The sequence below is a fragment of the Salarias fasciatus genome, chromosome 16 (genome assembly GCF_902148845.1).
Source record: "Salarias fasciatus chromosome 16, fSalaFa1.1, whole genome shotgun sequence".
Taxonomy (NCBI): Eukaryota; Metazoa; Chordata; class Actinopteri; order Blenniiformes; family Blenniidae; genus Salarias; species Salarias fasciatus.
The window spans coordinates 15,394,079-15,537,539 of NC_043760.1; the positions used below are offsets into that span (position 1 = coordinate 15,394,079).

Sequence of the window (143,461 nt, forward strand, 5' to 3'; positions counted from 1 at the left end):
TAATAACAGATTAATCTTATTTTGTTATTTAAAAAAGGAAAAAAAAAACAGGATGACATTCATTGAGAAGGTCACAACTTCTTGAATTCAGTTTCTTGATAAACACTGTTAACTTTCATGAAATAAAGGTGGAAAATACATTTGAATTTGTGGTTGTAATTTTTTTTTAGTTTGTATTTATTCTGGGGTGGTCCTCTATATTGCTCTGAAAAAAATCAAGAGATGGATGTGTTTAATCTATAACACTTAACTGAAGTTCGGTCAATTTAATTAGCTTTGATTTGATTTGACTCCATGAGTGGAAAGCAATAATACACACATGACTCAGAAAATATAAGTTTGCATAAAGAACCACATATATGATCACTGATGTTGAGTTCAGGACAAGACTCTTTTTCTCTGTCATGAATTCATCACTTTATTCTGAAAAGGTTAAGTATTTGTTGACATTTTCAATGAAAATTGTGGTTTTGGTCTTTTTTCTCCTTGCATGTCTCTTTAGTCAGATAAATCTGTGCAATCGTGAAAAAAATGTGAGCACAAGGCTGGCCAGGAGAACCTCATTAAGGGCTTGTTTTATGTCATGGTGAAATCTGTGTATCATGCAGGTGAATTCAGTATTTACTACTGTAACAATACATAACAGTGGGACTGCAACTGAAAATACCTGAAAATGCAGAATCTACTTATTTACTGAATAAGAAATAACAAAATAAGGTCATCGAGTCATCTGAAGGTTTTTCACCTCTCCTATAAAATTATTGGAAGGAAACAACTAGCAGAATAAACAATGAAAGCTTATAAATCCCTTGCTTTGTAAATATATTTTTATCAAGGAAGAGATCCAGATGTTGCACTCTTGTCTCACAGTGATAGAAGTCTGGTTTTATTCTGGGCAGTTTTCATCTTCTCTCTTGGCCTGTATGTGTTTTTTGTTAATGTTTTCATCACAATCATCTGGGATGTGAAACATATTTCAGTATTTTTGGAAATTAGATATTTTTCTAAAATGTTTAAATTTGATTGACTTGCATCTTCTTGAGGTCGAAATACGTGAAAAATCAAAAATGTGTCACTTCTTTCAGAAGCGACTGCAAAGTGCAGGAATGTGTCTTGAGGCCACCTGGGTGCGCTCAATAACAAACAGCGCGCCTCCCGGTGGGAAGCCCCGCCCCCCCACCCCGTGCGTCCGCTTTGCGCCATTACGTCGGTGCACCGCGCTGCTGTGCTGCCAGCAGACAGGCAGGAGGGCAGATAGAGCAGCTGCAGAGGCAGAGACAGCCAGATCCGCGGACGGGCTCCTGGTGGGAAAGTCACCAACGCAGCGTTTGAATTGTGATCTGACGGCCACTCTTCCCCACGTCTCACTCTTTGTGCTGATTGTAATTTTTTTTTTTAATTTTCACGCATGCGTGGGATTGTATTTCTCAAATCTCCCGAACTGAAATGACTGCTGCCCTCCGCGTCTAGCCGATGCTTCCCGCGGGGGCTCCTGTCCTGTGGATTATCCGTCGTCGCCGAGCCAATCGCAGGGTCGAGCCCGGTGGAGGCCCCGCTCCGCCGGGTGGATGTGTGTGAGGCAGCGCCGGACTCCCAGTACTGATGAAGACGCTGATAGTGATGATGCTCGGGTTTCATCGGCAGCGGGCGAACTGATCTTGGATGTTTGGGCTATTTAGCCCCGCACACAAACCATTTCCTCACACGGCAAAAGATTCTTATTCTTAAAAACTGGACCCCCCTGGAGCGGTATATGACGGTAAGAAAGACACTCGCTCACAGGCCACCAGCTGACGTTAGCTAGCTAGCTTAGCGCTGTCACTTTTATCCAAGTTGCTCCCAGCGCAGCTAAAACAGCTAATACTGCCATATACCACACATCTAACACCTCCAGTTCTTCCTTTATTGTGCCTCAGTGAACACTGCTCTGCTGAAAGTAGTATAGAAAAAGCATTTTGTCCCTCTTGTGTAGCCTGCTCGTTAGCTAGCTGCTTCTTAGCCCATTCAATATCTCGGAGCTTTACTTCAATGCAGCTGCGAAACAGGAGACAATCCAATTATTATGCATCTGACGGTTTATTACACCAATAAAACTTCACTCCGTGGACTCGACTGGTGCAGATATGCAGCTAAGTGGGTCGTTAGCGGCTCATTCATTTGACAGTATACAATGAGCCCTTTAATGACGGAGTTTGGTGCAAGCGGTGCAGCGTCGGTTTTAACATCGGATATATTGATGTACATCTTTAATTTTATAGCAGTTAATGACTGTTTATTATGTAGCTCGTGTTGGGATCCGTGATATTGTTGTTAATTCCAGCCTGCACAGAGCTGCATGTGGGATTTGCTCATTCATTGCTCAGCTGTGGAGATGTCACAGAGGAAGAAGCTGCGTGGATGAGCTTGTCATTGCGATCCTGCATTGCTTTTTAATTTTTTTTTTTAATTTTCTTGGTTTAATGATGGCTTTTGAGTGTGATAGAAGCAGTATGCATGCGGAGAAAGCTGATAATTATGCGGTGTTAAGTGATGGACGAGAGCTGTGATGAGGCGTCCTCCTTTTTTCGATGACGTAATCCTCCACCGTCCGTGCCACATCTTTTGGGTCGCAGTCGGTTCCTCCGCCGCCTGCTGCTCGTCAGTCTGCTGCCTGCAGCTCCCATCATATGCATCCTGCTCCGTCCTCTTCATCTCGCCTCTTGTCTCCTTCGTCCCCACCCCCACCACCTTGTCCTCCTCCTCCTCCTCCTCTTTGCTTTATCTCAACTGCAAAATGACATTAGAGCCATGACACACATTGCCTCCTGAATGGGATCTCAGCTCAAGAGCAGCATTACACCGAAGGACTTCTGAATGAAATGTTGGAGCTGGGTCCTTTGTTCACCAAAACAAAATAATCCCTCCATGAAATGAGTGGTTCTGGATCTCCAATATTGGTTGCCCACCACACCTCCCCCGATGACATGACGATCCTCATCCCAACCTTTCTGCAACCCCCCCCCCCCCCCCCCCCAAAAAAAAAAAAAAAAAAAAGCTCTCAACAGATCTGGACTAATGTTTGCATTTGATTTTGTCCTGGATATGCGTGGGAATCCCTGTCTGACGCTGATGATGCTGGAGCTAAACTGCCTGTCTTGGGAATTAGACCTGTCATACAGCATGTTTTAATTTGGGACACCATCACAGATTGCTGTTATGACATGCCCATTAGTTATAGTCAGGATTATTTTGTTATAGTACTGTCAGAGAAGTATTTTGAGACATTGGGGTTATGGTAAATATACAGTCTTAACGTTGATGTAAGTCATGTGGAAAGAGTATAGATGAGATCCCGTGGTCCTTACTTGGATGAAATGAGTACAGTTGAGTTGTCATTTAAACATTAGGTACTTCTTAATGATAGCTTGTTAAAGTATGCAAATCAACCTGTTAGTATCCTGATTACTGAACACTGGTAGCTTTTTGCCACTGGTTAAGACAGTTACCCACAGCAGAACTAAACTACCTTCAGGTTTTTGAGAAATTTTCCTGTCTAACCAATCTTTCTGGGCTGTATGATGTTTTGCACAATATGTAACTGAGATGTATAAGCACCACAGGTATAGAAGAAGTGTCTTTTTTCACTTCTAGAGGGATGTGTCTTTAACTCGGTGTCCTTACCAAATGAAGCTTGCAAGATGTCATAATTGGTTCATTGTGAATGGCAAATTATGTTATTTGACCATAATTTTCCATTGAAACCATCAAGACTGTAACAGAATCTGTGGGACGATGTGGGAATGCCATATGAAAGACAGCGCAGACCAGTATTGAGGTTTCTTCTTTCTTTCTTTTTTTCAAACACCAGCCTTCGTCATACACGCAAACTCCTTTTCTTTGGTGCATGAAACATACAGTGAGAGCAGAGACCAAATGGCTAAATGAGACAGAGCAAACTTTGTTGTCATGAAATAAAAATGTCCTCTTGCCGTCTTTATTTTTATGCACATGATATATTCATAAATGGTGTGCTGAGGAGGAATCCTAGGTTGAACTTGGAAATATGTTCCCTATGCTGTGAGCAGATCTGAAGAAGTCCCGACTTTTAAGGGTGTACGGACTCAGCTGGGGAAGATTAAATCGCCCGTGGCAGCAGGCCACGCTTTACTTGGCCCGGCACACCTGGATGTGCCATCTATGTGCTGTACGACATGCGTGTTGGAGGGAAGAGGTGAGGAATGGATGTGGACAGGGTTGGCGCAGGTGTGCCGGGGGTAATTGGGAGAAATGGCACTTACTAGCAGAGGGCGAAAGGGGGACTCCCCGAGGAGCCCGTTCACAGACCGGGAGTCTCACCGCATCCCAAGACAACTGGCTTAGATTTAACCGTGGAAATGATCCAGAGGCAAATTGTGATTTAATCCTCGCCTGTGTGTCTGAACATAGTGAGTCAAACTCGGAATCTCATTGTGTGGTGTGTACTACCAGAGCAGCTGTGGCTCAGTTTCTTGAGGTGGTGAGTTTGATTCCCCCATTTATGATTATTTTTACATTTTATCCAATCATTTGTGTTCCCAAAATGTCTTTTTATCCAGCTTCAATTCATATAATTTTAAGAATTGTTCTTAGTATAGCTTTTTGTTGCTCTTTGTATTTTATTCCTTCCTCAAATCTTTTTTTTTTTTTTTGGTCCTCCTTTACTTTGTCCGTCGTCAAGCACTTTAAATAGTTGGAAATTGCGTGAAAGCTGCCTCACAGAAGAAGCTTGATGGGTAAAATCATTCTGTTTGTCTCCGGTATGTCCTGCAGTTATGTAAAGTGACAAGGGCACCAAACAATTTACCTGCAGGAAGAAGAAGCGTACTCTGTCTCCAGAGCACATCATGTTGTGTTATTTTACCTTAAAGAATGAAAACAGTCGATTAATACAGTTTTACACCTGGTACTGCACACACCGTGCTTTAGATGACGAGTACAAGTGTAAAAACTGATAGAAAAGATGCTGCTGCTCGTCGTCTTCGGCATCCGAAGCCTCATCGTGGCGCAGGTCTGACTGTTACTTGTAAAGAGCATACGTCAGAATGACAACCTCCTGGTTCAACATCATAAACCGGCCCCACATAGCAGAGTGGTCAAAGGTCAGCCATTGTTAGTGCCTCTTTGAAAAGCTGAGGTGTGTATACATTGCGGGATGGGCCGAGAGCGCGCAGCACGCTGAACGTTGTGTGCTTGAGAATAGTTTTATATCCAAGAAGTCAACCTTCAAGTTTTGACCCTCTGCCCCTCTGACTTCTCTCGTTTGTTTTACTCAGTTTTCTTCTCTCACGCCTTCCTCCCCCTATCTCTGTCTGGCACCTTATGTGTTAGTGTTGGCGCTGGGGAGGACACGCCCGCCCTCTCAGCATGGTGCCCAGTAGTGCTGACAGCTTAGTATTGGCGTTAACTAGCAGTGTTGGTGAGCAGAGTGCATGCTGGGTGCTGCGGGCCAGATACATTATCAGGCTTTAACGATGCTGGCTTTGCATATCTTACATTAGAAGGGCTTGGAGTCGTTGCCAGAAATACCATGAATAAAGCCCACAAGCAAGCTTTCACCACTATTTTGCATAACTCTGTAACCACCAGCTTGCTTACTTACTGTCAATCTAGCGCTACTTAGTCGCCCGCTTCTGAAGCCATGCCCAAATTAGTGACTCAGTTAAGGATTTGCTGTGTGTTCAATGTAAACTGTGTCAACGTGCCTCAGTGCTCGAGTGCAAAATCCTAAGCCTGTGTCTTTAGTTTTAGAGACACGGTGGCTTTAAAAAGGGGTCATATTCTCCAAAGAATGCGTGTTGCCAAAAAAAGTTCCCCCAGTCGTCACTTAAACTTGCTCGATGCTCAAGATTTTTATGGATTGTTCTACACTGTGGGATGTATTTAAATTTTAAAACATTTGGCTCTGGGCTGCATATTTTCCAAGTTATGGCTTGCCGAAAATGGAACTGGAAACGTAATTCATTCGGTTACCACATTATAGTAGACTATGGGTAATTAGGTGCATGTTTTAAATCTATTATCATGTTTTCATTTAAGTGCAGGATAACTGAGGCTACCAAAGCATATACAAAATACAACTAGAGTTCATATTATAGTGATAAAGCAACCTGAAGGAGGTTGGCACGATGGTCTAATTGGATTTAGAAAGTGAATGATGCTTATGACGAGGTTCTTCGTCTGTGATTGAGACGGCCTCCTGTGACCTCCGCTGACAGGCCCGTCAAAGAACAGCCTGTTCATGTTTAACTAACAGATCCAGCTGCCTGTTCCCTTCTGACCCTTTAGAAAGCTCACAGTCCTGTTTGCAGTTGGGAAACATGGGAAGCTTAGCCAATGCTGGGTAGAGTTTAACCCCTCCAGGTTGCAGTAGCTGCACTTATGCAAGTTTAAGCCCAACATGTTGCGCTTCATTAAGCCTGTACCCTCAAGACACAAGCAACAAAATGATTACGATACTGTTCGACCGTCATAGCTATCATTGTCCTGAGCTGCAGTCTTGACTGGCAGATCTTATCCACCCCAGCCGAACATCCATTCACACAGACATCAAGCCAGATCACGCTCAGAAACATGGCGAGTTAGTGGCCTGTTGCCGGGGCGGATATGGCACAACTTTTGAGCGAGAACCGTCTCCCGAGCTCCAAACACAGCTGTGTTTATTTGACGCAAGATACCACGGTTCCAGGATGCCAAGAGGAAGGTGCACTGACGGAGCTCGACTTCCAAAATGGAAATCGGTGCGGTGCCATATTGGCAGTGACACATTTTGGTCTTGATTCACTGCAAAGAAGACTGTCAAATGTAGGACATGTCTGACAGGCTTTTAGCATCTTTTCACAATATTCAGCGGTACAGGAGAAGATTCCTGTGATTTTTGTGGCTTTAAAATTTTAAATCTTCAAGTAAAAATTGTTTTTTTGTCTGTAAACAGCTGAACCAAAAATATGAGTGAGGTTGTGCGCTTGGTGTTGATCGAGCTGGGCGATAAGTTGATAAAGATAAATATCACGGAATACCTTCTCACGTCTCACGTCTCAAGTTTGGACAGACAGACAATCATAGCAACCGACAAAAATGATGAAGAAGTTGAAGAGGAGGTGTCCGGCGCTTTGGGGAGATGAACTGGTGATATCACCCGTCCGACGCTGAGCAGCAAAACGCAGCCTGCAGAGAAAAGCAAAAATGATGTTTCGACCATAAGTTCCACCTCCTCCAGAGCTGTGCACCTCTGGCGGGACTCAGCCTTTCCTTAATGTTTTCGGTCACTGTGGCCACCTCTGTCAAACATATGGTCCATGGGCCAAACTCGGGATGCCAGAGGGAGCAGTCCGGCCAGTGCATATAGCTGAGTCACTGTTGCATTTTTAGTTGCAGCAGGATCGAAAGAATCAACCCCTACAGTCATTTCTCCTCGTCTTGTTCGTCTCTACTGTTGGTGGAATTGGATTGTGCATAACTAATCAGACGAAACAGAATATCACAGTAACGTATGTCTCAGCTATAGTGGGTTGTCGTAATGGTTGGATTAACTGAGCTGACATGCTGTAAAGCCACAGGAGAGCAAGATACTGACTCTTCTGCTTCTTCCTCAGACGCAACTGGTATTGCTGCATTGATGATTCAATTGTTGGCTTGAAATGAAATGAATTCTGCTTTTTTTTGTGTACCGAGTTTTCCTATTTTACCACATTTTGCATTCTTTTGATTTTTCACAATTTAAAATGTGGAAAAAGTCCCTTCAATGTTTCCATTTTTGACCATTTTAAGTTTGAGCTACCTAATCTCAATCCCCATTATGATAAATGCATTTGGGTCCATAGGCAATAACAACAGAAAATTCTTTGTGACAATTAGGGGGCCTACGAACAAGCTCCGTCCGGACCGAGAGGACACTCCTGTCGGTGCTGTGCCCATGGACTGGCTTCGGTTCTACTTCTGGGATCCGTGGTTCTTGTGCTGGACCGTCCAACGGACTGTACTCAACATTGTCCTAGGCTTTACTTCTTATTGTCTCATGCTAGCTGTTGCCAAAGCTGTCCGTCCCTGGGAGTGGGATCCCTCCATACTGTGGTTCTCCCCAAGATTTCCTCTTTTCCCACTGGGTTTTTGGAGTTTTTTCTTGCCGGATGTGAGGGTCTAAGGCGGTGGTTGCTTCGTTTTGTCTCGTTACTGTGAATTTGACATATTAACATTATGCTTATTCCCTGTTTTTATTTTTACCAACCAATGTAACATCTTGAAGCCCTCTGAGGCAACTGTTGTTGTGATACTGGGCTATACAAAAATGAATTGATTGAATTAGACTTATCTGGAAAAAAAAATATAGCCTTCAATTGTTCCATATGTGATTTTTTTAGTGAAACTGACTCTGTGATATTGAAAACAAATTCAGTTCTGAAAGTGTTATTTTTAACCCTCTGCTTACTTGTGTTTATTATGTCTTGTCAGTAATTATAAGGAAAAGAAAGTCATAACAATAAACATCTTCCTGACCCTCAATGTTTCCATACCACCCCTAAAGCTCGCCAAAGTCCCTCAGGAGATTCCCACGCCACACTTTGAAAACCACTCTTATGAACCGAGCAATAAATGATTAATAAGGACAAAAATCCTTGGATTCATTAATAATGAAAACGATCATTAGTTGCGGTTTTGGTGCTTTGAACGCACCGTGTGAAGTCTTATGAACAAATGCCAAACTCTTTATTTGTTCTGTCACTCCGCATTCTGACTTCATAATATAACGGAAACAGTCATTTTCTCACTTGAAATTCACGTCAAAGTCCAAGAAAAATGCTATTTTTATCTTAAATTCAGCAGCTACAGCAAACCGAATGAGTTTTTTTTCTCAGATTCTTACTTCTGTTTTATAAAGAAAAAGTTTTAGGATTTAGACCTACTTCGTCAGCAGAAAGACTGACTCATCATGTATTGGATGAAAATAGTGGTTCCCCTGACTCATGGTAGTCACTGTATTCTAAATTTAGCTCTCATGCTGGATTTCTTTCTTTCTTTTTTTTCTTTCTTTTTTTAGGTAACTTAAACCACAAAAATTCTGGGCATCCAGTGTTTGTTTCCCAGTTGTACACACAATTATGTATATGCCAAATGTACTGGTGACTGCCAGCCAACCCTCTACCGGCACACCTCTGGCCTTCACTCTTGGTTAATTCCATGTGATTTATATCCAGCTTTTCTGTTTAGCCTGTGATTACCTCGTAGCAGATTGAGACCAGTCAGCTGGATGTGGTTTTGATTTGTAGAACAGTTATTGGACCGCTTCAGGTTTAAACTTGTTTCGGGAGTAACAACAACACCTGGCACGAAAACGGACATTTACCATTGACAGGGTTGCTGTAATCATTAGAAATAGCTTCTGAGTAAATGTCCACTCTTGCCTGATTTGTTGCGTACACCAGCCTCAAAGTCCAGTGCAGTGATGAGGGTGGAGGAAAGAGTATCACTGTTGACTCCACCAACACTTTTCCACCATCTGTGTAATTCCTGAAACAAAAGCTGTATTTGTAAGTCTGTCTTCACAACCATGCTCAAGAAAACGGCCCCAAAAAAAAAAAAAAAAAAAAAAAAATCCAACAGATCAGAGTTTAGTCTGACTCACTTTGTGTCCACGCTGGATTTGAAACATTTGACCAAGCATGTAAACAGGCAGGAAATTGGATGCTTGATCGCAGTGGCGTAGAAGAGAAAACATTTCTTGTCTTGGCAGTTATGATGGTGCTGTTATCGTCTGAGAGCTCACTTCATGCTCGGGTTGGACCGCAGCTAAAGCTGAACTAAAGCACTCTGGAGTGCCCGCTCTCTCGCAATCACACGATAATCACTGGTGATCAAATCAAACCTTCTAGGTATGAACACATCGCGAACCAGTTCCTTACATCTGAGGACCTGATCTCTGATGCTCCTGTTCAACGTGGACTGACGTCATGGTCACTGGAGTCCAATTTCAGTTTGATTTTTCAGCCGACTTCATTCTGTGCCGAGCGGCAGACGGATCTGAATTCAGATAAGGTTTCACTATCCGTTTGATCCAGAAGCCAAAGTCAGAGTGTGTCTTTGTGCAGCCCGCCCGGGGTTCTCTGTGGCTATCACACTGTATCATCACATCAGACCAGTCAGGACTATGAAAGGACAGCTCTTTTTGTTTCCCTCCGGGAGCAGGAAGATAAGCGTGGCTCATCAGAAGTCTCTCTCACAGGAGCCTACAATAAAGAAAAAAAAAAAAAAAGGTCATTTGAGGATTTGGACGTGGGACAGAGCTGGCATGCACATCTAAAGAAAAAGTTCTGAAAACCTGCTTCTTTTTCGGTTTGGAACATTTTGTATCTAATTCTCTCCTGACTTGTAATGTGTGGGAATCAGATGTCAGAATATTGCGTTTTCAGTGGACCAACTGCAGAATGACTCAAAGCCTTTTCATTCATCAAGGGGACTTTTTCGCGTGCAGCACTGTAGGCCTTGGCAACATAAAGAGTGGCTCGAGGTATCTGTTGTAATTCATCATCCTTTATCGGCCCCGTTGTGAGTCACTTGTGTGTTCTAACCTAGATTCTGCAAGAACGCACGCCTGGATTATGCCAACGGAGCTCACAGATAAAGTGTTGTGGCTGTACGATATTGAGCGGAGGTCAGATTAAGAGCGGATGTAAAGACATCAAGGGATTAACACATTTATGATCGCTGGTTTGAGGGGGAATAGAAAGCGACAAATGGGACGAGTCACCCGACTAACGTAAAATCTGAAGCGCTGCTCGGTGGTGGGTTGCAGTCACAGAAATAGAAGATTCCTCTGCAGCCCCTCCCCCACCTTTGCGCTTCTCAGGTATGCGAGTACAGCTGGCATCTTCCGCTGTGCTCCACGGTGCGTGTTTCGGCTTGTCCTCAACTGCGCTGCCATCCCTCCCATTCTGCACCGAAATGACACAAAGTGTCGACACGTACACACACACTCTGTTTAGTAAAGGTGTGCCCTCGATCTGCTCAGCGAAAAGTTGTCAACCCATTTGCCACGTGTTCTTTTTCAGCCGAAGCTTGTGCAACCTGAGCTTAATGTGTGTGTCTGTGTGTGTGTGTGTGTGTGTGTGTTGACTTCAGATCTTCAGATTTGCTTTTGAAACAGCTGCCCTGAAAACTCCAGGAGGTCAGAGGACACAGTTGCTTAAGAACAGTGGTCAGGTTAGGAAATGGAGGGCACAGATCTGTTTGATTGTGCCATAAGAAAGTGACTGAAGATGTTTTATTTTCTCTGCAAAGTTTTGTATCTGTCCCATCACGTTAAATAGAAAAATGCCGAGCTGGTTGTCTTGACACGGGTTAAATAGTCTGTCTTTTTCCAGACATGCCCCGTGTGTTTTTCTTTTTGTGTGCCACTTGACGGGGTTATTTCTAGAACATCCACCGTTTACATGGTTGAACCCAGTTTTATCCGCTGCTTGTTTTTCTTGGAGATTTGCGGAGGGGAAGTGCAAAGCGATTTCCCATCCAACTCAAACAGGGACGCCGAGCGCAGCCTGAAAACGCAGGACATCACCTCTGCTGGTTTTATTGCATGCCGTTTCCGATTCCTTCACCCCCACCTCCCCCTCCTCCTCCCAACCTCTCTTTTTATTCAGATTTTTACTCGCATATTTCCTCATTTCAACCATCAGACGTGAAAAGGGTTGTCGCTGTGCGTGCCGGGAGGTGGAGCGGCGAGCGGGAGGGAGAGGGCAGACAGCACGCATACGCAGCGTCGCGCTGTCTCGCTGACATCTGGGCCCGCCCCAACCTCACTCAGCTCGAAGTCGCAGCCCGAGGATAGGAATAGTGCTCTCCTCCAAGACAGGTTTTTCAGCGTGCATGAAAGCGCCAAACAGAGGCGGAGCAACCCAAACGTGTTTACTTTCTTTATTTTTCCCTTGTGTATGTGTGGGCCGTCGGTGAAATCGGTACATCCAGGAGGCTCCGTATTTGGACATTAGGATCCTTTTAACTGTCGTCTTATTTTCCCCTGTATTTTTTTTAATGAAGTCAAACAAATTTAATGGCCTATTTTATGTTTCCAAGCTCTTGTAAAGTACTTTGAATTACTTCTGTGAATGGTGCTCTTTAAAAGCTGATTTCTTTTAGAATTTTGGCTAGTTGAACCTTGATCGTATGTTTCATTTTATTTATTTATTTATTAGAATGAACTGAAACTGTAATAGAAAGGTTGTGGTATATAGTCTTTACCTCAGATAAAATTTGAGATAGTTTTATGTAGCTCATGCGAGTAATTGTCATATCCACATACCTTCTAAACTTACTGTAGCATTAGCTTGCAGCTTTTAGTTGGAGAAGCTTTGAATCATTTCAAATTATTCATCAGAAAAATCTTCCAAATTTAACACATGTTCTTCCTCCTCTGAATTAAGGTGGGTTATTCAGATGTTTCCTGTTGAAAGATTAGCCGTTGGTGTGAAATTCCTATTTTCTGGCGAGTTAGACCACAATTGGAGCTGTGTGTTTTGGTTCCAAGTGTATTTTTATCCACTAAATAACTGCATTTGATTGAGTGCTGAGCCATAGGCTCCACTGAACTCCCGTACTTCTACCGTTGAGCTGGATTCTCATGCATTGCCAAGTGACACTGATGGGACTCACACTAAAGTGTGCTTTTCATTACAGACAGCCCCGACACATTGGAAAGCCTTTTCAAATTTGTTTTTGCGGATATTGCGATAGTTTGGGGCTCCAGCTGGCTGTTTGTGCTCTTCTTGTTACAGCTCTGTTTTCGTCAGTGGCTGCTCAACAAGGCCGCGGGGCAGTTATCACCGAAAGTTTTCTGAGGAGCTGCTGAGTCAGCCCTCCGTGAAACATAAAGGTCGTACGTGTAACGACAGGGAACGTTCCACATGCAACTCTCCGCAGCTCCATTTCAACCAAAGAAGCTCTTGTTGCTGGAGAGATTGAATGGGTGTATTGTGAGCCCCAAGTGCTCCGTCAGTGTAATGTATAGACTGTACTGTGCAGCTTTTTACAGTAAATTCAATACAAAAACAATGTCGTTAGTCATTGTTACTGCTCTGAAGCACACTTTGGTGTTATTTATATTCTGTCAGTTTGTCTCTTTTTCAATCACTCTTTTCTCCATTTGCTCATCATGGACTGTGTTTCCACTTCAGCATTTTTCTACATTTGTCTGTTATTTGCAGCAATTCTCAGGAGGAAGAAACAAATTGCACGATGTGATTTTGCACTGTCAGGTCTTGTGTGTGCGTGTGTATGTGTGCATGCTTATATACAGTAACTGCGTGTGTGTGTGTGTGTGTGTGTAGATTGAAAGTAAACAAAACGGACAGCCATACCCCGAGAGGAATCGGTGTGTGTGTGTGTGTGTGTTTGTGTCAGAGATGAGAGCAGGCGGACAGGGACAACATGAGTGTGTGTGTGTGTGTGTGTGTGTGTGTGTGTGTGTGTGTGTGTGTGTGTGTGAGAAACAGGCAGGCTCGCTGCTATTTTCTGGGGCAGGCTGCGAGGCAGCAGGGAGGGATAATAACAGAAGCTGTTACATTCTTGTGGTTTCTCTGATTTCAGCATGAGGCAGGGGGCCGGCTCTGGCTGACTCATGGCCTGCTTTCTCCCTCCATCAGCCTCCGCTCCGGTACGGACGCCGCTCCAAGGGGACAATACGCGACATTTCTCGGAAGCTTTAATCTAAGAGACATTAATTACGAGAGTGTAAATCTGCATGTGTGTTTCGCCACGTCTTGCTCAAGCAGAACCCGAACAACTGATTAACGCTGGCTAAGCTTTCACTGTGAGCAGTGGGTGTAATTTCACTTTTACAGTCTGTTAGCTCAGGTTTTTCTCCTCGGAACAAGACGTGTTTTAGCTGCTGAAGTCATGGATAGACTAGAGAATTACAGCTCATGTCTCCGCTGCATTCGGGCACATTGATTTGTAAAGGAGCTGTATAATTGTTATGCATGCCCTTCATCGATCAACAACAACAATCCAGACAAAGCGAGCCATGTACGCTGCGCCCGTTGGAAGTGGATTGGATGTCGCTGAGTTGATGTTTCATAGGAGCAAAGTGATGAAACCAACATTTGTGTTTCAAAGAGAACCAATATGTCGAGATTAGTTGTTTCCAAGCTTAGGGCAAGGACAAGGACAGGGGAGAGGGTGGTTGAAGATTGGCCTGCTATTAGGTTGTCAATAATTATGTGCACTTGCCAATCAGAACCAGACATGGAAAATTGCTTATTGCTTTCACCTTGACAGTTCCTGCCTTTGCGCTTTTGGAGTGGTTGTATCCAGCTTTTGGCTTCACTATGATGTTTTTAGCAAATAAGAGATCAGAAAAGAGATTCACACGCCTCATCGGAAGAGGTCTGTGGCCGTAAACGGCAAACATCAAAGGCCATAAGTATCAAAATGAGGGAAATGTGTTCAGGAAACAGTTTAAAAAAATACAGTGAGTCATGAAAAAGAAAAATCTTTCAGGAGTATTTTGCAGAAGATAGACCAAGCCAATCAGAATTTGTCGCCAAGGGTCTGGAGCTGGGTATTGGAACAGTTTGCTGCCTCTGGTCACTGTTTTTCCCAATGTTGACTGTGGCATGAGGTGCAGCTGATTTGCAGGAAATGGGGTTCGCAATTGTGAAAAGCAAACAAGAAAGGATGTATGTGATGCTTTTTGAAACAAATTGCATGCATCTATCAATTAAAGTTTTGCAAACTTTAAGGAAAGAGTTCAATTCATAGCATTACTTTTTTTGGTGGGTCAGCATTTTCTGGGAAAGATCTTCTGGGCTGCACGGAAAACGGACAGAGGCTACATTTGACCCTTTGGCTTCTGGTTTCCAAAGTCTGATTTAAGGGTTGAAACATCTGTAATGTACTGAAATAGAGTTCCAACTAAGTATTGATCACAGTAAAACATTCAACTACTTGATATTACGAGTTAACGTTGCATGTTTAATTACTTGTTAAAAATGTGAAGGGTAATTCTTGCTTTCTAAGAAAGAATGGGAGGCATTAACTTCATTGAAGTTTGATATTTTTCATGTCTTTCATTATGCTGTACCAAATATACTTATTAGTGTTTCAACAGAATTGTAGAAGAAGTTTGTGTTTTCATAAAACGTTAACACAAGCTGGACAGCTTGATTAGTAGCGACCGGTGTGGAGTGAGGCATGGACATAGTCCAGTTCTTTTGCCATTTCTCTTCAGTCTTTGAAGCAAAGTGTGTTTCATGGGTTCATTTAAGCCCTGACTGAGCTCAGAGATTGCCCTAATCTTCTTTTGTAAAATCAGATTATTGTAGAACTGGTTGAAACAAGGTGTGTTTAGATCCGGCCGGAGCTGCAGGTGAAATGATGCTCACGGTTCCAACAGTTGTGGTTTTGTGTGCTGCTTCATTTTCAGTTCAGATCCATACTTTTCTGATTGGATCTGAAGCCCCTCCCTGACTCTGACGGGACATCGACAGTACATCAGGGTGAGAGACGCTAGAAATACAACTTGACTGAAAACAGAGAGCAGCTTGCTGCTTGCAGATTAGTATCATCTGTTTGAATTTAGCCGTTTGTTTTACACAAGCATGCGCTGCAGTTTTGTTTTTTTTTTTCATGAAACAAACTGTGGCTCAAACAGAGATTAATCCAAACCCAAATTTCTCCCTCAATACTTCAACGCATGCAAAGAAAGGTTTGGGGGTGGGGGGCGGGCATTGAATTGCTGGCTCAGTATTTTTCATCAGCAGCTAACTTTATTTTCTACAGCGTGGCAAGATCGCACAGGCTCTGAGGTGACTGTCAGGTGGGCCCACGCTTTCCTGTTTTGGCCCTGTTTACCGACCACAATGTGTTCCACCCACCTCCATCTCTTCATCTTCACCTTTTCATGCGAGCAGCGGTGGAGAGACATCCCCTCACACCTCTCCTACACACATGCCTCGACTTACATGAGCCGTGTCTCACATTCAAGCAAGCTTTCTAATCATCAGCTCTTTGGCTTGCCGCTGTGCAGTTTGGACATATGACATTGGTTATAACTTATAATCAACCATATGGACTGTATCTAAGTTCATCAGTTTTGTTGTTAATCATCTGGAGGTCTTGCGCTCTGGTTGCTTACCATGTTGGTAACCACATCCTCTGCCTGTTGTTGAACACAAGAAATTATACTCATTTACTTTTGCATAGATTCATCCGTGGAGTTTGAAATTGCAGCTTCAGAAGGTCAAACTCATATCAAGTAAACGTGACATAAAAACCAACACGGTCCACCACAAACTCGTGGGATTGGTTTGTCTGAGAAGGGATGGACGGCAACAGTGAATGTACAGGAAACCCAAGCCTAATTCTTTTAATTCGGAATTCCGAGTTTTTACTGTTACGGTTATTATTACACTGGAATGTACTATAATTTCAAACACATTGTAAAGCGAATGTTGTAGCCAAAGGAGTCTTGAGTCTTAAGTTTACTGTTTGTTTCCTGGAGGTTACTGTTAAAGTAACAATGACCACAAAGACATTTAAAGTTGAGCTGAAGCAAAGAGTGGAAATTATGAGGAGCTTGAAGTTTCCTAAACATGCACTGAGCAGAATGGCGTTCATCAGCATTTTCTTTTTTTTTTTTTTTTTTGTTGTTTTTTTGTTTTTTTTTTAAAAATCATTTGGCCCATATGCTGCTCACACCAAGTCTTTTCCTCCTGGCACTTTCCCATCAGGGGTTTCCATGTTGGATCATCTTCTACCGATAATCTGCTGACTTTAAGCAATTCTTTTAGATATCCCTGACAAGAAAGTCTGAGAAGTGGCAGCTTCTAAATAATACAATGTTATTGCATGCGGCTATTTAACTGTGTGCTGTAAAAGTGAATGCAACAGTGCATGTGTGAGATTTCTGGACAGTGATGTATCATTAAAAAAAAAAGGTGGAGATAACATCTCTTATCTCCAACAAGCTTGGTTTCACAGCAATATTTTGGCAAATCACAGATCCTTTAAAGGGTCTGCAGCCTTTCTGAGAGAAAGGTTGCCAAAATTTGACTTGAAATAAATGTTGAAGGAACAGGCGTTACTCTCACATTGTACACCTGAAGCTTTGTGTGGTCGATTGATTCCAAATATCAATATGCTATTAAATACAGTATATGCAAAACATCTACAAGATCTGTTGAAGAGAATCTGCTGAATGCTACCTTCTGAGGCCACGATGTGTTTTATTCTCCCACAGAATTTATCAGTTGATTTTGTTGGTATTTGTTCTTATGTTCAAGCATGTAATTGGTCTCCATCAGCGCCGTTTGAAGGGGATCCTTTCCTGCTCCAAATCTGTCAGGAAAGATCAATTTTTCATTTGCATCTTTGGTCACACGGTACCGGAGGCGAGAGAATCTTCCCCTTCCTCCTTTGCTCCTTTGATGTTGTTCGTTTACATTCGGCTTTCAATTTATATCTCTGTCTGGCAGTTGTGTAATAATGCAAATGTGTTTGCTCGTGTTGAATTCTCATAACCTGCCGCGCTTCAGTAGTCAGAGGGAGGGTTCGCAACTTCGCATGCAGGCTGAGAGCTAAATGACCCTCGCTCTGTGTCCTGTGCTGCCGATTGTGGCATTTACCTGTTGCTGCTTCCTTTTGTGCATCACTTTGTGTAATTTCGCCCCTTTCAATGGGACCTTGAAAACCCATTGTTGAAACTAATCAGGCAAATCCGTGACTGTCTTTGCCGTGCCCGACCTTTCGGAGATGGCGCGTTGTGGATAATTTAGTCACATTTCAGTCCAACTTTAATCAACTGCATGAAGTGTAGAGTTTTCCAGGAAAGTGACTGCTGCATTGTCTCTGAATGAGCAGTCATAAAAGGCCTTTTCCTAGTATTCTCTCATCAACTACCTACTGCCTTTCTCTCATTTTAAATGCCAACTCTAGTCTAATTCTGTTTCTCAGGATTGAGCAAGACTGGAATATCCGAGGCTTCTTAGAAACCAGGCTTGATTTGTGTGTGCGTGTGTGTGTGAAGGCAGACCGGTAATGAAGAGATGGTTTGAAATGTGATGAGATGAGTTCTGATTGGTTGAGTGTTTGAGTATCACGACCTCAACAGCTTCAGCTGCTAAGAATAGGAACGCAGGGTCACGGTGAGTGTGCAGGAGATTAAGTGAATCATGTAGTCGCCGTTACTTTGTCACATGCTCCCCTCCATCGTTTTTTTTGAAGAGACGGAGCTTTTCAGTTCCGTATTGTGAATCAATCATGATTCATGTTATCCATTTTAAGCTAGTTCTGGTCTGAGTTGGCACACGCGGCGCTAGTTGCTGAAGTGTTCACATGCAGAAACCAACAAAAGGTTATCCTCGTAACAGTTCTCTTATCTTGATGTGTGGATGAGATTTCTTTGTTTTCTTTGAGAATCACACTTAAGTACTAAATTTGGATGAGTCAGAATTCTGCTAATAGATAGTATTACTTGTATTTGATGCAGTAAGTTTACAGTGACTACACTGCGAGTTTATCAACACACTTAGCTGACAGAGAAATTCAAGTCTACATACTAAGCCTATGGGTATGGATTAGTGATTAAAAAAATTAAAAGATATAATCTTGTAATAATTGTAAGCTTACACCACTTTGAAACTGGGACCCAAAATTCGAGTTAATAGGTAAACATAGAAACAGGCTTATAGTGGTGATTATGTGGATTTCAATTTTATTTTCACACTGAAAATCAAGTAAATCTATGCAGTCAATATGGACTGCACAGTGTTTTGATTTGGCAGAAAAGAAAAACGTACAATACTTTGAGATTCAACAATTTCCTCGTTGCTCTGCAGAGAAAGTGTGAGTACACTGGTGCATTCATGAGTTTAAGCTGCTTTCACCTGATCTAAGTGAGCACAAGACCAGAGTGATTAATTTGCTGTAATTCCACTGATATTTTTTCCAGTTTCCAGTCGTCACTCACAGCTCGTCATGGGTTCAAGAAGGATCAGCTGCCTGGACTTCAAAATGCTTCACTAGTGACTCTGTCGTGTGTTTGTGTGTGTGTGTGTGTTTTTTTTTTTTTTTTTAAAGCATTGTAGACGTACACAAGCTGCTTAGGGTTGGTTACACAACAAAGTTTCAGAAAAGTTTTACATTTAGACAACAAGGTTTTAAAAACAATGTGGGTTCTGTTTGTTTTGGTCATGAAACCACACATACACAGAGAATAATACGCTGTAAACATTAACAATGATGAATACACGGATATTCGTATGGACAGATGATGAAGTTGGATTACTCTTGCATGCAACTCAATTATAAAACTACTTCCAGGAGAATGTTGACTGGGAGCCATGATACTCTGGAGACTGCCATTGTTGTTACTGTCCATCTTCTTGCGTGTGCGTAGAAGAGCAGTTTACCATGACTGTGGTGCACAGGCAGTGCTTCAGGAAAGTTGAGTTTTACAAATAATGTCATCCCGATACCCACCGCCTTTAAACCCCTTCGTGTCATGAAACCCCAATAAATATATCCAGCCTGTAGGTGAGAGAGAGAGAGACTTAGAGGATTTTACAACCTAATGAGGAGAGGCAGATTAAGTGACTCTTTATTGATTCCACTCACCGTTAAGCACACTGTTGTTTAAAGCGGTGCTTAAAGAGTGAGAATGACTGATTCTTTTTGTAAACATTGGAGTAACATCATATGCTTTGTAAAAAGAGAAGGAGATATATCTGCGTTCAGGTGCCTGCAAAACCACATCTGCACTTTTCACTGGCAAGGTTCAAACAAACTGCTGAACACTGATTTAGTTTTGTTTCACTTTTTAATAGTTTGTTTTAGTTTCAATCCATTGAAAGTGTTGCTCCTCATGTTTTAAAGTTGTAGTTGTCACTATGATGGATTTGTGTAATATAAATATAATTTCTTCACTGACCTTTGCACTTCTATCATCATTTTTAGAGTGGAGGTGACAATAGTAAACCTATTACAGCATTGAATTAATCAATCGCATAAAAGTAAACCTACTTAAGGTTATTCTGAGAATCTCACTGTATTTAAATGCATTTTGTACGTAATTTACTTCCCTGAAAATGTTTCACAAACTGTAGAGTATAAAATAACACAATTTTAAACAAATCTACATATGAAAGCAACCATTTTCAATGTTAAAAGAATAAAGTTTCTGTCAAAAAAGTTATTTAAATGATTTAAATAATGGGAGTACTTGGTGACAAAAGATAGCATTTGGTAAATTGTACAAAGATTATCTGAAAAGTGTAATTATCTCAAAATACTACTTAAATACAGGACAAATCGGTCACAGTGAGTCAGTTCATTTAGTTTGTTCTTCTGATAACCGAGGCAAGTGGCTCCGTATTTCAATGTGAAAAGACCTTTTTTGTAAGCACTGTCAAAATATCCATATTTCCTTTTTTGTTCATTTCTAATTATGTAACTGTTACATTAGTGTGAGATCATTAGCTCTTGTATTATAATAGCCCATCGACAAGGAAACCAGGCACACTGATAAATAGGAAAAACACAGGTAATACAATCGCTGCATAATTAGATTCCCGGGGAAGAAGAAAAAGGGAGGGGTCCGGGCTCGGACAGTGGCTGGGATTTCACTTCATCCTCTCCGATCTCAGTGGGTGAACCGCCACCGGTACGCCCTCTCTCCTCTCAGCAGGAGGCCGCGCGCTCGCTGCCGAACACCTGGCCTCCCTGCTGGCGGGGCAGGAATGTGCAGGGCTGGGGTGGATGCGGGTGGAAATCTGCAGCGTGTTCAGAACACGACCCCTGGTAGCATTTAAAGGTGCCAGCGTCAGCAAGAAAGGGGAAAAAAAAAAAAAAAAAAAATCAGGGGAATGTGCTGCTTTAATCAGACCTGCATCTCTGTTTCTCTGCTTTCTGTTTTCTCTGCGAGTGCGAGGTGGGGATGTGCCTCACCGTACAGAGGAGGGCTTCTTGTCGGATTAATGAGGGAACGTCGTTCCCACCACTCTCTTCTTTCTAATGTCAGTGTTCAATTTAGATTTTCTCCTCTAAGTGGTACGTTCAGAGCTTTGGTGACAGCCTCAAATGGCTTGAGAAATCAAAGAAACGCCCCTCGGTCTCGAAGAGAATCGGCAATATTATCAGAGCTGTCTCCTGTGAAAAGCAATGCATGTGATGGATTAGCGTGCAAAAGCGATTGCAGGTTTTCCACCAGTTTGACACAAAATGTGGTTATTTATTGACCCAGCCTTGTGGTTATTTTCTGTTTATTTTCCTTGGAATGATTTGTAGAATAACTTTGTCTGTTTAATGCGATAGTCATGGATTCACCAAGGACTTTCACCCCGGATGGCGGAAAGACCGTCAACACAGTAGCCTTTGTGTGTGAATATGAAACATCAAGTCGAAGTTTGTGTCTGTGGAGAAACAGAGGTGTGTATGCTTTAGTTTCAGTACTGTAGCTGTAAGATGTTCGCTGGATTTCAAGTAGATGTTTTTGGCTGAAATGAGCAACCAGAGTGGAAATCAATCCCGAGGGAAACTTGAAATTAAGGAAAAAAAAAAAAAAGTGTTCTCATGTTTGTGTGTTTGGCATGTAAACAGCCGGAAATGGACTCGTAAACCCAACATGTTTGTGGAAGGGGAGGAACAACAATGTGCTTCAGGGGTTTCAACTGAAGGAATGGTCACTTTGTAACTTAAAGGTTGGACATAATGAACCCATCACCCTGGTTGTGGAGCCCTCCTTTTCTTTATTCTTGTGGCCGGTTACCCTTCGTTCATTGAGAAATCCCACACATTCAAATAAAGAACATGGAAAAATAAAATTTCCCAAAATCTAAAATCAAACTGGGAGAATTATCAGATATTATCACCTCCAGTACAACATTGTCTCATTGACTTCAGTCAGTGTGCATCCCTGCTGCTGACACATTGGTTTTGATTTTCCTTCCTACATTGGCTTGCTGGAAATCACCTTTACCCACTTTCATTATGGTTTTTAACCTATTAACCTTTTAATGAAAAACATGTTGCTCTCGCATTTTTTCTGAAAAGTTCTCATTTTGGAAATGAGATCAGTTTATACGGAAACAGCAGAGATGCTGAGGACCATGTAGTTTTCATGTCGTGCCACTGCTGGCTGTTTTAGTAGTAAAACAGACACTGGAAATATCACAAATTTTTTTTTTTTTCAGTTTTCTCTTGAAAACATCTTGTAAACTGGACATCAGACTTCACACTTTGGCATGTGCAGTAGTTTCATTCTGTCTCTGGTTCAAGGAACACGATTTCTCACTACTTCTCCTGCTCTTTTAGTCATGCGTCCAGTTACCTATGCTAATGCTAATCAGCTGCATGCTCTCACCGTCACGAGGGATTCATCATTTAGCCAGCAGGGCTCCAGCAGATTCTGATAGATAAAATGTTAAATGTATTTTGAGTTAATTTCGTTTATGAAGAGAAAGTTGAGAGTATTGCAACATCAGGGCAAATGGGTTAAATCCTTAGCTGAGAATGTTGTACTTTCAAATGACGCCATGAGAGAATGTCATTCATTGCATCGCTCTGCTTTTAAAGGAAAACGCATGTTAAGATAATCAAGAAGGAAGGAGATACTAGAGGAGGAAATTCAAAGGAGAAAAGTAGACCGACAACAGATGGGGTCTCATATTGAGGCATGTGGAAAATCGAATAATACAGAAGCAAATGAGAGGTTGAAAGAAGGGAAATAGGGGGATGTGTTATTAAAAGAAACTGTGATCATCAGACGACAGGACTAAAGATGGAGTGCTTGTGTAGTCTAGGAAGATGGAAAGAAGCCCCCCTGTGAGTCTCCATTATCTGTACGTTTGATTCAGCAGGATTCTCTGTGACAGGTGTTGGCTTTTATGAATGGCTCTGTGTGTGTTTGTGTGCATAAGTAAATGGCTGCTCCTTGGCACTGATGACTGTAATTTGCATAATGGACTCACGGGCCATACAGGCAGTTTAAAGCAAGCGGAGAGACGGAGAAAAAAAAATCAAGGACGAAGAAGAAGAAAAAAATTGGTTTCGAGAAGCGGTGAAGTCCAGGAAGCTTGAATGGTATTTCTCTTTTGTTGTTAAAAGACTATAAAACTCCTGCATGGTGAACTGTCACTCACTTTTTACACTTGTCCTTGTGCACCGTTTTTGTGAGAAGCATTTTTATCTTTTCCTGAACTCCTGATCGATTGATGAACTGCTCACCAACACTTTCAGCAATAGATCTTCTACTATTTTCTGCCGACATGATTTTTAAGAAATAAAGTCAGAAGCTAATATTCAGTAAAACATGGCATGAATTCCAGCAGGAGTGTGAGGCCCTGTTTACATGACGGTGTTTCAGTCTTTTATGGAACGAAAACACAAAAATGATGCATTTTTACTTGAAACTTCACGTAAAGGGCTTCATTCTCTTGCATTCTTGCATCTCTGGCTTCCTCTCACAGTATTTATACATGCCTTCTATGTTAGTTTGTGAATTTAAGTTGATAGTAAATGTGAATATGTGTGTGTAAGATTTTATGTCTCCGAACTCTCAAGAGTCTTTTGGAATCGAGGATGGATGGGTGGATGGTTTAAAGATAATTTTAGGTTATGTTGGGATTTGGCGGCTGCTCGGTGGAGTAGTGGTTTATACTCAGTCCTCAAGCTAGAAAGTCTCTGATTGGATTGGCGATTGCCTGATCTCCCGGTTTGTGTGTAGGTTTCCATCTGATGGTCTCTTCTGCAGTTCCAGCAGAACTAACGCAAAACACAACCAGCGTTTGCTCGGTGAACGGGGCCTGAGTTAGATCAAGCAGTGAAAAGGAAGGATGGATGGATGAGATTTGGTCATTATTTCAAAGCAAATGTTACTCAGAGTAACATTCAGCTCAATTGATTTGTGATCGTGCTTCAGACTAATGTCTCCTATAAGAGTATCGAATTAAGATAAACATTCCAAAATTTGTCCCTATCAAGATTTTGTGGCATCAACCCATATGCCACCTTCCTTCCACTCTTGAAAGTAGACTCACTGTGGCCATGAAACTCGCAGAAAACTGCCAAGAAGCCCCCCTCCTGCTGTTTGTCCTTTATAAAGGGCTCATTCTGAAGTAATTACTACAGATTAAATTCTTATGACAACAAATGAATGCTGTATTTTAGTTTTTTAGTGTGTTATTCTGAATTCAGTCATATTGTTTTTGCTTGTTTTCTTTTGCTTTTGCTTGTACCTTTTCTTCATCATCACCTGTGTTAAACTAACAACAGTAGCACACAGTAGGTAACCCAGAACTGATTGTGTAGTGTGAATGTGTGTGTGTGTGTGTGTGTATGTGTGTGTGTTTTTTTTTTTTTTTTTTTAATCAATGCAGTCGGGGCCGGCTGAGTCAGGCCTTTCATTCATGCGCATGGGGAGGCTTATTCCATAAGGGTTCAGTAAAGTTCACACAGAGGTTTGCAGACGTTTGCAAGTCTGCGCAGCTGAATTCTGATGAATCTGAAACCACAGCAGGGAGAAACCGGACTGGACAGTTGCCTCTGATGATAATAAATTACAATTAGCGCCGTTGACTTGTTTCTCCAAAGCTGCGGACTGACAGCGTGATTTATAATCGTCCTTTATAGCGCACAACTGCACGTGCACAACAGCGCGCCCGGCCACTGTACCGTTCACACCGCAGCTGTTGTGACCATTTGTTTGTTGGTGATGGAGTTCGACTGCGAAAATGTTGATTTGCATGTAAGACTGCAGGAAATGCCAGCCAGGTCAGACTGTAAAGATGTTTAGCTGGAATCAATGTTTCTTTTCTGCTCATTATTAATGTTTGAGAGTTAACGTCGCTGCAGACCCTGCGAATTTAGTCGTGTCCTTTCGTTTGTCCCCAAAGCAGCAGCTTTTCTGAAAAGCAAAGTCCTCCCTCTATGAACTTTACCGTCGGTCCTCGCCACATATGGCCAACCCCTAAACGAGGTCAGAGGTCATTCCCTGCCCGCATTCCTCCGGCTGCTGCTCCGGCCTCCCCGCTCCCCCCCCCCCCACCCACCCACGGGCACATCTTGAATGTTTTGTTTGAATCCGTCAGCCTGACGCGCACACAAAGGAGGATGCGCTCATGCAGCCGCACTCGGCTGCCTCACATACAATCCAAATCATCGGGGTGAAGGTCTGATGAGGGGTGAAGGAGTGAAGCAGCGCGCTAGAACAAAGATGAAGTGACTGTGTGGCGAGCTACAAGCGAGAGAAAAACCCCATTTTTAACTAAATGGCTTAATTAGGAGCATCCGGCGAGGTCACACGTGCAGACCGCCGCTCTGTGCATCATGCATGTTCCATTTCTGCGTGCATGCTAATTTCTGTTTGTGTATGGCCTAGTTTACGCACTATCAAACACCGAGGCGGTTATGTATGCTCCCTGTGGGATTCCTCACTGATAGCCTTTTATTCCAATTGTTCACAGCGGCAGAAAGCAACAGATAAACCCATACATATCACGACTTTGAGCTTCTTTGAAGAATTTGGGGGTATAAATAGGAATGTATGGGGCAAATAAAGTTCAACCCACATTCCAACCGGGAAGGATGTGCAACTTTCGCTTTGAAGACTTTCAGTTTTCTGATAATAAATAAGAACTGCGAGGGGAATCGGAGTTTAGAAGGCGGTTCGTCTTGGGTTCATTGTGCGATCTGTGTGATTGGGTAACGTCTTCGCCTGGTAATGTGTCAAAGTAGGTGTGGCCGAACGAAAAGCGTGCGCTCCTGTGTGTACAGACAGGAAGGCTGCAGGCCCGTCTGTGTTTGCAATAAGCTGCGAGGAGCCAGAAGAGCCCACCAGTGAGGGAAGCTGGAGGGTCAAGGGCCCTCTATAAACACACACATACACGCACAAATGCAGCCCTGCCTGTTTGTAAGCTCTGCTGACTGCAGGAAGCAATAATGGTAGCGTGCTTCCGGAGTTCCGGAGGCTTCTCTCGGGGGAGCGTGGCTGTCCTGTCCAGCTCAGCAGAGCAAAACTGAAAAGAGCACAGCCGAGCAGAAAATTGTAGAACATTGAGGGCAGAATAGAGAAGAATAGGAAATGAAACAACACAACGGGGCAGTGAGGACTTTACTAGAAAAAGACAAAATGACACAGATCCCAACAATAAGTGTATGGGGACAATAAACTGGAAGACGTATAGATGAGAAAAACAGAACACACAGTGATCCACTGACATGCTGTCGTTTAAGTAGAATGGATCATTAAGTTGTCACATAATTAAGGAATATCACACTTAGGATTGTGCCATTGTATTAAATATCAATACTGCTCTGATTAGATGTTCCCATGCCAGAGATGAATACATTGTTTTTATCGCTCTTCCACAAATGTGGTTGAAATCAATGATTTTTCTAGTTATTTGTTTTGTTTCCACTCATGAGTAGTAAATGGGCAAACATCTACTCCTTTACTAGTACTCACAAGAAGTATTAGTGGATTAGAGTTTATTCGAGTACATGCTAACTGTCATGCACCCACCCGCCACTAGATAGTGCTTTACTTCCCCACCACAGTGCAAACCCCTGTAAATCTCAGTGTTCAAACAGCACTTGTGGAGTTGTATGATTTGTGTATCGACATGCACCCAATGCTTTCTTCTGCTGCTGCTGGCTGCTAGCACAGTGCGAGTGCAAGAAACGATCACCTGCAGAACACTTTAGTTGAATATTAGTTAGGATATAGTTTTTAAAGTCGTGCAATTGAGGCATGGAAACTGGTTTGCATTTGGATCATATTGTGAAACTGTTAAAAGAATGTAAATTATCGTTGCACCAGGCATGAGTAAACAGACTCTGCGATAGGAAGGTCTTCCAGATAAGTGCATGCACACGGCCAAGTGTCTCGTGGCTCACTTTGTCTTGTCTTAAGGTAGTAAGTTAAGTAATCCACTGCTGTATGTGTAAGTGCTTTAAGTTAAAAACCTAACTGACATGTTTGAATTGATTGTGTCTTTAGTTGACTCTTAAACATTGAAAAAGATCAAATTCAAAGATGAATAAATAAAACTGAGCTTGCCTAATGATGCCATTCATCCCCATCATTCAGTGTTTTTCTGTTGAGCCTGCACGTAAATTTAAGCGAGGTGTGCCAACACTCACTGCACAGTTCGGTTCAACCTCCTTTCTATGAATTTCTCCCTTGAAAAAACGTCTCACAATAAATGACAGCACTGCCACCGAGTTCTTTTTTCTCTTATCCAGACAGCTTGTTTTCTCTGTTAAGGTCATTTAAAAGATGTTACTTCTGAAAGTCTGTTGATTTATATTTGTAGACAGATGTATGTATCAGAAGCAGATCTTCAGATTTCACAAGCATGCATAAATGTTAGTCATTTTCCTCTTTGCATTTTCTACGTTGAGATAAAAATAAGCTGCGTTGCAGCATCTTGTGTATCGTGGGCTTCCTTTTGTCCTGGTCGATCCAGCGGTGAGCTCTGTGGTCTTCTAATAATCTTCAGCTGGATGGCAGATAAAATGTTAGGACAGGAGAAGAGCAGGGAAGCAGTGCAGCCTGTGGAGAGGAGTCTGTGTGTCAGAGCTCATCATCAACGTATTCCTCTCCTCCTCCTCCTCCTCCTCCTCCTCCTCCTCCTCCTCAGTGCGGGCCATTCACAGTAGCTCGCCGCTCCGTCCATCCTTCCTTTGTTTCTGCTTGGTTTCATCTCTGCATCCGTTCCTGCTCATCTCCCTGCTCCGTTCGCTCCGTTACCCGAGCTGACAGTGCTGCGACGGGCATCGGCTCGCACGCCCGCCTGCACTTCCCCGTGCATGTGCGCCCGGTCGTGTCGGCTGCATGTTGGCAGTCCAAATGTATCGATCACACCAGGGACTCCTACTGGACCAGCAGCTCAGTATCTCACATGGTACAGGCTCAGGATAGCCTGTAGATGACAAGATACCCGTCAAAGTAATGGGACTCATCATGTAATCAATTCTAGAAAGCACTTAAAATCATCACTAAACTCTGTTTATCACACTTTTGTTATGATATTACTTATACAGTGCATTGAGTAATGTCCCAGAGGTTCAGAAAGACAGAATTCTTCTAAATTACCAAAATCCTCCATTTCAGTTTGATTTAAAATGATCATTTTGTAAGTTTTCTGCAGAACAAACAAGAAGAAGAATGGCTTACTACTGCCTGGGAAGTGTTCACACAGCAGAGTACAAGGGGCGTCCACAACTATTCAGCTTCTGAGACACATTGAAAATGACCATTATGAAAATGAATGAATGTCTCAGTCAGCTATCAAGCTTCAAATAAGTCTGGACGTTTTAAACAGGCATGACTGTTGATAACACAAGTACAGATATGAGAGGATTAAAAATGATACAGAAACAACTGGATTTATGGCATATTTATTGATTTGTTTGCTTCTTTTGTTCAGTTTACTGTGCAACAATCTTCTTTTTGTAGACATGATCATGTATTCACTGCAGGGACCATCTGCCAGGACCCTTATGCATTTTTCATCTTTAACATTGGTTGTGTGACAGGTTGCCACCACTGACACCGTCTGAAACTAGTCAGCTGTTACCATGGAAACGGTAGATTAGAAGTAGATTAGAAACACTTCAGCTAATTATTTCACAATTCATTGACATAACAATTGGCTTAGGATAGTGTTCTCAGTAACGTTTTTAATGATTTTGAACATGAGTCTGCTAGAGGAGGACAGACCAATCACATCATCCTGCGTTACCTTTACAATCTACCAGCCAATCATGAGCAGTGTGTTGGGCTGAGATGTTGTAGTCGTATCATCTGATTGGGCAAATGGTGTTTTCAGGCTGGAAGCCCATAGATCAAACATTTCCAGCTCTCTAGTTGTGTTCATACTATAAAGATCAGTCACCTATTTTAAATAAGTGACGTCTGGAGGTGAGAGGTTGGCTGTGTTTCTGGTTCTCGTGGCCTCGGCCACAGGTTTGCGTGCACGCCATCTGCCCGCGCTCACGCAGGTCGGTGCTGATGTGCAGTGACAGGCAGCTCAGACGCACAAAGAGGCCTTCCCCATATACGATACACAAACACAAATGCGCTCACACGGAGCCATCGGTACGATTATGTCCTCTCTGGGCGACGGGGACCGCGACCCTTGTGAGGTTATTATGTCTCCTGTCACGGCGAATCACCTAGGAGTTAAAGAGCAGGGCGAGTGGACAGGAGGAGCGGAGAACCCAGTGTGATGGCATATGATGTCCGGCAAAACACGACAATGAGAAGTCTGCCGCGGCTGAAAGAGCCGAGCTGCGAGTGGAGAGAGGAGAAAAGCAGCGAGCTGTGCTCTCAGTAATGAGCGGCTCTGATAGGCTCCTAATGGAGACCTTTTGATTGAGTTATTGTTATTTATTCTCACTGATGAGCACGCGGGGCATCCTCAGCCACCATTTACCAACCAATCAGCTGATTATTTCCTAAGTGGACGTCAGGTCGCCATGTGTCGGGTTGTTAGTAAAATTCTTTATAGGATACAAAGAACACTGCTTTGTTTCAGAGCAGGCAGCTGAGAGGGCTTTTTCACCTCTCGGTTAATCAGATATGTCGGCCGCCACGCAGTCATGTAATGGTGAGCAATCTGGCATTAAGAAGACACTGGTTCAGTCCATTTTGTGTGAAGTTTGCATGTTCTGCCACTGCATGAGTGGCTTATCAGTCGTCTTTGTTTACGACAGCAATCAACAAACGTGCCCACTCAGTGAGATGAAGCCTGTTGTGCTAGCCAGAGAAAACACTGGATGTAGCATTCATTTCGCTCAGTAGATTGGGAATGTATCATCATTGTGATAAAACCGTTTTCCAATCACTTTGTGCTCATTCTTTGCATGTCAAAATTTGACCAATCAGAGGGAGGCCTACTGCCCTAGTTTTAGTTGTCAACAGATCATATTTTACTTCATTATTTCAAGATTCATCATACCTGGTGGCAACAAGCCAGAAGTTGAGAAATCAAGGGAAAAAAAAAAAAACCTCCAATAAAATGCTCCCTTGCTTGTGAAATGCTGCTTGTGGGAACTATGGACTTGTAGGTGATCAAAAAAAGAAAAGCAAACGCCTCATAGTTGTGTTTGGTTACAACTGGATCTAAGAAGAGAAATAGCACTAATACTTGGAAGTTCTAATTACAAAGGACAGATTCTGAGGTGTGTATCAACAAGTCATGTCACAAGCGCAATACTCTACATGCTTTTCTGATATTGTGCAGCCCTACTTGTAGTTAAAAAAAAAAAAAAAGTTTTTTTTTGTATTTAATTTAATCTTTTCAACACTTCTGCTTGTTTTCATGTGTATCTGCTTTGAGATCCTGGAGGGAAATGTGCTTCCTGCCTTCTCATTGACATTCTTTTCTCATGAAGCATCTCCTCACCGCTGCTTCACCATGCCTGTATAGACTTGCACTGCTGTGTGTCTGCCTCCGCTGAGGCATTTTACAGAAGATGCTGTATTTTGGCCTATATCTCTGTTTATAGACATGCTCAACCTTGTACAAGTATTTTATTTTATTTTATTTTATTTTATTTTTTCAATTTTCTTGTTATCTAGATGACAGTAATTGCGACACTTTCTCCCGACGGTGTGAGTGACGATCGTCTATTCTGTGCTTGCAGACCCTGGTAGGAGCGTGATGAGCGCGCGCTTCCGCTTGCCTGCTGGCAGATCCTACAATGTCCGGGCGACGGAGCTGGAGCGAGACAGGCAGCACACACAGGTTGTGTGCAACGTACTGCTGCTGGACAACACGGTCCAGGCATTCAAAGTCAGCGTAAGTACCAACACTGTCAGAATTCTGACGACCACCACCTCATTATTATGCCTTTTTTCTTTTTTGCTCTACCTCCGTGTTGCGACGAGACCCAGAGACATAAAAAAGACCAATATTGCACCCTCGCTTACTCTTCTGCTCCTCCTTTTACAGCTTCCATTACTGTAAACATCCCCTGGAGCCCACCTAAGATCAAGTCGCTAGTTGGCGAGGGGAAAAAGAAAGCCTCTCTGTTGGCAGACATTTGAAAGCGCTACCCACATTTTTTCGTACGGTTACATCCTGATAGCACCTAAAGGTTAACAGCTTTCTTTTCCTCGCGTCGATTTCAGTTCGCCGCCTCGAGCTCTAATTTCTTTTCTTTTGCACTTGATCAGTCAGCCTCTGCGAGCGCTCATCAAACCAGGTGACGACTCGATGTGTGACTGACGCTCCCGTCGCCTGTCACATGTCTGCTCGTCTCTCTTTCTCTTCCACTCCGCACTTCATCACAGCCGTGGCAGCGTGAGCAGGGAAATTCCCTCTGAGTCACAAAATACAATTCCTCTAATAACATCTTTTTTCAGATAGATCACATCCTGTTACTGCTGCATTGTGTGTATGTGCGTGTCTGTGTGTGGGTACATTATGACTGAGCCTTTCAGCATTTTCAGATTTTTTTTACTAAAGGAGACAGGTCAGTGATGATACACAGAAATCAGAGTGGGGTTTTTTTTCCACTTCCTACTATTTTTTACTTTTCTCGTCATCCCATGGCTTCTACCTAAAAAACTGAAATGTGATTTTGTTTCCTGCTAAAATGAGTCAGATCGCTTTTAAAAAAAACAAACAAACACGATAATAAAAACGAAGACAGTCTCTTAAAAAAAATAATTTCATCTCTATGTATAAATCAAACAGATCCTCAGACTTCCCATTCATTGTGAAAACTGGAATATTGTTGCAACAAAAATTCACAGTTTGGTTCAAATCCCTTGTCTGTGAGCACTCCTTTATATTTTTTAGTTTCTGCACTTGAATTGCTTTGACTTCTCATGGAGGGACTGAGGTTGAACGGAAACGGCACATTTTCGTTAGCGTTGCTATGGTAACATAGAACCCAGAACTGAACATCAGGTATCAATAATGTCTATAATAATGCAGCATTTAAAGCTAGCTAGCAAAAAATTTAACATGAACCCATTTATTGAGGAGGAACTTGTGAAAATATGCATGATGAGATACTTTTATAAAGCTTGGACTGATTAGAAACACTGCTGCAGATCAGGTCTTTTCAGAGTTATTGATTTTGCTTCTACTTGTCTGTACTTTTAGTTTAGTTTGAAAATCCTGGTCTAGATATCGAAATAGGTGCTTTGCTTCCGTCTCACACAGCCTCTTCTATACATGCTTCTCCCTGCATGTCATTCTCTGGGCTCAAACCCGGCTCCCCTCTCCTTGCTTCCAGCTGAATGAATGACTGGGTGTCTGACAGTCTCTCTGTCAGTGTCATTGATCAGACCCCTGCAGCAGCAGTAACTTCCTGGAAAGACAGAGCAACAATACGCCTATTGATCCTCTCTCTGGCCGACTGGCCACGCTTCTACTGGAGAGTCGAAATCCAGAAGCAGCCACTTATTGTCATGGGAACTAGCAGGGCTTCTGGTGTGTGTGTGTGTGTTCCTGTGTGTGAGGGCTTGTCTCCATGATCTTACAGATGGGAAGTAGCCGTCTGAAATGATACGCTATGAAGCAGAATCGGTTGCAGCTTGAAAGAATGATGGATGAGCAGAAATTAAACAAGCCTGCTCACTGCTCAACCCTTTGCTCCTCCTACAATACAAAAGGCAAGGTCACACCAACTATATATTCCTTGACAAATACAAGAGTAACTATAGTAACCGGCACACTACACATAAACCTTCAGCTGTGTGTGTGTGTGTGTGTGTGTGTGTGTGTGTGTGTGTGTGTGTGTGTGTGTGTGTGTGTGTGTGTGTGTGTGTGTGTGTGTGTGTGTGTGTGTGTGTGTGTGTGTGTGTGTGTGTGTGTGTGTGTGTGTGTGTGTGTGTGTGTGTGTGTGTGTGTGTGTGTGTGTGTGTGTGTGTGTGTGTGTGTGTGTAGAAGGGACTACTAGGTAATCACGCAGTTTTTAAGAACGACGAGCAAAAGGAGAAAGGAACCAGCCAACAGCATAATGAATAAATATTGCTCATGTTTTATTTCAAAAACTTTTATTCATTTCATTTACGAGAGTCATATCACATGCAAACCGTCTTAGGACCTTTGAGTGGAAACACATCCTCGTACACTTTAAAAACGAGCGGCAACAGTACAGAGCAGATGCACAGAGCAGTACATGTGTAACCTTCATCATAAAATGTCAAGTTCAGCTGCTATAAAAGGCAAATAACTACAAGTTTTTGAGTGTGTGAAAGTTTAAATAAAAGAGAAAAGTCAGTTATAACTTCACAGCTGGCATTAAAAATGTGTTTTGAATTGACCATATTGGAGATTGTCACATGAATTCATCACAGTTACGAGTAGTTTGATGTCCATGTCCCAAGATCAGCAAGCGTGTGTTGTAAATGTAATTAATGCTCGTGTAAGTGCTATTGTGTTAATAACTACTGGTTATCACAGCGCTGTTTCTCATGCTGTGGGGTGGAAGTAATAAAAATACCCCATCTGTATCCCTAAGAGAACTTTGTGCCACTTCGAAAAACCATGTTTTTAGTTCAGAATATACACGATGCTGGGAGAGATGATGGTTTCACCATTGACAGTTAAACAAGTTCGTGTTCAGATTTTATTTGGATTAAAATAGAGCAGGCATGAGAACCTATACCAGACATGTCGTAAGTTCTTTTTTTTTTTCTTTTATTCCGACTCCCAATATTAGGCAGCATCACGGTGGCTGCCTCCGCGGTCCTGCGTGCATTACTGCATTCACTACTGTCGGGTGGCTCAGACCACAGATTAACTTAAAAAGGCTGAATGAGTCAGTATTTTCCATTAAATCTGTACTTCTAGTTGTCAGAGATGGCAAAGTTGTGTTTCTGTTTTTTTTCTTCATATATTTTCTTGCATTTGGCTTGATGATGTGGTTGAATTGATCCCGCATTCATGTCTCATTGTGAACACTGGAAGCATAGACTAACCCCTGATATTATTTGTTTAAATTCAAAATCTAAAATTCAACATCTCTGCTTAGGTTATTTAAATGAGTTAGGATGATGTTTCATACAATGTCTAAATATCTCACACTGTAAAAATTCAGTCTCACCAGGCTGTTAATCTAATGCCATCGGTGCTCTCAATTCAATAGCTTAACTTGCAAAAATGATATAAAACGGCCAAAAAAATTGCAGCTTTGCTTTTTGAGTTTGAATGAAGGACAATCTGAACAACTTCATTCTTGCGCTTCAGCGGGAAGGCTGTTGGGCAGAGAGCAGCACTTTTTACGTTTCCATCAAAGCAGATGACATGAACTGGGCGTTCACTCCTCCTGCCGATGCAAGCGTCGGATCCTGCAGCCAACAATGGAGCTTTGTTGTTCCTTTGACATTTTGTGATCAGAGTCGTCTATATTTGATAGCAGGCAGCGGAGAAGACTTTGTGGTTCTAAGAGCTCATGTGCCATCTGTGACTGAAGCACCCGAAATATAGACTACAGCTGCTCTATCTGTGCAGGAGCGAGGGAGGTGTGAGGTGCCGCACAGTGTGTGTAGGTGGAATATACTATAAGGCCTCTGTGTGTGTCTGTTCCAGTCAACATTAGAGGCTGTTCTTCATCCACCAAGTCCTAACATAGGATAGAAATTTGAAATGTCTTTTATTTGTCCTGTGATGCGGACTCAGGAGGTCAGTCCTGACAGCCTGGAGGAAGTGTTCACACGCAGGATGTGCCTGGTGCTCCTGGACTGCTCCAAAGGATTTCAGGTGATGGTTAGGTATTGCCATTCGATTTTATGCTTTGAAAATATACTCGAGAATATGTGTGTTGCTCCCTCAGGTCGATTGTGAAAACAAATGAAGTCACTGGTGGCTACTGCGACACCTGGAACTCCATTGGATGTGCATTTGTCCCTTGATCCGCCTTGTTGTTTATCAATACAGTCATTTACTAAAACCAGATTATAGCGATCTGTTTTTAAAGAGGTCATCACAACACCTCCTGGAGTTCACAATTTGACTTCAGCTATTTAACAGAAACTACTGATCAAAGCACATTAAACACACTCTGTACTGACTTCTGCAAGGACCCCACAACCAGGAAACCACTAAGTGATATTGGAGCTCTCTACATATCAGCAATGCATGTGTTAAAGTCTAAAGCCACACTGGCCTTGTTTTTCTTTTTTCTGCTCAGCGCCTAACTAGGAAGCTTCATGAGCATGTTATCCAACAGCATTAGTTTGGAGACGAGCCCAGATTTGGCTTTGTGCTTGTTCTTAACTGACAGATGTACATGTGCCAAATCAACCAGTGAGTCCTCATACTGAAGATGTTTTTGCACAAATGAGAAGCACAGCACTGAGTGTGTGTGTGTGTGTGTGTGTGTGTGTGTGTGTGTGTGTGTGTGTGTGTGTGTGTGTGTGTGTGTGTGTGTGTGTGTGTGTGTGTGTGTGTGTGTGTGTGTGTGTGTGTGTGTGTGTGTGTGTGTGTGTGTGTGTGTGTGTGTGTGTGTGTGTGTGTGTGTGTGTGTGTGTGTGTGTGTGATACGCACAGAGAGATAGAGACAGATGTATTTGTCAGTGGCTCCTCCTATATGTAGTTCCTTTCCTGTCCGGACAAGCTGCCTCACACATTCCTGAATATCTCTTTCTCTCTCTCTCACACACACACATGCATTGCTGTGTTTCCTGTGTGGAAGTAGCTGTATAGAGATGTCACGTTTTTTTGTGTTGAGCTGCCATAATGGCCATTGGGAACTCCTCCCAGAGCGGTGCTTCAAGTTTGAGCTCCATCCAGTGTTGTCGATGTTATAGGGGTCTCGTTGCAGAAGATAAGCCCTCCGGGTGAAGAACTTATCACAGCATCTCTCTTCCTTTTCTCTCTCAGACGATCTCCTTTGCTCTCTGTCACCATGTCTCCTTCCTCTCTCTCACGCACACAGACGCTGTTTCAGCGCAGGGTGCGAGCGGCCTGCACAAAGAGCATTTGTCTGGCTCAGTCGCATCGTCAATCACTCCTTTTCTCTTCTTCTGTGCTCGCTCCCTTTTTCCTTCAATGCGTCTCTATGACTCCCTGTCTTCTGTTTCTGTGTTTGCTTTCCATTTTTTTCTTCTTTATGAGCAAATTTCCCACTCCGTCTGAGTCGTTTCCCTCTCTGCTCGTTGTCGCTCCTTCCCTCACGATCTCTCCAGCTATCCGCAATATGAAGTTGTTACTGCCGGAGTGTGTTACGTAAAAGTACAGAGGAAAGTTGTGTGAATGTGTGTTTGTGTTGGTGGCTCGGTTTTAACAATGTATGTCTGTTTGCTCTCGCAGAGGCACAATTGCACATTTGGCTCGCAGACTTTTAGAATACCAGAAGAGGCTAGCTCGCACACACACACAAAACAGACACACGCACACTCAGACTGGCTGCGGGTTTCCCGGGAGCAGAGTGTGAAAGTGCACAGAGGGCTCCTACATCCATCTGAAAGGCTGCTCCATACAAAAGAGCAGCAGTGGACACAGAAACCGGTGTCGTGCACTCGGGGAAACATCACATTAGAGGCTTGAATGTTTTGTTTTCTTCCCACTTCCTCAATTTTTTTTTTTTTTTCCCTTGCCACCGCAGTCAGTCAGTTGACATCATCAGACATTGCAGATAATTTGGCAAACCACCTGCACGTAAACACAGCAGCCACCGTGAATCATTCTCTAACTGGCGGTTCCGCAGTGTTTTTTTTTTTGGAGGTTAGGAGTCCCAGACGGATCGTGTTGTAATGAAAAGGTCAGCTTTTATTTTTCTGCGATGCAGCACATCGCGATGCCATTCATGGGATTTTCACTAACATGCCTGCAGACATTACATTGACTCATATTTGTTCTCCTTCCCCGAGACTCAAAAAAATACGTCCTCAACGAGACTGTACGTTCCCTCCATTGGGACCCTCAGTTTTGATAAAGTTTTGATAAACCTGTTGGTTTACCAATACCAACTGGGAAAGGGCTTATTCGAAGTAAAATTTCATGTAATTTATACAAAGCTGCCATTTATCTGTTTGTCTTGGCTGCATCTCTCGGCTCCTCCGTCTTGGTTTACTTGTTAATGCTTTTAAACCTCCACGAAAAGACTGGTGTTGTAAGGAAGTGAGGCAGCGGGGACAGAAGCAGCGCAGAGGTCACATCACAGTCGGCTCACAATTAACCAGGCTCGGACAGCATTAGCACACACACACTCACACACACATCCGCACACACCGCCGGTTATCCTGGAGGGCCGCTGTGTCAACACATCAACTGTCAACTATAGTTCCATTGGTTTCCCCTCACGGGCTAAAACTGTGTCACCAGGGCAAAGGCGAGAGGTGAGCAGCAAGGTGTGTGCGTGTGTGTGTGTGTGTGTGTGTGCGTTCGTCAGCCTCCTCTCCCCTGGGAGCACTGATGGAGACACACACTCTCACTCTGCCTCTCTCACTCAAAGTTGTGGCAGAATCAGGTGTGAATTTCTGCTCCACTTGTGGTCCCACAGTTTATCGTCTCTCCCTTCCTACTCTCAGGAAGCCATGCAATATGAATGATGCATTTAAATAAGTCATTGCTCACTTTTTAAAGCCTTTTATTCTACTTTATGTGGCACTCTGTTGGCTCTATCGTAGAGAAAAAGGCCTCTTTTCTCTACATTACATAACTTTTTTGTGCCAATGTTATTAACTATTAAGTACCGAATCAAACAAAGCAACCTGTTTTTTAACCTAAATTCTCTGTCATCGGTTTCATTTCTGAGGATTATCAGTTTTGATTTTGTCTTTCTTTCATAAACAGGACTCAGATCACATTCAATTCAACTTATATTGTTTGTTGTTTAACCCTCAGTTTGCAGCATTACCTCTTGTGCGTTCTGTAATTTTTTCCAATTAAAAGTTGTAGGTCCATCTTTTGTTCTCTATAAATGTCGGTTTGTGGCCAGATTTCTCAAAAATTATATAATTTCAGCTTTTATGCAACACTGTGCTTCTAGAAATTCTCATGAAATGAGAAACATTCGCAGTCATTAGAAAAAGACTACTTCGGCTTCTCAGCTGCTTCCTCAAAATGTCTATCTGGTCATTACTGTATATATTTGGTTTCACGTGCACCGTTTCACAGTTTTTATGTCAGTAGATTAGATCTTTTTTCCCCCTATCTGGTGCAATTTGATGACGTCTCAGCTTATATTTAATAGAGATATTGTTCATTGTGCACTATTTGCTGGTATTTTCATATATTTTCATGCATTTCCTGAACCCGAATATCCTTTAAATTTCTGTATCCCTTAAATCATGCAAAACATTAAATAGTTGAATATACTTAATGATACAGGAGTGAATAGAACTCTGGTGTGTTTGTCCTTGTAAAACCAAATTTAACATGTGCTTCTTTGCAAATGGTCTTACTGTTGGTGTGTGTGTGTCCCAGTTTAACGTTGGTGTGTATGTCTCTTTAAAAGTTGGTTTGGATGCTGTAGTATCTGTCCCTTTAAGACTGTACTTGGCATCACAGTGTGTCATCTTGAAAGTAGAGGTAGAGTTTGTGTGCTGTGTCCTTTTAAGAATTAATGCAACATTGATGTGAAACCAGATTCACCGCTGTGCACGTCTCTGTCAGACTAACATTTGTGAGTTCTTCCGTATGTGTCCCTTTAAGAAGATGCTATTCACTAAACTGTTTTTGTGTTCCATTAACAGCAGATATCCTCAAGTTTACTTGCTGAAAATAGTAAAAGAAAAATGAACGCTGTTAAATAACAAACCCTGAAAAGCATAAGTGAAAAGATGATTTAATATCCAGCATAGAAAGGAGTAGCTCCATTTATTGTTTGTATTCCTCATTGAATTCTCCTCAATGTGCTGATGAAGAGGTCACTACAAGCCTGATGAGTTAAAAATGATTCCTTTTATTAACATGTTATCTATGGAATCATCCAAGCTAATGAACTAGCTAAACATCCAAATGCTTTCTTCCCAGAAAAGTGCTGAAAACTACGCTTGATTGACCTGAATTGACTTGTTTTCTCAAACTTTTAGTGCTTTCCTCTTTAAATATCTGTCTTTCCATTCCTCAGACTGCAGACAGGACAAGAATTTGTCACTTCCCTTTCTTCCTTTTACCACAGTGCTTTGGTTTCTTTGTTTGTCTTTTTTGAAAAGCCTTCCTCCTCTGTAGCAAACTTCTCTTTTCATCAAACATTTGATGAAACACCTGTCTCCAGTTTTCTGCTCAGAAAATTATACTTGTCATTGCTCAGCTGCAGTTTTTCATTCAGGGTTTTTACTTTCTGTCATTGGTTACATATAACAGAAGCTAGAATTACATCTTAATGTAATTTTTTGTGAATAAAATATACTTAATGAAGTAACTCTGAATCTTTCGGGGTATATAAACCTGGGAATGTGCCATTCACAGATAAACGCCTGACCTTGTGTGCACCATACCAGCATTTTCCAACGCTGAAATGTTCGTGTAGCAGTGCGGGTGTGTTAAATAATTGAGATGTCTGTGGTGGACAGCGGGGATTTGTGTGCACCGTTTTTTAAATCATCTCTTCCCCTTCGCGCTGCTCTCTCCGTGACCTTTAACTGAGGAGTTTTGGAGGAGCAGCAGTGCGATGGGCAGACCCACCCCTGCAAACCAAACCGCTGTGCTCAGACTTTCAGTTCACACCGTGGTTTTTTTTTCTTTCTTTCTTTTTCTCTCCTTTGCAGAAGTCGGATCATGGCCAGGTGCTGCTGGACGCCGTCTTTAAGCACCTGGAGTTGACCGAGAGAGACTACTTTGGCCTGCACTTGGCTGACGACTCCTCAGACGCACCAGTTAGTATGCTCTTTCCGTTCTGCCGCATCGTGTACGAGTGAGTGGATGAAGGAGCCGTCAGGTTAGGCAGCAATAAACACAAACCAGAAAGTAGTTTTCCCGTCCATCGTGTGGATGTCTTGACTTTGTGAGTATATAAGTGAGCTAAATAAGTAGCCCTGAATTCAAAGCAGCATCCGTTAAGGTAAACTTTCACCTTTTCAGCTCATTTTCACTCCTTCAGCAGTCACTGTCACATGCTCGACCTCCACTTCCGAGGTTAAGTGTAACGCTCAATGACACTTCAGCAGGGTCAAACCTCCAAGCTTGAGATTGGACAACGAGCCACTCTACCAGCTGAGTTCCTACTTTATCAGTTTTATACTACATTTTATATACACACTCAGATTCTCCACAACCTGCTGTGTTGTATGTAGATCTCGTGACTTTATCTTGAGAAATGAAAAGAGGTAAGATTTTGACCTTGTATTTCAATGTAGGTATGAATGAAACCTCAAATTAAAAAAAAAAAAGAAGATAGCATTTCTCTATTTTCCTTTTCTGTTACTCATATTCAGTCGATGGAAGTTCTGTTGCCAGAAATAACTGTACGGCCCAGAGAGGGACAGCTGAGAGGAACGCTGGTGTTCCACTTATTCCTTCTCCTGTTGGTCTTGTCTCAGGACCTATTTATATAGATTTTTCAGTTTGGGGGGGATCTGGGTTCAAATTGCGGTTGAGGCAGGAAGGGCATCCGGGGTAAAAACTGTCCAAGTTACAGTGACTTATGACTGTCTGTGTCTGTTTAAGAAGAAACAAAAAAAAAAAACCCTAAAAGCTGCATCGCCGTATCTGCTTCTTTTTAAATAAGTGGTTTACCTTTGCTCTAGTCATGCAATCTCATTTTCTTTCTTTTCCAAAGCACTTTTCATTCAATTTGATCACACTTTTTTTAAAAAAAATAATTCAGTGTGTTTTTTTTAAGCTTGTTTTTCTTTCTTAAACTTGTTTTTTTATTATCAGTGTGTCAATCATCTGTGAAGCCTTTCTTGCACTTACACTGCATAAGTAGTGCTAAACAAATACTTTTTGATTGATTCATGTGTTTATTGTTAGAGGATGTTTGAGATTCTTTTTATTTGTGCCATATAAGTGAAGAGATCGCTCCTTTCTCTAGTGAGGGATCTAGTGCCTTTATTCTGCCATTGTGCGTGTGTGTTTGTGTCTGTGGGCACAGTGTTTGAGTGTTTCTGACAAGTGTGTGTGTGTGTGTGTGTGGCCATGATTGAATAATTTAGTTCCTGTAGTCATGCTTTATGGTGTCTCTAAGTGTCTCTCAATCAATATTTTACAGCGCTGGCTGGATCCCAATAAGCCCATCAGGAAACAGTTAAAAAGTAGGTGAAATCCACAACACAGCACCTTAACTCACCCGCCGCGTTCCGGGCAGACATCAGACGAGCCGAGCGCGCTCTCTCAGATCTTAAACACCGCCGCCGCCCGCTCTGGAAAACTTTCCCCGTCGGCGGAGGCTTTGGACCGGCGCGGGTTTGAAGTCTCCTCCCCACCTCAAGCAGAAGTCCACACAGTGTCATTTAAAATTCTCAACGCGCCTTCAGCGATGGTTAAACTTCATTTCAACTCCGCTCTTGTTTTTGATAATGAGTGATAGAAAGTGTGGCATCTTGTACAACAATTAAGGAGGCGCTGGACTGAGATGTGCGGTCCTCCTGCAGCCATGATTGAACTGCACTTCAACTCTGCTTTTATGAGGACCGACTGCCTCATTGAGTAAAAATCACTACGGGAGATGTTTTTCTTCACTGTTCTGCACAATGCAGGGACTGAGGCTGATGTGTAGCTTTGTTTTTTGTTCTTTGTTCTTTTTTTATACAGTTAATGGCCATTTTCCAACCTATTTATATGCTATTTACAATACACGAAACATAAATTTCACTCCTGAAATTCCTCCATATTGATTTGTTGTGTTTAGTTTTCGTGTCACTTTGTGAATCTATTGTTTAAAAAGTGAAATAAATCATATTAATCGGCATAAATGCATGAAGACAATGAAGTATTGGGGAGTATTGGTGTTATTTCATCCGTCCGTCTTCTGTAACCGCTTCATTCAAGTCATGGTCATGCGACACTGCAGCTAATATTCTCATAATCCAATAACCGCTAATATCTGATAAAGCAGATTAGGTTTTGCTGTTTACGTCATCGCTGTAATATTTTAATAACTCTGATCGATCCAAGTCAGACAATGATTGGATTTACAGTGTGCGTGTAAATAGGTTCGTTGAGGTATCTGTTTTTAGATTGAGGCCCTGTGTCTATTATCATACATACTTGGATAACTGCTGTTTTTAAAATAGAGCAACTGCATGCTTCGTGCTGTACCATGGTTCACAGACCTGCCATGCTGTGTTTCCTCCCTCTAACCTTTATTCTCCTCCTCAGGAGGGTCTCCCCACAATTTGAGCTTCAGAGTGAAATTCTTTGTGACGGACCCGAGTAAACTTCAGGAAGAATACACACGGTAAGAGCTGCCGCAGGATGTTGAAAAAGCATCAGGATCACGTGCGATCGAGGCTTTAACGGCGCTTCATCGGTTCGTGTTCGGATGCTGAGCTGCATTCAGATATTTTTGAGCTGCTTCGTATTTCTTTAAGAAACAAAGAGCGATCAGAACTTTTTCCTTGAGAAAAAAGTCAGATACAATACAAGTACACACACATCCTGAGACCTCCGGTTTTAAATTTAACTGTGAATAAATGGTGATCGTTTTGCGGTTTGAAGTGAGAAATGTGACACAAGCTTTTCAACGAGATGTGTCACCTTCAACTTCCTCGCTTGCCGTTGACTCCGGGTGAGAACTGTTGGCTTTGACAACTCGAATAAAGATGCACCCCTTTGCTTTGCCTTTGATTCTGTTACCTCTGTGTTTGATAAGTGGAGAGAATTAATCTGCATTTGGTAAAACAGCTAAAAATGTAAGTGTTTCTTGACTGTATTCCTTAAATTTCAAGGAAACATCAGTCTCACTTTGACGTGTTTCTATTAGCTAATATAAGTTCAACTTTGAGAGAAGCAACTTGCATTTGACTGCTGTTTTGGATCGTTCAAATCCGACAGATGGGTCAATATTTACACCCCCGTCGTCAATAAAGTTCACCGTGTGACTCGGCTGAAATACAAGATGAGGCAAACATCGGCTCTGGTGTCGTAATATTAGTCTAAACTCCAGGTAGTTTAGATTGAGCAACTTTTCTCTTTGATTTGTGGGATCAAAACAAATTCCACCAGTAGGAGAGAAAGGTTGACGAGTGAGGTGAACTTTACAAGAGGGAGTTAGCAGGTTGATTTGTGTGCCTTGAAGCAAGCTTGTGTAGCTTCTTGTCTTAACTATGACCACCAGGGACTCTCGGTTAAATAAAGACAAGACGCTGCAGCATCGCCTTACACTTTCCACCGGATGTTTACACTGGGCTCCCAGCCGCGTCCTCGCTCCGTCAGCCTTATCAGAGCTTTGTGTTGGAGAGTCTCGGCTTTGACATGCTAGGCTGAACGTATAAGACACAACCAAAACACAGGTCGGAAAGCTTTGTGCCAGCCTGTCCCTGACGTCGGGAGTGTAGTACGCTGCAGCGTTACACAATGAAGCACGGCTTTCATTTCAGGTCCAGAAAAACTAATCTGTGTATCTGGTAGCCAACAAAAAAAAACAAAAAAAAACAACAATCTGCATGCTATGAGAAATAAGCTTAACGTTCTCCTTTTAAACCAAGACAGCTTTTTACATAACAGCCGAACATCAGTAGTTCTGTCGTTATATTTGTCTCTGAGATGATTGTTTTTTCTTTGAATTTAAACAGGATGATTTTTATGCCTGATGCAGCGTTTTCTCTCCTCAGGTACCAATATTTTCTTCAGATCAAACAGGACATACTAACTGGAAGGTGAGAATACCCTCCCATTGGTTGATAGACATATTATACAGTTCTAATAGTTGCCTCGGCATTGGTTTTTGTATTCAGAGGAATTGAAAATGTTTTTCGCTCATTTCTTCTATTACCATTATTGGAAAGAAAAAAAACCAAGCCATTTTTTTTTTTTTTTTGTAACATAAACGATTCAGGGATGAATCATTTGTGCATGTTTATTTATTTGTGCGTGCTTTCCTCCCATGTCTTCCAGATTGCCCTGTCCTCATAACACAGCAGCACTGCTGGCATCCTATGCTGTACAATGTAAGTACCGCTCCCTGGGCACAGCCATTCTCCATAACGATGGAAAGGCAATTCATTAGGAGTCTCTTTAGCCACACACACACACACGCACACACACAGTTAAATGTAACGACTGTGGTTGCCAGAGTGCATTTAAAGCTGCTTCTCTGAAGCCTTTGCATTTCAATTAAGCCCTGTGCTGTGGTGATATTTAATACATATTCTGTGAGACTTTGAGGCTTGATTTTGTTATTTTTTTTTTTTTTTCCTGCAAAGTAAGTCAGTGGCCCAGTACATCAGAGGTGCATGAGTAGATGCCGGGGTTTCAACGCGCATGCTGGAACATGGTTTATTACAGAATGATGTGATCTAAAATACCACTGACGTTGAGCATGTGGGTTAAATGCTGACTCGGCTTGTCTGTCATCGGAGTAACGACTGCTGACATGGTGGTCAGTCTGTCTCTGGCTTTTTTTTTTTTTTTTTTTTTTTTAATGCAGCATCTGCTTGTTTCAGATTTTTCTCTGGGTAGTCTTCCTCATCCCGTTCTGTCTTCCCCCCCTCCTCCGTTTCAATCATAAACCCTCGCTCCCCCTCCCTCTCTCTTCCTCTGTGGCATATTTTTGCAGGGAATAAGCACAGCTCCAGTATATAGGTCAGAGAAGAGATTTCGCCTCGACTAGCAACATCATGACACCACTGCTTTTACACACACATGCACACACATACACACACATTTGCATCACTGTTGCTAGGTCTATGTTGTCACTTTGCTCAGTGCCAGCCCAGATTATGAAGATAAATGTTTGCTTCAGGAAAAAGAGCTTGAAGCAGCTGCTGCGCTGCTAATTCAGTCAGATCAGTCCAAAAGCCTGAGCTCATGCACACACAGCGAGACACACACCGCATTTCAGATTCCTTTATTTTAGCACGTTCCCAATTTCTTCTTCAAGGAAAATTGGTTTCATTTTGAAGCGACACAGTCGTATTTAATGGGACGAATGTAACAAATCCACACACACACACACACACACACACACACACACAATTCATATGAATACACTCTTACTGATTTTTATTTCCATATGATTCCGGCAAGTTCTTTTCAGCAACATTAGTAATTGAGTTTTTAACATTAAAGTGTACTCTTGATGTCAGTTCATTGGTTTTTCTTCAGATTTTGTTGAATTATAACATAAATTAACATTTTCTGGCTTTCCATTCATTTTCTGGTTTCTGAAAACTCATATATCTCCCTCCCTCCCTCCATCCCTCCTGCTTTATCAATATTAGAGTTGCTTTGGGCTTGAGCTGCTTCTATAAGTGGACTTACATTTCCCTAGTTCACCAGTGAGTTAGTATAATGATTTCTTGATGTGCAGTGAAAGTTTTAGTGTTCTGCTTTACTATTTACTAGCATATACATTTGTGAAATGGCATTTTTTTTTTTTCTGTGACTAAAATGGAAACTTTCACCTCCCCTGCCGTGCATGGGACACTGACCTGAAAGCCACTGTGTCCAGCTCTAATGTGCTTACATGACCCCTGAGCTTACTGTGACGTGATGCTGAGAGGTCATTCCGCTTATAGGGCTCAGTGTGGTGCACAGAGCAGCATGACTCAATTAGGAGCATCTCTTAGCTCCACCTTAAAAAAACATATAGAATCTGTATGTTAGCAGGGATATACAATCACAATCTTCTGGAACGTGGAGCCACCTGATTCTCAGTACATGTCAAGTCAACCTAATAAGACACTATAGCTCATCTGAAAGATTTAAAGCAGTAGAGGTAGACTGCTCCGTGAAGCTGACTGGTGGAAAATGATCAAATTCAGATACATACAGCTGATGTGCTCTTTGTGTTTTTCATTAGTCAGCTGCATCATAAAGCGATGGGTCAAATTACAGCTGGTTTCAATGTCGGATCAATGGATGAGATAAAAAAAGAGAGACCGCCGGTTTAGAGCTTGGCTGGATGAAACATCGAGCCTCTTTAAAGCTATAGCTTTTAGCATAAAATAAAAGCTGTACTGGCCTACTGCTCTAAAACATAGGCTATTGACCGGACACATGCGCGGTCCCGGCGGAGCGTGCACATCAATAAGCGGGTGAGCTGGAATTGATTCATTGGTCAATATGCTTAGGCTCCCAGCTTGTAGCTTAGCCAAGGGACTACTTGAGTGAATTGATGCTTTTGAGCTTCAAGTGCGAGCTACGAGGAGCTAACGGGACTCAATTTGAGCTCTTCATCCGTGAGACCGACCGAAGACCCGGGAGTCGGTTTACTCTTGGTGTTCCCGCCTGTTGAAAGAGGTGGTGACCCCTGACCCCTGAACAGGAGGCAAAGGGGCAGAGGTAACGCACCTGAGGGCTCTTTCCCTCTCATTTGATTCAGTGGGCTCTGTGCGGCTGCTTTGAGGTTTTTGCTTGTATGTTATTCATTGCTTTCACCTCATGCTTCAACATTCATGAATAGACTTCACTGAAATCACGAGGACTTCAGATGGTTTCACATCTTTGAATACATTTACTTCTATTTTGAACCTTTGCTCCAATGCTCAGTTCGTGCCTCTGGTCACAAAATCATGATAATCGTATCTATTATTAGATCTTTTTTTCCAATGTTTTATTAAATAACCCTTCTTATCCTTCTTATAGAAGTAGTCTAACTGCTTTTCTGAGGTGCTTTGTGTTTGAAAAGTGTCTGTTTTTGTAGATGTTTGTCCAGAAAGTTCAACGCGTGTGACGATTAGGACTGACTCATGTGAAATATGTAATGTTGGCGTGAGAAACATTTGCAGCGGAGGTGTTGCTTTTGAGCGTTCAAAGCTCTTCCTGTGGAAAAAAGTCCACGCCACGAGGTAAATGGGCCAACAGGTTGACTGAAAGATGATGCTGATGAAGCACCAAACCACAGACGTTCATTTCCTGTGCATTCTGCTCTGTGAAGGCAGGGAAGGTTTCCAGTGGATAAAACGGTTTTAATGGCTGATGGCCCACTTGGAAGGGAAATACATATAAGCATTTATTTTCATTTTATGCCATTTCCTATTGATAATTTGCTTGGACATCTGTCTTGTTCTCCCTAATGTCATATTTGGAATATCTCAAATTGATTCATATCAAACATTGATTCTTTCTGACTTCCTTTCGGGACTCAGATGTCAAATGTCAAGGTTACTCAGTGAATACACGAGGTGAAAAGCTTCAAATGGCCTCAAATATTGATGTATACCTACATACTTTTTGCTTGACTCAACAGTAATCAGGCTGTAATTATTAAATTTGAATTTGATTTAATCGTGTTCCTAAAAGCCTAATCAGAAATGCCACATTTTGAGTTTTGGGGTGATTTCAAACCGGTTAGTTTGGTCAAGTGAGACATTTGGTTGAGATCAAAATATAAATTCTTGTTGCTGTGCTTTCCACTCACACCTGCTTTTTCCACTCTGGTCCAAACGCTGCACCAACTGTCTGAGTATCATGTTTATATGACTGCTGCGCATGGAGAGCAGCGCGCTCACATGCCTACAACCGATGTTTGCCAAAACGTGTTGTGCAGCTCGTTAAATCACTGGATTTTTACATTTTCTGCACCATAACTTCCTGCTTTATTACATGCACAAGACATAATATTAATGAGGCATTTGATCCGGGATCGGCTGGTGGTGGCTGACATTTTCACCGTGCTCATTCGTATGTGAAATGCTATTGGAACATATTACAATGTAGGGGGACGTGAGAGTGTGGCGGCCTTTTAGATAAAACTTGTGGAGTTCATTAGGCGTTACCAAACTATGCTGGATCCACCTGAAAGCAGTACGTGTAGATCATTCTTCAGTGTCATGATCAACTTTCCTGACTTGTAACAAACATCTAATCAATGAATATCACTTAAGATCATGTTTTCCTTTTGCTGGTTCAACTGGAATCTGATGTTTCCTCTTCTTTCTCTCCCTGTAGCCGAGTTGGGGGACTACAGTGAATCAGAGCATAGTTCAGGCTATCTTTCCGAGTACTGCTTCATCCCGAGCCCCCCGCAAGACTTCCACAAAGAGGTCGCCAAACATCACCAGCAGCACAGGTACGAATGTGCGACCACGTCTGCGCAGCCACACGCAGACATTCGTGCCTGAAAACAGGAAACGCTTGACACCTCAGTAAACGGTGACAAAGCCTGGAAATACGACGTCACTTCCAGAAAAGCCTGTGTGTTTTAGTAACGGCAGACATCAAGTCGAGCGCTGTCAAATCAGTGAAAACTTGCAGCTGTAAGCATTTTTATCAGGCGATGATACAAAAGGCTGTCGAGCTTTATTTTGTCTGTTGCTGATTCATTTCTGATTGCTTATGTTTGGTTTTTTTTTTTTTTGTCTCTTTTCCTCCTCCATATGTTCATCACACTACCCTGTCATCATGGCTCCCTGTTCTCCCAACCACAACCTCTCATCCCTGCCCGTTACTGTACTCTACTCTCGTCCTTTCTCTCCCTCCCTCCCTCTCTCCCTCTCAGTGGTCTATCTCCTGCCCAGTCAGAGTTTAATTATCTGAACACAGCACGATCGCTGGAGCTCTACGGGGTAGAGCTGCACTATGCAAGGGTAAGTAAGGTTTGACTCCATGTCTGTTAACACCTGTCTGTTTACTGTGGTCAGAGCCTCTTTATGCTGTTTGTGTGTGCGTCTTGTTTTTTTTTTTGTTGTTGCCTCCACCAGATCATGTTTTATTCCCAGACGCAATCTGAAGGACACGTCTGTATCTGTGATCGCACACAGGCCGTCTCGCTTCCCCCATCCTCGGCCATTGTGATCGAAATTGAAATCTTATAGTTCCAATCTCCACCGTCGCAGCATGTGTACTGCCCCGTTTTCATTTCCATTTTCAAATACGGAACCAAGTGTCTACTTTCAGCGCTGGGAAAAAGAACAAAATGCCACACTTGCACATTCAGCTCTCATCATGGCACCAGCGGATTAGTGGAGTGTCACTTCTTTTATGTGTTTCTTTTGTCAAAATAAAGATCAGATGGAGCTAAATAACTGCCTGTCTGCTCTGATAATAAGCTTCATTAAGAGCTGAATGTGTATTTTCTGATCTCCAGCTCATTATGTGGGGTTTCTAGCCTTACCATTTGAGTTCTGTTTGCCAGAGTCACTTTTTCCCCACTTAATTCTGTACTTTTGTAAATCATGAATTCTTCTCTAAATTAAAAAAAGAAATACCTGAAAGGTAAAACTATTATTTTATTGAAATTTTGTATTCCAATTCTCCATTTTTCCCCCCATGTTTCATTGGCTGTTTTCATGCGGGATTCACCCTCCAACCTTCACCTCTCACACTCCTTCACACACACTCTTCTCCTCTCCTCAGGACCAGAGTAACACAGAGATCCTCATTGGGGTGATGTCCGCCGGCATTGTGATTTACAAGAACAGGGTACGGATCAACTACTTCCCATGGTGAGTGACGCGTCTTTCAGTATATGACCGAAATGTGGAAATGAAACTGAGCTAAACAAGAGATAAAAACAGATTTGCTGGGGCATGATGCGTCAGTGAGAGGTGTCAGAGATCAAAGCAGCAGATGTGTGAGGAGAGACAATGTGGAGCTCACAATGATGAGAGTCTAACTGTGGGTGGTTTCTTCTTTTGGACCAGCGATGATCAAATCAGTTGTCATAGTTTAGCTGTACAAAGCTGGCCAGCATCCAGTGAGCTATTTGTTGTGGATGGAAGTAGTCACGGCATAGACATTTCCCTTAACTTGCATTGTAATTATGCCTCTTGCAGTGGAGAGAAAGAAAGTAGAGCAAGAATTCAATAGGACCCAGTATGAACCCCTGGGGGACGCCTAAGGAAAAACTTCTCAACTAAACAGAACGTTTCTTTCTTCCTCCCAGTTGGAGGGAGAAATACAGTGAGAAACATATCAAACCAGAACCAAAGCACATTTTGAACAAGCATATTTTCCTGTCTCAGTGAAGGAAGCCTGTGATCAGGATGTTTTGAGTCCCACCCAGCATGGTGCCCAAGATCAAGGTTCCTGCTACCCATCTGCTACGGTTAAAGCTACTTTGTTGCAAACATAAAACCTGGCAGCTCTCAGGTGTGACTCTGTGGAAGTCTGTGGAGGAGAACCTGCTCGAGTCCTGCTGGGAATAAAAAAAAGAAAAGGGGGAAAAAAAAACCCCATCGTACTTCATTGATGTTTTCCTACTCATTTCCCCGAACGTTGGATGTTTCTGTCACAAATCCACCTCTGTGCCCGTCAGTCCATTGCCAACTCCACTTGAACTGCCTCCAGGAAGGCTTTTTTTTTTTTTGCTGAGAAATGGGCTGCGTAACATTTTGGAAAACCTCTTGCGTAGCGATTATTGACATGGCATATTAATGTTTAAGCCTCGGCTGATATTTTCTCGAATTATGCAGATGATTCCATCAGATTTTTCCGGAAGGACAGAAAGAACAGTGGGAGGGTTAAACTAGGTTTCCTGGAAATATTACATGAATCAAATCTGTTCGCTCTCCTCCGCACTGTCCTCTTTTCCTCTGTAACCATCAGAGTAGATCACTTCCGTCTCTCTTTACATCTCAGGTTCTCTTTTTTCCCCTTCTGATCCATTCTTGGTGGTTTCCGTAGTTTTCTGCTGCACTCTGGGAAGCTAAATGTTAATGCATGCTGGGAGTTGAGAGCACAGTAGTTATTGGGATCTTCTATCAAATTGCATAGGGCATCTGGTCTTTAAGATTTTAAAGATTAGAGTTGGGATAAGGATTTGGGTCTTATCCAGTAAATCAGGGGAGTGAGTATTTCTCCTTTGAGGGAAAACTATTAAATCTTTAGGTCAGTTTTTTTATGGCATGGTGAGGATCATTCTCTATAGAAGAAGTCTTTTCAAAGCCTTCCCATGCAGAGAAAAGCAAGGTAACGCTAGTTTGTATGTGTGTTATCCAGTCAGCTGAGCTAAATTTAGCGAGCAGCAGTGGTGTCCCCAACAGCTGTTGGCCACCATGTGTGAGACGGAGAGAGAGAAACATAATAGTCCACAGTATGTCTCAACCCTACGCTCACTGGGTTTCCTTCCCGCTCGTCTTCATTCTGTCCCCCCCCCCCCCCCCCCCCGTCAACAAAGCCTCACTGTTTCTACATCTGCTCCGGTCCTGTCACTTGTCACGCCGTCCCCTCCTCGCCGTAAATCCAACTGTAAGAAGATAACCGCAAGGGTCGAGAGAGCGGCGCAGAAACGCAGAGTCTCTGAGACGTTTAGATTTTTGTTTTGCCTCTTTCCTATTTCTGTTCACATCAGCCTGACAAATGAGCCACACTTAGATCGGGGCATGACTCACGCTCTGTGTGTGTATGTGTCCATGCAACTGTGTGTGAGTAAGTATGTAAAATATATTTAGCATGGAGCGATGAGTCACAGCAGCAACAGCACTACAGGAAGGGATTATGTTACTCTGCTCCTGCTGCTCATCGGCAGACTCCTCACTGCGGCCACGCGTGTGTGGTCCTCCGATCCCAGCATTATTAATACTACTTCTCCTGTGCGTGTGACGAGATAATAAACAGATTGAGGAGGGAGCCGGTAGTCCTCAGCCGAGGAAGGAGGGTGAGAGGTTAAATGGACAGTTCAGATGTGACAGTGTGGGGCTTCTGACTGGAAGAAATGAGTTCAGCGAGGAGGGAAATGATCTTTTGGTGTTTATCTGTACGTGTGTGCATTGTGACAAATGTGATGTAACTCTAACAAGGACAAAATGCAAAAGATGATCACTTAATGTCAATATTTCTGAACCAGGGTGGGGGAGGAGGGAAGAGGAAAGTAACGTAGCAGTGTTTCAACTCCCTGTGTGTCGGGCGTTTCTTTCCTTCACACTCAGGCAGTAAATGGCCGATCCCAAAGACCACACACCACACTCTGAGAAAAGCAATTTGGTGTACACCATACAGTGCAGTAACCTTTATATTGGCATAATTAAACAACCACCAAACAAACGCATAGCCCAACATAGAACGCCACCGGTCTGGACTCAGCTGTCCACATGTCAAGGAACAGTCACTTTCCTTTCAAGACTATAATGTCCATGAAGAGGGTTTCAGAGAGAGAGAGAGAGAGGCAAAAGAAGCCAACTAGAAAGCAGAAAAAGCGCTGTTCTCCAGTCCAGCTTCAAAAGGTCATCACAAGTGACCTCATGTGACCTCAAGTGACTCCAACGACCACAATGAAGGTTGTTAAAACACAATAAAGTACCAGTGAGACACACCCGGGACCCAATGGCCCATCAGTGTGGAAAGCTCAGGCTATTGGCGTGCGATACCTTGATGGCACACCCACAGAGTTTAAATACCTGAGCTCCCCACCATGTAGTTATTGCAATGTGAACTGATGAAGCCGTTTGGATTAGGGGGTGGATGAGACAAGACCAACTCCGGCTGACCGGATTCAGTTGTCTGAAGATTACTTGTCTTTGTTTTTTCCCCGTTGAACATTTTATATTCAAACAGTTGAATTATGACTATGTATAAGAAGCTAAATCTCTGCCTTCTACTGACCACGGATCTGTCTCTATATCATCCACAATGGTTCCAAAATTTGGGGTCTATGAGCAATAAAATCTAAAGCGTGCCAATCTTGTGTAGATGAGAGTGGATGTGTCCTACAGTGTTTGTCTTCACTGTAATGGGGGAGAGCGTCGGCGGTATTTGTTTGAGGAAATCTGACATCTCAGCTCAAAAGTCATCTTGAAAAAGAGGAAGAAGCCGCGTGGAGTTTTGCTATTGAACCTGGAAAATGGTGAAACCATTGATCCCTGCAGCTGGCATTTACACACAAAGAAGCATCCAAGTGACACAAGGCTGTTGAAATGTTCTCCAGAGCGTTACAACACTTCTGTTTTCTTTGTCCACAATTTGGAAGCAAATTTATGATGCACTGCTTCATGAAAGCAGAAAAATAAGGTTGCTTTCCTGATCTGCTCTTTCTTCTTCTGGTTCTAAGAGTGAATAAACTGCGGTTTGGTTACTGGGCTGCAGCTTGAAACCCACCTCTCCTCATGACTGGTGATCAATAATATGAATGATTGCTCACATCAGGGAGAATCGTGGGGCTACGACGTGGCGCAAGTCACGCATGAAATTTCATGTGCCCACATGCACGGTGGTCAGAACAAACCTTTGTAACATGTGTCGAGGTTGACGGCACACAGTCATCCCCGGGATACTGACTCATGACTGCGCACATGTGATCATGCTGCACGGAGGCTGTCACAGTGTTTTCAGTCATACGCCAAACATTTGTTCCACACCTCTGAGCCGCTGCAGAGACCGTAGATGTTTTCTTTCAGTCGATATTGAATAATTCATGGGAATGTGTTGAGATTTATGCAGAAAAAAAAAAAAAAAATTCAAAATCAGACCGGCCTGCACATCTCAATCAAAACACTACCCTGTTGCTCTTATCAAAGTAACGTTCGGCTTTTCTTGTTCCCAGGTTGAAAATAGTGAAAATCTCTTTCAAGTGCAAACAGTTCTTCATCCAGCTGAGAAAAGAGGTGGTAAGTGTACACACACACACACACACACACACACACGCTCAGACAGTACTGACACACGCACTTCTTAACCACCACCTCCTTCCCAAAACTGTGTGTAATTGTTGTGCAGATGGATTTCATCCTGTGTGTTTCTGTACGTCCTGTGCCAACGGTATCAATGCATACAGCATGGTAGACGGCGACTGAGCTTTGTCTGGAGATGTGTGTATAATCAGTGTGAGATTAACCCCCTGTGGTTGGTGTCCTGGTTGCGTGTGCTTTAATCCACCCCCCCCCCCCCCCCCCCCCCCCCCCCCCCCATGTCTCCTATCCTTTGTTTGACACATTCATGTCTCTCTTTTCAACACAGCATACAGTTGTTCGGGCAGTGCTTATTTCCACTCATTTATTTCCCTTAATCTCCTGGAGTTATTACACTCTGGGATTATTACTCGCTTCTCCTGATGAAGCCCTGTCTTAATAGTATTCAGTGCCATTGATGTAATTTATTCACTTTTTATTTCAAAATAAAAAAAACATAATACAAAGTAATCAGCCGATCTGGCAGTGCAGCACACATTTACAACATTTGATTTCATTTGAGTTGACTTTTGGATCAGTGACCTTTGGACTCGTGTCTTTGCCTCTATTTTTATTTGATTACCCAACATTTATTAATTTATGATGCAATAAGTGTTTATTGTTACTAAAGTTACCGAGCTGTTCGTGTTGCTAACAAAAAACAAACCAATGTTCCTGTTTTTGCTTTTTAATTGTAATGACAGTACAGAATGGGGAGCACAGAGTAAAAAAGCACAACAGCGAATAAACAAAGCACTTGCACATGCATGTAAGCGAAGAGTAATAGTCCACCTCAGTGATGAATATCATCTCGGTGCAATAACGCTGTTTCACACACAAGCATAAGTACTGCGCTAACTCATTTGCATGTAGTCGTGAAAAGATTTATGCGCCTTCCTTAAAATGTGGCTTATAGGTTTCGCTGGTTTAGTGCACATATATTCAGCCAAGTACACTGTGATCAGTATGAAATATGTTTACAGGCGGATGACGCCCACATACTGAAGTACAATACATTGTTGTGCTGTCAGCGTCTGTTAACAGCGCTACAGCTCACATGTTGTATGAAGTGTTAATTAGTTGTCATTCATTTGCTTGATTTGAGCTAAATTAAACTTACTCCGGGGAAATGGTTGCCGTTTGAATGCCTTTTTATGTTGCAAGCCTTGCTGTTCCACACAGTTTCACCAGAAACTTTGCAATAGGCAGCTCAGGAAAAGCGGTTGTCTCTCCTTCTTGCACACAGACTGAGACCCGGGACACGCTGCTGGGTTTCAACATGGTCAACTACCGGGCCTGTAAGAACCTGTGGAAGGCCTGCGTGGAGCACCACACCTTCTTCAGGCTGGAGCGGCCCATCCCGCCCCAGAAGAACTTCTTCGCTCACTACTTCACCCTGGGCTCAAAGTTCAGATACTGGTCAGTACTGAAGGACGCTGATGTCTTCTCTCTGAAAAGCCTCTGACAGCCAGGCTCTGACAGACTGACATCTGAACACACACGAGAGCTGCGGATGCTTCGCCTTTGCCTCCGTCTGCCTCACATCAGCAGCGCTACACACTCTCTGTGTGTGTGTTTGTGTTTTCTGTAGCACTCCGGTTTTGCCAAGGTGAAACATCGGCATGCTTAGTGGGTGCCTGTTTCTCTCCCTGCTTTGCCCCAGAAAACCACAACTCAATTATTTATGGTTTACCTCTAAAGGGTAGCTTGCTCGTGTTTGGCCTTGCCACCATTCTTTCAAGCTGTGCAGGAATTGGTCATGAACATTTTAAAGCATACCGAGCAATTTAATCCACATACCCACTCTCTCTTCTCGGGCAAAGCATTTCATTTAAATCCGTGACATGCATGTGTGTTTATGTCTCTTTATTTAGTGTTGAGCAGGAGCAGGTGGGTGCTGAGGACATGAAACAGAAAATTTTTTTTTTTTTTTCTTGCTGGATTATGACATTTCCCTGTGTCAACCTTTGCTTTCATTTTCCTATTTTTTTTTAAACTGAGCGATGAAGTGAGAATTGAAGGTCTTGTGATGCATTATTGAGCAGCAGTGATGCAACGCGAGCGAGCTTTGTCTGATGTTCGGCTCGACAGCGCGCGTGCTTTTCGTGCATGTGTGTGTTTTTGCCCTTAAGATATTGACTGGCTCCCCAATAAGGGTAGTCTTTTAAATCACAAGTCCGCGCCGTCAACGTGTTATCAAGCCCACTCTGGGAAAAATGAAATATATTTACACTCCTGCAGAGACTCATTAGTTTATTTTAAGGCAAAACTTTTCAGGAGGAATGATTCTTCTGATGCAGTTTGAATTTTAGTCAAATAACTGTCTGCTGTCATCTAAAAGAGGAAAGTTAGCTGGAATGATCAGCTTGTAAAACTCAAGACTTTACTGTTTTCCGCTCAGTCCAGGATTTGTTTTTCTGTCTGCAGTGGGCGAACAGAGGTGCAATCGGTGCAGTATGGAAAGGAGAAAGGCATCAAGGACAGAGTATTTGCCAGGTAATGGAAGCAACGTGTACTACTATGTATCTGTTACAAACATGTAAAGTTTGAGGAGGTGTAATTGTTGTGAGCACGAGGAAATTAAAGTCTCCATCCCCCCTGAGCAGATCTCCCAGCAAGCCACTGGCCCGGAAGCTGGTGGGCGGGACGGACTGGGAGTCGGTCAGCAGGAACAGCCTATCAGACGAGAGGCTGGAGACGCAGAGCCTGCCCACACGCTCGCCACCGGGCACGCCCAATCAGTGAGTGATGCACACACTTTGTTTTTGCCATTTTTGCCTAAATTAAAAAAGAAAAATCTTGTTAAAGTTTTCTGACTTTTTACAGATTCCAGTGAAGAGTGACAGGAATCGGAATAAATGGAAGTGTGTGTACAGTAGTGTAGTAATGTATTTCTCTACACCATCCCAACACCATTAACAGAGGTCCTGAGAGTACTGACTACAGTCACTGCTGTTGCTTTGCTTAAACTGTCCTCGGCTGTGATTTACTGTTGCCATAAAACACAGCCATTTTCACAACGAACTCATCGTGGTATTAATTACTTTTTAATCGAAGTTTGATTAATAAAATGTCATTCATAGTGCACAAATTAAAATACAAAAAGCACTAGACTGACTCACAAGTGTCTGATTATTTTAAGTCGGGTATATTACATGTGGATTGTGCGTTCAGCTCTTCATTAGCTTGGTTTTGTTGTCTTCCCCAAGTTCAGGTGTTCACATGGACACAGAGACAGAGATCGAACCACAGACTTTGGGTCTGCCCCATACCCCTCTCTATGACCCGCTCCATGATCAATATTGTAAATATTTACAGTAAAGTAAGACAGCTTTATTAGTCACACATTTCATCTATAATGAAATTCAGATTTCTTTAAATTAACAAGAAAAGATAAACAAAGACACGAAATAAAATAAAACCGAAAACGGTCGAAGTCAAAGACGTTAAGATCTGAGATGCATTTATAGACTTTACAGGCCAACAGAAAGTAAGAAGGTCATCATCCCAGAGTTGGAGTAAATCCGATAGGTTTGGTGTTGTGTTACAGTTTTGGAGTGGTTCTATCCACTGTTTAACCATGTGGCCGTCATGGCGCACGAGCTGCGTTCCCTCCGTTGACCTGCGTTCTGTGTGTCTCGTCAGGACCTCGATGTTTGTGCAGGAGGGCACGCGGCTACGCCCGTCGTCGGTGGGCCACCTGGTCGACCACGTGATCCACGCTTCCCCGAGCCTCCCGGTCTTCTCCTCCAATCACAAGTCGGCGTCGTCCACACAGGCCAACAGCATCAGCCTGGACTCCACGCCGTGAGTCTGCTCCCATGCTAAGAGCTCATATGCTGTCTTCTGTCCTCTTTGTCCCTCCACGTGTCTCTGTCTCGGTGGGAAAGACATCAGCTCCTGACTTGTTGGCTCCTAATTTCACTGCTTCACAAATAACCCTCCCTGTGCAGCCACCCTTTAATTTAAGAAGTTGCATTTTACTCGTCAGCGCGAGTCTCGGTCTGTCTGAGTGGATCTGCTGAGTCCACGCTTTCTTTTTAAGTGTCTGTCGGTGTCTGTGGCTTCTCCCGACGGTTCACACCCTCTTCCCAGTGTCGCTCGGCCCAGAAGGAAAGACGAACGCTTTGAAGAGCCGCTCCATAAAATGTGTTTACAGTGGGGAGCAGGGCGGATTGGCTGTGCAGCGGGCCCCGGCTCGGCATTAGTTTATGTGTGTGTGAGCCCTCTGCGTGCCTTCACGGCGCTCACACGCTATAAAATATCTGGTGGAGTCCTTCGCCTAATAAATTTCAGCGATTTCAAAGCCCCGTGTTTATGCAGTGTGTGTGAGTGAATGAGTGAATCGGAGCAGTTGGATCTCGGTGTGGTTAAGTAACGGCGAAGTGGCAGCGCCGGTGCCTGCAAAGATACACACACACAGACAAACACATGCCAAGTTAGTGGCTCATCGCTCCACTCCAGAGCCAAAAGAATGACATAATTAGCTGCTCTCGCTTCCTCCAACAACACAGATGGCGTCCATGCATCACGCTTTTATTGCTGGATTTCATTTTGCCATCTTGATCCCCCTCCTGAAATTCACAGTATGTAAACATTGTATTTTATAAATTAATAGTGCCCTGCAGTGGAAAAGTACATCTCTCAATTCTTTAACAGATCTGGATGATGTGAAAATCTTGAAGTTGCACACAGTTTTTACCACCTATAGGCTTCAACACCCTGTTTGGATGTGAGTGAGGTTTCTGTTGTGGATGTAACAAGCTGCGTTACTCAAGAAAACCTCCAGTGGAAAAGGTCAGTCCATCAGAAGATCACTGCATCTTAAAGATATATAAACACAAAGCTGCAGAGCTCCGGAGAGCTGCTTTGGACATCGTGCACAACTCCACAACTGTCAGCTTTTGTTATCTTCTACTGAAAACATTTCTATTTAATGGTTAGTTAAACATTTTCTTCTAGTGATTGCATTAAATCGTCTGTCATTTCTTCAGAAATCCCGCTATTTTCAGAGCAATTTCCAAAGCAGTGATTAATGACCTGGTTCCTAGATGATTGTTGAGATTAGAAATCTCACCATTTAAAGACAAGACACCTTCTAAAATCTAGAGCAGATCTGGGAAAGACTTTGCCTCGTAAACCAGCCCCGCCCACTCCTCATCCGCATTTGGATTTTGGACTTGGGCTCAACTCCAAATCCAAATGTGGATGAGGAGTGGGCGGGGCTGGTTTACGAGGCTAGGAAAGACTAGAACTACAAAAAAAAACAAAATAAAAAAAAATTACATTTTCAAATTGAATGGATTTCATTGAAATGGAATCCTGAATATTTGGTTATTTTGTGAATATATATTCAACATGAATGTATGGAGACTTTCAAATTTTTGGAATCTTTGTAAAATAGATACTGGTAATTTGAATTAAATTAGCTCCTCTACTGGTTACAGGTTCGTGCATCTTTTAAAGTTTTGGTCAGAACTCAAACACTTCTTCTCACCACAGATAAAGTTTCTCAGTTCTTATTCAGTGAAAATCACACATCTGTTGATTTAGATCAAAATACAATAACTGCAGATCTGTAAACCTTTACTGAGACGATTGATCACGTTTGCCAAATAAAGTCCAGATTTGTTTTCCTTCCTTTTTTTCCTGTATTGCTCCACACATGCTGAGTACATCAAACTCATCGCTCTGCACAGCTCTGCCTTTAAGCTAACCGTGGTGCGTTACAGTGCTGCTTTTCAGAATGTTTTAGTTCTTTCACACTGTTGGAAACAAAGTTGTAATGAGACTGTATGAGATGTTTTGGGAAACTTCTTTGAAGGCCTGTTTTTTGTCAGGGTTTCAAAGCAGACACTTTCTTTTGGGAAAAAAAAAAAAGCTGGTTAAAAAAAAATAATTTATCTCACGGCTCATGATAGACCTTTGTTTGTTTTCGGACTAAGCATATGTTGATGTGACTTAAAAATGTATGCAACCACGAGCAGACACGTGGGGTTTCTACAGCCTCACAGCAACGGCGTGATAAAAAACTAACAACTTTTGTCATATCCTGCGCGGAGAAGGTGCAGATCCCCCGATCCCGGAGCCGTGTTGTTGTGCGCCGTGAAGATGTTTACATATCCATTTCACTTGTGTGTGTCACATTGAGCAGATAATGTAGGTGGATGAGCTGTCTTGGCTGGCGCCTGCTGTGAGCTGCTCTCCTGAAAAGCCTGACCTGCTTTTGACCCATAATAGACGTTAGGGTTGTGCACACGCACGTGTGTTTGTGTGTGTGTTCAAGACACAAAGTGACACCAGTAGCAGCAGCCAAAACAAAAGCAATGCTCTTTGACTGCCACTCCCGCCCCGCCGAGGACGGCCCGATCTCACACACTCACACACAAACACGCAGACGGGGAGTTAACTGAGAGGCTTTTGGCCCAGCGGAGAGCGAGCGGCGAGGCTGCTGAGAGCCTTACCTGGCCCACTGTACACACTGGCTGCCCTTTATTGTCTGGGTGATGGAGGAGGGGGGTGTTTTCCTTCCTCTCGCAGTGGTTTTATTGAGGTTAATGCGTTGTGACTAACACAGTGCCATTAAGCCTCTCCGTGTTTCTCTCTCTCTCTGTCATTCCTCTTCATCTGTTTTTCTCCCTTTGTCTTTCTTTCTAAACAAATAGGAAGACTTGGAGCTGGACTATTAACCATTTTTACAGTGACTCCTTGTGGCTTTAGTTCTCAACTATCTGTATTTAGACATTTTTTTTTCATTAATATAGAATCATGTTGTTTCAACCCTTTATTTGACAAATGACTAAATCCCCTAATTTGTCAATTTCTTCCTGTTTTTTTTCAACATAACTATTGTAAATTGAGGAAATGGACAGAAAACATGTTTGATTTTAAAAATGTTTTTGTCTTTGAAGTTCTTCAGATTGCGGAAAATGCACTTCTGCTTTGCACTTCTCCAAATAACATTTTACTGAGCATCCTACAAAAACATGCCTCACTCGCTTCCAGTCGTGTCCAAATGAAACAAACAGCAGAAAACAAGGCACTCAATATGTAAAGATGGAGTGATTTTACACATCTAATTCAACAGAACCCTGGAAATAACAGTGTAGAAACAGATGCTCCAAACACAACTCCAAAATCCATGCAGCAGCATCTGCATTGGTTCAGAGAGACACTGTAACCAGACAGTTTTATTTTTTTATATGGTGGATTTTGTTTTCATTTCAGCGGTGTGCCATCTTCATTTGCTTTAAAACATTAACATATGAACAAATCTCAAAGGTGTTCCCTTGATTTTGGCACTGGAATGATTCAGCTAGACCTTGTGCCAGCAGTGATAGGACAATTTTCAAATGTTTTGGCGAATCTGCCAGGAGGATGACCACATTTTGCTCGGCAGGAATTCGTAAAACGAGCTTATGTTCAGTGTTTCAGTGCCTTATGTCTCAATTTGGAGGAAAAGATTGAAATAAATGAAGTTTTCTGAGTTCAAGCAATTGGAATAAGGTATTATGTGTAATTTTAGGATGATATTTGCAAATATTTGTCAGTTCTGAGTAAACATTAAATGTTTGTCTGTATGCAAATGTGCAGAACCTGTATCAAGAGAAGTCTTTATTTGTGAATGTTCTATAAAGTCCTACTGTACTTGAATGTGTCTCAGTCTCAGAGTAAAGTTAAATCAAAGTTATTTTTCTTTCGTGCAGTGTCATTATCGCCATCGTCACATTTGTTCACTTTGTTTGTGCTTGTGTCTCCTCCATCTGCCCCTCTCAGGTCTCCAGATGGGTTGGACGGCCAGCCTCCAGCTCTGCCCCCCAAACAGCTGAGCAGAAAGACGCTGAGCCAGATCATCCAGGCTCACTCCCAGCAGAGCCTCCTGGACAACCACCTCAACGAGATGTACGACGTCCCCGTCAATGCGGACAAGAGCACGGTCAGTACAGTTGGGATAGACAACTCCAGTAGAACTCCAATTAATAGATCATACAGCTGCTTTAAACCTTGTTTAGCGATGTGTTTGGACAGCTAAGCTAAAGTTATTTTCATCAACCAATCTGTTTTGGTAGATTTTCCTTTCCATTAGCAGTATTGCTCAGCAGTGGTGAAGTGAAGAATATGCACTCGAAGCTGAACTGACTCTCAGACGCAGTTCTGTGATTGTCAGTAATGCTCGATTCATCATTCGGTGTTCGAGGAGTGGAAATGTGACGCGTCTGTGTCGACGTCCTTTCAGTTAAATGGAGTCGTCCCTCATGATAATCTGGTCCTGATCAAGATGAGGCCCGATGAACACGGACGATTTGGCTTCAATGTCAAGGTAAGCGGGGATGTGTCCAGGAATCTCCATGACTGCCCGTCTTCGTCCAACATCCCTTCTTTCTGCCATATTGTATATGCATCCCAGCACATCTTAGCCTGAAATAGTAACTCCTGGTAGCGTATCGGACTGTTAACTTGAGCACGTGTGTGTGTCTCCAGGGAGGAGCGGACCAGAAAATGCCTATCATTGTGTCCCGGGTGGCTCCAGGAACATCAGTAAGTCTACATGTTCGTCGCTGTAAATCTGAGTGTGTGTGTGTGTGCGCGCGCCAGGAAGGGCTTTTGCTTCACTCACACCCTCCGGTTCAGAGCAGACCAGACAGCTAGCATGTTCATGCCTCATGCAGTTTCACCGCTCTGTCCATTTCATTGCTGCTCTGTCTTTTCTCTGCGTCTCCTCAGGCTGACCTGTGTGTGCCTCGCCTGAACGAGGGTGACCAGGTGGTCCTGATTAATGGGCGGGACATCTCTGACCACACCCACGATCAGGTGGTCATGTTCATCAAGGCCAGCTGTGAGAGCCACTCCGGGGAGCTCATCCTATTGGTCAGACCAAACGGTGAGTTACCCTCATCTATGTATATATCTATTAATATGTTGAGTGTAATTTATGTTCTATGTTAGTTACAGCTACATTCAGTCTTCCACGCCCTCACCATGTTAGATGTCTTTGACTTTACCTTTCTTCTCTTAAATCGGGTTTTAAGTTCTTTCAAAGCGGCGCCCTCTGGTGGATCGATCCACCAGGATGCATGGGAATCGTTTAAACTGCTCGTATTGGTTTTTTGTTCATGTGTGAAGCGTTAATGGGCCTATAGGGTAGCTGCAGGCTATGGACAGGCCTCTGCTCCATCGCAGCACTAACGCACACACACACACTCATATTTACAAGCTGCCAGGGTTCATCACTTAACCTGATAAGATCGTGGGCGAACATCAAAGTGCGATGCAAACGCGACGGCCCGACTTTAGCTGTTATCAAACACAACCTGCATTAGTTTTTAGAACGCCTCAGTTCCCTTTACTGTCGCCAATAAATGGGTCATCTTTTTGACAGCTATATTTGATAAGATCACAGCTCACTCTGTAGTTTCCTTGAGCTTTTAACCACATCACAGCTTCTCCGCTGCATTTCTCAGAAGACAAACTGCACCGAGACGTCCACATCAGTCGCATGTGGCACTCAGGCGACTGCGACAGTCTCAATTAACAGATTGTAAACACTGATCTGATATCTCAAGCAGCTGGTGCAGTCCCACCAACAACATCACCAGTCAGACAGCTTAGAGTCTTTTATTTTTTTTAAACTACGGAAGACAAAGCTGCGCAGTTTGGTTTCTGTACGTCTTAGATGTACGTATTCAACATGCAGACAGCTGCCTGAGCGTTTCCTTTAATCAGCGCGAGCCGAGCGTGGAGAGGAGGGGAGCTTTTAAAGATGATGAAACATAAAAATTCTTGGTATTTTAAGTGGGTCAAAGAGGGATTTGTGCATTCACTCCTCTCTAAGCAGATGTATGTAAGATTGCATCAACCTACTGGATGCCTGTCACTTCACATTTTTTGATTGCGTTGTTGAAATATAGGCCTTGAGATAGATCCCCGTGCATGGCGGAGCGTTTCTTAGGCGCTGCGGGCTCGTGAATTTCTTTTCGCCTGCTCTAAAGATGAATCGGCCTACTCCGGTGTACAGAAACTCTCCTCTCTGTCCCGCTCAGCCATCTACGACGTGGTGGAGGAGAAGGCGGACTCCGAGCCGGACTTCCAGTACATCCCCGAGAAGTCGCCGCAGGACCCCACCCAGCTCGACCAGCACGCTTTGAGGGACTCCATGGTGACTCTGAAGGAAGGCCTGAGCAGCGGAGCCATACTGGCACAGTTCGACGTGAGAAGATTCCCATACGCTCACACAGAGATCCACACATAAACACCCATGTCTGTCACTGAGTCAGTGATGGAAGTTGCAACACTGTTTTTGGCCAAATTCTGCATCTTCTTGGATCCGTATCATATTTTGAGCCCTGTGGTGCCGCATATATGAGTTTTCGTGAAAGTTCTCCCATGTGGTGTTCATTTTAAATCCTTATTCTCTGAGTGTAAAACAGTTTTGCTCAATAGACACTGTGTAAAATGTTCTGAGAAACTCAACCAACCGACAGAATAATTGACAGTATGTTTAAATGAGCAGTGGTGCAGTTTTGGAGCTTTTTTTCTTAATTCATCCACTGGTATACATACATATAAGTGAAATTGATTCATTACTACAATTGGTCCGTCTCCACTTCACCTCTGTCATCTCAGAAAATGTGTCTCTGTGCCCATCAAAAAACAAACTCCTCCAGTTTTCAGCGTGTTTACATTTAACAGTCAGTCAGCTTCTTCTGTTTGACCTCCTGTTTACCTTCTTAAATACTGTTTGACTTCTGGGTCAGGATTTGGCATGAGGCTCTGGCACATGTGCAGAAACCCTCTTCCTGTTCCAGTCAAGCTGCTCTGTGTACATGCACGAGTAGATCAGCCTTCGGTCACTTTAGCTAGGTGCGTTTGTCTGACGTTGAAACTGTCAAATTGAGCCGAGGGGACATTTTTGCATGTGAAGTCCAATTGTACCTGGACTGACTGTTTTCGCTGAGCATTAAAAAACGATTGTAAAAAATTGTTCTGGACACAAGACTGTGATTCCCTCTGCATCATTTCATGATTTCTTCCTGGCCTATCGGTCTACAAACTGTTTGTGTTTACTGGTTTTCCACAACTTTGATGTGTGTTCTCTCTCTCTCTCTCTCTCTCTCTCTGACAGCAACTGTACAGGAAGAGGCCGGGGATGACCATGCTGTGTGCCAAATTACCTCAGAACGTTTCCAAAAATCGCTACAGAGACATCTCTCCCTGTATGTGGCCGCGCACAGATCCTCGTTTCTTGTGACTCGCGCGCTCCGACGTTCAGTGACGCTAACCTTTTTGTTCCTCGCTTCACACGCTCTCCCTCTTTCCCCTCATCAACACCTCTCTACCTCCCCTCTCCTTTTCTCACCCTCTCCCTGTGATCCTGATCCGCCCCGCCCTCGGCTGACAGACGACGCCACGCGGGTCATTCTGAAAAGCACAGATGACTACATCAATGCAAATTACATCAACGTGAGTTCGCTCTCTTTGCCTTTGCTCTCTCATGCTTTCATTTTTCGCTGTGTGAACCTCGGTGGGTGGTCGGTTACATTAACCACCGAAACACACGCTGAACCAAAGTGCTGGCCACATAGCTGAGAACAAACTAACCACATCAGGTTCACACTACAACACTTGAGTTAATGCTTCGCTTTTGTTGTGTTTGAGCCAGCGGCATCTTGTGCATGTGATTAGATGGTTGGAAGCTTCGCATATATACCGTGTAAAGGGTTTAGGCATGTCTTTAAGCAGTGCTACTGTTCATGCAATCTATCTTATAAACCCAATCATACAGGCGATGTCATGAAGACGAAATTCCTTCATTTGTCACGTGCGCGCAGTGGAACAAAGTGAGATTGTGTGCTGTGCTTTGAAACCACCCTGAAGGAGTAGCACTGCCGCCGTTGTTCAGGGCTCCATAGTTGCAGAGTTGACCGTGGAGACAAGTCTCACCTTTAAAAGCCAAAATCTCCTGCTGGTCCATGATTTAAAGCCAGTGACCTCTCAGTTACAAGCTCCCTTCTCTCACCGCCGCCGCCGTCCTGTGTTATTAAGAACAGATCGGAGTTCTGCAAGAAAAAAAAGTATCTGAGACATGCATGTTCCTGACTGACCTTTTTTTAATGGAAAGTTCTGATTAAATGTACTCTCATCTGCTACTTCATTTAAAGCCAAGAAGACCTGCTGAAGTTGGACGAAAAAGAATTTAAAGGAATTAAATGAGAGAATAATTATACGGACCAGACATATTTTGCAAAACCATCGCAGTTGGGTTTACAAGGAATAATCAAGCCACAAAAAAAAAAAAAAAAAAAAAAAGAAATGACAGTGATGTAGTTTTGGTTTAAATGTCTTAAAAACAGCCTGGAGGTGACGGAGGTCGATTTGAAATGACAGAGAGGCAAACGTAATTCAAATTAAACTACTTAGTAAAGCCACAGTCTGCAGGCTATCATCTGCAGCAGATGGGCCAGAAGATCACACTGAACGCTGGAGTCTGCAGCTAAAAACGAGATGTAGAGAGAAAATACTGAGCACTGGTAAATCCTCTGATGAATCTCAATCTCTGCAGTGGTACTGTCAAATTTAAATGAAATACAGTTGAAACCAAATGAAAGTGTCCATCATTCCTATTGATTGTGTGCTAAAAGGCACTACTACTATTGTATACACAGTGTATTCTGAGTTCACTTTGCTCAAACGGCCTCCACATTCACCTGATCTTCAATCAATTACATGCTTTTGGGCAAAAAGCAGCATTCGATCCAGATCATAAGGATGCTGCCCGTACCGCGTGTGTTGCTATCATTTAAACATGAAATATTCCCTGGTCGTAAATCTGCAAAGCATTGTCTGATCCAGTTGTAGCTGTGCGTTAATAATAAAGCAGCTGTGTGTAAAAAAAACCCCACTGAGCTCAAACAACAAACAAAATTGATGGCGAGCCTGTTTATTTCACCTCGTGGGGCAGTAATGCTTGATGTCGTGCTCTTTTTCTTTCCCTAAATGAACGTTTTGGATTTAACGTAACCTTTTCATTCTGTCTCCGCAGATGGAGATTCCAGCTTCCAGTCTGATAAACCGCTACATTGCGTGCCAGGGCCCGCTGCCCAACACCTGCCACGACTTCTGGCAAATGACCTGGGAGCAGGGCTCGTCCATGGTGGTCATGCTGACCACGCAGGTCGAGAGGGGGCGGGTACGTCAGAGCACCCGTCAAGGACGAGGATCGGACACCACACCTCTTCAGAAAAAAATACATATTCTCAATGTTTTCATCAAAAGTCATTCACCACAGCTGGCTATAAAGTCTAACACTCAACCATAAGCAGGGAGCCGTCCTAAGCTGGGCTGCTGCATGAGTCACGCGTGTCTGACTGAAATGTTTAATCCCTTAATTCCTCTGTCAAAACATTTCATTATTTACTGCAAAGTTGCACACACCGCAGACTTTTCTGCAGCTCGTCTCTTTTGTTAATTTTAGAGGCAAGTCTTATACAGGCGAACGCTACTGTTACGTAACTAAGTAGCCAGTAGAAAGAGAGTCGAGGTGCCGAGGAAACCATCGACTTTCTGTGACATGAGATCTGAGAAGCGCTACATTTTCAGTTACTTGGAATGATTTCATTTGTTTATGTGGAATATGTGTTTGTATGTGTCTGTAAATGTGTGTGTGTGTTTTTACAGGTGAAGTGTCATCAGTACTGGCCCAGCCCAGACAGCAGCGCCACCTACGGAGAGTTCACAGTCACGTGCCACAACGAAGAGGGCAGCTCTGCTTTCCTGGTCCGGGAGATGACTCTCCTGCACACATCGGTAAGACACACACACACACACCGAAAGCTTAAATCAAACCCATAAAAAACATGGAGAAGTGAAAGGCTGAAGCAGGACGCAGTGAGAGGAGTGTGTGTGTGCTGCTAACAAAGAGCGGGTTAGGGAGGAGGGCGAGGGCGCCGCGGAGCAGCGACTCCGGGGTCCAATCGGAGCGAGGGACCAGCGTCTCAGGAAGGATGAGCTCGCCGAGTACCCCGAGGAGGAGTGTTGCCATAGTGACCGGTGTAGGCTGTTCTTTTTCTGGCTCCCGCTGCCGCATGCAGGCCACATATTGGGATTGGGTTGCCATGGCAACCCAACCACCCCAGTCAGTCACATTGCAGAAATAGAGGAGAGAGAGGGAGCGAACAGAGAGTGGGATGATGACGGCTTGATAAACAGGGAAGGAGAAGTTTGTTTAACTGTGTTGCTGATGTCTTTGGATAGCTCTGTTTCTGCCTTTTTTTAATTGTATTCTTCAGAATTAAAGGTTTTCTCCTGCAGCACACTCTCTATAAGACGCCTTAAAGACGACTTTGTGTCCTAAAATCATCTTTTCAGTCTTGGGAGGGGATCAGATGTTGCTGCTGTTTGTCCATCTTTGTTTTGCTGATGACTGTCGCGGCCCGTGCATCGTGACCTTTAAAGCATACAGCTATAAGAAGAGGCAATTAGCATTCTCCTCTGCCTGTGATGGTTGCCAAGGAGATAGATGTGTTACCATGGCGATGCAGCGAGGCAGTACTAAAGAGGAACACGGGGGCTCGGAGTCACACGGAGAGCAGCGGTCAGCGCTCGCCGTCTTGTGCATGTTGTGGGCGAGTGGAAGTCGTCACCGCGCCGGTCCCGTGGCGTTCAAAGCTCGCAGGCTGTTCTGCTCCGATCAGCGAGTTACCTCACTTTATTCACTCAACTCCAAGATATCAACAAGGCGCTTATCTGCTAGAGATAAAATAGATTCATTATGTTAAACTGACAAGATGCATTAAAATGAGTGTGAAAGAAGGGGCAGAGCTTTCCGCACCACATGTTGCATAATATCTATAAAAGCCACAACTACACCAACGGCGTCCCTGGCATAAATGCAGAGACCTGACGTGTGAGAATAATGCATTCCTTTGTAAAGTGGTGTCCAGTCGTCTGTTTGATGCTGCTGCCTCAAATATTCATGACCTCTGTGACCCGGGCAGTTCTGACTCTCTGTAGTTCCGGTGCTGTGCAGCCTCTCTGGAGTGGCTTCCTGCAGCTTTGAAAAGATCACATGTGAATAAACGCACCTTTCAAGTTACTCTAAAATGGATCTGTTTCAGCGATTTTTCAACTGCATTATTCAGCACATCCTTTTGTGTTTCTCTTAAACTCCATTTGTCCAGGGAGCATTGTTTTTAATGTGGAATGAAGAAACACAGTAAATTAATGTCACATGCCACACACCTTTCAGAGAGAATCTCTGTGTTTTTCGTCAGTATGTTGGGAAAAAAAAGTGCAAACACAGCAGAAACCTTCAGGTTGGCTGAAACTGAAATAAAATGTAGTTTTTATTGCAGTTATTTGATTTCATTCCTTCAATACACACTACAGTTTTGGTATCAACATCTATAGGATGTTATCTTCGATTTAAAGGTTAAATGTGTCCATACAGATTTTACTGGGTATGTGGGGGGTGGAGGGCTCTTTTGATGGTAAAGGTTGCAGACCTCTGGTCGATGGGAGTACACCCCTCCCCTCTAACTAAAAAGGTCTTCTTCTTTTTTTTTCTTTTATGGTGTGTGTGCGTGTGTGCAGAGTGAGCAGCAGCGGGAGCTCACTCAGATTCAGTACCTGGCTTGGCCGGACCACGGCGTTCCCGATGACTCCACGGACTTCCTGGACTTCGTGGCCCTGGTGCGGACCAAGCGGGCTGGACAAGACCATCCCATGGTGGTGCACTGCAGGTACCAGCAGGCGGCTCTGCTGCTCATCAGCCTCCATAGAGGGACTTGTCCTGGTTTACGCCCACAATATGATCATCTCACAAACACATGAGAAGCAAAATTGGCATAATATGCAGATAGATCTGAACTATCAGTCCTTAGTGGTTATCGGAGTATGCGCTGGGCCTTCTGGGAGTCAGAAATTCCTCTTCCCCTTCAATTCGTAACAAACGTCAATTGATTGATTTTATTGATTGATTGATTTTATTTGTTTCATTCTTTTTTAAAAGAAAGAAATGAAAAGGAACAGAAAGAAGTGAGACTTATGATGTCTGCCCCTATCAACATAAAATAAATGACAATTTGTCAAGATTTGTTAACATATCACAAAAAAATGCAAAATTCAATACAACCATTTCACTAAATCAAAATACAAATACGACCATTTCACAAATAATTACAGATCAAATACAACCATTTCCCAAAATGTAAATACAAAAAAAAAAAAACTTTAATGAAATATTTTCAAAAGAAACAATCATTCTAAGTTTGACCATTCTTTAAAACAGAGTCGTACCCTCCCAATAACTGTGCTTTTAAACATTTCTTGAAGATGTGAATGGACTGAGACTTCTTAATTTCACTGTCAAGTTTATTCCATAAATTGATTCCTTTTGTTGTGATGCATCTTTCTTTCAATTTGGTTCTTGATTCCGGTCGTTTGAAAACTTCAGTGCCTCTTAATCTATATTGACTGTCTCGCTTTGCAAATCTATTATGTAAATTAAATGGTAATTTTTTTTGCGGTGAGCTTTATACATTGTTTAAAGAAGGTTGAGTTCTACCAATTCTTTAATTTTTAAGGATTTCAATTTTATAAATATTGGGTTAGTGTGGTCTCTGTAACCACTTCCATTCACCACACGAATCGCTCGTTTCTGTAAAAGGAAGAGTGGTTCAATGTAGGTCTTACAAGCATTTCCCCAGACTTCAACGCAGTAGGTCAGATATGGTATAATCAATGAATTGTACAACAGAAACAAAGAATTATTGTGAAGTGACTCTTTCAATTTGTACAGAACAGCAATGGTTTGAGAAATCTTAGTTTTAACGTACTCTGTATGGGATTTCCATGTTAGTTGTTCATCCAGCAATACACCTAAGAACTTAATTTCATTTGTTCTTTCGATCTCTATACCTTCCACTGTCAGTGTTGTGTCAACGTCTGTCCTTCTGTAACTGAAAATCATATATTTGGTCTTACTGATGTTCAAAGATAGTTTGTTAGCGTTGAACCATTTTATAACATTCTGAAACTCTTTTTCTACAATTTCTAATACTTCATTTATATTGTCTCCAGCATAATACAAAGTAGTATCATCCGCAAACAAGATGCATTTCAATAAGCTGGAAGCAGTGTCAGTGTCATTGATATAAAGAAGAAAGAGTACTGGTCCAAGGACGGATCCTTGAGGAACCCCACAAGTTACGTTTCCATTTTTAGATTTTATATCGTTGATTTGAACAAATTGTTTTCTGTCTTTTAAATAGCTTTTGACCCATTCGTGAGCAACACCTCTTATACCGTACTTATATAATTTATACAGCAATATGTCATGATCTAGAGTATCAAATGCTTTTTGAAGTCAATAATAAAATGAAAAGAGAGGAACATTGAAATATTAATTATTCAATTGAAACATGGGTTTATATACGTACGGATATACGTCTGCAGGACGATCGATGTTTAAGATTCCAAATCTGAACCGTCTCCCCGTGCCTGCTCTGTCCTCCAGCGCGGGGATCGGCCGGACGGGAGTTCTGATCACGATGGAAACAGCGTTGTGTCTAATGGAGTGCGGTCAGCCGGTGTTTCCTCTGGATATCGTCCGAACCATGAGAGATCAGCGGGCCATGATGATCCAAACGCCCGTACGTAAACACATCCCTCTAACTGTCCCGCCTCTCTCGGCCTCCGCGAGCTGACCTCTGTGTGTTCTTCTGTCTTCGTCAGAGTCAGTACCGCTTCGTGTGCGAGGCCATCCTGAAGGTTTACGAGGAAGGCCTGGTCAAACCGCTGAAGACGGCCATCTACCAGCAGAGAGACAAGGTGAGCGACGACAGGGAGGAGAAGAAGGAGCAGAAGGCGGGAGAGGAGAGAGAGGAGGCGGCGGCGGTGAGCGCAGAGGACGGGGAGGCGGCGGTGGCGGCGGCGGCGGGAGCAGCAGAGCTGCTGGAAGGAGGACTGGACGAAGAGGACGACGACGACGAGGAAGTGGAGGTGCTGGATGTGGGAGAAGTGACTGAGGAGGGGGAGGAGGAGGAAGACGAGGAAGAGGAAGAGGAGGTGGAGGAACCGAGCGTCGCAAGCGCCACCAGCGTGACGAGTGAGACCAGCGCCAACCCGGACCCGGACCCGGACCCCGACCCCGCTAACCCGTGACACTTGACCCCGGGCCGGGGTCGCCGGACAGAGGGCCAGCAGGCCGGAGGAAAGAACAAAAGCACTTTTGCACTTTATGCTGACGAAAAAAAACAAACAAACAGGAAAAAAAAATGAATAAAAGACAAAACAAACGTGAAAACCTTGGACAAGATGGAATTTAAAGAAAATAAACCCAGCTGTGTTGAATAGGTACCATTAGGGGATGTTGTTTGATCAGGGTAAAGAAAAAAAGTATACAAAGAGTTAAAGGTTACAAGTACGAGAAAACAAACGGTGGATGGGGAATCGCTGTAGTGCCATAAGTACGAAGGGGAAGGGCTGCCCCCCGCGGATGGAAAGCTCCCCCCACCCCTCTTTTTTAGCCCCTAAGGGTCGCCCTGTCCCCTTCAGAGCGAGTCTGCCAGACAGACCTGCCTTTTTTTTTTTTTTTTTTTAGTGTCCTTTTAGCTGATAAAGAGATATACCTTATCTTTTGTTCCTCAGAAAGAGTATTTATTGTGTTTTAGTTTGTGTCCCTGTCCACTGAACAAAAAAAAAAAGACAAAGTTGTACGTTTTGTTTGTATGAGTCTAGAGCTTCATGCTTTCCTGATTAAAACTTAGGTAGTCAAGTAGTGTGATTCCTCTTCTTCTAACTTGCTTCTTTATTTCTTTTTGATTTTCATGAGGGAGTGGGGGTGGGACCCGGTGATTTCATTAATTTATTGTGCTTGAGTTTTTGATCTTACTCAACTATCCTGTCCATGTTTTGTTTTTTTATTTTATTTTTTCCCCCCTTCCTTTCTGTGCAGGCAGCTGTGAGCACGCTGCATTTCAGTGCTGCAGCGAGTCGGCCTCCTGCTTTGTGCTGCGTTTTTCAAGCTTGGCGGCATTGTAAAACATTGGTTAATGTTACTCAGTGCCAGTATTTACCAGAGGAAGCATCTCTGGCGTTGTCAAACCTGGTGGCAAAATTTGTTCTTTCTTTTTTTCCCGGCATAAATTATCTTAACATGGATTCGCCACAGCGAGATGCCAGCGTGGGGCTTTTATAACACCAAAATGACTGATCCAGATTGATGCGTCTGTAATAAGATGAAATTTTTGAGGTGAAGTTGTGCAGATTTGTACGCGCGCATCAAAATATGTGTGGGTGAATACGTTTGCATGCGTGCAGCGTGTTTGTTGTGGGTGTAGCTAGACGGTGCGTACCTATAAGGACCTGTAAACGTCTCGGAAAGGCCTCAGTCATGGCTTTGAGTTTTCTGCTATAGCAAGAGTCACCTGTAATTCCCTCAGTTTGACTGGCAGGCTCACGTTTGTTGGGTTGTGCTTGTTGATTTCACCCTAAACATATAGGAAGGGGAAATAAGCTATTTGCAAACGTAAGCCTACAAGTCCAAACTGAGGGGAAAGACAGCCCAAGCTGTTGTTGGCTATGAAGACAGATTTTTACCCGTCCTTGTTGGCACACACATATTTCAATACACACACACACTGAAGGGTTTGCACACATGCAAATTGTATTAAACGTACAGGGATGTAGTTGTGTGTTTTGGCTACATCTGGACCCTTTAATGAGGGATTCAAACCTTGTAATCTGTATGTAGAAATGTCATCAGAGACACACAGCTGTCTATGTGCTCCGTTCTCAATCGAACAACCCTCCAAACACAGCTGAGTTCCATTCATTGTCCTCTCCGAGCCTGCTGAAGTGTCCTTGAGCCAAACACAGACAGCAGAAGCAGCATTTTTTTTTTTTTTGAGATCCAAGAAGGACCTCGAGCTGATTTATCTATCCCACCTTATGCAACCCGACATTTCTTGCTTTCTTTGCACAGGTCAGTCAGTAGAAAGGAGAGGAGCAGGGTTCAGAATCACACACACGTACTGTACAGCGTCAGGATCCAGAAGAGTTCACAAGCGGTGGAAAGTTGCTGGAAGTTTTATGCAATCACTATTTATTAGATTTTTTTTTTTTTTTTTTTTTTTTTTTTTTTTGACTAAATGGGCGAACACATCTCATGAATGGGCGAGCTACCCGGGTACCTGCTTCACACATCATGTGAGCCAGAGGGAATAAGCAGGATTTTATTCCTTCAGTCTGCATTGAAGCTTCAAAACCAGGCTGGCTCAAAGGCACAGCACAAACAAAACTTTCACAATCTGTATTTCCGTTTTTATTTCAGTCCCTCTTTCCCCAAATGTACGTCACCATTTGAAGGCACTTTTTTTTTTTTTCTTCTAATGTCAGGATGACATTTTGAGTGAGACTAAATGATGTGTTTATTTCACAAATCCCCACTATCACGTTCCTTATTGAATCTCTTTGTTCCTCTCCCTCTTCTGTCAGTACAGGTGAAATTGTATTTTTTTTTTTTATGGCAGTATGGAAGTGTGGCAAACGGAGTCTTTTTTTTTTTTTTTTTTTTTAGATATTTTTCTTACCTGTGATGGATTCTGCTGGAAAAACCTACTGCTGTGTGTGTGTGTGTGCGTGCGTGTCTCTCCTGCTCTTCTGTCATTTCTAACATGAACTTTGTTAGCTGTCTGGTCTACGCCTGCTTGTCTGTTTCAACTGGAAATGAAAGGTTGTGCCATAAATCTTCTCATCTGATCTAAAAGGATTTTTTTTTTTTTTTTTTTTTTTTTTGAAGGGGAATATAAATGCAAACATAACCTTTTAAAAAGCGCTTTTCTTAAAGGTGGTGATGACTGCCTGTGCAACAATTCAGCCTTTTCCAAACAGCTGAATCACACTTTTACCACATGTAGAGGCGGGATCAAGAAGAGCCTAGAAACTGCTTCCTCCCCCCCACTCTCTCTCTCTCTCTCTCTTTCTCTTTCTTTCTCCCTCCTTAATCTCTCCTGTCTTTGCGTCCCGCTCCTGAAATCAGCCCAGCATCCTTCTGCAAAAGGCCCACGCAACATCCACGGTCCATTCTTCTCATTGTTTTTTCCCCTGATGCCTTCTTTTTGGATCATTATACGCGGATCCCACTCTCTCTGCGCGCCCTAAAGGCGGATGACACATCTGAGCAGAACACCGTGGGTACAGTAGCAACAGCATCAGAGCGGCTTAGGAGACAAAAACCCAGGCCGGTCAGTCAGTAAGGAAAGCGACAGAGATGATGGGAAGAACAAAAAGAAGTGTTCTGCGCAAGAAGTGGCATCAATCAAAGCGATTTGACAAAAAAAAAAAAAAAGAAGAAAACTTAACCGGAGTGAGCAAACCCTGTTGAATAATAGATGATTCAGGGCCGCTTAAATTTTTTTTTTTTCCATCTGCAGCGAGCTGTCTTGCGTTAAGAGTGTTTCCTTGTCCAGTCGGTACTGTGCGCGAGCGTCCGGGGTGCTGATCTAAAGTAGAGTCGGAGGGGGACCAGGCGTGGGGAGGGCTCAGGTTAGCTGTATTTTTGTAAAGAACAGTTCTAGTCGGGGGGGAAAAAGGAAGGGACGGCACTTTGTTGAAGGCTGAGTGGCAGGTTAGTGCTACTGAACAAAACAAAAAAAAGTTAGGAGACAAAGAATTGTTAAAATGAGTTGTTCTTTTCTTTTTAATTTATCTTTTTCTCTCTTTTTTTGGGGGGGGGGGTGGGGGTGGGAACGACACCTGTAGGGAACCAAGAACAAGAACTCCTAACTACACAGTGCCACTTGTTGATTTCGTGTAAATAATACTAGAACATGTAAATACAATGTTGTATATGAAAAAAAAATCTTTAAAATAAAAAGGGAAAATCCTTTGTGAGCAGAAAGATTTTGTTTTTATTTTCTATTTCTTTTACCCTCTTTCTTTGGATGATTCGAAAAATGTGACACAAATGTGTTTCTTTCAAAAAAGAAAAAAAAAACCCTTTCTGTTTGATTTGAATCTCTCAACGACGAGTGTATATATAATGAATCACAAATGTTTTACCGTATTATTCCCTTGGTTAAGTCCTACCTGTGTCATAAAAGAAGACAAACTTTGTCCTCGGTTGCTTGTTTCTTTTCATGGTTATCATGGTTTTCCGGTGCTTTGGACATGTCTATAAGCTTGATTATGAACAATTAAAGCTTGTCTTGTCAAAGCATGAAGACGTGGCTTCAGATCACCTTGCTTCTCCACACTGTAAAAGTGAGGTTGGGCAATGTTGCGGTGAGCAGGGAGGGGAGAAGACGTCACATTAAAACCTGACATTATTCCTGTATGGAATGTAAGCACACAGTGAAGCCATTATTCACAATATGTAAGATTTAAACTGATGTAGCATTCAATGCTGCCCAAAAACAAGACAAAAGTAGAGTTTCTGATGTCTTCCTCACACTGTCTTACATAACAGTTTAAAGATTTATGATCATGTCAGATGATTTCATAGAAATCTCAGCACCTTTTTAAATAAGCCAGGGGCTACAAATGCTAATGTGCACTAAAAATCTTTCTGCATCAGAGAAGAGATCAGCATGGAGGATTTAAAACCTTTTTTTATGCCATCTATACATTCATGCCATTCAGGGTAAAGACCTGTTTTCAGAGACATATCTTACATCTTGCAGTCTAGTCCGGATCACACTGCGCAAACACCAGATTTTGTTCACATTAAACTAAATGATGTTAAAGCTGGACAGCTCTTTTGACCTGTATTCATGTAACTTACACAATAATGTAGTATGCCAGGCTGAAAGCAGCACAACATGCAAGATTAATGTAGTGGGATTTTATTTATTTTTTTACCAGCTCACAAGTAGCGTTTAAGATGTAAAGAAATTAAGATGTGAAATGGATGAACTATAGTTAAGCCACTATAAAACATTATGGGGTCAAAGGATTGGACTCATGATGTTGATCTGTCAGCAGTGGAGCTTAGAATCTTCAATCACAGTCACACCACTTCCTCTGCAGGATTTTCTTCATTGTGAGCATCAGATACAATCTGCTGCCTATAAAGTATGTCAACTCTTGTGACTGATCTGTTTGGAGTTCTTAACACATTAGCTGTTACTCAAACTGATTTATGTGGCACACACCAAGGTTCAGATGGCAGTGTTCACACCTCCCCATACTAACACAGAAATCACACCTTTTTTTTAATGAAGTGGATCGAATTTGACAAGTGTGACCAAACAATCCAAAACTTTTAAAGTACAAATAAAACTGCAGCATATACCAGAAAGCAGGACGTCTACCAAGGTTTGGTTGCATGCAGATGCCATCCTAAGATTTTATTGCTTGTAAATTATGAAAAACTATTAATAAATTATTGGTCTCACAGGTGATATTCAACTTGTCAAATAGAATTACACCTAGTGACCTAGTGACAGAGTAAATACTTAGAAATTACAGCCATACAATCAGGAGTTGTTTTTAATAAAAATGATTCTCATCATGTTCATGTATGCCTGGTGTAGATGTGCTCAGTTCCAATTTTGAACATCTCTCAACGACCTTACTACTGGTGAGTGGAAGGGCTTAAAACACAATGAAGATGGTAATTATAGGCATCTGAGTGAATGACACACACTGAGCCATGAATGTGTCCGTGAATCCATCTTTTGTACCAATTTGGGCTCATAAATTAACCTCACATGCATGTTTAGTTTTATTGGCGAAAACGGCACACAGATAGTCCCACAAGGTTTCGAACCAGCCACCTCCAAGTCCTTTTGAACGGTGAATCCCTTTTCTGTTCCCGGGTTCAACCAGAGGAGGGCGCTGTTGTCAAATCCAGATCTGCCGTCTATAATTCCTATTGGGAATGTGCATCGAAAAAGCCACATTTTAAAAATTGTTATAACTAATATTAGACAGACAAACTTAGTTGATACAAGTTTGTATCTAAAGGCGGAATAAACGCATCTTTCTGGAGGGAAAAAAAATGTTTTGTCGCTTTAAAAATGCTAATTACGTTTTTTTTGTGAGGGATTTGTTGTGACGTCACTTCCGGAGCAGTGCTCCTACTTTTTGTTGGGACCAGTGAAGGAAAAAAAAACCCATCCCGCATCGGCGAGGCGGAGAAACAGACAAAAACAAGAAGAAAGACGGAAGGGGAGACGTGCAACGAGCCATGGGGACGGAGGAGCTTTCCGTTTAGTCGCCTAACAATGCAAGCGGGCGTGCTTTCTCCGTGAATTCCTACGAGGAGGCTTTAGTAAGTATCCATCATCCAGACCTCCACAAAGTGGCCGCGGTGTTTGTTTTGAGACACGGGACGCCGCTCGCGCACCCGGAGTTATGATTCTGAACGCGCTCGTTCTCGGAGTTCTCCTCCGGCGCGACATAACAAGCGCACACCTGTTGCTTCCGCTGGAAGCAGGTACCTCAGGCCTGTTATCAGTAAAAGGTTTCTCTGCTTTCGGAAATATTATTCTAACAAACTTTTTTTTTTTACGTTTTCGACCACATGAGGGATTCTAGTCGCCCGAAAAGGCCAGTCCATCGTTTCTCACTTGTTTGTTTTTTACATTTGCTGGCGGTAAAACAGACACATCAAGCGAATTTTCACGGCTCTAAAGCATTGGTAGCTGAATTTTTTGCACATTTTAAGTCAGGCTGCAAACTCCTCTTCTGACCTACGTTCAATCTGTTAAACATTAGCTGACAGGACGTAATATTTCAGTTTTCTTATTGTCAGATCGGGCTATTCATTATCCATTTTTTTCTGAATACTTGCATCTTAATGTTCAGTATTCACATTGTTGCATAATACTGAAGGTTACTTTGCAAGGTATCAAGTCTGCCACTTATATTCAACAATAAACACACAACTGTAGAAAGTGGTCTGGGAATTTATTTACATTAATTGCCAGATATATACAAATTAACAGTATTTTCACCATCACTTTTAATGATATCGTTGCAATAATAGTGTAATATGGGTGTCAAACTCAAGTTGAAATCAATGAGTTGGACCAATCATGCCATCTTTAATGATCTGTTTTGGAGCAAAATGCAGTGAAATGTAAAAAGCAGAACACTTTTGCAGCCTTCAGCATGTTTTTTATAAACTTATCTTGATGCTCATATTACTTTACCATCAAGGTGGCTAACTTTCACTGCTGCGTGTATCAGATCGGGCCTCAGTGTTATTTTCACTACACTTTGTACACCTGTAGTTTAAACACATGAGTTACTTTAATGTTATCAATTCTCCCTATGAACCAGATGTTTGACCCTACCGATGTAATACAACCACATATACTGCGTCCACCTCTAATGCAGCGCCTCTCTCTGTTTTCTATCTCTCCACCCTCTTCCTTTTTGAAGGTGTGGTACTCTCACTCTTCCCCTCTCCCATCATGCTGAGTTTCCTGCGCAGGACGCTGGGCCGGCGCTCCATCCGCAAACATGCAGAGAAAGCTCGGCTACGAGAGGCCCAGCGGGCCACGACACACATCCCCGCTGCCGGGGACGCCAAGTCCATCATCACCTGCCGCGTGTCCTTATTGGACGGGACGGACGTCAGCGTCGACCTGCCGGTAAAAAGGGCTCAAGCGGTTTCATTTACACTCGCTCCGTTTTGACAGATGTGTTTCTGTCTGTCGGCTTGTGTTTTGTAATTTATGTCTCCTCATCTTTATCTGGCTTTCGAACTTGTGGACTGCTGTGCAGTTATCAAGATGGAAGTTAATCTCCACAGATGTATTGTGCTCCCTGCTGACTTGCCATCGATTAGGTTTGACAAAAGGTTTTCACTTTATGAGGTTATCTGAACAGGGGAAGTGAAAGCAGTACACTAATGCCTCATTGTGCCTGTGTCAGTAGAGCAACCCTGTTAAGCCTTTGAAGTGTGTGTGTGTGTGTGTGTGTGTGTGTGTGTGTGTGTGTGTGTGTGTGTGTGTGTGTGTGTGTCGCTGATCACCTGTAATTCCATGATCCTCTCTGTAGAACACACTTAAGCACATGACAGTGTCACATGACATGCGGGGCTCATCACCAAGGGAACAAGGAGCAGGACTTCACTTCTCTATCTCTTCCCCCTCTTCCTTTTTCCTTCTCTTTTCTCATCTCGTGTGTTTATATCTTTCTTTTCTCTTGCTAGATTGTTTCATTTTCCCAATTTATAGCTGACTGCAAAGGAAAAATCTAACGTGTCTGTGTATGTTTATTACCGTATTCTGACTAATATACCAGCTGAAAACATAAATATCTAAGTAATCCTCCCTCATGGGAGCTTTCATTTTCCATAACCTACCTTTCTGTTTTCTGCCTCCTCAAATATTCCCTTTTTATTTGTATCATTTAGTTGTTGGCCCAAAAATAAGTCACGTGATCTGTGCCCCATACCAGCTCCTTGTGCATGGAAACATTTTCTTCAGCATATATCTGATCTCTGAGCACAAATTTCCTTCACATGGAGAATCTCCTATCAGGTCACGATTGTATGAACAGACACACATTGCATTGTGTTCGTTCAATGTTCATTCAGTGGAATTTCATCTTCTGACTTTTATTCGTTCTTTGTTGTTAAGAGACGGTTGATTCTGCCGGAACTTTTCCCTGCAGATTTTGCCAGTGTAGTTTGAGTTCATGTCATGGCCTGGCTTTCAGCTGAGCTTTAAAGTGAGCCTCTTTTCACTTCTCCCCTCCCCCAGATGCACTGGTAGGTAGCTCCCGAGCCTCCATCCCTCTTATCTTCCGAGTTCCCCTCAGTGACAGGACAGAAACACTCCAGTTACTCGTGCTGCTTTTCATTATCGTCAGTCATTTTTCAGAAAGAGGGAGAAAAAGGAGGGGCGGGGAGCCGTTTTAGTTGAAAGTTAAGGAAATACTTTGGTTGTGTAGGGAAGTTCTCAGACTGTCTTTGACTTCTTTCTTCAAGACCTTGAAAAGCAGACAGCGGTGGTTAAAACGGCTTTCTCGTGTGAGGCGTGTGTCCGCAGCGGGAGTGTTCCTGCCCTTCCTTCATAATGAAGCTCGCTATCTTGCTGACAGATTCTGGAGGCCTCTCCAGGTTTGATAACCTCCAAAATCCAGCCTGCAGCTCGCTCATTACAAACTTTCAAACATTGTCCTGCGCCTCTCTGTGCGATCTTCAGGAAGGTTTACTCAAGACTCAGTGATGATTTATCTTAAAGGTAATTGAGGGGAAAGGTGTGTGTTAAAAGGTTTAAAGCAGCACATTCATAGCTCTTTTAAAAACTGTACTCGGATTTCTCTCCTTAAGGAGAAATTTCTGTGTGTGCCACAACCAAAACAGAAAGGTCACAATTGAAGCATTTTTGAAAAACTATCTGTGCTATTTGTGTTAATCAGATAGAAGAACAGTGAGTCTGTTTACATGACTGTAAAAGTCCAGCAACTGAGAGTAAACAGATAACTATTGATCAGGTCGATACTTTTCCACACACTTCAGAAATACCATAGTTAAAAACACTGATTTAGTGACGTCAGACTCAAACTTCCTGTTGTTTTCTGAACACCAGGTCTTCCGGAGTGTGGCCTGTTAGTTTTGGTGAAGATTTTGATTTAAAATTATATTTTTCCTCCTCCTCACTCCTGAAGAGGCTGTTTTACTGCTTGCTGCACAACATATCATCATCTTTCTGCTATTTACAGTGACAACGACATTCCCATGTCCTTATTTTTACATGAGCAGATTTCAGAGTAAATCAGATAAATGGGTGAACACGCACCAAGACATCAGGGTGTTGAAGAGAGATCTGGTGATGTTAATCAGATTTCTATCTTCATGTGCCTAGGTTGAAATGTTTGTGTTTTTGACAGAGTAGAGTTTGCTGCTGCTGTTCTATGTAAATGCTGTTTGGCTCGGTATTATCAGGAGAGAGAGATTTCCTTGGAAACTGTGTGTACCTTTTCCTGGATAAAACTGTGTACACTGAGAAAACAAAAAAAAAGAAAAAGAAGAAACATTCTTTTCATCTGATTCATAGACCTGTTTCTCACTTAGAAATCTCAGTTACCGAATACATTTAATCTTTCCTATTATCCAAAGGTGAGTATAAAACACAGTTTTTCTGTTGAGTTTTTAGCTTCTTAGAGCCGGTGTTGACGACTGTGCTTATTTAGAGTGAATTTAGCGCACGCATCTGTAAATTAACACAGTGGAATCAGCATTTGGACAGTCCCCGCTTTATTTATAGAGCTCACGGTAAAACTGGTTGAAACGAGCCGTCCTCACAGCGTCTTTCTGTTGGATTACATTCAGTTTTATTTCTTCTTCTCCTCATTGTCTTTTGCACGATGCTCAGCCCTCATATAGGTTGTTTAAACTTGTCGATCCCCAGGTGCCAGATACAGACATATCAGTAGCAGAAATGTGGAGCACCCCCTGCTGAGTGTTTCACTTTGTTTTCCCTTTTTAAGATGTTGAGTGGTCGTAAATACACAGCCGCAATCTGAAGCTGAATGGGACTCATGCTGACGCTTGACTGACTTTATAGCTGTGCGTGCGCGTGTCTGTGTGTGCGTATGTGTGTGTGTCTTCCCGGTACACAACGGCACCTAAAAGTGTCGCTAAGGGATACCTGTGTTTGGCAGCGTCCATGTCAACATCCAGTTCAACAGAGCTGTGTGATTCACATTCCTTCCTTTAAATTTATTTATTTACTTTGTTTTTTCACTGTTCTCCAACCCCCCCCCCCCCCCCCACACACACACACACACACACACACACCCCTTATAGGCCCCTAGCATCTTACCTTCTTTGGATTCTTTGCTCACTACTCTGTATTCAGAGCCCTTTTTTCCTGGATTCACCTGAGAAGTCACGTTTTTCCACACAGTGTGTGGATGCAGAGTGTTTATTGCAATACACAAATACTCTACATTCCTATTTGGTGTCTTTCACTTCGATGAACTCAAGGGAGTTAATGACAAAATGTACATTTCTTAGACCAGGATGTCGAACATCAGCCTGCTTGATGGTCTATCTCGGTCAGCTCCATCACAGTGGAAAATATAGAGACCATGCAACAAAAAACAAACAAAAAAAATACCATTTAACCGAAGTAGTTATTGATTGTGATTTATTTACTCTGTGTTGTGACAGTTCAGTAATGTAGAGACCAGAGCTGAGACGTCAGCGACGCAGCGGTGAAACCAAAGTAACAGTCTGAAAATGATGTTGTGTGGAAACATGCTGCAGAGCGTGGCATGTGTGTCTAAATTAAGCTCAAGCTTGAGCCAGTTGTTGCATTTTTGGATGCAAAAAATGGAGGACAAAGACTCTTCACATTTCACTGGATTTTACACCAAAAGGCATCATTAATTACCAAAGACATATTGTTGATATTGTGTTGTTTGTCCTTTTAAATCACTCAGATTTGTTATTTTTTTTCTTCCCTTGTTCTTTTGTGCTTAGTTTTACTGACATGATGGAAATAGTGGAGTTGTCATGACTTTGATATTATTGATCTGGAACTGTGATGGTTTGACTGAGTGTCTCAGATTCGGTGAGTGTGCGCTCTCAGGCAGGGAGCAAGACTGCGAGCAGCCCCAGCAATGCTGCAAGCACTACAACAAGGCCTCGGACACAGCACACACACACACACACACACACACACACACACACACACACACACACACACACACACAATGAGTCCTTTGTGCTCCCTCTCCCTGGGTACTGTAGGGGTGCGGTATGCCTTGTCAGCTATGCCAGCTAGCATGGGGCCAGCCCGCCCGGCGGCCCAGGAGCCCTCTTGGGGCGAGTGTGTGTGTGTGTGTGTGTGTGTGTGTGTGTGTGTGTGTGTGTGTGTGTGTGTGTGTGTGTGTGTGTTTCCGTAGGAGACACCAGGGCGCCCATGATCGAACTCTTTACTCTGCAGTAGTTTAACTTTCTCAGCCCTTTAAGCCATGTTTTAACAACCACGCACAATAAACTGTGTTGCATCACAACAAAGGAAGAAGCACTCATTCATCTTCTTTTAACGAAAAGTCACAGTGAGAGCTGTTCAAACGAGAATCACCTTCTGAGCTTTGAATGAGTGTGTTCAAGGAGCTTGTTGTGTTGCTGTGGGGAGCAACAAGTAGACAACAATGCCTTCAAATTGTCTTTGCTCTGATCATATTTCATTTTGTGAATGAATCTTAAGTGCATTCTCCACATTTTGTTTGCCCCTGTAGATGTGGGTTTAAAAACGAATACAGAGCCACCCTGTGATTTATGAAATACGACTGAAATAAGATGGGATCAGATGAAATAAGGAAGCGGCTTCACACTGATCTTGGGTGGTTTCTGTGAAGGATCACATGATGTGTCCAGCCACCACGCCACTTCAGCTACCGGGCGTCTGGGGCACTTACGCCCCTGTTGCCACGGCAACGCTGTCATTGTGCCTCGCGGTGGGGCTTGGAGCTGGTGCATGAGAGCATGAGTGCACATACGCAGGAGATATTTCCCAGGCAGTGACTGGTACAGCTTCCCCGGAAATGAAGAGAACGCATGTCCACGTTTCCAGAGCTTGACGTTAATATTTTCCCAAGAATCTCTCTGACATGATGCAGCTTCAGCTTCTGCAATGTGAAAATTTTAGTCTTTTCTTTGTTGTCATACATGATTTAATCAACATTAGTCTTCAGATCTTCAGGCAGATGGCTTCTCTGGGTTGTGGATACGGGTGGGAGGCTTCACGCTGTTGACTCAGTGCGGAGTTCAAGGAGAAAGCTGAAGTGGAGCCCCTTCTCCTCCTCCTCGTCCTCATCCTCATTCTCATTCACAGCCCAGTTAGTTGAGGTGGCTCAGACACCTGATTTTCCTTTTGTTGGAGTTCTGCCAGGCCAAAAGACATTAAAGCTCACGACCCAGTGGAGCAGTCAGAGGCCCCGGTCAGGCTTTAGGTAGTTGAAGAGCTCTAGCTGGAGGAAAGTTGTCATCAAGTGGCGCAGGACGCTTCCTCCATAGAGCAATGGATGGACGAAACATTAGTTTATCAAACATCACCAAGGGCTTTTTCCCCCTCTGTTGACTGATGTTTCATATGTAAGTGTGTCATTTTAATCTACGAAAATGGATATTTTCTGAATATAATGGTACTTAATCTGATAATAATGAAAAGGAAAAAAAATATGATGATGTGACGCCACAAATGGAAGAGTGGCATGCTGAATAGTTGTAAATATAAGTACTGGCTTTGTCTTTTTCTTCCACGGGGAAAAAAACTGGTTTTCTCATTAAATGTTTGAGCAAAATCTCCTTAGAATATAATATACTAATAATAATACTAATATACTGTTATTAAATGTTCTCTTTGAACAGAAGACAATATTAGTAGCAACAGTGATACAGTTACCTTTTATGTGTCTGTAGCTTCTGATTAGTGTTTTGAAGTAACTTCACTAAGAGCATTTCTTCTCTTGTTTATGTTTCCTCAATCAGAAAAAAGCCAAAGGTGAGGAACTATTCGAGCAGATCATGTATCACTTGGATATCGTCGAGAAAGACTACTTCGGACTGCGTTTTATGGACTCTGCACAAGTTCCGGTAAGACTGGAGATCCACTTTGTACAAATGTTTCCCTGAACTGAAAGGACTATTATTATCTTTATTTTTTACATGTTGGATATTTTTCAAAAACAATTAATGACAAACTACAGGTGAGAAAATGTATTGCATTGGTGTAATGAATTCATTTTTTCCCCCCTTAAATGTAAATAATTGTTCTAAAATATCTGCTCTGGATCTGAAATGCACTTACTTCTCGCTGTTAGTTGAGAATATATTTTGTAGTGTGCAGTGTTTCATTTACTTTTTGTTTGTTTTTTTTGCATTTTTGTAGCCCTTTGATTTCCCTCTTAAGGTGGTCTTGCTTGTTCTGGTTTAAGAGAACCCAGCAATAATTTCTATTATTTGTGGATATATGAGCGGTCAGCTGCACCCTGGTCATTCACCAAACAGAGTCAGCTTGGGAGTTCGTCTGAGTACAGCAACAGATGGTATCTGGTGCCGTTCGATTGTCATGTAACTAGAGCTGGACGATATGGGAAAAAAGTCTTTTCACAATCATATATTTTTTTAATCAATATTGATATAAATCACAATATAAACAAATCACTATTTTTGTTCATTTCAAATGATCTCTGTTACACTTTAGTGACACTTGAATATATCAGAAGCTTGATTTTTATTTAAATATTTATTTTCCTTTGACATGTAACACTATAGAACTGGCAGGATGTGATGGACTCCAGCAGCTCACAGTTTACTGTATTTTCTTGTCTTTGTTGCAACTCGTTAGTACATTTTACAGGCAGTGAGTGAATTCCTAACTGATAAATCCCACCGAAGTGATCCGACATGCGTTCAGAGCAGCTGACTGCCAGAGACCATTCTTGTTTTGAACTCTGACCAACACCATAAGTGTCTAAATCACCGGTGACTCATTTCTGCAGGAGCTTGGGAGACGGGAGAGACTTTCCCTTGCAGTGAGAAGGCTAACAGGATTGGTTATGGAGGTCTTTGCAGCACCGGGAGTCAGGCCGCCCTCTTACACAAGCTGCTTTAAGTCACCGGGCTGCCAATGACCCCGTTCCTGCTCTGTGATACTCTGTGAAGGCCGTGGAAGGACGGGGCAGGGAGGCGTGAGCAGAGATGATTCAGAAGGGAGGGAAACCCAGGAGATGGGTGGAGAGAGAGAGAGAGAGAGAGAAAGAGAGAGAGAGAGAGAGAGCATGAGGGAGGGCTGCAAAAAGGAATGTGGGGGAGTGGAGAATAGAGAGCGCTCTTAGTTCCTGTGTTATCTCTCTGCCTCTCTCTCTCTCTCTCTCTCTCGCTCTCTGACTTACACATGGGCTCACCAAGCACCACCTCCTCTCCTTGACATTGTTCATGCCTCACAGAGCCTGAACTTCCAAGAAGAATTACCATACAGAGCAGAACAGTGTGTGTGTGTTTGTGTGTGTGCAGAATTCAGCTTTTCATTAACTTAGCGTGACACTTTTGTGGATTCACCCACTTGCTCAAACAATTGAACATTGAATATAATTTGTTTTCACTGATTCCTTCCCTGTGTCTTTTTCAGCACTGGCTTGATGTCACAAAAAGTATTAAAAAACAAGTAAAAAGTAAGTAATGGAGACCTTGCTTTTATTCCCCTCAACATTTAAAAACATCTAGTGCGGATTGATTTTCACTGTATTTGGTATCAAAGGCGTAGTTCCACTGTCATGCCTGTGTTTGTTCGGAATACATCATTATTTAATCCGAGTAGAATTCACTCAGCCGCCGTTCTGATCGCTCTTCTAGTCGGCCCACCGTACTGCCTTCACATGAGAGTCAAGTTCTACTCCTCAGAGCCCAACAACCTCCACGAGGAGCTCACCAGGTGAGTTTCTCGCCGTGGCTCATCTCATAAACCCAAGGTCAACAGTCCTAACGTCACCTCCGCCCTCCGCCTCACACCTTCCTGCCATGAGACACTAAATCCACAGTCGCTCCCAACGGTGGACCAACAGCTTGGTGGACTTTGACTTGTCAGTATGTTGTATAATGCAAACTGCAATACAACTTGTATTGCAGTTTTGAGATGGCCTCTTTTTGGTAATGTGTTCAGTGCATGCAGCAACACAGCTCAAGATTGAAGTTTGCACGTACCTTGCAGCTTCAAACTATGCGATTTTGGCCTCGTCAGATGAAAGACGATCAGTTCTTGTGATATCGTAAATCATGGGAGGGATTTGGTGGTCGTAGCTCGTACAGTGAGAAGGAGCCATCAGGCAGCAGTCTTCATTGTCAATGTCACTACAGACAGATTCATTTCTGACGCTGGTAAAAACTTCACCTGTGACCTACACACTGCAGGATAGTTGAGCCGAATTCCCCTCCTATTGGCTGGACAGCTCTGACTCTGACTCACCAGGATGTTGCAGGCGCTGCTTATAAAATCCCCTCCTCAGCTGTCAGTGTGACATTTGACTACACAAGATTTAGAATATTGAGCATGAAGATCGTGCTGGTGAGTGTTTGGAAAGCAGCACAAAGAGTGAAAGCAGAGGGAAGTCCGCAGTATAGAGGGTTAAATGAATGGTGACAAAAACCCAAGTAGTCTTGGCAGGAGTCATCCAACCGAACCGAACCTCTGAATTTTGATGACAATTCTAAGCAAATAAATTGTGATTTACATTCTACCCAAAGTCATGCTGCCCGAGTGCACACGACACACCATACGCTCAGAAGAGATCCATCTTTTGTCGTCTTCAAGTGTGTGTGGTCTCTAAATCGGCGAAGGTTTGAAGAATCCTCTAGTGCGCACCAGCCTTAGTCACGCAGCAGAAAATGACGGTCACAACTACACCGACGCAGCAACAAAAACAATAGTTGGCAATTTCACAGGGAGGTAAAGTGTTTTATCACGTCCACATGCTTTCATACCGAAGATTTTCTCTTTACATAAAGGCAACAAGAACAACAGCTTCATTGTCTTTTAGCATTATGTGTAACTTGGAGTCACCTGTTGCACTCAGTCTTCCCCAGAATAACTGAATCTTGCCTGAACCTATAACATTGTTGATACAGTGCAACGTGCCACCGTGCAGTCAAACGTTCCGCCGTATTCAGGCTGATGAAATCCACGTCACACAGTTTGTCGGAGCATTTAGATGAAACTGAGATGGAAACCCGATAGGCCTGAATTAGAGCAAGTCAAATGGCTCAGCTGCTCCATGCTGGTTGAAGCATTACTGTTAGCCATTGATCCAAATCATCATTTGTCTTTGTGTTTCTTGCAGCCTGATCCGTGAGCGTCTCACTAACGCTCATTGTGTTTGTCTTTCAGATACCTGTTTGTTTTACAGTTGAAGCAAGACATCCTCAGTGGCAAGTACGTATCTTCCAGAAGCATTACTTGTATAAACCTTCTCCAGCTCCATGTGGGCTCAAAAACAAGCAAACCTAATCTACTTAACTCTACTCTGATCACACACACCCTGTAGCTTTTTTTTTTTAGTCTTTTTTTTTTTTTTTAACACAATTAACCGACGCAGCCTCTGCGGGTGGGACGCCCTGCTCCCGTGTTTGCTCAGCACGGCGTGTGTGTGTGGGTATCTGCTCTGATTGTTCAGTGGTTGACAGAGTGAGACCATTGCAGTGCAGGCAAGAACCGATAAGAAGCAAAACACAGGGTGAGCAAACGTCGGCTCACCTGATTACTCGGTGCTGCTGCGTGTGCTCATTCCCCTGACACATGAACTTTTATCACTGCTGACGGTCACACCGCGTTCGGCACGATTAAATTGACCTCAGCAGTACAGGGTGTGTCCGTGAGCTGGTCGTGAATTTGTTCCGTCGGTGATTATGACCTTATGACATTTGTTGAACAGAATCTATGTGACTACGAAGAAAATAAACGTATTGATGTTGTTGTGACTGATGCTTGATCTGTATGTTTTCAGGTTGGAGTGTTCGTTTGAGACAGCGGTGGAGTTGGCCGCCTTCTCACTACAGGGTAGGTACAGCAGGACCGTCTGCAGTCCAGCTCTGTTTATTAGTAACCTGAAAACGCCTCTACAGCTGCTGCCAATATTTGTCCATGGTAGATTTAAGGTCAAACAAGTCTGCAGGGCTCTCACATGTGTCTTTGCTGCAGTTCAGTAACAACTTAAATCTGCAACGCTTCCGTCTTCTAACACCTGGTTTCTTTTTGGGAACAAACTGAACTGAGTGAGCGGTTTGTCGTCATGTGTCTCCTCTGGTTTGAAAGTTCAGTGCAGTCATTTACTTTGATACAACACAATTGAAGCTAAAGCTCAACCGAGCTGCTAATTGTTGCATCCACTAGTGTTGTTTTGTCTTTTATGTAGGTGCACACCACAGTTAACAAATGTACATTACTCACAGCTGCACTCGGCGAGCCGATCTGCACAGAGCTTGCGTTTCCATCACAGTCCGCTCGGCGCGTCGCTCTGCTGACAGTACGGAGCATCTGTTTCTGACTGAAGTCGTATCAAGCTGAGCAGCGGAGCTCGAGACAGACAGGAAGCGTGGAGTCAACCCAGTCATTTTCTGTATAAATTTCTCTTCATATGTTCGAATACCTGGTAGCCAGAACTCAGAAACGTTTACTTTGACTGTGTGGTGAAACATTTATAAACTATTTCTAAAAAAAAAAAAAAAAAAAATAGTAATTGCAAGTGCTTATATATTCTGCTTGGAAAGTCCTCTGATATAAGCACTGTATAAAAACTGTGGTATCCATGCACCCCTACTTTATTTACAACAGAATGTAACTAAGATGCTGGACTGCAGTGTAAATCAAGCGTGACGCTCACTTTGTCCCTGATGACGTTGAATAAGTTGTGTCGGGTCGAAGCCCCGCTTCCTGACAGCGCCTGGTCACATCAGTTGATCCCTGCGTCTCTGTGCTGCGAGAGAATTCCTTGATCTTCTTTCTTTCGGTCAGTCACGGCCGCCTCTGTAAATCACCGTCTGCTCCGAGTTAACGCTACTGGAAACGGAGCCGCCGCGGTCACCGAGGCACAGGAACTTCCTCCACGACAATAAGGCTGCAAATCAAGGGGAGCCGCGGCTCTGAATGGAGCAGATTGTAAACGCAGGCAGCAAAATCGTTTCTTTTTTTTGGTTTTAAAGAAAAACACAGAATTTCAAAATTGCACCTTCTCCCCTGTGTCTTAAAATGCTACTGCTGTTATTCAGCTGTCACACTTTCAGCTCACAAAAGTGCAAATGAAGCAGAAACTGATTGCATTTCCTCTTCCAGCGTCAGTCAGCCAACTCCACACACCCCAACTCCCCGTATGTGTGCCTTTCATTGGTCACAAATACTAAGTTTACCTGCAAGAGCAGTTTGAGTCCTTTCAGGGGAACAAAGACGGAGTCACCACAGACGTTGGTGGAATGAGCTTTGCGTGCACAAACCCTCGGGTGCACACATACACACAGTCACTGTGGGGTAAATGCCAGCTCATTAGTGTGCTGTCCTCTTCGGAGGCCCCCTAATCCAGCACCCTCTCTGTTTTTGCTTTTCCCTCAGCTGAGCTTCCTCTGTTTATCTGAATCATACTGTAGAGCCGCTTCTTTCTGTGTGTCCTGAGACGTTTCTCACAGCTGCAGCGGTGGAAGAACCTCGGGCAAATCTCTGTGTTTTTCCAGAGGCAAAACTTCATCTGAGCCCAAAGCCCTGGGTGTCTGTCCCGCTTCTTCATAGCGCCGTGCTGAGTGCAAACTGTTTCTTGTTTTCACCTCATTACTCATTTTCCTCCTGCCTGAACCGCTTTGGGTTTTTATCAAGCCTGTACCTAATACGTTCTGCCAGGTCAGGTACTAATCTTCCCCTCCGCTGATGATACAGCAGCTTTTAAACACAGATCTTGTCAGTTATAGTCAAACCTAAATGTTTTCATGTGTTAAATCACACAGAAACCCACTAACAGCCCGTAAACATGTGCATCTGTGTGTTTTCAGCTGAGATGGGGGACTGCGATCCATTAGAGCATAATCTGGACCTGGTGTCTGAATTTCGCTTCGTCCCCAACCAGACAGAAGACGTGGAGCTGGCTATATATAACATGTGGAAGGACTGCAGGTAAAGACTTTCAGTTTAACAGAGTGCTGCCATAAAGGGATATATCGATTGTAGAGCTGCTTCACTGTCTTTTTTGTTATATAATCCACATTCCATCAAGATAGATGTCATTTTTTTCTTATCTATTCGTCTTGGATCTTTGTGCTGCATCTGTTTTTTATCTCCTCTCGTTGCCATTCATCTCCTGCAGAGGTCAGACACCGGCTCAAGCTGAGATTAACTACCTGAACAAAGCCAAGTGGCTGGAGATGTATGGCGTGGACATGCACATGGTCAAGGTAACCCGCACAGTCCACATGGACATTCATGGAGAATCAAAGAGGGTTCTTCCTCCTTAAACTGTGCAGTAGCTTTAATCTTTCACTGCTGGCGTCTCTCTTCATGTCTAGGCTAGAGATGGTAATGAGTACAGTCTGGGTCTGACTCCCACTGGAGTCCTGGTGTTCGAAGGACAAACCAAGATCGGGCTCTTCTTCTGGTAGGTTTTGTTCCTGACATATTCCTTCAGATATTAGTTTTTCAGTGCTTTTCAGAGATGAAGTGATGATGTGTTTGTTTCTTTGAAAATGTCGCAGGCCCAAAATCACTCGTTTGGATTTCAAGAAAAGCAAGCTGACGCTGGTGGTGGTGGAGGATGACGAACAGGTGAGTGTCAAATGTTGAGACATGCATCCAGCTACTGATTTCAATCATACACAGATTACAGTACCTGTGTCCCTGTACCTGCCTGACACTCTGCATATCTTCAGTGACAGATAGAAGTCCGAGAACTTGCTGAACTTTGTTGCTCTACCAAAAAGTTTCAGTTATTCGGTTTTATAAAACGAACCTGAATTTGTGGTGATTCAAAGTATCTTGATTGTAAGAATATAATCTCATACGCCCAATTATAAAGGTATAAACTAAGGTGGACCGTACAAGTCTTTTTTTTTTTGAAAAACATTGTAAAGCAAGCAGAGTTCTGTGTTATTTCCTCATGAAAGGCCTTTTTTATTTACCCCCTCAAAAAAAGCTGTGTTTGAAGTTCTGCCCGAGCCCTGAAAGAGGGTAGAACTAAAGCCAAACGAAACGAGCTCTGGTACTGTAATACTCTGAGGATTGTGAGTATGAGAGCGGAGGAGAGTCTGCTTATGTCCATCCGGGGGTCTTTGAGTGAGGTTAATAAAGAAGCCTGCCCCCTCTGGTATTCCTGGTATGCACCATTCTCCTACACAGTACACACACACACACACACACACACACACACACACACACACACACACACACACACACACACACACACACAGAGTTCTCGCCTCCCAACTCCATCCTGCACAGACGCATGCTGCATACTGTATGTTAGTTTTGCCGGCGGTGGGATTTACTGTGCAGTCTGAGCTTTCTGCGTATCACACCTCGGGCCATGAAAGATCACTGAAAGGAGCCGGCTGCAGCAGCAGACAGTGTTTACCTCAGTCTGTCACCTCTTCCTACCACTTCATCCAACTTAGCGGCAGCCGTGTCGACAGTCCATCACAGAGAAGCGTTATCTCACACACACACACACACACACACACTGATGACTGGTGGCTGTGCCGCTGTACAACTTCAGTTTCTTTGTAACAGAAATCTTGGAACTTGCATTGGGTTGTTGCTCCAGTCTCAGGTGGAGTCCATTGATTATTAGGTTATGAGTTTCTGTAGTGTGTATTTTCTGCAGCATGAGTACTGATCTGATTCATGGAGGCTGCTCTAAGTGCAGCTGAGAGGAAATGAAAAACAAAGTATGAGCATAATGCTGGAGCGACTCCAGGGTGAGTTTTGTAACTGGCCGTGGTGCCAGGCAGACTTCCATCCAGCCCTGGAGGTGAAATCAGATTAATGAGACAGCACCTGCATGGCCAGCTCAGGCGTTCATTCCTCACGTATCAGTCTCGAAGTTGTGCTGAAACTTACTTAATCTAGAACTGAACCAGAAAAGTTGGTGTTGAAACCAATGATTTGGGGAAAATTAGCCCAGTATTTATTAGCAGTGTTGCTGTACTGAAACTTTCTCCTCTGTTTTACCCAAAGCTAACCTCATGCTCACCTCCCCCAGGGCAAAGAGCAGGAACACACGTTCGTCTTCAGGATGGACCATCCGAAGGCCTGCAAGCATCTGTGGAAGTGCGCCGTGGAGCACCACGCTTTCTTCAGGCTGAGAGGGCCGGTACAGAAGAACTCCGCTCGCTCCGGATTCATCCGCATGGGATCCCGCTTCAGATACAGGTACAGAGACGCAGGCGGGCTGTGTCTGCTCCAGGCTGGGAGGATGTGGGGGCGGTGCAGGGGGTGATTTCTGTTTGAATGAAATGCTCGGGAGGTTTGAGTGTTCAGCCTAAGAAAGGTAGTCACATCTGAAGAGTCTCGGTCTGTTCTGCCAGGTTTCTCCATCATACGCTCTTAAAAATAATCCACATTTTGCTCATCTTCTTTAAGTATTTCTTTATGAAAGTAAGAGAATCAATAAATCGCTGTGGAGAGATCCTTTTCATGCGGTGACTGCTGTTGAACCGAGTGCCACACGTGTTCGTTTCTGCGCAGCGCGTTCGGGAGTACCAGCATGATAATCCCAGTTTGACATACAGCACTGCGTCATTCTCTGTACGTACGAGAAAACCCACATGTGTGTACACACAGATACTCGCAGTGGTTAGTCGTCGGGCTGCCAGCGGCCAGCGAGTTGTGTTTAAACATTACCCAGTTGGATAAGCATTGGTGGCAGTGTTGACTTTGCTCCGGGGTCGCAGGGGTTTGTTGTTAATGAACGGCTATCGCCTGGACGGGCCTGGAGTTCAGCAGGGGTCATTCCTCTGCCTGTTGTTTTTTTTTTTTGAGACAATGAGATCCACCCAAAAATAACCAACAGCTGGTTTTTACATTGAATACTTGTGTTGGGTGATCGCAAGTGTGAAATAAAGGTCTGTGTTTGGTTTGGCCAGTGGAAAGACGGAGTATCAGACGACCAAGGCCAATAAAGCCAGGAGGTCGGCCTCGTTTGAGAGGAGACCCAGTCGACGTTACTCCAGGAGAACCATGCAGAACAGAGGTGAGGAACACACACACACACACACACACACACACACACACACACACACACACACACACACACACACACACACACACACACAGCTCTGCTGCTCATCCTGCAAATGCATGTCCATTACCTGCCTACCACTTTTTCTAAACAAAATAAAGAGGCTTACTCAGCATATGTAACTTATTAGCAGGAGGCATTGTTGCAGTTGTCTAACCCAAATCCTGATTTTTTTTTAGAAAGCTTTTTATGTCCAGTCCTTTGGGGTTTGCACTTGTTTTTCATTCCCAACAGCTGTCATTTATCTGTATGCAACTTGATCAATGTGATAACAGTATTTGATTGGATGTTACTTAAGAAGAGGTGAAGCTTTTCAGAGTCCAGCCGGAAGCTTTACAGTCCTGCTATTAATGTCTATTCACGGCCAGGGTGAAGAAACACGACCATAACAACAAATCCAAAGGAAGAGAAATGCATACGACGGTCATCTCGCAGTACCATAATAGTATTTAATTAACAGTTTTCTAGTATGCGAGATAAAAATTCCTCCAGGACTCATGTTACAGAAGATTTGTCCGTGTTTGCCCTTTGAATCATTCTTTCCGATCATCTTCACAACATGTATAATGTATTGTTTTTATCTGTTCTTTACAGGCCATTACCACCCCCAGGAGTAAGTATAATGTCTTCTAATAATGTCATTACGTTTAGCTGTTGTTTGATTCAGTAATTAGAGGATGTAATCAGTAATAATAAATGAGGTGTGTGGTTGGAAGTGCTGCTGTGTGACGCACGTTTCCGTCAGTTCGATCATAAGGCTGAAACACTGAGCCTTTTGTAACGGCGCAGCGCGTGTGGGCCGAGATGTGATCTCACTCGTAGCTTTAAGCTGTCATGAGAAACGCTGAGTCAGAGCTTTTCCATGACAAACAGGACTTTTCATTTCACCTGATTGCACCAGCCGCCATGTCTGACGGCGCTGGTGCTGCTTGGATTATTTAAACCTGTGTGACGGATGAAGATAGCGTTAGTACAAATGAATCATGGGGTTTAGCAAGTCGGCTCATGGTCGGCTTCAAATTAGGAGAGTAACGGGAAAAGCATAGTCATAAATGAATCTGCGTTTCCCCAAATCTGCACGAGCTGCTCGACTTGTTCTTCATAGCTCTGTTCGGAGTAATGTTTGTGCCATGCATGAAAGGCTCTGGTTGAAAGTGGAGCAAAGATCAGCAAGCAGCCTTATCCTTCAGCTAAGTTGCATTTACAGTTTCCACAAACCAAACAAGCCTCCATGAGCTATGATCCTATATGTGATATACTAGTATTGCATAGTAGTGGATGTAGGACGTTCTTACACCCCAGGAAGAATAGCTGTTGCTGTACGAGGATGCTAAAAGAATTAAAAAGTAAAAATTGTCTCATAAAATCAACTCAGTAATTGCTTCTATGAGCCAATTCATGAATCCAAACTTATAATGTGTGATGCTTTATTATAGTTGTGCTATTATATGCTACATACTGTTTTATGCTTTAAATCAAACCTCACTTTGTGGCTTTTTACAGGGTTTTGTCCTCGGGTAATGGAGTCAGCTCCAGCAAAGACAGCAAGGTGAGAAGCAGAGCTGCTGTGAGCTTATATTCCTTCCTTTTAAATCCCCGTGTTTAGGAAAATACAAAAACATTAGAATAACGTATTGAAAGTAACAGTTAAGATTCCAGTATTATCCTCCATTACCTTTATCTTCTCCCTCTTGGCTCCTTTCAGTCTCTTCCGTTCTGACTTCTCGCTGTGATCGCTCTCTCGCTCCAGGTGGCTCCCAGCCGAGGTGCCTGGTCGGCGATGCCCGTGGTGGGCCCGGTAGCTGCTGCTGCCTGCGGACCAATGGAAATCGAGGCTCTGCCCCGGAGTCCCGGAGGAGAAAAAAGAAGGTCGGTAGCTCTGCTGATTTCAGTCTTCTGCACCTCAGTGTCCACACACACACACACCATCCCCCTCATATCTATTAAAGTCCACTCCAGCTTCCTGTGAGCATCATAACTGTTTCAGAAAACAGACGAGTCAGCTCTCTGAAGTTAATAGCCGATTCATTATTTTTATGTGCCAGTGGCGGCTCACAACCGCTCGGTGCTCGCTCAGGATGAAGAAAACAAAACCAGATTAGGGAAGGTTGGGGCTTGCCGACTGATCCCTGTCGGGTGCTGAAACAAGTGGGTGGATGGCTAGGTGTGTTTTTCATGGTCTAATGCCATGTGAGTGGCTTAGCATGGCTTATCCACAGCCCATATCTCATCCAGAGGCAGGAAGGAAGAGAGAGTCCAAGTGTATTTATGTCTGTTTTCATATGTATGAATCAGCCATTAACCAATAGTGCATTTCAAGAACAAACTTTGTTTTTAACCTTTGCATGAGTAATCAAGTATTTTTTTCCTATTTGTGTTAATTTTTCTCTACTTGGTTACCCTGATTACTTTTGTGTACTCCCAACAGTGTGATCAAACACACTCAAGAAATACTGATCATTTATGAGGTGTGTGTTTGTGCGTATTTTCTGGTATTCCTTGATAATATTTTCAGGGTTTCCTCTGTGTCACAGGAGGGAATAAAGTACTCTACAAGTTTTGCGCTGCTTGCTAAATCACGTACGCGTCAGATACATAAAGGCCCCGTTCCCATGACAACGATCAACTGGAAATGAAGTTATTCCATTTTAGAAGGTTCACGCTCAGACGACTACATTTAGAAACGATCTCTATACACACAGGGAAAACACTTTTGATGCATGTAGGTGCTGTAATACAACCGTGCACATGGGATTGGAGCGTTCAGTTCAAAGGAAAAGTGCAGATATTATCAGTCTTTAGAGAAAATATAGTGTATGTTAAATGTTGTTTTAAAAAGTGTTTACAAAATGCTTTTGAAAAACACGGCGTCTGTCTCCATGTAAACAGGCAAAATGTAACAAAACTGTCATTTAAACTGTTCAGCCAGATGTGAAAACCCAATGAGACTGAAAGTGATCCAGGTGAAGGATGAATCAGAAGGCTGGGATGTCATCCTCTAATAGGATGTTCAGAACGGCTCAATTTTTCATTGTGTTGGTGTTTATTCCTCCCTGCGTAGGCTACTGCCGTTCATGGCTCCTGTTCTTTAAACACCGCCTTTACGTCAGTTTCGTATGAGATGTGTGGATGCACGCATCCTGTTCCGATGTCGTGGGGATTGAAATGATGCGCGGATGCACCGCCATGTGCTTTATGAAGCTGCTCTCTTCTCTTATAAACCTGTGATGTTCCCTTGTGTGTTCCAGTATTAGCATGTACTGAGGACACATTGGTCCTGTCTGGAGGCAGGCTGGGTAGGTACATTCAAACCCCGAACCTTGACCGAGCTTTGGCTTTAACCAATCAATGGCTGCGCTGTGGGATCCCTGATTTTGGCTTTGGAAATTTTTTTTTTTTTTTTGTTTGGTTTTTTTTTCCCCTTTCCTCGCAGTGGACAGAGAGCAGTTGAGTGTGTTTCGCTGTTTGTCCGCTTTTGATCAGCATGAAATGCCGAACTAATTGGTGCAGGAAGTGGTGCTTTGATTTGGGGCGCTTGTATCTAGTGTCATGATTCAGCGACGTGATTTCAGCTTTTTAATCCGCTCTTTTCTGGACTCTGGTGCCTTTTAGTTTGTAGTTATCCTTTTCTTTTAGTCGTTCCGTGCATCCTGTCAACCACTCTCTCTTCCAAACTACAAAGTGCTTCACACGATTTGAGGACGGGAGGACGTTTTGCTGGCCACTGTCTCAATAGCTCGTAGAAGAACGAACGAAGAAGAATCAGGAAAACTCACTCACATGCTTTTGTTTCATTTCCTGACCTCGGTGCAGCTCCCTCTGGGAGAAAACAAACAAAAAAAAAGAAGCTGACTCAGATTTACAGCTCAGGCTGATTCAATATTTTGGAAAAGTAAATTTCCGCTCGGTTTTAATAAGAGGAATACGTGTACTGTAATTTCTACAGCAAAGTGGCTTTTTCCAGGATTTATTTTTCCATCTTTTCAATATTAGTTTAGTTTTTGGTCCAGAGAAATATGTTGAGTCCTTTTTTTAAGCTTTGCCTCTGTGTTGCTCTCAGATGGAAATTGGTTACCTAATAATAATAATAATAGCGGATCTTTAACTTTCAGAATATGCATTTATAACTGTGTTTTTTATTTTTTCAAAAACTTAAACCATCTTGCATCCCAGTTAAAAACAGTTATGTATTTATAAAAAAAATAAGCAAACTGTATATGTACTTTTTGGATTTTTAAGAAAATGTAATGGATTCGTACCTGAATTACTCTCTGTAAAGTAGGTATTATTATATGAGCAATGCTATAAATCCTCCAGAAGCTTCTTTACTCATCTTAATTTAAAAAGCTTTATGAACACCGACACAAGTGGTGCAGGTTCCTGAATATTTCATCAGCTTGAGATGTAACGCTTAAGATCTCTGGAGTTTTTGTTTTTTGCGCTATCGACCCATTAAAACCGTTTACTGGGTGAAGATGAGGAGGAGGCTGCTTTCACCTTCCTCCTCATGTCTTCCTCACTTCACTGAATTTTGCATGAAGCTCTGCAGCCCTCAGCTGGTTCCCCGCTCTCAGAAGATCCTTTAATGGGCCTGTTTCAAAGTTAATGTTATGCAACGCTTTCGTTTTCAAGAAATATCTCCAATGATGTCATTTAAATTTGGATGAATTCATTTGGTTTGTATCGGCGTGGAAACAGATCACGGATGTGATGCTTACTGATCGCCCACCAGGACTGGACATGCATGTAACTGGCAAATTAACAGCAAACTAATAATAAATGTGATAGCGCTGGTTACACTCAACCTTATAATATTAAGGAAATAGGTTTTTTTTTTTTTTTAAGTAACCCCTGATGTGTAGAAACTTGTGGTGAAAGCTAAATCAATAATCAGTTCAAATTCAAGAACTTCCTCTTTCAAATTCCAAACAAAAGGACGACAAAGATTTAAATATATTTGACAGTGGTGAAGTTAAAAACGCCGTTTATTACTCACAACTGATGCAGTTTTCACAATACAACCGAATGCTTATATTTGCTGCACAGATGAGATTTGTTCTTGATTCAGGCAAAATTTATCCGGTCATTTTCATAATGTAACGCCGGGCTGGTGAATAAATCTTACCTGTTTGCAACAGGCCAGATGTCAGACTCTTATGAAGCAGAAACTGAAGACGAAATGAACTTAAAAAAGAAGGTAAAATCAACAGCAGCTCTACTTCTGAGACCCTGCAAATGGTGTTGCACACAAGACAAAACTAAATCTCAGTGCACACGCTTCATTACTGAACCGAGTCTGGCTGAAATCTGAGTCTGTTTTCTCCAAAATCCCAATATTTCTGTTTTTCTTTGGCCATCACAGTACAAAGTGTGGCGTTTTCAAGCCATTAAGTTGGAGCTTTATCATCGTAACGATCGAAATTTACTCCTCATTTTGCTCTACTTCATCTCCCTGTTCTGTATAAGATTTTTAGAACTGAAACAAGCATTTAGAAGTTCCAGTGTCCCTTGCAGCTGTTTTCAGCCTCTCTGTATTGGCCGGCATGTTGTGCTTCGCCTCCTCTCTGACCCCGGCTCGTTCCTGTAAGCCCCCTCCGTTCTCTGAAACATCATCATATGGGAGACTGGATAAAGTCAAATGTCAGCGCCCTTGGAATTAATTTAGAAAACGTAATCTCATTTGCCAATGAGAGACTATATGGAGCATGTGGAGGTCAGCGGGAGTTCATCTGCCATCCACCTCGGCTTCAGCCGTCACGTTAGTCACTGTTTGGCGGTGGCAGCGGGGAAACGGAGCGCACGCTGCGGCCTCCCGTTCCCCCCCGTGGCACTGTCGGGGAAAAAAAAGGCTTTCGCCCTGGGCTTATAAACATTAGAAGCACTGATTTGACATAAGTCCTCAAACATCGGCCGCTGGAGGTGCAAAGCTGGGTCACCGATGCTCCAGAGACGTCCAGTCCACCTCGCTTAAGTCTGCTTCACCAAAGAGTTCATATGACAACATGTGTCACGGCACACTCCGGTGCACACAAAGTGTCGCAGAAGAACTGCGGCTCTGTGATGAACTTGAGCCGCGCCGCTCAGCCATGCTCGTCCTGTTCATTTATTCATGTTTATTACCATCCGCTATGCTCAATTGAAATGTAAAGAGAAGCACTAAACATTCGCTCGTGTGTTCCTCCTGCATGCAGTTGATCCACGTGCAGTGAAATGGATTTCCTCTTCCTCCTCCTGCATGTCTGTCGGCTTTACTTCTCCCATTCTCTGCTCATAATCACCGCTGTCGTTCCAGTGTCCTCACCTCAATCATTCTCACTACTTTTTTTTTTTTTTGTCTGTACATCCACCTCCTGTTTGTCCCCGTCCCCTCGTCCTTCTGTTTCCCCCAGGTCTCCCCCACCTCCCCCTCCTCCTCCTCCTCCTCCTCCTCTTCCTCCCCCACCACCATCCTCCCTGCTCACGTTGGACAGATGCGACCTGCAGACCACCGTTTCTAGTCAGCACACTGATAAGTGGAAACCCCTCGGCAGTGAAGTGACTTGTCCTTGAGAAACTTGATGATTTGTGCCACGGCCGCCGCCGTACGAGAAAAGCTCGTACGTCTGCTCGAGTTAAACATTCCTCAACAGAAAGGGTCGTTTATTCCATCAGGAACCACGAAGCGTTCCGTCTCGCCGGCCTTCTCCTGCCTCCTGTGTTTGACCCTCAGCCCAACGGCACTCTCGGAAAAGTTATTGCTCTTTCCCTGTCTGTCCTGTACACTTTTTTTTTTTTGTGACCTTCAGTCTGAGCCTCACAGTGAAACTGGCCGGTCGGGGTAAGATGGTATCGGTGCGAGACTCAGGAATTCAATTCCGCTCTCGACTCTGCAAGGAAACAATAGGTCACACAGTTCCCGGACAGCTCAAGCAAACCCTCATTTTCTAACAGATGTCTTGTTTTTATAATATTTCTAACTTGGTTGCTTTATATTTGATAAGTGGAAATTCTGTCAAATGATTTTTTTTTCGTATGAATTGTGTTTTATATATTCTTAGATTTTAAGAACGTGCTTCGATAAGAGGCATCACATCTTTAATATTTATCAAAAATGGGCAGAGACGAAACAAAAACCTGAAGAGAATCAGAGGAGTTGGAATGCATTCCAATAATTCCTCATCTGTTAGATTTCCTTTTTTTTCTCTCTCTCTCTCTGTCTCTCTACTTTCCTGAAAGCATTTGAGAAATGCAGCAGGATGCATGTTTGCGTCGTCTCTGCTGAATCTCAGTCAGGACTTAATAATAAAGCTGGTGTCGCCCTCGTGTTCAACAACCTCAGCGATTGAGCAAGAGCGCCTTAATAATGTTAAAAGCTAAATCAAAGTTTGATGAGAAATTGTTTGTGTACACTGTATTTGTTACACAGCGTCGGTATTTGCTGTAGACACTGTAAACATAGATACTATGAAGCTACTCGGTGATCAAGGTAATCGTAAATGTAGACCAGACTGTGTCGAATGCACTAAATGTCCACTTCAGCTACACTGCTATATTTATTGCACAGCTCAAACGATGAAGTTGATTCCTTTTTATTATTATCGTGACTTAGTTGAATGTTTACAACATCACTGTGACCAAAGGAGGTGCGTCTTTCCAAAACCGTCTGTGGTAAATCATTTCAGAGAATAAAAGATGGGACTTGACTCAACCTTCTGTGTGAACCGTAGTTCTATCTTCTCCCACTTCCAGTCATTCAGTCTGGATTCCACAACATGTGGAAGTGTTTACATGGATTTTTCAGTGCGTGGCCAAGAGTATTGTGTCTTTTCTGTGTGTGTGCGTTTGTTTTTAACTCCTGTCCTCCCCTGGCAGCACACGGCGGTGTGTGTGTACTTGTTATGTTGTGCTGCGTCTTCAGGCTACAGAAATATGAGGTAATTACCGAGCTGCTGGAGGAGCTTCCACCACAATCCACGTATCAAACACTTCGCCTCCAGCACCTGTGATTCTGAGAATATTACACCACAGCTTTTCCCATGAAACTTATTACTTATTTTGAATGCTTATTTTTCATGGACTGACCGTCTGTACCTTTCTGAAGAAGACATTAGATCTGGGGCTTGAACAGTGGACTCATGTCTCATATTCACTATTCATAATGTGCTTTCAATTGTAAAAGCATTTCCACTGCAAAGCCACTTATTTTTATGTTATCTTTGGGAAATGATCTACATGTATGTTTTAGTGTGTTTATCTTGTCTGATAAACCACCATGACTAAGTTTTACCATCTTGCTGGAGTCCCATTTAAGTCTTATGGATGATGCAGGTAAGGTAATCTGTTCAGACTTTGTTCAATTTTATGATTGATAAAACTTTTTCTTTATTAGAATGAACTCGCTGTGAAAGCCAGTCACCTGTCAGTTCTCACATCTGTTCCTCTTTTCCCCCCCTCCTGTATCCAGTCTGCCTGCGGTGGCTGACCTGATGGAGACGTGCATCGACGATGTCCTCAGGACGCCCGTCGTCCCATCAGCACCGGCGCCAGAGGAGGCCGGACCCAGCGGGGCCTACGCCGCGGCCGGCGGCGCTGCGGAGGATCCGCTCAGTCTCTCTGGTGAGACTGCAGAGTCTGCCATTTGACTGGAAACTGTTTTAAAGCCACATGTACCTTGCAAAGATCTGTTGTCCAACAGATCCGTCCCGTCTTAGTTTGCGTGTTCTCTCAGTCTCATGCTCGTCAGCTGGGTTTGGCTCCAGTAACCCTGTCATAAGATTGTTTTTGTTTCCTCAGAAGCAGCAGCTCGTCTGAAACAGCTGGAGCTGGAGAGCAGTCCACTTCCTCCGACGCCACGAAATAATGTCAACGTTAATGTGGCGATGAATAATCTGGTGGGTGACATGAAGCAATGTTTAGACAAGAGTAGCAAACGCCTTATTTTCTAATTTCATCTTTTTTCTTCAAAATGTGTTTCTGTTATTCTTATGCGGAGAATGTTTTCCCCTCTGCTCCAACAGGAGGACGTGGTGAAGCTGACAGAGAAGTGTGTCCTGAACAGCGCCGGCAGCAGTCCGGTGGTTACTCCGCTGCGCACCCCGGAGGATCTGAAGAGCAACATCCTGAAAGCTCAAGCTGAGGCCGCTGCCCTCAAGGTGCTCAGCAGCCTGCAGAAGTCTTTAATAAAACATTTACTGTCCTCCAAGTCTTTCTGTGTTAACTGGTTAACTTCCTGTAGCACAGATTCCTTCTATTCCTTCTAATCATTAGAGCACATTGAGGACTTGAGGCTCTCCTCACAGTTCTGGCTATTCGTAGATATGAGAGCATGTTAGTAGTTCTCCAATGCTTGTATGTAAAATCTCTCACACACTACTTCCATGTCCCTCTCTGTGCAGACTCCTTTGGAGGACCATGCTGTATCAGCTGGAGATAAAAACTGCAACCTGCAGGAGGCTTCCGCCAGGTATGAACACACACACACACTCACATCTTTTTAAACTTTATGTATACATAATGATAAAGTTATTTACTCTGCAACTTTCTGCATCTGTCAGTTGTCTAGAGAGGAGCCGTCATTGCCTGTGCTTCATTCTGTGCTTCATTGTCTTGAAATCCTCCCTCTGAGTCATGCCGAATGTTGGTGCATTGTCTCCAATCACCGAGCTCCCTGCTGCTCCAGCTGATTAACCTCTTGCATATTCATGAGGATTATTGGCATAGCTTGCAACATTACATCACCTGTGGAGGGAAAAGTCCCCGACAACAGGCCACACAAATGGTAGATTTGGTCATTTCTGGTACTTACGCCTTTAGACAAAAGCATTTAATAAATCAATCATGTTTAAAAATTGCCTGAATTCAATTCAATACATCCTGACGAAGTGGTTGTCGTTCGTGTGTATGTACCATTGATTTCCTGAGTGTAGTGGGATCAGCCTAATCCCGCCCTGTGACTCACGCTTTCTACTTACTGTAAATCAGGTGAAATATTTGCAGCAGGAATGTGTGTTATGTAGAAACACTCCCACTCGGCCGCCAACAGAAACATGTGCCGTCTGTCTGCCAGGCTGAAGGCTCGGACCGGCCGCATGGGCAGTAACTCCTCTCTTTCCGTGAGCGGCCGGCCTGACGTGCAGGACTCCTGGGACCTGCTGAAGCCCGCCTCGCTGGTCTCGTCCGCAGGGACCAGGTGTGTGTGTGTGTATCTATTCAGAGTGATCGATTCACAAATATACATTGAACCTTTATTTCCTCACAGATTAGCAGATTATGGTGTTGAATTCTTCTGCATTCTGGTCGCCACTGTGGTTCCTTAAGGAAAGGTTCTAACCATCCAAACTCCACCCAAAAACCTGATGAGGAATCAAAGATGCAGTTAAATGATCCGCTGTGCCAGGCTGGTGAATTTCCAGTGAACTAAATCAGATTGTACTTAGATGTTGCTTTGGGTTGTTGTTGTTGTTGAAACCTATTTTGGAAGCAAATTACATGGAAAAAATCTGAACCTGGTTTGTTTACATGAATATCACTGTCATCCTGAACATCTCATCAGAGCTCGATTATTTAAAAAAAAAAAAAAAATCTGTTTCATCAAAAGCATTTTGTGTCTATAAATACTGTTTGACTTTAGAAGTTGCACACATAATTTTGAATGAGTTGTTTTTGAGGTGTTTTTAGTTTTGGAATCTTTTTAGTTGCTTCTGCCTCACAGACCTGGCAACGCCAGGGTGGAGGCCGTCTGGCACGCTCCTGAAAATATAGATGTAGCATTAAAATGAACTCCACCAGAGAGTAATCATCCTGACATAACATCATCCAAACAGCAGAAAGAACCAGAAAAACTCATCCCACAACATAGATATATCAAAAAAAATATTTGCTTGTTCTTCATAGTCTTTGCTGCCATCTACTGGTGTGTTTCAGTATTGCACGTGAGGTTTTTGCTGATCTGCCTTTGTGGGTCACATGACCTGAGTTCTGCCTGGATACAGCTCTGCTCAAGATGTGTTTACAGTAGAATGACACAGAAAAACCAGACGCACACAGATGCTCCAGCAGGCACTGATTGATGCGGTCATTGATGCAGTAAATGCTCACGGCGGCCAGCATGCGGCTTGTTTTCCTGCTTCACACTGAAGAAACCCACAGAGACCCTGATAATGACCTGCTATTCAGATTACCGTTTATTTATTAGACGTTTATCTTTAAAAATCCTGTATAAAGTTAACAGTTAAATAATAGAAGAAGAATATGAGATGGGGGAGGGTCAGTCAAATACTCTTAGAATGAATCAATCTTTAACTAGAAAAAGGTGAATATTCCTGACATTCCTGTTTTATCAGTCCGAGTCATTTACTGATTTATGTTCTGTCTGTTCTGCAGTGCTGAGAGGTTAACCGAAGATTTAAACCCCGCTCTTCCCATGATGCCCTTGGAGTGTGCCAGCGAGGTCTTGGCGCCGAAGGTAACGGATCAGCCGGCTTCGTGATTGTTGAGTTTATGGCTGTTGGAGTCCACTTGGAGGGATCTGATAATGACATTTACACAACTCACAGAGAGTAGGAAGAAGATGTAGATGTGGGTTAAAGCCAGGTAATTTGACACCAGGATGAAAAAAAATACAATAAAAGATAACAAATTAAAGTTAAACTGCCAAAATAACACCATGTAGATTCATAAAGATGGAGCTAAAACAGGAAAAGAAAACCGCTTTAAAAAAGAAAGATCTCACTGTTTTACCAACACTGGAAGGTTAACATGCTTCTGTGTATAAAAGGTGTGTGCAGCAGCGTGCTAGTTTATCACAGCAGTGTTTACAGAAGCTGCTACACGAGAGGAAGGCCTGTTTGTTTTTGCCTGTTTGTACCTTGAAGCTTACGTCACGTTTCAGGTTAAAGTGGAAGAAGTGGAGCTGTCAACCAGAGCCTCACTCTCCGACAACCTCATCGACTTCAGCGATCCGACCCCCGTGGTGAGTCTGACTCTGCTACAGAGCTCTTCTCCTCCTGTCACCGTTTAAACGGCCTCTGAGGACGATTCAGCAGCTCTAACTGCCGCTTACTGAAGCTTCAGCCGTTGACTAGTTTAAATAGAATTCAAGTGAAACCTTGATGTGATGTTGGGGTTCAGCTGCATTGTGTTGAGAGTCACAAGTCTGATCTGGGATCAAAAGAGGATGAATTGGAGGATAAAATCCATTAATTGTAAAATCAGCCCAGTAACCGCGGTCCTCTGCTTGTGTTTCAGCTCCCACAGGTGCAGCAGGCCAAACCTCTGATCACCCCCCGCTGGATCATTCCCACCACCGCTGTGAGTTCTTCTTCTCTGCTCCTGCAGCTCGCTGGCGACGTCCAGTCACTTTGTGATCTTGTATTTTCCCTCAGACTGCTGCCACTGAAGGGTTAAATGCTCGTCTTGTCCGTGTGCAGATGCGTAGCTGCAGACGCTCGGGCTTGTGTAGAAAACTGACCTCTGACCTTCTCCCCTCACGCCCTTCTAACGCAGCCTCCCGGCGTCTTTACTAACGGCCTGCTCGACCTTGACCCCCCTGCTAAGGTCACCCCGCTCCTCCCCGCCGACGGGGCCGCAGCTCTCACGCCAGCCCTCCCCCACCTCGCCCACACCCGTAACGCCGCCTCCGCCAGGTAAAACTCAGAAAACTGCACCTTGCTGGAAGGAAGCACACCTGAAAGGGTCTGCATCGAGCCGGAAAACAAAAAGTGATGACAAGTCTGAACATTATAGATAAATTCAGTGTTTTTAATCTGTTCAGACTAAAACTGACCAAAATCACATGATTTTCATCAATTTTAACTTAAATTAAATTGGGCTCTGCAATGTCTTGATTTTCTCCTATTCCAAGAAGCTGTTCCTGTCATTACTTTAAACCTGGGATCTGGAGCCCGGGCCTCTGTAGAGCAGTGTTAACATTTAGCTTCTTATCTTGAAGACCAAACAACACTCGTTGAGCAAAGTTGGACCACTGGTGAACAAGGAGTAACCCTGCTCTTATATTAATGTTTACAGAGCGCAGTAAATGTATGATAACTGCATGACAATTTGACATATTTTGCCTCTTGCCAGCTAAATGAATGAGTTTGGTCTAAGCTTTGGTCGATAAATAGTTTCTGAGGGCATCATGATACAGTATCACTGAAAAGTTCATGGTTTTGTCAGATATTTGAACACTCCTAGCATAGAAACTAAAATCTATTAAACAGATGATTCAGATTGTTGTGTCGGGGGGAAAAAAAGAGGTCACCTGATCCATTGAGATTTATGAGTTAAAATTATGAAGGTCCAAAACCAAAATGTTTCTTTTTACATGTAATCTTTTAATTAAAAAGAAATTGGGAGTTTCAATCTTTGAAACAAGATACTGATAATGTAAACTTTAACTTTCTTTAGTTATATCATGAATGTGACGTGTGTGTGTGTGTGTGTGTGTGTGTGTGTGTGTGTGTGTGTGTGTGTGTGTGTGTGTGTGTGTGTGTGTCCCCTCCCCCCTCCGTCCTGCAGCACTGTGGCTCAGCCGCCGGCCTCGGAGGATGGAGCCAAACCCAGAGGTCTCTTGACCACTGAGCTCTGATGCAGAAGCGAGCCTCCACCCATCCACCCACCGTCAGAACATTCCTCCTCCGCCTCCCCAGAGCTGAGCGCGGTGGGGGGAGCGGAGAGGAGGCAGCTCACGTCTTCACTCCTAAACACACTAAGAACACACACCAACAGCTCGTCAGAAGTGTTTTCTAAAGCCAACACTTACCACCAGAGTAACATCCGTGACGTTCCTAACCCCTGAGCTACGTTGTTTAGTGACCTGCCGCTTCCGCCAGCGGAGGAATACTGGAAGTCTTATCTGAGGAAATCGTCGTCTCTTGAAAACATGGACTCAAAGTGGGATTATTGTAGCTCGTCTCTTTGTAGTGCCGCCACATCTCCGTCGCTGTAACTCTGTCTTATCACTGGATCTCTGCAGCCGCACACTGGACGAAGGACCAAACGGTCTGTTGAAGAACGAGACGTTAAGTTAAGCAGCCTTCTGCTGGAGCCGAGACGGCCTCTTACTGCCACTGGATTATCTCTGCAACACTGGACCTTGAAGGAATAACTGGCTACGGACGGTGATACTGTTATTTTTTAATTGTTTTTATGATCCTATTCTTACCTCCATTTTTTTTTGTTTGTTTTTATTGTTTTAATTTGCCCATTACTGGACTTCATATGGACTTAACTGAACACCACTAATTTTAATTTTGAACCCTTCGTCTTTCGGTAACTCCAGATGCATCGTATCGTACGAGACACTCTTATTTTTGTTGATTTGTTCTCACACTGTTAGATTGTCTTCAGTCACGTGGGATTGATTGGCCGTTTCATTGCCAAAAGTGACGCCAGCTCAGTTTCTGTTTGACACACTGTGATCAGAACATTCCTTAAAAAAATGATGTAGCTCCTGCCCTGCCTTATGGAAATGAATGTACTCGTCTAAATACGCTGGAGAGGAAGCAGTATGAACAAGAGCAGAAGAAAAGAAGAAAAGGTTTGGACTCCTACACTTGTTTTACATCGACTCTTAAATGCTAGAATGCTAGACCTCAGACGTCATCCCGTTTCTCCAGGTGAACATGTGAGTTATTTTTCTGTGTAGCTGAACGATGATTTCATGAAGGAGCTGGATGTTTCTACAGTGAAAAGTATTTATCTTCTACGCTGTACCCGTTAGAGTGGGACATGCTGTCCAAACGTGTTGTAGCATTCGAGTATTTTCAGTATTCGGGCGTCAGCCGTCTGTAGATATGAAGTAGATTTATTTTTTTTTTTTTCTTTATTGGGAAAGTCTGTCGGCCCAGTAGTTTCTACATCCTGTGGGGAGTTTCAGCCTCAAGGTGTTTTTCTAATTACAGAAGAAGTAGACGACGTGTTACTGATCAGACCGACCGGAACAACAACAGCAGGGATCGTCAAGTCTCAAATGCAATTTTATATAAACTTTAATTTTTGGCTGGAACACCTGATCATCATGACTCAGTAAAGCTTCACTACAGTACAAACAAGTCCATTGTTTTTCATTCATTTCTCGAAGCGTCCAGAACGCCGCCGCCGCTGCTGCTTGTACCTGGAGAGCCGCCGGCTGATTGGGCTGCACCTGACTGCAATTAGACAGGCTGCATCCAGCAACACCTGAGACCCCACACACACACACTCACACACACACACACACACACACACACACACACACGGTGCCGTCTCTGAGGTAACGCTTCATCTTTTCCTTCACAACTGTGTCAGTTTGTAACCGAAGTCGACCCCACAAGGACAGAAATTCAGGGTCTCAGAGAATTGACAAAGAAAATGTGCAGTTTTCATACAGAAAGACACAAACCACGACTTCCTTTGTAACTACAATTGTCCAGTAGTCGTGTAACTCAAATGTGGATGTTTTTACACTTCAGGTTAAAAATCGGGTGGTAAAGCCTGTGAATGTCCAACTTTTACCTGGAATTAAATAGAGCTGATTCACTGGAGAGGATTTTCTACATTTTGCCAGCAGATGGCAGCAAAGTTCTATTATTGGTTTACTTTCTGGCGGAGCAGGTCCATGATGCTTCCATTGGGAAAATGTGGAAATCAAGTGCAAATGGCGAGTTCTGTGTGAACTAATAAAAAGCATTAGCGTAGGCACATATTGAGCGTCTTTACTGAAGGCAGTACAGGTTCTGACATGTACTGGGGTTTGACATGGATCATGAACTCTACTGAACTGCTATTTTTCAGGAATTTGAGCGCCACAATAAACACAAGGTATAACTCGTTCACTAATATTCATCAGCATTTATACAGAAGATTATGAATAATCTATTCGTCATTATTGATGTAACATCATACTGAAATATGTTCATGTTTACACTGCTTTTGAGGATTTAGTTAGTAGATGTAGATATATTTGTATTTAAATGAGTGAAAGAGGTCAAATTAACTGTCGGAAAATGAAATACTGAGGTTATAACCAAAACACTTTGTTGTCTCTCTCTCTGGATATGGACTGCCCATATTTACTATGTGAATAAAATAGAACACTTAGAAGGTCGTATGTGATTTGTTCCCTCAGTGGTGATCCCTGCTGTTCAAGACAAAATCCTGAACATGGTCTGGTCCAGATTGTTGGATCAGGTGAGCAGCAGAGGACAGTCCAGATCATCGTCCTGCACGTCTCAGCCTCTAGAGTGTAGTGCAGCTCCAGAATGAGTCAAGCAACCCGATAATGAACTTCAGTGGTGGAAATCTAATCAATTTATAGAATTATCGCTTTATTATCTGATATACAATATATAATCTACAAGAACAGAATGGTCACAGACTTAAGTAGGATTCTGGGGAGTATTTCCCCCTGGATGGTCTCTGCCTTGGCTATAAATCTGCCTCTAATATCTCCAGGTTTGAGATTAGTGTCTTGTTTGCTGTTAATCAGATTCGGCGTTCCGGGGTGGGTTTGTGACGGCGGGCTGGCGTCGGAGGAGCGTACCCATCGTAATGCTTCATCAAGAAAAAACAAAACATCAGCTTCCTTCACGGCGAGACAAACAATCTGCCCCCAAGTATCATCAAATTAAAGCGTCTTCAGACTCGCATCACTTCAGCTGATCTTTCATCAGTCCTGGAATGAAAGCAGAGGCTCGTTCGGGGGGAAAAGCCTCTCTGGTTTACGTTTGCGTCGCAGACCGAGCGCGGCCCTCGCTCCAGAGCGGCGCGGAGCTGGATGGCTGTTAAGCAGCCGTGCGGGCTGCAGCTCAATAACTCAGCCAGGACTGCTCCCCTCAGCAGATGGGCCGACTTTCCCCCACCTTCCAGATGAATAATTGATTACGTACATGGACCTTATGCCAGGTCATGATTGCTTAAGCATGCTCGGAGCTCGGGGTGGATTGGTGGAGATTTGGCGCCGGGCCCGAGCCCTGATGTCACCGAGCAGACATTACATGGCATCTCTTAAATTTTAATGGTCTTTGAGGCCGGGACGTCCGTGTTGTTGGATTGAACGCCAATTGCATTTATTAGCATGGCCTTGTTTATAGCTGGATGACCAGCTGTCTGATGAGACTCAGTGAAGACAGGTTAAATGGAATCACACACACGTCTGCATCTCTGACAATCAAAAAGTACAATGTCGGCCATTTCATGGTTTTTTGTTTTTTTTTTTAAGGAGGAATTGTTTGATATACAGCATGTGTCTGTAGTCGAAGTGTAATGTCCTCTTAGTGTTTTAGGCGGTGCTCCATCAGTAAAGCTACAAATCAGTTTCAGACATGCTCGTAAATCTGTTCGGGAATCACCACTTGTACTGAGCATGAGTAGCCTGCTGCTGCTTACTTTCTGGTTCAACTGACTCGCTACCCCACCTTGTGGTACAAACTTGTGTTACAGCTCTGTACCTATTGGAAGATCAATGCACACATGTCTCAAAGGTAAGTTTCTCTCTTTTTTTCTTTCTCAGATTCTTTTATTTTTGAATTCTGCAATCTAAAAATGTTTCATGCTGCAGCTTTAACCTCTCACTGGACAACAATTACCATAATCTGTTTCAATGCAGAGGAAGCAAAGAGCAGAGTATGATTGCTATCCTACTGAAAGAACCTGGCAGAAATTACACAAATGTATTTCTGTGCTTTTGTAAAGCTATTTCCAGTGCGTCTGACTTGTACAGTGGGTCATTTAACTTCACTGTAAAAAAAAAAAAACAACAAAGAAAGAAAAGAAACATCTTTTTATAATGTACACCTTGTAATATGCTCACTATGATCTTTCAGTGCTGAAGGTCAGAGGTCATGTTAGGCTTTCAAAGCTAATCCAGAGTATTGATTTGTTTCCCAGTGAAGAATAATCCCGATGGTGGTGTGAAAGCTTGTGCGTCTCCATGACCTCCAGATCGATGTTGGCTGGAGAATCATCCTCCTGGTGGGACCAAACAGGTCAAAGGGCAAAGCGCAGACGGAGGGAGATCCCACCTCAGGTTGATGGTTGATGTGCTGATAGCAGACATGCTGGTTACAGGAAGTGTAACCAGTGACGACTTGAGCAGAAGCCACGTTCTGTTCCATCCGTCAAAGGTTGGTGAAAATAACTAATGTGTTTTGTTATAAACAATGCCAGTGCTCCACCTGCTGTTCGCCATCCTAATCAGGTTTTTTGGGGAAATTCAGTGGGAAATTCTATTTTAAGCTTGGATGCTGGAGGACTTCATGGTAAACTGCACAGGGCTTAAAAAAACAGACGACACTAGTTACAATCAAAATTTCACGTTAGTCTCATTTCAGTTAAATGTGATTACAGATCAGCGTCGCCAAGCATGTCGTCTTTCAGCACAACTGTCAAAGTGACTCAATACACCACCTTGAGGTACAATGTAGCATGACAAGACCACACAGGTGGATGTTGGTTAATATTCTAGACTTCTCTGAGACATAACCTCTGATCAGTTATGATTAAAGTTTATTTTTGCTGAGGATCAAAGCTGTTTAGTTGCTTGTTCAAAACTCTGCAACATCATCTGCAATTTTTTTTATTTAATGGAGTAAAATTTAATTAATAAGAAGCTTTTGTGTGTCACTAATTAAAGTTCCTTTCTGTGTGACATCCAGATGTTGATGAATCCTCTTCTACATGAGGCTTCGATAACATCTGGCTCCGCCGCTCTCTGCTTCCTTCCTGCTGAAGTTTCTGCCGACTGGACGGATTTTAGCTGGAAACTCAAAAACTGAGCCAACGGAGGAGCATCTGGAGAACCTGGGAGCCAACGCTACTCTGTGTGTGTGTGCGTGATGTCTCAGCTATCATCCAGATGTCATAAAGACTCAACAGGTACACACACACACACACACACCAAAGAGATTTTCTGCCCATCATGACAATAAAAGCCATTGTGTTGTTTGGCCAGCTGTTGCAGGAGATATCTTTATCTGTCGGGGCATTAGGAAAGTCAGCTTACACGTCTCAGTTATCAAAAAGTGAGTGAGTGTGTGTGAGTGTGTGTGTGAGCATTCACTGTGTGGTCAGTGCAGGGAGGCATTCATAGACAAAGCTTTGAGATGATAAAGACGTGAGTGAGTGGTAATTGATCCCTAAAGAGCTGTATTGTGTGTGTGTGTGTGTGTGTGTGTGTGTGTGTGTGTGTGTGTGTGTGTGTGTGTATGTGTGTGTGTATGTGTGCCAGGTGAGACTGTGATGTGCCAGATTCAGTAAAGAGCCTCATTATTCATACAAGAACTGACACGTACACACACACACACACACACACACACACACACACACACACACACACACACACGCACGGAACCACAGTCACTTTAATTGGCTATTTTCATGTCAGCAGTTTGTCTCTCTTTAGGAAAAGCTTATTATTCATCTGTCATGTGTTGAGTATCCTGTATTGTGCTGTGAATTAAGGCCCAGACAGCTGGACAGAGGCAGTCACGTGCACATTCACAGGGGGCACACAAACAGGCAGTGGAAACCCGCCAATAGGGGGGGAAAAGGAAAAGAAGAAATGTTGTGTTTTGTTTGAAGGTTTTCATGATTCAAACCTTTAAAATAACTTTCTAATTTTTGGGAGTATCTTCCTTCAGAGCATTTAAAAGAAAAAGCTGAATGACTAAGAATATTTGTAAGATGTTGCAGATGATACTCTGACATGTAATCCAGGTGATCATATTTGGTAAGTTGTTCATCTATTTAGGTTTTTTTTTCCCCCTAATGTAATATTGTCATATAATATCAAACGGACTGAAGAGGAGGCTGGGCTGGACATGATGCATTGCTTTTATGAAAATATGAAAAAGGATAAGACATCACTTTGTTTGCATTGTTGCAGCAGAAAATGACCCGTCGATAAATGATAATCATGACAAGCAATAATAATAGTGATATTCAAGATGATAACTGTGTCTTTATTTGCATTGTTATATGATAATGTTGGTAGTAATTTGTTGGCTATGATTCAGATTAATTTCATTTTTGTTTATTCATTCACATGTCAGTTAAAAAGTTAAGATGCTGATGTAAAATGGGAAATCAGTAGAAGCTGTGGAGCTTATTGTAGTGATTCTGGACACATTGTTTTCAAATGGAATTAAAAGAGGTTTGGATGTAACCTCCCAAAAAATTCATAAAAAGACACCAAAGTAAAAGTAAACCTTTTGTACATTTACTTTTTGGACTGAAGAGAAACATTTAGAGTTGATGTTATTTGTCAGTTATTTATCATCATTATTTCAGTGGTTCAGACCACAGACCACAGTGGACTGTAATGAAAGTGAATGGGACACCTCAGGTTTAGACCGACCTTCAGAAACTTATGGTGTAAGTTCAGCCCAAGAATCCAGCTTAAAAATCTAAGTTTTCAGCTTAAACAGAGATCAGCCAAAAAGGTGAAACTAAAAACCAGACATTTATTTACAATGGGTAAAACTGGGGCGACAGTAGTTGAGTTGGTAGAGCGGGTTGTCTTATAACCGGAAGGTTGGTGGTTCGATCCCCCGCTCCCGCAGGCGTCAAACTGGCGTTGTGTCCTTGGGCAAGACACTTCACCCACCTTGCCTAGTATGAAAGTTGTGAGAGTGAATGGTTGGTGGTGGTCGGAGGGGCCGATGGCGCAGATTGGCAGCCTCGCTTCCGTCAGTCTGCCCCAGGGCAGCTGTGGCTACAGTAGTAGCTTACCACCACCCAGTATGGAGTGAAAGGGTTGATGTGATATTGCAGTGTGAAGCGCTTTGGGCTCTGTCATGCAGGTAAAAAACAAGTATATATGTATACAAGTGTGGGTCACGGTCCCCCAACAACCCCTTTAAGACGGTGGGAGGGTGACAACTCAGGAAAAGACAACAAAGAGCAATCAGGTTAAAAAATGTCCCATTATGACGCAGTGGTTCATTGAACTCTGTCAGAATCAACAGATTCTTACCTGAAACTTTGAGGAACTTATTGCTAAAAATGTCCAGATTCTTTTAACAACTCAACAAAAAAAGTGTCAGAACATTATTTCTTCCTTGTATTTGCAGAAGTTTGTCAAAGAGTGTGAGGATGAACCACACCGCACCACCAATAGGCCCAAACAGCAGGCTGATAATGCTGCTAAAATTTTTAAATTTTGATGAGATACATGAGCAGCAAAAACCCCCGGCGAGTTTGATGCTTTTATATCAAGCTTTGACATGTAGTCTGCCACTCCTCACTGTTACATTCAAGGTTTTTCCCTAAAGTCCATGTCAAACCTCGAATGACTTCACTTCTTAAAATCTCCATAAAAATGCTCTGCTAAGGCCACAGACTTGAAAAACCCCTGCTCCGCCGAATGGAGCCTCGATTTTTCAGGCTCCCACGAAAAACTGACAGAAAGAAGTGGCAACATCCTCCAACGTTTCTCCCAGTTCCTGTGGTCTGACTGTGAACGTGGCAGAAACACCACTTCCTTTTTCGCCTCTCTCAGCGGCTGCGCCGAAATACACTCCTCTCCCAAATGTCAACCTGCTCTTTTCAAGACATCCGGAGCCACAAATAAAAGTGACAGAGATTCCCCCACACATCAAAAGATACATATAAATGAGACAGTTTCCTCCCACTGAGAGGACCGTTGTTGCTGTTATCTGTATACCAGGTTCAATGGCTGGCCATGGGCAGGGCTGACAGCCCGGGTGTGTGTGCGTGTGTGTGTGTGTGTGTGTGTGTGTGTGTGTGTGTGTGTGTGTGTGTGTGTGTGTGTGTGTGTGAGGGAGAGAGAGGATACAGAGCAGAGAGCAGAGGGAAAGTCTCTGTGTGTTAAACACAAACAAGAGTCAAAGCAGGAGTCACTGTGAAAGGAAGGGAGTTGTGTGTGTGTGTGTGTGTGTGTGTGTGTGTGTGTGTGTGTGTGTGTCTGTGTGTCTGTGTGTCTGTGTGTGTGTATGTGTGTGTCTGATGGGCAGACAGCTTGACAGAGCTCATCTGTGGCAGCCGCCCTCCTGTGTGTTATCAACAATGCCCAAACGGGTCCTGCCAATCAACCCACACGCCACCGGGAACGCACATCAACTCATCAAGCCAGATCGCACACACACACACACACACACTCACGCATGCACACACATACACGTGCACGCACACCTGGCTCCAGGTCAGCATGAGTGTCTGCTTCCACGCGAGGCGGAGGTATCCTGTTCGAGCCCGCTGCTTTCTGCGGCTGTCATTTTGTCTCCTCACGCTGGGAGCAGGTGTCACTCAGAGGAGACAGAGGTGGCACACACACACACACACACACACACACACACACACACACACACACACACACACACACACACACACACACACACACAGAACACGTTTTACCTGTAATGCGCCCACATTGGGAGCGGTGTCCCTGCTGAAAGTGTTGGACCGACGCTGTGCTGCATCAGTTTCCCTCACTTCTCCTCGCGCTGGACCCTTTTCTTCCAGTTGTGTGCTCGACTTAAATCACTTTAGAACAACACTCTTATCTCCAAGTCCTCAGTGTTCACAGCAGGCTGCCGGCAATAACGAAAGATTTGAAATTCAAGAGGCATAAATGTGTATGGATTTTACAGAGAACGCTGCTGTAAGTCAGCCAGGTAATGAAAGAAGCTCTGTGCACACGCTTTGTGCTCTTAGAAAGTTTCAACAAAACCTTCATGTTATGATTGTTTAGCTGATTGATCTGTTAGTATAAAGTGTGTTTTGGCTGCTGGTTTGGGACTGTGTGTGTCTTCTGTTAAAGCTGTAATATTTAAGGGGATCACAGCTGCATTTGGAGATAAAACTCAGCCTGTATCAGTCTCAATATCTCTGATGTGGAAACCTGCGTGTCCAGCAGTTAAACTGTATGAATTAAATAGCTTTATGTATCCTTAAATGTAGTTGACACTGATACAGAAACTTGACACATGGATGGACACTTTAATTCACTCATGATGATCAGTGTAGAGAATTCCATGTCTTTTATGACATTCGTGATGCATTTGTTGTACATGAGGACCGCTGCAGAGCTGCTGTCTCTATCGCTGAACCGGAGAGGTTATCCAATTCAATTCAGTTTAATTTAAAGAAGTCCCCTCAAGACACGCTTACAGAGAAAAACCCAACAATTCAGCATTGTGGGACAGAGATGGAGAGCAACAGACAGACAGATAAATCCACTTCCTGCAGACACCAAAAGTTGTCTTAGCTGTCACTATTTTACTAAACTCCTGTTTACTGAAGGAGTCTTTCATTACTCCTGACCTAACACGCTCCATCTGACAGCCACATCAAACATTCAGTAATATTAGCATTAGCCTGAGACACATTAGGCTTCACATAAACATGAACTCATGATTATTTACGTGTTGATCCATCTCTGATGCTGACGACTCCTCTATGAGGAAGAAATAACTGTAATCGAGTAACTTGCTCAACTCACTTAAGTTATTTCAAACCAGGTCAAAAAACTTTTCAAAGCCCCCGAAACCCGAGACGAAGTAAGTTTTAAACAGGTGCGCGGGCTCGATGTTCACGCTCCGCTGTAGGGTTTACGGTGCATTTGCATATCTCAGCAAACTGCCACCCAGTAATTAAAATAACAGAGAGAAATCTGTGTACGCTTGACTGTTTCATTCATTGTTCTTGGGAATCATATGATTCATAAAATTCACCCTTAATTAAGTCTTTAAGTCTCTAATCAGGTGGAATAACACTGCAGATTGGAGCATTCATTCCAGATTGTTGGCATTTAGTAATCCCTTTTCATTTTGCCGGCGTGTTCATCCGCGGTGTCCATTGTCGACGCGCCGCATTGTGTTTTTACTCCTTTTCATTGTTGGGCTATCTCTTCGCCAGCGCTTCCTCCAAATCCGTGTGTGTCCCTTGTGGTTTTCCGTATCCCCGGTTCGCCACAAACGCATCTGTCACACTGAGCCCCGTCACCATGGCAACCATTATGGAGACAGGCAAGTGCAGCCTGTGCAGAGTGTCAATTAATTCAAATAAAAAAAAAAAAGAGAGAGAAAGATGCACACATACTGTCCACTCAGAAATGTTCCAGGTCACCTTCGGTTAACTGGAAATGTTTCCCCGCACAGAAAATATCTGTGACTTTCTCATTACCCGGTTTGTTTCCATTCGCTCTCTGTCTTCTGTTTGACTCTCAGACACACTTTCTGGACAGAGAATCAAATATCTATTCAAGTTAATGAGGAGGAAATCTGTCAGTCTGCAGGCTCGAATACAAAAGCATTCTGCTCTGTGAGCGACTCTGCTGTGGCGATGCCATCTGCTGAAACAACAGCAAAACACAGTTTTGGTTCAGTAGAATATCAGAAAAAGAAAAGTTCAACATGCAGCAACAGCTCGTTCACAGACTTTACACTGCTGAAGTACAAATAAGACTGTATACAAAGTTGAATTGAGTGAAGACTGATCACAAACAAAACAGTGTGAATAAATATAAATATGGCTTCTTTTCTTCCTCCAGTGGAGAAATAATTATTCTCTAATTGCATTTCTTTCAATGATCCAGTGGTGAAAAAGTAATTGTGGATCTCTTTATGGGAGTGAGGTATTGGCTCCCAGAAAAGACAAATCCTTTCGGCGGGCCCAAAAGAGCCCAGCTCCACGCTTTGAGAACCACAAATGTCCACAAGACAACTTTTACTTCCTATTGTGCATACAACAGGTACTTAGAAATAATCCCAGCCATTTTCTGACTTCTTGCTTCGATGAAAGAAGGCGATGTTGATTTGTGGAAATATGAACCTGTACACACCTGGCAGTCTGCAGATGTCTTCTAGCAGTGTACAAAAAAAAAATGTACAAGATTTATAAACATATGGTGCCTTAATTTGCTATAATTACCCTGTCTTTATTAGTTTAACTTTTTTTGTATTCTAAATCCTGCATTTACCAAATTTCTTAAACTCTGGGAAGTAGAAAAAGAGACATTAAAGTGAAAACATGACTTGTTTTGGCTTCATTTCACACTCAGAAGAAGACAAGTTAAATAATTTAAAGGTTGGCATCTTTTCCAGGGATGTCAGGAGCAGAAAAGTGTACCGGAGGGTTGAATCACACTATCTATTTCTATTTCAATCACACTATCTATTATTATTCCAATATGTAATTCGGGAACACTTTAATAGAAGGACCTCTGTATAATACATTATAAGTACATTATAGCATTGTATAATAAACACTCATAAATGATCACAATGCTTTATGACATCAGGACCTAACCCAAAACCTAACCCTAACCCTAATCCTATGCTGTATAATGAGTTATAAAGCATTATGATCATTTATGAGTGTTTATAACTTCTTATACCGGGTGCTTCAAGTAAAGTGTTACCTGTAATTCTTTAGCATTTTAGTATCAGATGTGATTAGCTGAGTGCAGTCCTTTTGTCATATAACCTTATTTCACTGTATGAATGATAAAAGTATAAGTAGAGAAGGGTATCATTTTCATTTCCCATGATCCTATGAACCAGTCCACATGTGTTTTGTGGATTTGGAGAAGGCATTCGACCATGTCCCTCGTGGTGTCTTGTGGGGGGTGCTCCGGGAATACGGAGTCCGGGGCCCCTTGTTAAGGGCCGTCCGGTCTTTGTATGACCGGAGTAGGAGTCTGGTCCGCATTGCCGGCAGTAAGTCGGACCTGTTCCCGGTGCATGTTGGACTCCGGCAGGGCTGCCCTTTGTCACCGGTTCTGTTCATAATCTTTATGGACAGAATTTCTAGGTGCAGCCAGGGGCCGGAGGGGGTCCGGTTCGGGAACCACAGGATTTCATCTCTGCTTTTTGCAGATGATGTTGTCCTGTTGGCTTCATCGAACCCGGACCTACAGCATGCACTGGGGCGGTTCGCAGCCGAGTGTGAAGCGGCAGGGATGAGGATCAGCACCTCCAAATCCGAGGCCATGGTCCTCGACCGGAGGAAGGTGGCTTGCCCCCTCCAGGTTGGTGGAGAGACCCTAGCCCAAGTGGAGGAGTTCAAGTATCTTGGGGTCTTGTTCACGAGTGGGGGACGGATGGAGCGTGAGATTGACAGGCGGATCGGTGCAGCGGCTGCAGTGATGCAGTCGTTGTATCGGTCCGTCGTGGTGAAGAAGGAGCTGAGCCGAAAGGCGAAGCTCTCAATTTACCGGTCAATCTACGTTCCCACCCTCACCTATGGTCATGAGCTTTGGGTCATGACCGAAAGGACAAGATCCCGGATACAAGCGGCCGAAATGAGCTTCCTCCGTAGGGTGGCTGGGCGCTCCCTTAGAGATAGGGTGAGGAGCTCAGTCACCAGGGAGGAGCTCGGAGTAGAGCCGCTACTCCTCCACATCGAGAGGAACCAGCTGAGGTGGCTCGGACATCTGTTTAGGATGCCTCCTGGACGCCTCCCTGGGGAGGTGTTCCGGGCATGTCCCACTGGGAGGAGACCCCGGGGAAGACCCAGGACACGCTGGAGAGACTATGTCTCTCGGCTGGCCTGGGAACGCCTTGGGACCCTCCCAGAGGAGCTGGAGGAAGTGTCTGGGGACAGGGAAGTCTGGGCATCCCTGCTGAGACTGCTGCCCCCGCGACCCGGCCCGGATAAGCGGTAGAAAATGGATGGATGGATGATCCTATGAACAAGCCTGCGAACAGCTGAGTTCCTTTCATAATATCATTGGAAATGTGGTAGTCCAATGATGTTTCAGTTCTGTAGAGATATGGAAATATCCATATACTGTGAGTGTAGAACAAAATTCACACACATTAGAAAGCAGCACAAGTCAGTTGAGTGACAAAGTTGCTGCGTCTGTAAGTACAGCACAAAGTCAGAGAAATGTGAAGTTAGGATAATGTCCCACTCCTCCTCAGACATCCAAATGAAAAAAAAGTTGTTGTTCTGACGAGACTTTCAGGAGAACAAAGTGAAGAAAAGAGCCGTGGATATCACTCACTGATAGTTATGGTGTGTGTGACCATGTGTTTGTGTGTGTGTGCAGTTTGTTTTTCCTTGCTGTCCTTGTCATGTGTTTGTTTTCGTGCTTCAGACGCCCCAGTTTAAGCTCTTTGCTGCTCGTGCCGATACACACTGCGGCGCCTGTGTGTGAATCTGTTAACATATGCAAATGCAGGTGGGAACACTGCACGAGTCAGGGCTATCTGAGTTTACATGATCTGATGAGGGGAGCAGGGACGGTTCAGAGACTTATTTACTGTAACGGCGGTAGTTTGAGTTTCCAAACCCGCGCTGTGCAAGTCAGAGACGGAGGCCTGCAGCGCCGTCTGGTCTGAGGCTGTCAGAATTATATCGTCACAACTCAGACCTGGGAAAGAAAGCTGGAGAGAGGGCTTGTAAACTGAGAAGTTTCAAATCAGAGATCAGAGAAAAGATCCACAGCCTCGCTTATATGCAATCTGGGGCTGTTTCCTGGGAAACAAATTGTGAATCAGTGCGTTAATGTCTCTCCTCCTGTGATTCCTGTTTAATGTTCATGTTTATTTACAAGCTAAACTAACTGTCAATTACGGAAACAAAGCAACAACATCGGCATAAAGAAGGTTTTGGTTCGGATGCAGTCTTTTGAATTTGCATGAGCTGTGAGTGTGATAGTCATAAAACAGGAACGCTGAAATTGTCAGAAGTGAGTAATCTTTTTAATATAGTTGGTGTGTTTGTGTGTGTAATGAAACATGCTGAACCATTGGCAGGAATAGAAATTATTCTCTCTTTTTTTTTTTTGGGGGGGGGGGACTTCAGGGCGAGCATTATATTTCCACAGCCCCAACAGAATGATTCAGACTTCAGTGACATTTCAATCTATCACCAGAGCGTGCATGTACGCATGTACGGGCCTGATAAAGCATTGTTTGATGCAAAGGGAATAAATAGTCCGCCACACTGCCCGGAAACTTTGTGGAAAGCATTAAGTGAAACTCAAAACATTAGTATGTGAGGAGACAGAAGCAACTCAAGGGCAAAACTCAGAGTGGACATAATCCATCAGCGTGATAATAATGAGATAAAAGTGGCTGCGAAGGAATGTCTGTCAAAATGAAGTGTCAACGTTTCTACTGCGTCTTTTAGAATACATTTCAATCACACAGAGAGCAAATGAAGAAAGGCATCAGAGGTCAGCAGGTCCGCTTTACAAATACTGATGAGCTATTTCACTGGTGATAAGCTAAAGAAAGAAATACAAGCCTTTCAAGTAAGTATTAAAATATTTCTTTCACTTGAGTCAAAGGACATTATGAGGCCCTGTTGCATGAATCTGTGACTTGATCACAGTTGTTATTGTTATTACTGCATTCAATCTTCATGGAGTCATTTTAACAGCATGTTCTGTGTGTAGAGAAGTGTGGTCCTGGGTGCAACTAGATGTTACTTCACGTTTTGCCTCCAAATTAAAATCAAAAGCGATTCAGGAATATATGAAATCTGAGCTTACACATAAAAGAAAAAGGCTAACAGTCGCTGGTTTCTAACTTTCTCGAAAATCCTCCATAATGCCTTTAATATGCAGATGGAACTATTAATATTTAGACCTATGATTTAGACCAACTGATGCACATTTAATTCCAAAAATGTTATTATGGTCTTACTTTTACTTATAAATGGAGTTCATATTCAGTTCCCTCTGTACAAAAATTCATTTAATTATTACCTCCTGCTTCATTTGAAAGACCAGTATAGAAAATAGTTAAATCTTGGATTTATATAATGCTCCATTGTGTCATAAGCTGAGACTATAAAGTTTGCAGTTTGTTCCTCTGCAGCTGTAGCATCAGTCTCTGGACTCTGGAGCGCCCCCTACCCTGAGACAGAAGAACTTAAACTTATTGACTGCCTGGTGGTGTACCGTTATGTGGTTTATTCTGTGGAAATTTCTGATCATCCTTGGCAAAACCTATGAATTAGGTCTGGCTATGAATTAGGTGAATTAATTTAATCAACACAGCTAAAGTTATGTGGAGATACACATTGTTTCAACCTGCTTGACGCCACACCAGGCGGCTGGATAGGCAAACAACACTGGCAACACTTTTTTAAATTTGATGCACAGACTGACAATTACGCCGACAAACACCCACAGACAACCACCAATCTGACCTGACCAATGTATGTTTGGGTTCTTAAACCTGATGCGTTTAGTGACCGCTTCCAAGGTGTTCAGAATGATTTCACGATGACTGAAAAGTCTGTTACACCTGTTGGTGGGAGTCTTGTCGCGGCCTGATTTCACAGTGAAGCAGATCAATGTCGGTTTCATGTTTTAAACGCATGTTTGCCTCACAGGAGCAAATGAGAAAAAAAAAAAGACAAAGTTTTCCATAGGAGTTAATTGTGCAAACATCAGGTCAAATCGAGCTGACCTTATTGTTCACTAAGCCGCCTAAAACCCATTTATTTTGTGGAAGATACACACACACACACAGACGCACACACACACAAGGTCGGGGTTGTGCTCTGTGGTGAACCAAGCGGTCCTGAGAATAATATCAATTCTCCACGGGAAACTAATGAGCGGTGGACATGCCCACCGATCGCAGGGGGGACAATTCATTCCTTCAGACTGCACGTCTGCGGAGTCTGGTGTGTGTGCGTGTGCATATGTGTGTGTGTGGTGTGTGTGTGTGTGTGGTGCTGTTCATTCAATGCTCCACCATATGGCCACTGTGTCAAACATTTCTGGAGAGTCTTGACTCCTTGCACCCACAAGTGACCCCCCTCACGCTCGGCCGAGTCAGAGAGACAGTGAACCTCCGGATGACAGAGAGAAGAGAGGATGGAGAGAAATAGAAAAGAAACAAAAAAGAAGAAGCGTGAGCATGTGGCTGGATGAGGAGTGAAGATCCGAGGTTGTGATTATCTCTGAGGCAGAGAAAGAGAGGAATGAGAGGGAGGAGATGGCGATGTCAAAAGGCATGACGTGACTGTCGGATCGAGAGTGGAGGAAGACACGCGGAGGAGAAAGAACTATTCAGCAGCGAAAGAGAGGGAAAGAAAGAAAGGAAGAGGAGGAGGGCACGATCTGGCAAAGCGAGAAGAAAGAGAAATGATGAGGAGAAGAAAGAGAAAGGAGTGAAAGAGAGGAAATGGGGTGAGAAAGTGAAGAGGCCAGGTGCAGCCGGGGAGCAGATGGAGAGAAGGGAGAGAGGGAGGGAGAGAAAGAGTGATGGCAGAGGGGAAAACAGAGAGCGGAGGAGTTAATGTCTCGACTGTTGTGTGATGGGGCGTGTCTGTTCCAATGCCAGGACGTTTTTCTCCACACTCATTTAAAGAGCCTGTTTGGAGGGGAGACCCCCCCTCCTCCTCCCTAAACCCCCTTAACCTCCGCCTCTCTCTCTCTCTCTTTTCTCTTTCCTTTCTTTCCCTCTGCTTCCTGCTCTTTGCGTTGCTGATTCGGTTGAAATGACTGTAGATCACAAATGGCAGTCATAACCATCTCACAAAATGTAATTTGAACTACTTTGTGCACAGTTCAGTCACAGTAATTCAGCATTTTCACGACAAAAAAACTGCATCAGTACTGAACATAATTCTATTTTGCTTCTATTTTCATTTGCTCTGCGTTTTTTTTTTTTAAGACAGTTTGAGGTAAGTTATTGTGGAAATAGGCTTCAGGAAATGTGAGACAGTCAAAGAGAAACATAACACCAGGGAAGAATCACTGACTGATGATCCAGAGAGCATCGAGGGTCTCAAGAAAGACACATAAGTTTGTACAACACAACAAAAAATGTGACTGTAAGTGAACATGAAACAACCGGAAAAAAACGAGAAAAAAATCTTTGCTTAAGTCACCAAAAACAACAAAGAGACACAAATTAATCATAATGACACAAAAATTGATTACGGCGAGGCAGATGACTTCTGTAATAGAGACTATAAGAGTATTCAATAATGTAAAACAATCACAAAGTGATGCAAAATACCTAAAATGGACACAAACAGACGCAGATGTGTCGTGTGTGATGCTGACGAATACAGACACACAAACACAAGAATGAAATCCAACTAAAAACTAGAGTAAATGATGCATTTCTTCAGAGAGGAGCCTCCTCGGTTTCTGTTGTTTCAATGGTACAATATGTTAGATCTGTAGCTTATTAAGTGTCTATAGATGTGAGTTTGATGCCAACATTCTTCACACACACACACACACACACACACACACACACACACACACACACTGAAGTGGCTGGGTGGAAATGGCGTGAGCAGTCTCTTTTCCGATCGCGGAGTCGCTGGAGCAGCGCAGACAGAACCATAATAATCCCTTTGAGGGCCATGGGGGGACAGGATGCCCATGTTTGGAAGCGAGGAGAAAGGGGGGCGTGGCCGGCTCCACGGGGCCACGACGAGGGGCCTGACATGGCGGAACGGCTGAATTATATTGGAAAGCCTGAGAACGGTCGAGCATCCAGACTGCTGGAGTCACACGACTGTCTGTCTGGCATAGTCTCTGTCTCTCGCTCTCTCTCTCTCTCTCTCACACACACACCTATACACACACAATATGCTTGTCTGTCTCCTTTTCCTCTTCCCGTTTCCCCCTCTTCACGCCTCTGTCCTCCATGCCCTTTTCCCTTTTGAAACACTTACTTTTTCTCACCCATCTGTCATCCACGGCAGCTTCCACGTCCTTTATTCTTTCTTTATTTGTGACTTCTCTCCTTCCAGTCCAGCCGCTGTTCCATCCTTGATGTCTCACACCTGTTAGCTCTGTGCAAAGTCCAGTGTTTTGCATCAGCGCTGGCCAAACAGTGAACGATCAAATTTCTCTCCTCCTGCTGTTTTACTTCCTTCACCATGTAGAAAATTTTAAAAAATACATATATTTTGCACCAAAAAACTGGTTCCAACAATAACATCTTAAATGCATTTCTCTGGTTGCTAATGAGTGACTTTTGTTGTTGAGTACTACAAACAAAAGTTCATTCATTTGCTCTGCATCTGGATGGGAGACAAGAAACTCCCCTGTGGACAAAAGGCTCTTTGGGACCTTTCACTGCAGCTCCAAGTGACTCTGCGAACTGACATTTTATCATTAAAAGTTCACACAAATCGTCTTGGAGCTGTGAGACCGTGCGTAGAACATACAGTAAAATAAACTGATGTGTAGGTGTTGTACCTATATAATAGCTGAAATTCAGATGTTTGGAAAAGTGTCGTAAAACATTCACAGGGAGTTCAAAAAGTCCTGGTCTGAGTCGCTGGCCATTACTGTAAAAGCTGCCTTTTTAATGCACTGAAAAAATCTTGTTTTTCTCTCTCTCTCTCTCTCTCTCTCTCTTTTTTTTTTTTTTTTTTTGCAAATCCATCACTAATCAATCAACCTAGTTCACACAAACTGAAAGCGTTAATTGATAAAGCTTCACCCGGCAGTTTCTGCTCTTTCTTCATGAGATACTCTCTGCGTTGCGTCTTCATGGACTAGAGAGAGAGCCCGCATTCATATGACGAAGAATTTTAATTTGTTCAGCAAAACTGTCTCATGACTGCTGCACGACATTCGTTTGCTGCAAAGGTCACAAAAAGTAATGTGCTGTGACATACACTCCAACTCCACTCACACGCAATACACTCAAAGTACAAATTCAGTGTGATTTAAGTGAAAAGTGGTTCTGATTGGATTTCTTTCCTTCCTTTTTTATAGCTGATGGGATCGGATCTTTAAACCAGGTTTGCCAAAGAGAAGCTGAAGTTTTCCCTGTTAATCTATCAGCGAACGGCAGGGTGAGTACAAACGTCCGTCGCTTTCAGGGCCTGTAATACGACGGCCAATCAACAGTGGAAGGAATCTAGGAAGGGACCAATCCGTCTTTCAGTATTGTTTGAAGTCTGTTGTTTTGGCACAAAGCTGAAAAGTAAAAGATAATATTCACAAATGCAGTCAAAGAGAAATGCTTTTAATCAATCAGATGTTAAAGATGTAATGCCTTCCAATAGATGATGCAGGTAATCAGGTGGAATCCCTTCAGCACTATCAAGGAGGGCAAATCCATTCCAAGGAGAGTCTCTCTTCACACCACTATTCATTTCAAGCTGCTGCAATTTAATTATAAACCCAAATGATCTGCTGATACAGTCAAACTGGACCTTTAATACAAGATCGAAGTCTTTACACGAACACAGCTTCTTCCTCTAAACACTAAAAGGTTCCAATACTTTGCTGTAATCATGTTCTTGAACTTGTGGAGTTTTACACAACACAGCTAGTTAAATCAATGATAAAACGGATCTGGGTCTTGTAGGTAAATTGGAATTCACCCAACTTTCACTGCACATTATTTCTTTTCTGAAGTTCCTGAAGGACAAATGTAATACGATAATTTTATTTCATTATAATTAGTGTCAGTTCTTTCTTTTTAGAATAACATTTTAAATGAGTTGATGATTGTCTGGAGAAACATTTACAAAAAAAAAAAGAGGCAAATTTCCTCCCACCCGAGATGCCACAGGAAGTTAAGTTTTCGGTACAGCTCATGCAGCATTAAATGCATCCTCCTTTCACTATATATCCAGCAGAACTAAAAAAGGCCCAGTCAAACTTTCAACGTTGTCTCAAAACCATCACCATTCAGAGCCACACTTATGCTGATGTAAATATAACACTTGTAAATACGTCTCCATGCTCGAATTAGTTTTGTTATACCAGCCCTGTCTCCACAAAATGACCTTCATAGAGGAACACATTTTGTCCTTTAATTACATTCATCTCTATGCAACTGTTGATCTCATGCTTCAAATACATTTCACTGTAAAAATAAAGAATCTTTAAAAGAGGCAAAAGCTTCTCACAGTACGGATCAGTTATTTTCTTCAGCTTCTTTAGCTCGGTCCATTTGATGTTATTTAACTGTCTGCGGTTTGATTCTCTTTTCGTTTGCCTGTAGCAGTTCCTGCTGGCCGGAAGGAAAAGGCCAACTGCTTAGCCCGTGTCGTTTAAACAAGTTCCCATAATGCTTTGCGTCTTGGTCACATGATCAAGCAATCTCAGCATCTCACGTGGCTGATGATGAGCTTATTGAAAGAGCCTGTAGAATGTATTTTACTCTAAGAGTCAAAGCTCATATTTTGTCACAGATCAGCAATAGTGATCAATAATACTGTTGGGATCACTTTCAGATCGATCTCAGAACTGCGTCTCTCCGTTGCCATGGTAATGATTATGCTGTAAAGTGTTCCTGCTGAGGTATATATCTGTTACATATGAATGTAATGAGGGACACGATTCAAAATAAACATGTTGACAGAACAGTTGTTCACTGAACCAAAAATCATCATAAATAGAGCCAATCTCCACCACTTAGGAATAAATATGTCACATTCCATGTTTTTTTTTGGTATTTTAGCAGTTGCTATCATGAGCTAGTTTAACTGAATTTCTGTGTAGAAACTTTAAATTGACTTTCCTCATTAACAGAATGAAAGACTTGGACGCCGAGGCGGATTGAATGTGATCACTGAGAGCATGTGCGGCGTATCTGTCTTCATCTTCATATCTTTTCGACCTCGTTGTGCTCTTCTGCCCACCTCCCCTGTCCTGGCAGATTTTAAATGTTTAAAGAGTGGCTGTGGTCAATCATCAATCACACACACACACACACACACACACACACACACACACACTGACATTATACACTCATTCAGGCTCATCAGCCCCTCTCTTTCACTTTATCTTCCGTTCGTATCAAATCCGGTTGCCTCCATCTCTTCCTCACTCCTGCCAAAATAACACCTCCCTCCTCCATTTTTTTTTCTTCTTTTTTTTTCTTCTTTTCTGCTGGATATTTGCCATCGATGCTCCCCCTCTGTGGCACATTTCTGTCTTTATTTCTGCCCAACTGCATCTCCATCTCCCTTTGTCTGTCCTCCCACCACCTACGCAGGGCGTCGTCCTCTGTAGTAAATCTTGTTCGCCGTCCTCCGAGGCTGACGCTGCCTGCAGCTCTATGCAGAGTGATAGATGATACAATATTGAGCCACTGTAAAGCTGCGACTGAGATCTAGGGTTCTCATAAGAAAAGGGCCTCGGTAGCCTGTAGGGAGAGAGAGGGAGGCAGGAGGACGGAAGTATGCAAGAGCAGGAGGGAAGGAAGAGACAAAACGAGGGAGAGAGAGGAGGACGAAGGCAGCAGGAGTCTGAACAGAGGAAGAAAGTGTGACTGGCAGAAATAAAGCACACTGGTAACTGTGAACATGAATAATTAAGGCTCCCTGGCAAATGAAAAAAGTATGATAATTTATCTCTGCAATAGAAAACTAATAATTCTTACAGAGAGCACAGCTTATGACAAAAATGTTTCATCTTCAAGGGGAAAATAATATAAAAAAAAAAGCAATAAGCACACATGAGAAATATGTTGTTTTTAATGTGATCCCTGACAGGACAGAAAGGGAAACAAGTGTGAGGCGATCTAATGAGTCAGGAAGAGCTCATGAAATATAATTAATTACTTCAAGGAAAACGTTCATTTCTTTTCAGTTCAGAACCCCGAAAACGTCAAAAACCAGAGCAAATGTTTAACCTGCTCCTACCTGAGGTATGTTATTGACGCAAAACTGAAAAAAAAAATCTGCCAGAAATGAGGAAAAACAAGCAAACAAGAAGAAACACAAATACACAAATAGTTCAGTTTTTTTCCAGAGTTTTGATTAGATTTTTGGCGGATTCCATCCTTGAAATCACTCATCATTCTCAACCTAGGGTCCGGGACCCTGTTGGTCGGCCGCCAAAGATCACATTCTGGGGTTTGGAAACCACGACTTTAAACCAGTTACTTCATAAATGAAGTAACTGGTGTGAACAGTGATGACAGTTTAGTGTTGTGTGTGGCGCCTCTGCTGTGTCAGAGATGTAGTGAGGAGGAGCTCTGAGCATTTAGTTTAACCTCCATATAAGAGCCCCAATCATCCATTAACCCATCGTCTACATCAGATCCGCTCTGAGTAGTTCTGCAGATGTTTCTAAATGACATTGGGCAAAGGTCACAGTCTGCCCTGGACCCATCCAGCAGAGTACACAAGGTTTTTACATGGAAAATAGCATTTCTGATTTAAACCTACATCATCTTCAGTCCAGATAACAAGATATCATTACCCAGACAGGCTTGGCCTTACTTGAGTATTTTAATTGGCAGAGGACGGATTGATTGAAATGTTGAAGGTCACGATCATTGAATTACCACAACGTGCCTGCGTTTATACTGTCCAGGCACTATCAGCATAATTTAGTCAGTTACAGCTTGCTACCAGTAATTGAAACATTACAAACATGAACAAATGGATCCTCATTTTATTTACTGGCAGTGTCATTAGATGCAGTGAGGTTGCTGAGGGTGTGTATGGCGAAGTGAGCAAACCTTCCACTGACCTCACAGAGGACGTGCAGAGACACTCCACTCATGCATTTGTTTAGAGCTTCGTAGTAATCTGCTGAAGGGCAAATCCTGATATGTTCTAAAAGACATTACTGAACGGTGCTTTGGGTCCGCGGACGAGGCAGAGTCTGCTCACATTTGGCAGTTAGATGCATTTACAGTGACGCATCATATGAAATATTGCTTTGAGTCGTCCCAAATGTGACAGTTATGACTTTGTATCATAGCTTATGTTATAGTCTTTTAAAAAATGGTTAAATAACATTTTATGTTTGCATCTCTAGTTTACATTGTAGTTATTCTTTCTTTGCTTGGTCAGGGGGTTCATAAGTGAACTTTTGAAAACACAAAACATTTCAAGTCCAATTCGGACTTCAACAGTTCTAAAAGAAGAATATAGGTTTGCTGCTTGGTAAACTATGAGCACTCAGGCTACATTCGAGCTATCAGGTAAAAGTAATACCCCGACACATGCTGGTGTTTCACCCAGCGGATGAGCAGTACTTTGTGGTGCGTTCGGCCTCAGGTGACGTTTGGATGCAACCAGTCTGATAGTCATCAGGTGCAACGTAATCAGCCAGAAACTCCCCAGTGTGCACCTCTCTGCTGTAATTACACTGCAAGGGAGTCTGTATGAACCATATTTTATTTTTCTTAATCAGGCGAAATTGACAGGATTTAGTGACTTTGAAGATCGGCGTCTCTGCGACTGTGCTAGAAAGCATTTTTGCAGCTCCGGGCTCTTTGTCTGGCACTGTGCAGGCTCTGTACAGTGAGTTTATCAAAGCCCGCTCCCCTGAAAACAATTGCCCGCAGAGCTGAAGGTAGGACACGAGGTGTTAAGGCCAAACTCATTGGGAGCTACTGCTTAAATCAAAAAGAGTTTTTATTGACGGCTGCACACCGGGGTTCCTCAGGTCTGAACAGTTGCTGCACAAAATCACCAGCTGTCATTCAATGCATGCTGGGAGGAGACCAGAGAAGGACACACAAAGGCACACACAAGGTGCATTATTCGCCACACACACACACACCCGCAGAGCATGCTGTGAGGAGGTGTTCGGAGTCTCGTAACCTTCTCTTAACTCAGCGGGACGCGGATGAGCCTCTCCTTCCCCTGCTCTCTTTCTCGCTGCACGCTGACGGGCGATTCTTGTGCTGAGTGCACGCTGTACGGGATCGATACTGTAAACGTATTAGGAACTGTCGGGACTTTAAGTGACTATTTCAGAGAGCGGGGTCTCATGCACTCATAAGTGGATCCCTCAGTGGTGTTCAAGTGACTGCAGATTAGCATTTGGAGAGTTACTAGCAGGCTGGAGCCGATCTGGACCGACCCGAGACCAGCAGGGACTGGAGCAGAAACTTCCTGCTGCCAGTGCTGAACAGAACCACCGAGCAGCAAAGACAGCGTCTTTCTAGTTTTTTATTGATTTATTTTTTAACGCTTTTCCAAAACTTGAAGATCCTCTGATTCCTCTCACCCTCCCAAGAGTGGCACGGACCCCCTGATAGGACAGTCTTCAAAAAATCAAATATTCTGATGGTTTAACTGAAGAATTCTCGAATAAAACAAAACAATAACTATAAATTGAAGAATTCCGGCATATATTCTTATTTATGTGTTGTTCAATTTCAACATCTTGATTCAGAACATCTGACAATGAAATCTGTGGATATCAAAGCAATATGGGTAAAGGTTAAAAAAAGATCATGATTTCGGCTAAACTTTAATAAGGTAATGTTGACTTTCTAATATTTAACCAAGGTCATGATCTTCCCTAACTTTGAGCGGGAAAAGATTTTCTTACTTCAATTACTAAGAGCAGATATTAAAAGTAAAAGGAAAAGCAAAACAAAATTACTGCAAGTGGATATTTTTACTTGATCTGTTCCTCGACAGCTTGTTAGGTGTATTAATTATTGCAGTGTGTTTGATGGTGTTCATTAGTAGTGTATGAATGTAATTTTTTTTAATATTGTCGTTGATTAGCTGGTGAAAAGTGTGTTTGGCTGACTGGTAATTATTGCATGTATACAGAAGGGTAATAGGAACAATATTTTCCACTGAAATGTGCTGCAGTATAAAGAAGAAATACAACACATGTGCAGAAAATGCTGGCAGTAAACACATATCCTTAGTTTCCTCAGACATTTGAAGAAATACAGAGAAACATTCAAACATTTCTTCTTCTTTCCAGCTGTCTTTTAATATGCCACTGTGGATAAATTCAGATATTTTTCCACAGCAGGATGCTCAAAACTGTTTTTTTTTTTTTTTTTTTTTTTTTTGTCTTTTGCAAACATAAAACGAAGAAAAGCACAAAGAAGTACACAAATGCAACACCATCTACAGCAAAACCACATCCAGCCGCCGCCTCCTCTTTATTTCTTGTTAAAATGAGCACGTCGATACACATGCACGCTCCGTGAGAGGGGGTCATCTGTCACTCTCCATCAGGTGATGAATAATACACCAATCTGTCAGCGATCCAATAAGCGCACACCGCCCCGAGCCGCCGGTAAATGCACAACATGGTGAAACACACACATAAAAAAGAGCCCCACACCCTGACACACATGGAAAAAAACAACACACAAGTAAGTGCAAATAAGCTGCCCTGCACACACACACACACACACACACACACACAAACCTAAAAAAAAAAAAAAAGAAACCCAGAGCCTACTCGACACACTCACACACACACACACACACAACACACCCGGAGCTGTGATTGATGCTGTGCAGCTCTGCTCACATGTGAAGCCACGGGGGCATTATTAGAAAATTATTGATAGTGGACTTTCATCACCCAGAGAGGTAAAGGCACACGGGCAAACTCACGCATACACACACACACACACACACACACACACACACACACACACGCACACACACACAAAGAGGAAACCAAGGGAGGCATTATTCCAGACCAGAACCAGCCGACATCATACATCATTACTCGGTTTTGGGGTTTTTTTCCTCTCTCTGCTTTCATTATGTGACATTTTTCATTACCGAACATCACAGAGCTGGAGAAGCCTCTTTTTCACACTGAGAACAAAGACGACTATTACAGCAAATTGTTGCCGTCAGGTGGTAAGAGTCGCTTTAAGCCGAGCATGCAAATTGACCACGGAGAAGTTCATCAGGAGCCCGTCTTGAGGAGCTTCCTGATGAATTCATCATCATCTCCACTGCCATTCAGCTGTTTTCTATCCATACAATAAAAATATCAGTGCGTTAGGAGATGCTTTTTGCTGCAGGGGTTGAATAATATATTTTCAGCAGGAATGTTGAATAGTGTTTGTTTTGCTGTAAATGTTTGGGATCACACATCTACAGCTGGTGATATTGACATATTTCAGGTCTCTGATCATATATTTGAATAAATACATTTATATTTGGATTATATAGATCATGGGAGGATCTACCAAGGGAGGAATCGACGCATGCTCAGAAAAAAACATGAATATTTCACAAAGAAAGGCCAGAACCCATCTGCAAACCTGGGCGGAAGACATAAAAACTGACTTTTTTTCCCCCACATTTTCTTTTCCTTTTGTATTCTAAATTCTTTGCCTATCTATGACATTTTTCGTAGACAGTTGCTGCATTTCACTGCCATTATGTATGCGTGTGTGACTGATAATAATGATAGTAAAAAATTCTAATCCAATCTAACAGTGTGAAATTAACATACTGCATATGAATCAAAGAAAAGGAAGAAAAACAGTATGTTTTCATCTCTTTACATTTTTCGCATGTTCTTCCTGCGCCTGTGTGGGTTTGTTCTGCCGGTACTCTGGCTTCCTCCCTCAATCCAGACTATTTCCTGTTAGCTATGAGAGCCTCTACGATCCTGCCCAGCATTTAAAACTGTGGAGGCTCGTTACGGATGTGAACCCATTCACATCAGACTCCCGTCTTAAAAGCAGTCCTAATTTAAGGGCTGTATTCAAGTCTGTCCGTGCATTAGGTAAACTCGCCCTGAGAGCTTTCACATCACATATGGCGTTTCTGAAAATGTTCCACACTTTTAATGCAGTTGTAATTACGCCATAGCCGCAGTTTGCATGTGTCCTTTTTTTAAAGTGTTCATCTCTACATTGGAAAACCGTCATTTTTTTTGAGCCCACTTTGACTCCATTAAGACCTGAAGAGATGCGTTTGCGTGCCACTCTCTTTAAAGTTCAATGTGTTTTAGGTGACGCAATCATTTTCGGGGCCGGTGAACGAGAGAATTTGTCTCGACTCTTTGAAATGAGCTTGGAAAGAATGCTAGCTCACATCGTGTCCAATCCTAAAGGGATCCTAAATGGTGGACTTCGTCTCAAGAACATACGTGTGAATGTTTCTTCAGATCTAAATGGGCTGAAAGACAGAAATAAAAGTCAAATGAAATCTGATCTTCTGAAAGTCCAGGTGGGCAGGTATGAAAATCCTAAAAACAGCCGCAGTAAGCGTTGTTTCATGTAACTCTGAGCGGCGCTGAGCGCGAGGCCGCTTGGTGGGCAGACCGAGGCGGATCCAACGCGTATCGACGGGGATGTGTGGGTACACTCGCCTTTGCAGTGAGGTAAAGTTAGCTGTGTGGGTTTGCACGGGGAGAACAAAACTCATTCCTTTTGCTGATGGTGCCAGCAGCACCTCCCCGAAACGCACGTACACACACGCATGTGCAAAAACACACACTCCTGTGCCACCTACCCAGATGAAAGAGTTGGCTCTGCAGCAGACCCCCGTGTGGCGCCCCCTCTCCCTCAGAGGTCCCGTCCAGGGCTATTTCTGGGACAAAGAGTCAGCATGCATGCCAGCGTGCACGGTGCTGTATGTTCTGCCTGTTCACTGTCGTATTTATCAGGTGTTTAAGAGAGTTTCATAGCTGACTTTAATGCAAGTCGACGGCAGAAATGTATTTAGCTGCGTTTGCTTTAGGACTTTTTTAACTTTGTACACACAAACACACACACAGGAGACAGATTGTGTTTTATGCTTTTGCATTTTCACTCCTGCCTGATCAGTAACGACTTATATAATCTTAATAAAATTGTGTACACTGGGGGTTTCCAGCCTTTTGTCGGACATGTGAGAGCTACTTTAAAAAAATGAAATTGCCATAGAGCTCTACATGTTTTGTGACTTTTATTCATATAGTCAATTTCCACAAAGTCAATATGCTTGTTTTCAGATGCAGGGTGATAAAAGGTTACAGAGCACATAATCTGAATATTAACTTAAATTAAACATCCATGTGTTCATTTTATTGAGAAATAGCTGAAATCAAGAAACTAAAAAAATGCATTTCTAAATAGTTTGAGTATTTTATTGAATGGGACAGTACTGTAATCAAAAAGCAAAAGAAAAGGATGAGGATTTTAATCCTTAAAACCTAAAAAGATGATTTGCATATAAAAGCTGCTTCAAACATAAATGACAGTCACCATGCTGCACTAGTGACCACTGTTATTTGAAGCATGGTGCAGATGTTTGATGGACGGCCTGCTGATTTTACTTCATCTTGGGGCAAATGAAATTTTGATTGGATGAAAATTTAGAGCAGATTACTGAATGACAAATCAAATTTCTGTTACATCATTCACAACCCTGTGAGCCACTGTAAAGCCCCTCTCCAGCTCCGTGTCGGAAACCGCTGGTGTAAACCGAATTGAGTGCAGAAACCGTAATCCTCAGTTTAACTTCTCTAATTAAAACAAGTCTGATAAATGAAAAGCTTTGCTGAAAGAGACTCCTTTCTGTCCCTGCTATAACAACAAGTGCTGACACCGAGCGTTCAATCAGAGTCAGGACCCCACAACTCTAATGAAAACCAGTCCACACACACACACCTGCACACACACACACACCTGCACACACACACACACACACACACACTCCTCTGAAGAGGGGAAACCACAGCCTTGGATAGTTTAAGAGTCTTAATGTCAACAAGCACCTCCAGGAGCAGGAGTGTGTGTGGCTGAGCAGCAGCTCCAGATAAGCCAAAGGCCACCGAATCATGAGAGAACGCGTTCGCCATCACGGTGACTGATGAAGTGCTGCGCACGCCGAATTAAGAGGGATGAAAACTCAAATAAGGAGGATGCAGGCGGAGGAGACGCTCATGATGAAATGTTTCATAAGGGAAGCGATGAAGGAACAAAGAGGAGACGTTTCACGTGATTTACGGCGACAGAGAGAAGCAAGGAGTGTCACAAGATGATGGAGGAGAAAGAAAAAAGAAGCAAATGAGGAAGAGAAGGATGAATTATCTGGAAAATTCAGAATAAACACGGATAAAAGACAGGGAGAGAAAATCTCCATACATGAAAGTTATTTTCCAAATTGAAAGTTGTTTTTTCAAACTTTTTCTCAGGTAACCCTCTGAGCTTCAGTGTAACTTTTTAATTGGGCAAAAATTTTTTCTGGGACAGTTGCCAGCACCTGGAAAACAGCCAAACAAATGAAAAGCCCCGAATCAGAAAGCAATAAAGCTTATACTGTGATTAGATTTACGACAATCTTATTTGTACATGTGTAGTGAGAAAAAAAAAAAAGAAAAGAAGAAAAAAACAGCTTTTGTCTGCTGAAATGTAATTTGATTTCGCAGCGTGCAGCCGAGGAGGTCAGGACTTCAGCAGAGCTGGGGGGTCTGGACGCCGCCAAGACCATGTCCAAGTTCCCCCTCCTCCCAGAAGCCCACCCAGGTGGGCAAGAAACAACAAATGGATTTCATACAAGGAGACATTTGGCACTTAACATACTTTGTGTCTTCAACAAACTGAATAATGCCACTCGGTATATTCGGCTGCGAGCTTGCAAATCAGATTTGTAGCCGGTTATTTGAAGAATGCTTTTCAGTTTTGCCTGCGTCGCCACGATATTAGTTCAGCCGTTTCTCAGCTGAGGCAATAATTAAAGTGCAATGCAGAATATTTGGTCAATAAATTGATAATCTGTTTGGAGGACGAGGGGAAAACTGTTGCAAACGAGCCAGGCAGGAAAGTGCAATGTGCATTCATTTGTTTCCACTTACAAACCATTGCCTTTAGCTGTCTGTCTCGGCTAAAGCCAACATACAGTATTTATTTATTGCTAACAAGGTTGCAAAAATACACAAGAGCTGCATTTTTCCTGTTAGCAGCACAGTGTGGAGTTTACAGCCCGTTACTGTATATTTCAGACTTATTAGATTCGTTAAATGCAGCTGCTGTTTATAATATCCATTGTAAGGAAGATAATCTATTTTATCCATGACTATTAGTTCTTAACAGATAATTTTGCACTCAAATACTGACTATGTGGAGTTGGCATGTTCTATAATAAATTGAATTTAGTTCAGCGGCTCCATACAGTTTAAATTGATCATGAGTGAACCGGACCAATAAAATGATCATGCATAAGCATTTAAATAGTGTAAAGAAGTTTCAAATACCAACATTTCTATATGTTTTAAAGCCTTTCTTTGAATCTTGAACAAGATTGTTAGTAAGACAAATAAGTGGAATTTTAACTGCAAGGTCTTGTTTTATTGAGAAATGTTGTCATAAAAATAATTAAACAATTGAAAAGGGAAATGAAAAGACATTATTTTCATTAAAATACGACCTTTTTTTTCTTTTTCAATTTTGACCCCTTTTTTAAATTCTGCCATTGTTTCTTCTCAGGCTGATGTTTCTCGAGACACAGGATAATTTCTATAGTATTACAGTCAAGTCAACTTTGTATACGACTCCAAGAATTGCGAGGTCAAAAAGCGTCCTCTTTTCATAGAAATCACAATATGGCCACCAGACCTCACGCAAATGCTGTGATATTTTGATTTGACTTTGGTTTTTCAATGCTGCTATTCACTTCCGGGTTTCACTGTTGCGTTACGAACAAACTAGCTACAACTCTCACAGCTCTGATTGACTTTTTCTTCGCTTATTTGAAAGAACGTTGTATGTATTCACCTGGAAAGGCTGTCGTGTGTGTGTGTGTGTGTGTGTGTGTGTGTGTGTGTGTGTGTGTGTGTGTGTGTGTGTGTGAACTACAAAAATAATTGTGAAGTGGAGCAACGCCACCTTTGTAGCGCGTACCAAACAAATCTTTTGAATAGAAAGTAATCAAAGAATCACCGCTACTTTTCTCTCTTTCTTTATTTTTAAAGGGGAGAAACTATTTACATGGTTAATTAGTGAAAAACTAATTACCTTCACATGTTGTTTCCTCATATTTTGGTAAAATGTACCGCAGCCTTTGTAAATATCAAACTAACTGGCTATTATCATCTAAAAATCCTTTTTTTCTGTTTTGTTCTTTAGTTTTTTTAATGTGATGTGAACCCTTTAATAGTGCCGTCAGTCATCAAAACAGCGCCAATAATTTCCATCTCGAATCTTTTTTGTGTTTGATCTTAGAAGAAACAAGCCGAATCTGTGTGTGTGTGTGTGTGTGTGTGTGTGTGTGTGTGTGTGTGTGTGTGTGTGTGTGTGTGTGTGTGAATGATCACTAATTTGTGCTACTAAGCCGGGAGTTATAAATCTGTGTTAGTAGGTTACACTCTCAGCAAATACCAGCCACAGGAGACCTTTCTGAAGTGTGTTTGACTCTGCAGGCTTACAGACGTCCGTGCTCGACTCTTTGTGCACAAGTTTTGATGCCTGCGTTCACGTTTGCGTTGCGCGTGTGTGTGTTCATGTCAGTGAAAGCGTGAGAACCAGGTCGGCCTCCTGAGGAAGATGAGTAGCAGTGAGATGATGAAGCGATGAATAAATGAGGGCACAGATGATGAGAAAGAGAAGAGAGAAGGTGGAGAAACGCTGACAGGTCAGTGTTCACGGCTGTCGGAGCTCGTCGGAGCGCCGAGGCTGAACTGCGGTTCTAAACTCAGCTTCAGCCGGATGAGAAGCACCACAAAGTGGAGCAGATGCCCGGGATTGTGGGAAGTCTATTCTGGAGTTTCTGGAAGAAATAAAACATTCTATATTGGACTCCTTCTCATTGTGGTCGGACATAAACTACTGCATGTTGTTTATGGTTGTTTACAATGGGCACGTGCACATGGTTAGACATTTAAACTGCACGCCACAAACACACGTTTACTGGAGCTAAAGTACAAACACCTGTGTTAAAGTAAAAGTACTGATTTGAACAGTTCTACTGAAGTTACATAATACGACAGGTTCTGTGGGGTTGTTTTTTACATCGCTACACAATCATGCATGTAAATTGTGCATTATGCCACATTTCAATGTGTTCATATGTATGCATACACATGTATGAGTTTACACACTAGATGTATGCATATAAACACACACACTCAAAACACAGAGAGGATGTTTATCAGCGTGAATGCAGCAGCTTCATTAGCAGAGCCGCGGATTATGATTCCACTGTTATTTCAGTTTGAATTGAACAGAAATGAGTCATAACCTGGCGAGACATACTGTGAAAAACAAAGTTTTCAGTGAAAGTATCGGAAGGACTTTTAAACATTTTAAACCGGAAGTCTCGGCAATCAATCATTATTGACGTATCTGCGTTAATGTCACCTTTTCAATGTGACTGACTTCTTTTGGATTGAAAAATCATGCAGATGAGGAGGGTTCAACTGAGGGTCACACTGCATATGTACTTTGGTTAACTCTTATTTATGATTCGTCTGCAGGTTATGCAGTGTTTTCTACTGTGTTGACCAGTGAGGATTCATCGTGTGGCGACGTTACAGAACAGACAGAGGCAGAGGGAAACGGTCTGATGTGCTGTTTGTATAATCATTAACATATATAATCATTAACAAGATAACTCTGACTCCTCCGATCGGATCATAATTTCAGTCTCGTCTGGTGGAAAAATGAGTTGATTCATTTCATAATATGACTAAAAACTAACAATAATGCACACAGTTGATTGCAAAACGCCTTGATTACTCTGTGTTATTCTTTAGGACTCTCTTACAGCAACTTGTCATCCACAGAGGTTGAATTCAGAGAGTTTTATGTCAAACATAGATACCTCAAAAGTGCAATACTTTACTTTCCATCTTATGTCCAACAATGAGCTAGAATGTTTGTTCTGTCGTTGCTCTCATAATTTCAAGAGGAAATGTTTGAGTGGACGACAGGTGTGAGCTGATATCTATCAGGCCTGAGTGCTTTTTATTTTGTTTGTCTGTTTTTTTTTTTTTTTTTAAAGGTCTCAAAGTGAGCAGGCTTTCCACAGCATGATGAAATGAAGACAGTCTTTGATCCCTCTGAATACCGGCACAGACACAAAGAGAGCGGGAAATAGAAGAGATAGCGAGCAGGAGAGACGGCCGTGTCAGTCTGCCAGTCACACTCAGAAAGCGCTTTGACAGTTACACACAATGATAGTGTGCAAAGGACAAATCCAATCATTCTGCTGTTGCTCTCCTCTCGATCAAAAACGCTCTCAGGTCGAAACTGAAGAATGAGAAGCCGATTCAGGAAGCTCACTCTTCTGCAACTCCTTCCACTGCAACATACACCCACTTTTAAACATGGTTTTATGCACAGTCTGTTTTTGTATCCATCCATCTTCTTTCTCGCTCACTGCATGTTGGGGTCAGTAGTCAGGAGTAATGTGGATTTAAAATGTTAATTTTGTTGTAATCAAATAGTAATTAGCTCGTCTAACTCCCAGCCCTGGTTATATTGTCCGTCAATGTAGCAATCTGAGACACAAACAAAACTGAACAAGAACGTACAGTGACATGAAAAGACATCACAGTTCTTATGCAGATGCGTCACACAGACTTCAGAGAGGAAGCGACTTCCTGGTCTCTTTTGATGAGAGTGCATCGGGTTTCAGCCCTCATGGAGAACTTCAAAGCTCGTCCTCCAGCTTTCAGCTTTCCAAACTTTGGAACCGCCGTCCCATCATCCCTCTGGAGGCGTTGAGTATAGGGGTCATCCTCACTGCCGGGGATGCATTCGAGGAAAGATTGGTCCCTCAAAGCACAGACAAGAGTCCTTCAACCAACAAATAATGGATCAGTCTACAGACACTGCAAGAGCACTTTTTTTTTTTTTTTTTTTTTTTTTGCAGTGATAACTTGCATCCAGACAGAAACCTTATCTATGTAATGTTATAACATTCATGTGTTCCACCGGTCTTCAGGATTTTAATATTTTATACCAGTAAATGCAGTGCAAAAATATTTTTTGCTAATAAACAACACTATAAAGGTTAATGGCTGCATTAAGTCAACGTTTCAAACTCAGGCCCATCTTTATTGAATTGCTATCATAGTCAAATTAAAAGTTACATGGTTAAGAAATTTAGACAAGATAAAAAAAAAAAACTCTGCATTATTTTGCGAAACTTTAAGTATAAATTCAGCAAGCAATGTTCAACAGCAGCCATGTTTGATTATGTGCCCTGACAGTAGAAACTCTGATGTCCAGGTAAGACCTACTGGCTTGGATATGTCATTTTGTTAATACTGAAGTATTGTCCATATTAACAAAATTTACTACTCGTGATTTGACAGCAAATCAGCAAGGGGGTTAGTATCACAATAAAACCCTTGTTTTTAAAGGTAACCAGATGTCCTTGATAAGAGTGAACTCTCCTCTGATGTTGATACTGAAAGTAAGGAAAAACAAAGTTGCACTCTTTATTTTCAGCCTCAGTGATACTAAATCATATTAAATGATGGGATGAGTTTAGTGTTAAATTGTTGAGACAGTCTGAAAGCTTCTTACACTGTACTCTCCTTACTTCTTCTTACACTCTACCAGACTCCAATGTGAACAGTTGACCTGAAGACTGAAGCGACCCACACGTGCAGAAGAAGACGTCTCGCTACACACAGCGCACTGTGTTTTCTTCCATTCATGTGTTTACCTGATTGAGGAAGGATTTGTCCTCACTGGGCTGTTGCTGTTTGGAGGAAATGCACACACACACATGGGTGGAACATGCAAACTCCACACCAAAAGGCGAGCATGTAACCACAAACACACAACCAGGAGACTTGTTATTTAGCCTTTATTAAATAATAATAACATTAAAAAAGAAATTTTTCTGTACAAAGTCTACAAACAACAGTTTGAGTTATCTGGCCAGTGCCGTAAATGTGTATTAATGTCATGTGCATTTTCATGTGTGTGTGTGTGTGTTGGTGGTGCATGTACGTGTGTGTGTGTGTATCCATTCAGACAGAAGAGGTAATACAATCCTCTGGACCTCCAGAAGGAACGAGTCGACAAAGTGAAACAGGAGAGAGAAAGAGTTGAGAGATGGAGATGTTTCCGTTTGTTGTCACTGGTCACTTTGTCTTTAAATTTATGTTTCTGTTGGCAATAAAGAAAGTAAAAGGTCAGCAGGAACAGAGAAGAAAAAGAGAGAATGAGATAGAGAGACATAGTAAGAGAGCTCCAAGGCACTTGGAAAACAGTCCAACGAAAACACAGAAGGACAGAAAACTCTCTGCTGTTCACTTCCCTCCATGGCTCCTTTTTCTGACTACCTTTCAACACTTTTTAATAATCCCTTTATTTTGCTTGTTTATTTCCTCTCATTAGGCCTCCTGGCTATATCAGAGCATGCCCTTGACTATGGGGAGATGAGAGAGGTAGACTAAAAAGAAAGAAACGCAGAGCTCCAGGCAAAGACACAACAAGTGTGTTGTACCATGTGTTCCTCTTGTTTCACCCCTCTGCTTCCAGTTTTCTTTCAATTTACACCCCGAAGAACAACATGACCTGAATTTTTCTCAGACACAAGTCTGATTTTCTGGGG

The 143,461-nt window shown here is 42.9% G+C and overlaps 2 protein-coding genes and 1 long non-coding RNA gene across 4 annotated transcripts; 2 read left to right on the plus strand and 1 right to left on the minus strand.

Annotated features, from left to right (window-relative positions):
* Nucleotides 1-1,257: 1,257 nt before the first annotated feature.
* On the plus strand, nucleotides 1,258-74,373 carry ptpn4a (protein tyrosine phosphatase non-receptor type 4a). 2 transcript variants are annotated; one of them, XM_030112851.1, is made up of 27 exons: nucleotides 1,258-1,759; nucleotides 30,649-30,803; nucleotides 39,677-39,784; nucleotides 41,119-41,161; nucleotides 42,228-42,306; nucleotides 43,682-43,726; nucleotides 43,965-44,017; nucleotides 47,961-48,081; nucleotides 48,511-48,598; nucleotides 49,368-49,456; nucleotides 53,491-53,554; nucleotides 54,861-55,033; nucleotides 56,042-56,110; nucleotides 56,221-56,355; nucleotides 57,260-57,421; nucleotides 61,391-61,550; nucleotides 61,851-61,934; nucleotides 62,096-62,152; nucleotides 62,339-62,495; nucleotides 63,655-63,821; nucleotides 64,737-64,827; nucleotides 65,013-65,074; nucleotides 66,654-66,800; nucleotides 67,289-67,417; nucleotides 69,203-69,351; nucleotides 71,127-71,262; nucleotides 71,345-74,373. In XM_030112851.1, exons 2-27 carry the CDS (start codon nucleotides 30,666-30,668, stop codon nucleotides 71,771-71,773), a joined length of 3,135 nt encoding a protein of 1,044 aa, XP_029968711.1. In that variant the 5' UTR covers nucleotides 1,258-1,759; nucleotides 30,649-30,665; the 3' UTR covers nucleotides 71,774-74,373. The 2 variants fall into 2 exon arrangements, with proteins under 2 accessions (XP_029968711.1, XP_029968712.1); XM_030112852.1 differs by having other exon boundaries at nucleotides 39,680-39,784.
* Nucleotides 48,876-58,283, minus strand: LOC115403837 (uncharacterized). Its single transcript, XR_003933247.1, has 3 exons — nucleotides 58,272-58,283; nucleotides 52,887-52,897; nucleotides 48,876-49,115 (listed from the first exon to the last, which is right to left on the minus strand). It is a non-coding gene; the product is annotated as an uncharacterized LOC115403837 (long non-coding RNA).
* A 3,317-nt stretch (nucleotides 74,374-77,690) lies between the features above and the next one.
* epb41l5 (erythrocyte membrane protein band 4.1 like 5) lies at nucleotides 77,691-109,387 on the plus strand. Its single transcript, XM_030112853.1, has 26 exons — nucleotides 77,691-77,885; nucleotides 79,001-79,212; nucleotides 85,074-85,178; nucleotides 86,716-86,758; nucleotides 86,940-87,018; nucleotides 88,468-88,512; nucleotides 89,084-89,136; nucleotides 91,113-91,233; nucleotides 91,424-91,511; nucleotides 91,623-91,711; nucleotides 91,809-91,878; nucleotides 93,311-93,480; nucleotides 94,194-94,300; nucleotides 94,943-94,961; nucleotides 95,852-95,897; nucleotides 96,099-96,217; nucleotides 102,792-102,943; nucleotides 103,121-103,218; nucleotides 103,345-103,479; nucleotides 103,723-103,790; nucleotides 104,394-104,516; nucleotides 105,710-105,791; nucleotides 106,218-106,298; nucleotides 106,574-106,636; nucleotides 106,832-106,971; nucleotides 107,846-109,387. Exons 2-26 carry the CDS (start codon nucleotides 79,033-79,035, stop codon nucleotides 107,913-107,915), a joined length of 2,346 nt encoding a protein of 781 aa, XP_029968713.1. The 5' UTR covers nucleotides 77,691-77,885; nucleotides 79,001-79,032; the 3' UTR covers nucleotides 107,916-109,387.
* Nucleotides 109,388-143,461: the final 34,074 nt, after the last annotated feature.

Bases quoted from the DNA above. Each gene is read 5' to 3' on its own strand.
- ptpn4a (XM_030112851.1), top strand. From the start codon at position 30,666: ATGAGCGCGCGCTTCCGCTTGCCTGCTGGCAGATCCTACAATGTCCGG. The intron at 43,727-43,964 runs GTGAGAATACCC...CATGTCTTCCAG, and splicing joins CAGGACATACTAACTGGAAG to ATTGCCCTGTCCTCATAACA. The intron at 62,496-63,654 runs GTGAGTTACCCT...TGTCCCGCTCAG, and splicing joins CCTATTGGTCAGACCAAACG to CCATCTACGACGTGGTGGAG.
- epb41l5 (XM_030112853.1), top strand. From the start codon at position 79,033: ATGCTGAGTTTCCTGCGCAGGACGCTGGGCCGGCGCTCCATCCGCAAA. The intron at 103,219-103,344 runs GTGGGTGACATG...CTGCTCCAACAG, and splicing joins ATGTGGCGATGAATAATCTG to GAGGACGTGGTGAAGCTGAC. The intron at 106,972-107,845 runs GTAAAACTCAGA...TCCGTCCTGCAG, and splicing joins CGTAACGCCGCCTCCGCCAG to CACTGTGGCTCAGCCGCCGG.